Genomic DNA, 121,923 nt, shown 5'->3' on the forward strand with positions numbered 1-121,923 from the left:
TTAAAATAGATGGTCAGAAGTTCACCATGGTATGCCTATATACCCCAAGTGATTAAATCTTTTACCAGATCTAAATGTGTTATATTCTCTTACATTAATTCTCTTACATTAATTTCCACAAACTTCAAAGTGTTTCCTTTCAAATGGTATCAATAATATGCATATCCTTGCTTCAGGTCCTGAGTTACAGGCAGTTAGATTTGGGTCTGGCATTTTGAATGGCAAAAATTGAAAAAAGGGGGCAGATCCTTAAAAGGTTTAAGGTCACAAACATTTTAAAAGGAAAGACAAAACAGAATGCTCTCATCCTTACATCATGAAGAGAAACGTATTTCATATGGATATGGCCTCTATGGGAAAGATTCAAATATTAATATACTTTATTCCACAGTGATGGTTAGCCTACAGATAGGCCTAGTTGTTGAAGGCTATTACATTGGCAGCTAAACCAGGTGTATTGATGTCTGCCTCTAGGCCAGTCGTTAGGCATTTACTTTTTATAGAAATATTCATTTGGCTCTGAATTGTAATTAAACAGCCATCAACCTCTGTTTTTAAACTATTCAATTTATTGTTATCAACCATGAACATTTGCTGCTATAGGCGAAACAAAATGAGTGTTTGTGGAGAATGAATATTAGCAGCATTCAAATGCCTAACATGACCATTTCAGGAAATTCGGCGAAGGCACAGTTTTTTGTCTGTTTGTTTTTTTGGGGGGGTTGGAAACCCATAGAAAATGTGACTGTTGTCTATGGATAGTCTAGCTGGATAACCTCAATGAATCACCAGATTGACCCCAGATAATTATGCATACAGCCTTCTCTTCTGACCTGAGTTATTATCAAATAAATATTATAGCCTATTATACATTGGATAATGCAAAGATATTGCCATATTTCTAGACAAACTTAAAGCCAGTTAGTTGTAAGATTCAGGCAAGGTGGGATGCAGTGCAGTCTAAAATAAACATGTGGAAAGCAGAATGATGTTAAAGATTATTGGACATTATACCGACGTATGCAGGCTATTGCTACAGTAGCCCGATGGTCAAATAGCAGACGTGAGAATGGGAATTCCAAAGCTCATCAACCAATCATCTTGAAATGTTCCTTTGTTGTTATTTTAAATGAGCCTAATACATGAGGGTCTTTGCTGAAACTGTACGTAACACTGAGTTCATGTGTTCAATGGCATAGGCATAGGCCTACTCCAACCATGCTTTATCTCCTATCTACAATTTCAGTGGAGGTCTGAGTGAAATACCAATGCCAGATTTTTGTGTGTGGTTATGTTCTGAATAGTCATCCTTTATTCAATCCTTTGTCTCCAGCTCTGTGCAAGCGTTTAGTCAAAGTCATTTTCCCAACGATGGGAGCCAATAGGCTACTGTAATATTTAGGGATTTGGTTTCTCTATGGCAGTGATACCTGTCTCAGCTGCATGCCTTATGAACACCGTAGCCATTATTTTCTGACCCTTCAAGACACACACTGAGTGTACAAAACATTAGAAACACCTTCCTAATATTGAGCTGCACCCCCTTTTGCCCTCAGAACAGCCTCAATTCAGCGGGGCATGGATACAAGGTGTTGAAAGTGTTCCACAGGGATGTTGGCCCATGTTGACTCCAATGCTTTCCACAGTTGTGTCAAGTTGGCTGGATGTCCTTTGGGTGGTGGACCATTCTTAATACACACGGGAAACTGTTGAGCATGAAAACCCCAGCAGCCTGGGTGTTCTTGACACACTCAAACCGGTGCGCCTGGCACCTACAACCATACCATTCAAAGGCATTTACATGTTTTGTCTTGCCCATTCACCCTCTGAATGGCAATCACACAATCCATGTCTCAATTGTCTCAAGGCTTGAAAATCCTTCTTTAACCGGTCTCCTCCCCTTCATCTACACTGATTGAAGTGGATTTAACAAGTGACATCAGTAAGGGATCATGGATTTCATCTGGATTCACCTGGTCAGTCTGTCGTGGAAAGTGCAGGTGTTCCGAACTCAGTGTATAAGCCTCAGCTCTTGCTGCTGTTTCTAATATTAATAATCATAACAATAAATCATGAATGATAGGAAATGTCTTTTCTTAAGCTCAAGTAGGCTCTTCTTCTTCTTTGTATTCTTATTATTATTTGTATTCTTATTATGCAATCCATTACATTTTCATTATGATCATATTATACCCCCAAGCCATAGGACTGCTGAACAATTAATCAAATGGCCACCGGACTATTTACATTGACCCCCCCCCCCCATTTGTTTTTTACACTGCTGCTACTCACTGTTTTTTTAGCTATGCATAGTCACTTCACCCCTACCTACAAATTATCTCGACTAACCTGTACATTAACTCGGCACCGGTACCCCCAGTACATAGCCTCCTTATTGTTATTTTATTGTGTTACTTTATATTATGTTTCACTTTAGCTTATCTGGTAAATATTTTCTTAACTATTTCTTGAACTGCGCTGTTGGTTAAGGGCTTGTAAGTAAGCATTTCACGGTAAGGTCTACACATGTTGTATTCGGCACATTTGACAAATAAAGTTTGATTTGATTGTTCTATTTGGGGGCCAGATGTTTAACTTAGAGCCCGACCGATATAGGCTATTGTTTCATCAATACTTTCGGCTGATATTGGCCGATAATTTCACCGATAACCGATATTCAGTAAAGATTTATGAAAGAAAGAGAAACTCATGCTTGTCTCAACACTTTCTCATGATGTGTCATTATTGTCACAATTTAAGAAATCCATATTTGAAGCATATTTCTTGAACAAATCCTTTTTTGATGGCAATATATGAGAAATCTGTATGGAAAAATGTCACTTTTTCATTTCCCTGCTGTAACTATATTGGAAAGTTTTGTCCCCCCCCAAAAATGGAAATCAGTATCGGTCATGCTCTAGTTCAACCACAGTAAAAACATTGGCTGAAAACAATTATTATTTTAACATTTGAACTTTTTCACAGTTGATACTTGATCTTTACTTGTAAAGATTTCAGCAGTTACTAATATCCACTGTTGAGAGGAAATGTTAGATTTCCCTTGAATGCTGCTGAAACTAATAAGGGTTTAAAAGATTTCTCTCCACATTTCCATAGTTCAGGTTACAGTTTACAATGTAACTAGATATGTTTATAAACTCTCTTGTTACATTGTTTTTCTTTTCAATTCTACTACACGTTATATGACTGGAGAAATTAGCATAATATTTTTCTATATGACAAATTACAGGGTAGCCTAGGCCTACTCTGTTGACACTGACAAACAGATCAATTAAAATGATCTCATCTTGAATGCAACCTTCTAATAGGCCTCTAGCCTGGAGGAGAACATTATTGTCCAAATAAAACCTCTCCAGTGGCAATAACCCAATGACAATTTGTTGAGAACTTTATACATAAGAGGAGGGAAAATGTATGGACATTACAGCATAGGACAAAGGCCTCAATGGGATAGAACACCAGCAGTGTTGACTATTGGTTGTTCCAGCCCAACAATAGATGTAGTCTTTCTATGACACTAAAACACCGGAATGAATTAAACACAACCAAACAATCAAGAGCCCTGATGAAATAGGTGACCTGAAAAAGTGATATTCTAACATCAAGTGTGCTTTTAATTTGTTTATGGACAGTGGCTTGGGGGGGGGGGGGTTGTATCATTTGATTTACACAACATGCCTACCATTTTGAAGATGCTAAATATGTTTTATTGTAAAACAAACAAGAAATAAGACAACAAACTGCAAACTTGAGCGTGCATAACTATTCACCCCCTCCAAAGTCAATACTTTGTGGAGGCACCTTTTGCAGCAATTACAGCTGCAAGTTTTTTGGGATATGTCTCTATAAGCTTGGCACATCTAGCCACTAGGATTTTTGCCCATTCTTCAAGGCAAAACTGCTCCAGCTCCTTCAAGTTGGATGGGTTCCGCTGGTGTACAGCAATCTTTAATAAGTCATACCACAGATTCTCCATTGGGTCTGGGTTTTGACTAGGCCATTCCAAGACATTTAAATGTTTCCCCTTAAACCACTCGAGCACTGCTTTAGCAGTATACTTTGGGTCATTGTCCTGCTGGAAGGTGAACCTCCGTCCCAGTCTCAAATCTCTGGAAGACTGAAACAGGTTTCCCTCAAGAATCTCTCTGTATTTAGCGCCATCCATCATTCCTTCAATTCTGACCAGTTTCCCAGTCCCTACCGATGAAAAACATCCCCACAGCATGATGCTGCCACCACCATGCTTCACTGTGGGGATGTTGTTCTTGGGGTGATGAGAGGTGTTGGGTTTGTGCCAGAAAGTGTTTTCCTTGATGGCCAAAAAGCTCAATTTTAGTTGCATCTGACCAGAGTACCTTCTTCCATATGTTTGGGGAGTCTCTCACATGCCTTTTGGCGAACACCAAACGTGTTTGCTTATTTTTTTCTTTAAGCAATGGCTTTTTTCTGGCCACTCTTCTGTAAAGCCCAGCTCTGTGGAGCTGCCTAAATATGATCCACAATCAGAGACAACGATAGACAGCTGCCTCTGATTGGGAACCATACCAAGCCAACCTAGAAAAAAATTAACTAGAATGCCCACCCTAGTCACACCCCGACCTAACCAAAATAGAGAATAAAGGATCTCCGGCCGCAAAACCTGACTCTATAAGGGAGGTTCTGGGTGGGCATCTAGCCTCGATGGCGGTTCCGGTGCGGGACGTCGACCCCGCTCCGCTCGCGGATCCGCCCACTTCGGTGGCGACTCTGGTGCGGGGATCGTCGCCGGAAGCTCCAGCCCATGGATCGTCGCTGGAGGAACCGGACCATGGATCATCGCCGGGGACTCCGGACCATGGATCGTCGCCGGAAGCTCGGGACCGTGAACCCTCGCAGGAGGCTCGGGACCGTGAACCCTCGCAGGAGGCTCGGGACCGTGAACCCTCGCAGGAGGCTCGGGACCGTGAACCCTCGCAGGAGGCTCGGGACCGTGAACCCTCGCAGGAGGCCCCGGACCGGGAACCCTCGCAGGAGGCCCCGGACCGGGAACCCTCGCAGGAGGCCCCGGACCGGGAACCCTCGCAGGAGGCCCCGGACCGGGAACCCTCGCAGGAGGCCCCGGACCGGGAACCCTCGCAGGAGGCTCGGGACCGGGAACCCTCGCAGGAGGCTCGGGACCGGGAACCCTCGCAGGAGGCTCGGGACCGTGAACCCTCGCAGGAGGCTCGGGACCGTGAACCCTCGCAGGAGGCTCGGGACCGTGAACCCTCGCAGGAGGCTCGGGACCGTGAACCCTCGCAGGAGGCCCCGGACCGGGAACCCTCGCAGGAGGCCCCGGACCGGGAACCCTCGCAGGAGGCCCCGGACCAGGAACCCTCGCAGGAGGCCCCGGACCGGGAACCCTCGCAGGAGGCCCCGGACCGGGAACCCTCGCAGGAGGCTCGGGACCGGGAACCCTCGCAGGAGGCTCGGGACCGGGAACCCTCGCAGGAGGCTCGGGACCGGGAACCCTCGTAGGAGGCCCCGGACCGGGAACCCTCGCAGGAGGCTCGGGACCGGGAACCCTCGCAGGAGGCTCCGGACCGGGAACCCTCGCAGGAGGCTCCCGACCGGGAACCCTCGCAGGAGGCTCCCGACCATGGATCATCACCGGAGGCTCCGGGCCATGGATCATCAATGGAGTCTCTGGCCTGGGAACCATCACTGGAAGCTCTGGACTGCAGACCATTGCAGGAGGCCTGGTGAGTGGAGCTGGCACAGGGCGTACCAGGCTGGGGAGACGCACAGGAGGCCTGGAGCCGGCACATGATTTCCCGGGCTGGGAAGACGCACAGGAGGCCTGGAGTATGGAGCCAGCACAGGACTTACTGGGCAGTGGAGGCGCACTGGAGGTCTGGAGCGTAGTGCTAGCACAGCGTGTCCTGGACAGATGACAACCTTCGCACAGCAAGTGCGGGGAGCTGGCACAGGACGTACCGGGCTGTGGAGGCGTCCTGGAGACACGGTGCATAGAACCGGAACACATTGTACCGGAACACTGACACTTTCCGGCCCGGATTTCCTCCCACGTCCAGGATCCCTTCCCGTCCAATATATCCTCCCACGTCCAGGATGTCTGCTCCTCCTGGGCACGCTGCTTGGTCCGTGGGTGGTGGGATCTTCTGTCACAATCGTTGTTGTAAGAATCTGACCAAAATGCAACGTGGTTTGGGTTCATCATCTTTACTACGTGAACCGGCAAAAAACAATAAAGAAGAAAGAGACGAACGTGAAGCTATGCAGTGCTCAAGGCAACTATACACAAACAAGATCCCACAACAAACAGGTGGGAAAAAGCTGCCTAAATATGATCCCCAATCAGAGACAACAATAGACAGCTGCCTATGATTGGGAACCTAGAAAACCTAGAACCAACCTAGAAGTAAAGAAACTAGAATGCCCACCCTAGTCACACCACTACCTAACCAAAAGAGAGAATAAAGGATCTCTAAGGTCAGGGCGTGACATCATCTTGGATAATATTTTTTATAACAAAAATGTAAACAAGTTTAAACACTTCACTTCAAAGAATCAACACTTTATTTCATATAATTTCAAAGTGTACAAGTAGGCTAACTCATATGTAAAGGTTAGACATCTTAGTAACAAGTAGGCTATTATTACTAAAGCATAAATTCAGGTGAACAAAAAAAAGTCAATACCAGAGCTGGACAACCTCGCTCTACTGATCCCTGATCTACTTGTTTATCAGACTTCTATTCCATCCCAGCAATAGCACACTTGATTATCAACTAATTAGATGTGATCATTTGAATCAGGTGTTTTTTTATTATATGTTTATTATTTTACAATAAAAAATCTAATAAAAAAGACAGCAATACTAACAATGACATTCCTTGTACTGTTGAATGTGATGGCCAATTTAGAGGACAAAACAACTTAACTCACACATACACAAAATAAAACAAAATCCTATTAGGTGGTACATGTATAAGAAGACAGCATATAGTCATTACAAGTAGTGTAGTTAAGCCAAAAATAAATGTTGAGTGGAGTACAGCACAGAGTAGCAGCAGATCGTCAACCCAGTTATGAAGCGGGACTAGACCATTTATCCAGTATCGGCTGCCATATTTTGTAAAACATTGGACTTCTATTGGAGGTATTGTATCGAATCTTTTCCATATGTATTACATTCCCTAAATCCCGTAACCACATTTCAAAGGTAGGTACAGTCTCCAGTTTCCAAAATTGCAATATGAGCCTTTTGGCTAATAGAGTACAAAGAGAGACAGCTTTCCCTTCGTGGTTATTCCCATCAACTGTACCAAACAGAGCGGTCAATGGGTCTGGGGCTAGAACTCTATCAAAGGCTCTAGATAAATAATAAAAAACGAGAGCCCAGTAAACATGTAACTTGGGACATGTCCAGAATAAGTGGGTCAACATCCCCTCATCCTGCTTGCACCTCTCACACAGTGGTGAGGTGTCCGGGAATATTTTATGCAGTTTTACTTTTGAGTAATGTAACCTGTGTATCACCTTAAACTGTACAAGGTTGTGTCTGCCATTCACTGAACTGTGGTTTATATTCCTGAGAGCTTCTACCCAGTCCTCATCTGAGATTTCTGACCCAAGTTCTTGTTCCCAAGCCCTTTTAATGGTGTCTGTGGATACATCTATGTGGGCCTGTAGCACATCATACAGTCTAGAGACCGACCCTTTTGAATGGGGTTTGACAAGGATCAAGCTATCTAATGTAGGACTATTTGCCTTCATGCCATACTGTGGGATATGTGTCCTTACGAAATTCCTGATTTGGAGGTATCTGAAAAAATGTGTTGTTGGCATGTTGAACTTTCCCTGTAATTGTTGAAATGAAGCTAACTGACCATCTATGTATTTTTTATTTATTTATTTTATTTTACCTTTATTTAACCAGGTAGGCAAGTTGAGAACAAGTTCTCATTTACAATTGCGACCTGGCCAAGATAAAGCAAAGCAGTTCGACAGATAAAACGACACAGAGTTACACATGGAGTAAAAACAAACATACAGTCAATAATGCAGTATAAACAAGTCTATATACAATGTGAGGTGAGAAGGGAGGTAAAGGCAAAAAAGGCCATGATGGCAAAGTAAATACAATATAGCAAGTAAAGTATAGATTACCAATTGTTGTGAGCCCCTTCTCCCTCCACTGTGAAAACACCACATCATCCAATGCGGGGTGGAAAGCATGATTCAGGCAAATCGGGCTGTCAATGTATATAGTGGGTATGTTAAGAAAATACCTAATCTGCTTCCAGATCCTAAGCGTATGACAAATGACTGGGTTAGAGTCATTAGTGGATTTTTTCACATATGATGGACTATTAACAAGTGCAGGGAGTGAGGAACGTTGACAGGAGGCCTGCTCAATCAAAAGCCATGCAGGCATATCCTTCTGTCTCATCGCAGGTAAGCTTTCCCTCCAGAAAGACACAATGTTCAGATTAGCAGCCCAATAATACAGTTTAAAGTGAGGAAGGTCAAAGCGCCCCTCTATTTTGTACTTGCATAAATGCTTCTTTGAAATTCTGGCTGCCTTGTTATCCCATAAAAATGGAGTTACTATTGAATCCAGTTTCTTAAAATAGCTTTGTGGTATGAAATTGGGTAGACATTGGAAGAGGTAAAGAAATCTGGGTAGGACAACCATTTTAATAGCATTTATACGACCAACCAAGGAGAGAGGCAGAGTTTTCCAAAAATCTATATTTAGTTTAAGCTGATATATTTTCATGTCCCAATTCGCTTTCAATAGCTGATCAAGGTCTCTTGTCACTACAATGCCAAGGCTTGTGAACTTGCCCATCACTGTTCTAAACGGGGTAGATTGCAGAAATTGCATATCCACAGGCCGTGATATTGGCATCAACTCACTTTTTTGCCAGTTTATCTTGTAGCCAGAGAAGGAGCCAAATGTGTTTATCAAGTTAAGTAAGGGTGGAATAGAAGTTTCAGGCTTGGACAAAAACAAAAGAACATCGTCTGCATATAGGGACATTTTTTGCCGTGTGTCCTTTATTTTAACAGAAGCTATATCGGCACATGCCCGTATGCGAGTAGCAAGGGCTATAGCGAAGAGAGCAGGCGAAATAGGGCACCCCTGTCGGCACCCCTTGAACAAGCGGAATGACTGCGACATTTCTTGATTGGTTACCACGGACGCCATTGGGTGTGCATAAATAATTCTTATCCAATTAATAAATTCCTTTCCGAACCCGAAGTGCTCCAGAACCGACATCATATATTTCCACTCAATCCGGTCAAACGCCTTCTCTGCATCAAGCGCTATTACCACTGCCTCAACCTTCTCTGCATCAAGAGCCACTGCCTCAACCTTATGATCGTGATACATTACGTTGAAAAGGCGTCTCAAATTGTAGTGTATATGTCGGCCCGGGATAAAACCTGTCTGGTCAGGGTGTATGATGTCAGAAATATATGATTTCAATCGGTTTGCCAATATCTTTGTCAACACCTTGTTTTCTATGGGGAGTAACGACACGGGCGATAAGACGACATCTCTATCTTTTTTCAAGATCAGTGCTATTGTAGCCTCATATAGTGTTTGCGGGAGTTTGGCATTTTCTTTGGATTGTTTAAACATTCGCAACATAAGTGGAGCTAGACTGGCGCAGTACTTCTTATAGAATTCTATTACATATCCATCGGGCCCAGGGGCCTTGCTGTTTGGAAATTGTGCTATCGCTGTGTTAATTTCCTCCAAAGTTATCCCTGCATCGAGTGCAGAAGCTGCCCCCCTGTCTAGTTTAGGAAGTTCACATTCAGCGAGAAAGCGTTAAACTGAGCAAAGCATTTATTAATATCCTGCGGATCTGTTACTATTTTACCCTTCTTGTCTTTTATTTTGTGAATAGCTCTAGATGCCTGTACATGCCTTAGCTGTCTTGCTAATAATTTATGTGGTTTGTCACCCAGTTCAAAATAACTTTGTTGCGTTCTAGAAAGTAAAGAGCCCACCCGTTTCGAAAGGATGGTATTGTATTCATAATTTTAACTTTGTGATCTTCTCAAGGACTGTATACGAGGAATTCGTCCTAAAAACGTTCTCCTGTTCCCCTAACTCTCTTTCAATTTCTCTTAGCCTAGTATTGGCGCGTTTCTTCCTCTCTGATGTATAAGAAATAATGTAACCTCTAATCACAGCCTTTAGAGATTCCCAAAGGGTGGAGTCGTCAACATCCCCCGTGTCGTTAGTTCCGAGAAAGGCAATCTGCTCCTTCAAATACTGACAAAAAGCCTAATCTTTCAGCAGGTATGCGTCTAAGCGCCACGGTCGCCGACCTGTCGACATATTGTCGAGTTTCAGCACCATGGACACAGGAGAGTGGTCCGTAATTAGAATATGGTGATAGGTAACCGACTCAGCTGCTGAAATTAGTTTGGAGTCCAACAAAAAATAGTCAATTCTGGAATATGATTTATGAACTGATGAAAAGAAAGAGTAATCTCTGTCTGTTGGGTGCGTCAGTCTCCAAATATCGACAATGTTAAGGTTTGTCATCAATGTATTTAGACAAACACTGGCGTTTGATTGTTGAAGTGACCTTGATAGCTGTTTATCTAAAAGAGGATCTAACGTACAGTTAAAGTCCCCTCGAACAATAACACTTGTATCCAAGATATTTGGTATGTCCTTAAATACCCTAAAAATAATGGATCATCGAAGTTGGGTCCATATAAATTGACCAAGGTTACTGGTTTCGAATTCAGTGTACCAGCCACAATAATATACCGACCATTAGGATCTGAAATCGAGGATGAGTAAACAAACGGAATGTTTTTCCTTATCAGGATTGCTACCCCTCTCGCTTAGACTGGTATATCTGACCGATCCAGCCGACTCGTAGCTTGGCCTGAGCAGAGCGTTTAATATGAGTTTCTTGAAGAAACACTATGTGGTTTAAGATGAGAAAAAACCTTAGCTCGTTTCACCACATGCCCTAAGCCATTACAGTTCCAGCTGACTATCTTTATTCCACCTGGTCTACTCGGTGCTCTGTCACTATGTGGCATTTCTTATTTTAGAGCAAATTGTTGCTGTCATACAAAACTCAGAAGAAAAACGTCCTGCCGTGCAGGAGCTTGTCATGCCACCTGTACTAATAATAAACGTGAACATAAAACACATACCCCGTCCCCCCTCCCGTCCCTTTACTGAGTGACTTCCCCAAACGAAGCACTCCTTGGCTAACACATAAACCTTAGGGTGTCTAGACATACAGCTTGAACTAACTCGTCGTCTATAGATGCTCCGCATATACGCTAATATTAAATAACACTTAACACTTAACTCTCACGTTAGGGGGTGAGTGGCGCTAAAACATGATATGCTATACAATGCTATAATAGCCACAACATCTCACCAATCATAAATCCCACATTTTTATCTTCTAATCTGAAAGCCATAGTCCGGAAATTCAAACACATTCCTGGCCTGTATTTAGTCATTTAGCCGGCTGACACAGCCGTTCTGTATCCTCAGCCAGGGAGCTTGCTTGTCAAGAACAGATCGGCCTCTTTTGGGTTGTCAAACGTACGTGTTGATCCTTCGACTGTCACCTTAAACCGGGCTGGGAAGAGGAATCCATATCGGATGTTGGCCACCCTGCATTTGTTGCGTACCTCATCATACTCTTTCCGTTGGTTCCTCACCTCCAAGGTCAAATCTGGGTAGAAAGACACCCTGGCTCCGTTGGGGGAACTTTTGACTAGCCAGCTTGAGGATGAGATCCCTGGTCTGGGGATAGTGCAGCCGTACAATGAATGGCCTTGGTGGCCCGCCCTTGGCCGGCTTCGTTGCCTGAGATCTGTGTGCGCGGTCGATCAGGATGGCCGTTTTGAAGTGTTCACTCCCCAGCAGGGCCGGTATCAGCTCCGAGACAAATTCAGTGGGTTTCCCTTTCTCAGCGTCCTCCTGGATGCCACATATTCGGATGTTCTGGCGTCTTGAATGCGACTCGAGCATTTCCAGTCGGGCTTTCAGGGTTTTGTTGTCATTTTTGAACGTTGCGCACTGTTTCTCTATGTCCTGTAGCCTGGCCTCGTGATCGACTCTCGTCTGCTCAACCTCATGCACCCTTCTCTGAGTTGCCTTCACAGTTTCGGCCAAAGTCCCAATACTCTTTGAGATATCAGCCAATCTTGTGTCCACCTTCTTGCTTAGTGAGTTTATGGCAGCCAGTATGTCACTTTGCGTAGGCTCTGTGGGGGACTCTTGGAAGCTAGCCTCTTCAGCTAACTCCTCGTGGGTTGTCGACGTTGAAATTGGTTCGCTGTCTATCTCATTCAAGTTATCTTGTTTAGCGCTCCCTTTTCTGGTGGCTTTTCCCTTTGTCATATTTGTTTGAAGATATAGGTCGTGAGAGGTTAAGATAAATACTAATTTGTTTCAAAATGGAGCGGAGCTCTAGCGAAGCACGTCTACTCCAAGATTGGCCTGCTCCAGTTGTAAAACGTTTACACTAAAGGATGCAAATTTCGACTAACCGACCCTCTAACTGGTCAACAAACTGCTACATTTTTCCTAAACAGTAAAATTACGTGACCAACAGAAAATACTGTAGGGATCTCCACTATATAAGACACCTTATAATTTTGCCAATTTATTAATTTATACATTTAGCTAACATTAGATACTTAATCCAGAGATTCTTACCTTTGCCTTGATTCAGCAGTCTCGTCCAGATCATCATGGTATTTGTGGTTCTTTATGATAGCCACATTAGCAGCTAATTAGCATTTAATTTTTAGGGGGTAAATACAGGCGAATATATTTATAAAAGTCGGCTTGCCCTGGAGAGATTTACATGATTATCAAAACATCATGTCAGGGTAGGCCTACATGAAACCCTTAAAGCCCCTACTTTAAGGGTTTCTAAAATCCCCTATGAGAAAAATGAATGGTAGAAAAATGATTGAAACCATTTCCCTGTTTAACCACTAGGTTTTATGGGTTTTATGACTCATACTGTGGTACCCTATAACGGCACGTTTCACCTCAGTACCAGCTTTTTGAGGAACTGCTCTCGAGCTGTCTGACAGGTGATAGGTCATTATGCTCCTCAAATTATGCTCTGTAAACTGTGCCCATGTGATAAATAAGATGCAGTGCCTTCAGAAAGTATTCACACCCTTGACTTTAAAATGGAATTCAAATAGTTTGTTTAATTTCAGTTTATGTGACAAATCAAGCAAGTATAGTGTAGAGAATCATCGTACCATCTTAACCGCTGTGAAATATATTTTCCATAACCAAAAATACTGTATTTTCATCTGTTTGAAGCCGGTGTACAAAGCCCGAAAGTAAAAGACGCAAAAATGAAATTTAACAATGGGAAGCATAGAAATAGCGCACATAGAACAGATCTACCGCTTCTTTGAAATGCTTTCAATGAGAATGACATATCTATAACACACATTTATATGTGAATTTGGTCGGATCGGCCAAAAAGTAAAATAATGCAGCTTTAATTGTAATTTTTTTGTCAACCGTCCACACAAAATACTCTGTAATGTCAAAGTAGAATAAATTATCATTTTTATTTATGAAAAATATACCTTGATTAGATAAGTATTCAACCTCCTGAGTCAATACCAGCGATTACAGATGTGAGTCTTTATTTTCTTTGCACACCTGAATTATACAATATTTGGCCATTATTCTTTTTTTAATTCTTCAAGCTCTGAAAAGTTGGTTGTTGACCATTGCTAGACATCTATTTTCAAGTCTTGCCATAGATTTTCAAGACGATTTAAGTGAAAACTGTAACTAGGCTACTCAGGAATATTTAATGTCGTCTTAATAAGCAACTCCAGTGTACATTTGGCCTTGTGCTTTAGGTTATTGTCCTGCTGAAAGGGGAATTTGTCTCCCAGTGTCTTTTGGAGAGCAGACTGGACCCAGGTTTTCCTCCGATCTGTTTTGCCTGTGCTTAGCTCTATTCCGTTCTTTTTATCCTAAAAAAATCCAAAAAATGTCCTAGTCTTTGCCGATGACAAGCATACCCATATCTTGATGCAGTCACCACCATGCTTAAAAATATGAAGAGTGGTACTCAGTGATGTGTGATATTGGATTTGCCCCAAACATAATGCTTTGTATTCAGGACAAAAAGTACATTTCTTTACCACATTTTTTGCAGCACTTCTTTAGTACCTTATTGCAAACAGGATGCATGTTTTGGATTATTTGTATTCTGTACAGGCGTCCTTCTTTTCACCCTGCTAGTATTGTGGAGTAACTACAATGTTGTTGATCCATCCTCCTGTATTTTAATATTTAAGGACTCTTGGAAGACTAGTCCAAATGAGTACTAAGAGATCCTAATAAAATCAAATAAAATCAATCACAGCCATTAAACTCTGTAACTGTTTTAAAATCCCCTTTGGCCTCATGGTGAAATCCCTCAGTGGTTTCCTTCCTCTCCGGCAACTGAGTTAGGAAGGGCACCTGTATCTTTGTAGTGACTGGGTGTAATTGATACACCATCAAAAGTGTAATTAATAACTGCACCATACTCAAAGGGGTATTCAGTGTCTGCTTTTTATTTTTAAGCCCATCTACCAATAGGTGCCCTTCTTTGCGAGGCATTGGAAAACCTCCCTGGTCTTTGTGGTTGAATCTGTGTTTGAAATTCAGTCCTCGACTGAGGGACCTTACAGATATATGTTTGGGGTACAGAGATGGGGCAGTCATTTAAAACCATGTTAAACACTATTATTTTACACAGAGTAAGTGAGTCCATGCAACCTATTATGTGACTTGTTAAGCTAAGATACATTTTTACTCCTGAACTTATTTAGGCTTGCCATAACAAAAGGCTTGAATAATTATTGACTCAAGACATTTCAGCTTTTCATTTTTTATTAATTTGTAAACATTTCTAAAAACATAATTCGACTTTGACATTATGATGTATTGTGTTTAGATCAGTGACACAATCGACATTTTATCAATTTTAAATTCAGGCTGTAACACAACAAATGTGGAAAAAGTCAAGGGGTGTGAATACTTTCTGAAGGCAAGTGTACATGATGACTAATGATAATATACACGCGCCAATTTAATTACATAAATTATGCAAGTTAACCTATAGACCGATAAGAATGACCGGTCAAATGGATTTAACCGTTAATATCCCTATTTTATACATTGGTGTGACTTTTACACTTCTCTTGGGACATTCATTGGGACTCTTCATCTGCAGATACATTTTTTTCTGTTTTGTCCTCTGTTATGTGAGTGAAGTTATTTAGCTGGTGATATTTAATTCACTTAGCTAGCTAGCTATACAGTACGTAAAGTCAGCTAGCTAACATTACGTTAGCAGCTCTTTTGTGTTACTGTAGCTAGCAAGCTAATAATACATACAGTACCAGTCAAAAGTTTAGATACACCTACTCATTCCAGGGTTTTTCTTTATTTTTACTATTTTCTACATTGTAAAATAATAGTGAAGACATTAGAACTATGAAATAACACATATGGAATCATGTAGTAACCAAAAAAGTGTTAAACAAATCAAAATAGATTTTAGATTCTTCAAAGTAGACACCCTTTGCCTTAATGACAGCTTTGCACATTCTCTCTACCAGCTTCATGAAGTAGTCACCTGAAATGCATTTCAATTAACCTGTGCGCCTTGTTAAAAGTTCATTTGTGGAGTTTCTTTCCTTCTTAAGGCTTTTGAGCCAATCAGTTGTGTTGTGACAAGGTAGGGGTATACAGAAGATAGCCCTATTTGGTAAAAGACCAAGACCATATTATGGCATGAACAGCTCAAATAAGGAAAGAGAAACGACAGTCCATCATTACTTTAAGGAACTCAGTCAAGCTTTAAACATACTCTTGGGCCTCCCGAGTGGAGCAGTGGTCTAAGGCAATGCATCGCAGTGCTAGCTGTGCCACGAGAGATTCTGGGTTCGAGGCCAGGCTCTGTCGCAGCCGGCCGTGTCCGGGAGACCCATATGGTGGCGCACAATTGGCCCACCGTCATCCGGGTTAGGGGAGGGTTTGGCCGGCAGGGATGTCCTTGTCCCATCGTGCACTAGTGACTCCTGTGGCAGCCCGGGCGCAGTGCACGCTGACACGGTTGCCAGGTGTATGGTGTTTCCTCCGAGACATTGGTGTGGCTGGCTTCTGGGTTAAATGGGCATTGTGTCAAGAAGCAGTGCGGCATGGTTGGGTTGTTTTTCGGGGGATGCACGGCTCTTTATTTTCTTCTCTCCTGAGTCCGTACAGGAGTTGCAGCGATGAGACAAGACTGTAACTACCAATTGAATACCACAAAATTGGGGAGAAAAAGGGGTAACATTTTTTGTTACAAAAACAAAAGCTTGTAGTAGTAGAAAGCACAAGGTACAATTTAGAAATTGGGTAGTGCATCATCAGTTCCTCTTGTCATGCCCTAAAAATAAATGCATAATCTGATGACCAAATCATGCCCTTGATTAGGCCTAGTTGAATCAGTAATCCTGTGCTGGGGAAGGGTTTATAAACACTTGCTATTGTGAATTCTGTTGTCTCAAAAAGTTGTTTCTCTACTAACAGTATTTCCTCTTATTTAAATACAGGCCTATTCAGTATTCCACTGGTTTTTTTTATTTTTTATTGTGGGAAATAAAGGCCTACTATGTACTGTAAAGTGTGGCTGGTTGTTTCTTTCCACTGTGCTAATTTCTATTTTTATTTCATTTTGTAAGCAAATTACTTCTCAAAATTCTCAATACCACCTGTGATAAGCAGACTATTGGGGAAAGAAATGAATGAAGGAAAGGGTCAACTATTCCTCCAGGTAGAGGTCCTCTGCATCATAAAAATAAAAAGGTAAGTTCATGCACAAGCTAGCTAGCGAGTTCCTTTTTCCTTGTCTCCTTGTCGGAAATCGAAGTAGCCTACTCACCTCCCAAATGTTCAGTACAGATACATTTGTGTAGAGGATGGAGTAGATTTGTAATATAACCTAATTTCAAGCACAATTCCAGGGAAAAGTTTGTTCATCTGTCAATTTATGGATATTCAATTAAATGTATTTGTTGCTATAAAGTTGGGGCATTGTTGACAAAAACGTCTGATTAGGTTTTCAAGACATAACAGTATGGCAATGTTTGACATGACATTATAGGGGCTCTTCAGCCATACAGAGAGCTCTAAGAGGCAGCTGGGGAAACAAGCAGGCTAGGAGGGTAGTGATCAGAGGAAAGCCACTGACCCCTGCCCCTTGCCATTTCAGTTGTTCAGTATTTTAGGCTGGGGAAATTAGATGTGACACCATGACTTGAGGGCAGAGGGGCTACCAAAGAAACATAATCATCAACTCTCAGTTTTTTACTAAACAGTCGCCTCTACAACACCCGGGCATTCATTTACATCAACTCAGCATGTGTAACAGACTGTGCTGATGCCAGCAGTTTTAGATCTGACACAGCAGTCCCTCTCTCACAGTCGGCGTAAGGGACAGCGCACTGGCTTTATCAGCCTTTAGTAGAGTGATGCTCAACGATTATTACCATGCCCATTTGGCAGATACAGTGAGATTGCTGATGGTAATCAGCCATGACAGGGAACAGCGAGGCTAGTGGTTGAACCTAAAGGGAGAGAGAGAGGAAAGTGGATATTAACTCAGATACTCCACCTCCTAACAATGCTGCTGGCTTCAGGTCAGTGAGAGATGGCTGAGTCAGCGATGCCTGCCTCAGTGCTCATCACAGTTTGGGCCTTCTCTAAGATGGCAGAGGGAAGAGCAAATCCAAACAAACCTTTATCTCACTGTCCCGCCTCAGTGCAATAATGTGATTGTTTCACACATTGGGCCATTAGCTCAGTGCAGAGTGCAATGCTTTTGACGTCTGCTGTTTTGTTTGCCTTATTACACTGTAACACCCTGGTTACATTTCTCATTCTTCCCCCCCTGTACCAAAACAATCTCTATTGTTTATTGACCATGTGAATAGACATATGGTAAGCATTTCTTGGTAACAGTGGAGTCTGCTGAGGGAGGACGATACATAATAATGGCTGGAATGGAGTATTTTATACCATTCCACTTATTCTGCTCCAGCCATTACAATGAGCCCGTCCTCCCAAATTAACGTGCCACCAACCTCCTGTGGTTTGTAATGGAGGAGGGACCATAGATTTATTTTAGACCACAGTGATGTCTTCAAAGACAATTTCCAGAATACAAGTGGTGTGACCATTATCAACAATGATAAGAGGAGAGAGTCTGTGATGGCCGATTTCCACTTGGTCCATGAATCCCTGAGTACAATCCTAAAGGGCTCTGATCCTTGTGACCAGAGAGGAATGGACAAAATACTTAGGTACGCATCCTCTCTATAGTCCTGTGGATAGAAATGTTCGCAAAACAAGTAATTCCAAAACTGAAAGTCAAGATATTGGTGATTAATGACTATCAGATAGTACAAGTGAAATTCTAAATTTTTTGCAGACTGCAGAAATCATTACTTTTTAAAGGTAAAAATTAAAGGTATTGTTGGATATGTAACTACTAACTATAAAAGGAAGCATGCCCGAAGACTCCCAGATCAATTAAATTAAAGCCAAGGTCAGTGATGGATGAATCACAGCAATCATCAAAACAGAATTATACTATAACTAAGGAAATGCACTGATTCAGTGGAGCCTGTGGGTGACCACAAAGTATCTAATGTAAAAATGTAATTAGACAGTTTATCAGGGCTGCAAATATTTAAGAGTATCTGGTTAATTAACTATAGTATTATCTAGTTATTTTATAAAATGCCCCAAAAGACAAAAACAAAATCACTAACAATCCACATGAAGTAGGGAAACAGGTCTGTTGTTTTGATCTACTGTAAATGAAACAGGTTTGTTGTTTTGATGTAGATGAAACAGGTTTGTGGTTTTAATCTAGTGGCAGGGACTGCAGATAAAAAGTAGCTTGCTCTAAAACCTAGTGCAATATCAATGCCTGATAAATGTTCCCTGAAAATGTTATAACTTGAAACTCCAGCCAGCAAATCTTTATTTGAAATTCCAGTCGTCATAGAGGGATATTTTTCAGGTTTGTCTCCCCAAGTTTGTTAACTGTCAGATGGCATAGTGCAAAGTGCCAAGACTTGTATAAATCGGTGTCCCTTCCACAGGACGGCTGAGCTAACATAGGCTAATCGCATTAGCCTGAGGTTGTAAGTAACAAGAACATTTCCCAGGACATAGACATATCTGGTATTGGCAGAAAGCTTAAATTCTTGGTAATCTAACTGCACTGTCCAATTTACAGTAGGTATTACAGTGAAATAGGGGCGGCAGGGTAGCCTAGTGGTTAGAGTGTTGGACTAGTAACTGGAAGGTTGCAAGTTCAAACCCCCGAGCTGACAAGGTACAAATCTGTCGTTCTGCCCCTGAACAGGCAGTTAACCCACTGTTCCTAGGCCGTCATTGAAAATAAGAATTTGTTCTAAACTGACTTGCCTGATAAAATAAAAAATACCATGCTATTGTGTGAGGAGAGTGCACAATTTTGAACATGAAAAGTTATTAATAAACAAATTAGGCACATTTGGGCAGTCTTGATACAGCATTTTGAACAGAAATGCAGTGGTTCATTAGATCAGTATAAAACTTTGCACATATGCTACTGCTATCTAGTGGCCAAAATCTAAATTGCACCTAGGCTGGAATAATACATTATGGCCTTTTTCTTGCATTTCAAAATGATGGTACAAAAAAATACAAAATAACTTGTTTTTTCTTTGGATTATCTTTTACCAGTTATATTATGTTATATTCTCCTACATTCCTTATATATTTCCACAAACTTCAAAGTCTTGCCTTTCAAATGGTACCAACCATATGCATATCCTTGCTTCAGGGCCTGAGCTACAGGCAGTTAGATTTGGGTATGTTATTTTAGGTGAAAATGTAAAAAAAGGGGCGTATCCTTTATAACAGAGCACACCCATTAGATTATTTGAATGTTCTGGCGCTTCTCCAAGTGGCAGCATTAGCTGTGATGGTCCCATTATATGATCTCACAGAGTTAAGCGGCGGTGTTGGCATCCCTCTGGAGTCACAAGGGCACTGGGTTAGAGGGAGGTGGGGGGCACTGCTTAGTTTTACCCCTGCCCCCAGTGCAGACTGTGCCAGGATGCCAAAGCCAAGCGTGGTATTGCCCTCTGCTGAACTGCCGTCATCCTCTCATCTAGGCAGATCTGCAATATCTGATGAGATACCCTTGCCTAGACGGGATTGCGTTAGTGACACGAACATGAAAGTCATCAAACTTTCATCTTGGTTGTTTCTGAAGCAGTCTTGATTTGGTCTATATACAGTATATTAATAATGTGCAGTTCAGCCAAAGTCCAAGTAACAGTTGAATGTGTCTAGCCTTTTTATTTCTCTCATTAGTGTATCACCATGCGGTAAAATGATTCAGCTAGATGGTTAGATGTCACTACATAGACCTACGGTATTTGCCAAAAATTCAGATGTGGTCAAATTAGGTGGGTGGACTTTGGGCCTCCCGAGTGGCACAGTGTGCCACTAGAGATTCAGGGTTCAAGTCCAGGCTCTGTCGCAGCCGGCCACGACCGGAAGACCCATGGGGCAGCGCACAATTGGCCCAGTATTGTTAGGGGAGGATTTGGCTGGCAGGGATGTACTTTACCCATTGCTCACTAGAGCCTTCTGTGGTGGGCCGGGTGCAGTGCATGCTGACACGGTCGCCAGGTGTACGGTGTTTGCCCCAATACATTTGTGCGGCTGGCTTCCGGGTTAAGTGGGCATTGTGTCAAGAAGCAGTGTGTCTTGGTTGGTTTGTGTTTCGGAGGATGCACGGCTCTCGACCTTCGCCTCTCCAGAGTCCAACAATGAAACAAGACTGTAACTACCAATTGGATACCACGAAAAAGGGGTAAAACATTATTTATTTTTCACGAACAAAAATTTAGCTCACTGCTCACAGAATGAGGTCATGCACGCAGGGAAGAAAAACTCTGTGCTTGTCAGAGCCAATTATATGATTACAGTGCACTGGGTATTTTTATTGGTCCCTTTGTACCATCCTTACATGAACCAAAAGAGATGGTCTATGAGTGTCCTATTGGTATTGTTCAGAGTGGAAATGTCATCCAACCTAGTCTATTTCATTGAAGTAACAGCAGGGTTGACTTTGCATATAATTTTGGATGGACTGAGGCCTCCTGCCTCCTGTTTGTTAAAATCATAAAGACAGTGGATTAGTGGTTCAACATATCGACTGAAAAGAAAACCCAGTGATTTGTATTTAAATACCTAGTCAAGTTATTTTATCAAGCAAGTTTTGTTTACTCTGTACCTCCATCTCTATTCTTACTAAGCAACCCATAAATCTAATAGATATAGACAGAAAGCATTAGAAATCCTGCTTGTATGACATTGTATGATTTTTCAGGCCTACTCTGTCATGTCGTCAGCAAACTTAATGATGGTGTTGGAGTCGTTCGCGGCCACGCAGTCGTGGGTGGACATGGAGTACAGGAAGGGACTTTGCATGCATCCCTGATGGGCCCAAGTGTTGAGGGTCAGCGTGGCGGATGTGTTGTTGCCTACTCTCACCACCTAGGTGTGGCCCGTCAGGAAGTCCAGGATCCAGTTGCAGAGGGACTTGTTCAGTCCCAGGGTCTTGAGCTTAGTAATGAGCTTGGAAGGCACTATAGTGTTGAACGTTGAGCTGTAGTCAATGAACAGCATTCTCACATAGGTGTTCCTCTTGTCCAGGTGGGAGAGGGTATTGTGGAGTGCAATGGAGATTGCATCATCTGTGGATCTGTTGGGGCGGTATGCAAATTAGAGTGGGTAAAGGGTGTCTGGGATGATGGTGTTGATGTGATCCATGACCAGCCTTTCAAAGCATTTCAAAGCTACAGATGTGAGTGCTTCTCCATCAGTACCTCTTTGGTCGATATCTGACATTTCAATGTCCAAGTTCTCCTATTATACAATGCTCATCCAAGGGTAGAAGAAACCATTGTCCTTATCAACCCCATAGTGTCATTCATGCATGCTGACAAGAAGGGTGAAGACAAAGGTAACAACCTCTCCCCTGGGCCAGCCTGACAGATTTCTGACATCACATCACATTACCACTGGATGCTTTCCTTTCAAAACATTAGCTTGTTCTCAATAAAATACCTCAGAGGGACCATGTGTTTTTAGTATGCGTAAAGAGGTCATGTTAAGTGTGCATCTGAAGTTTACACCTGGGAGACACATTGAGAGGTGTTATTTTAGGTCTTATTTGAAGAGCTAGCTCTGCAAGTATTAGGTCCCAGCTCCACAGAGAATCTCGGTTGAAGCCTCTGGTTGAATGCACTCATGTCTCTGGCTTATTTCCCTAGTGGTCCCCTGAGGTAAACCATATCCTCCTCTTCCCCTCTCTCTAGTGACAGATAAAGCCTTGTTGTTACGCCCTGTCCTTAGAGATCCCTTTAATTCTCTATTTGGTTAGGTCCGGGTGTGACTAGGTTGGGCAATCTATGTTTTCTATTTCTTTGTTGGCCTGGTATGGTTCCCAATCAGAGGCAGCTGTTTATTGTTGTCTCTGATTGGGGATCATATTTAGGCAGCCTTTTCCCACCTGTTGTTTGTGGGATCTTGTTTTTGTGTAGCTGCCTGTGAGCAGCCCAGAATGTCACGGTTCGTTTTTGTCTGTATTGTTTTTGGTGAGTTTCATATTTATTAAACATGTGGAACTCTAAGTACGTTGCGCCTTGGTCCATTCGTTCAAAGAGCGTGACACTTGTCTGGTAAGAGTACCTGTGGGCAGGCACTTTGGGAAATTGTTCTTCCTCAAGTTGTAACAACATTGAGGCAGATTTAAGTTTGTTTCTGGTATTCCAGGCAAAAGAAGCAGGACAGAAGCCCATCCCGCCTCCAGAGCCATGGCCATTGGTTCAGTGTCCATGGCTGTGGCCAAGATTGGGGCTCTACTGCAAGTACATCACAGTTCTGAGGAACAAACAGGTCAGTGAGCTCTCCTTTGAGCGAGCACACACACACCATGCAGTGTTATGTGATGTAGGTCATTGATCAGGAATGATAGGCTTGAAGGCAATGCCAGATACAGTGGGGCAAAAAAGTATTTAGTCAGCCACCAATTGTACAAGTTCTCCTATTTAAAAAGATCAGAGAGGCCTGTAATTTTCATCATAGGTACACTTCAACTATGACAGACAAAATTAGAAAAAAATCCAGAAAATCACATTGTAGGATTTTTAATGAATTTATTTGCAAATTATGGTGGAAAATAAGTATTTGGTCAATAAAAAGTTTGTCAATACTTTTATATACCCTTTGTTGGCAATGACAGAGGTCAAACGTTTTCTATAAGTCTTCACAAGGTTTTCACAAACTGTTGTTGGTATTTTGGCCCATTCCTCCATGCAGATCTCCTCTAGAGCAGTGATGTTTTGGGGCTGTTGCTGGGCAACACGGACTTTCAACTCCCTCCAAAGATTTTCTATGGGGTTGAGATCTGGAGACTGGCTAGGCCACTCCAGGACCTTGAAATGCTTCTTACGAAGCCACTCCTTCGTTGCCCGGGCAGTGTGTTTGAGATCATTGTCATGCCGAAAGACCCAGCCACGTTTCATCTTCAATGCCCTTGCTGATGGAAGGAGGTTTTCACTCAAAATCTCACGATACATGGCCCCTTTGCAGAAAAACAGCCTCAAAGCATGATGTTTCCACCCCAATGCTTCACAGTAGGTATGGTGTTCTTTGGATGCAACTCAGCATTCTTTGTCCTCCAAACACGACGAGTTTAAGTTCTATTTTGGTTTCATCTGACCATATGACATTCTCCCAATCTTCTTCTGGATCATCCAAATGCTCTCTAGCAAACTTCAGACGGGCCTGGACATGTGTCCCCCTGCTTAAGCCAGTACGTCTGGCACTGCAGGATTTTGAGTCCCTGGCGGCATAGTGTTACTGATGGTAGGCTTTGTTACTTTGGTCCCAGTTCTCTGCAGGTCATTCACTAGGTCCCCCCCGTGTGGTTCTGGGATTTTTGCTTGTGATCATTTTGACCCCACGGGGTGAGATCTTGCGTTGGAGCCCCAGATCGAGGAAGATTATCAGTGGTCTTGTATGTCTTCCATTTCCTAATAATTGCTCCCACAGTTGATTTCTTCAAACCAAGCTGCTTACCTACTGTAGATTCAGTCTTCCCAGCCTGGTGCAGGTCTACAATTTTGTTTATGGTGTCCTTTGACAGCTCTTTGGTCTTGGCCATAGTGGAGTTTGGAGTGTGACTGTTTGAGGTTGTGGACAGATGTCTTTTATACTGATAACAAGGTCAAACAGGTGCCATTAATACAGGTAACGAGTGGAGGACAGAGGAGCCTCGTAAAGAAGAAGTTACAGGTCTGTGAGAGCCAGAAATCTTGCTTGTTTGTAGGTGACGAAATACTTATTTTCCACCATAATTTGCAAATAAATTCATTAAAAAATCCTACAATGTGATTTTCTGGATTTTCTTTTCATTTTGTCTGTCATAGTTGAAGTGTACCTATGATGAAGACTACAGGCCTCTCTCATCTTTTTAAGTGGGAGAACTTGTACAATTGGTGGCTGACTAAATACTTTTTTTGCCCCACTGTATATGTGTGGGTGTTAAGGGAGGCTATTTCATCTAGTTGTCATATTAAACAGTGTGTAGTAAAACTAGTGTTTAATAATATTGCCGATCTTCAATCAATACTCCACATACAACACCCCTTCCCAATCACATTCTGTTAAAAGTCCCCAAAGCACACATCCCTGGGTCACTCATCTTTTCATTTCGCTCTAGCTAAAGACTGGAACGAGCTCCAACAAACACTCAAACTGGACAGTTTTATCTCAATCTCTTCTTTGAAAGACTCACTCATGGACACTCTTACTGACCGTTGTGGCTGCCTTGCGTGATGTATTGTTCTCTACCTTCTTGCCCTTTGCTGTTGTCTGTGCCCAATGTTTTTACACTGTTTGTGCTGCTACCATGTTGTATTGCTACCCTGCTGTTGTCACATGTTGCTGCCATGCTATGTTGTCTTAGGTCTTTCATCGATGTGGTTTGTCCTATATTTTTATTTAATTTATTTTTAATCCCAGCCCCCGTCCCCACAGGAGGCCTTTTGGTAGGCAGTCATTGTAAATAAGAATTTGTTTATAATTGACTTGCTTAGTTAAATAAAGGATACATTTTTGTTATAAATAAACAGAAACCCAGCCTAAAACCCCAGAGTAAGCAATGTGATGTAGACGCATCTACACTGCATTCAGAAACGATTCAGACCCCTTCACTTTCCCACATTGTTACGTTACAGCCTTATTATAAAATGTATTAAATATTTTTTTTCCCTCATGACAAAGAACTGGTTTAGAAATTTCAGCAAATGTATAAAACAAATATATTTCAAAAATACCTTATTTACATAAGTATTCAGACCCTTTGCTATGAGACTCGAAATAGAGCTCAGGTGCATCCTGTTTCCATTCATCATCCTTGATGTTTTTACAACTTGACTGGAGTCCACCTGTGGTAAATTCAATTGACAGGATTTGGAAAGGCACACACCTTTGACAACGCATGTCAGAGCAAAAACCAAGCCATGAGGTCGAAGGAACTGTCCGTAGAGCTCCGAGACAGGATTGTGTCGAGGCACAGATCTGCGGAAGGGTACCAAAAAATGTCTGCAGCATTGAAGGTCCCCATGAACACAGTGGCCATCATTCTTAAATGGAAGAAGTTTGGAACCACCAAGACTTTTCCTAGAGCTGACCACCTGGCCAAACTGAGCAATCAGGGGAGAAGAGCCTTGAACAGTTTGGGGATACCCATATCACCTCCCTATCACACTACCACTACCATGCTTGACCGTTGGTGTAAGGTTCTTACTGTGGAATGCAGTGTTTGGTTTTCACCAGGCAAAATGGGACGCATGTCGTCCAAAACGTTCTACTTCTGACTCATCTGTCCATAGAAAATTCTTCAAGGAGTCTTGACGACCATCCAGGTGCTTCCAAGTCCTTTTTTGGCAAACTTGAGTGAACTTTTAGGATGAGATGGGTCCCATTATGTCTGGCGAAAACCCAAACACTGCATTCCACAGTAAGAACCTCATACCAACGGTCAAGCATGGTGGTAGTGGGATGGTTTGGGGGATGCTTTGCTGCCTCAAGACCTGGGCAACTTGCCATTCTAGAAGGAACCATGAATTCTGCTCTGTATCATAATTATACAAGAGAATGTCAGGCCATCTGTCTGTGAGTTGAAGCGCAGCTGGGTCATCCAGCAAGACAATGATCCAAAACACACAATCAAATCTACATGAAAATGGTTAAAAAGCAACCAAACTGAAGTTTTGTAATGGCCTAGTCAAAGTCCACATCTGAAACGAGCAGTTCATGCTTTAAAACCCACAAATGTTTCTGAGTTAAAGCAGTTCTGCATGCAGGAGTGGGTCAAAATTCCTCCACAACGATGTGAGAGACAGATCAACAACTACAGGAAGTATTTGGTTACAGCCAGCCAAAGGTGGCAAAACCAGTTGAGTGTAAGAGGGCAATTACTTTTTCACACAGGGGAATTGGGTGTTGCATAACTGTTCATTCAATTAAATAAGCATCAATTTGTTTTATTTGTAAACTCAGGTTCCCTTTATCTAATAATAGGTTTTGGTTGAAGATCTGATAACATTCAGTATCAAATATGCACAAGAAAACAGAGAATCAGAAAGAGGGCAAATGCTCGGCACTGTACATAGTATAAAGAAACATTTACCTAAAAAGATCTGAAATCCTCCAACAGATCATCACAATGGTCCTCGAGCTTCAAAAGGAGATGATTCAAATAATGAACATTGCTTCAAAAACAGGGGTAAGGAACATTGCGGCAGAGCCTGGTATAGTGGATCTACTGTACAGTATAGGGAGCTTGTGATTTATTTTTAAGACTGAACATATACTCAGAGTTGTCATGTAATGTATATCACAATTTCAACGTTGTAGTTACGTTCTTCAAAGTTAGAATCAATTCAATGCCGTCTGTCTATGGTTTAGCAGTGCCACAGGAGGTTGGTGGCACCTTAACTGGGGAGGATGGCTGATAGTAATGAATGGAATTATTAGAATGACATCAGACTCCTCAAACAAATGGTTTCCATGGGATTGATACCATTCCATTAACTCCATTCCAGACATTATTATGAGCCGTCCTCCCCTCAGCAACGTCCTGTGTTTAGCACTAGAAGCACTATCTAACTGCGAATAGATTAAAGGTTGTCGATAGGAAATCGCTTTCCCTATTTTATTATGTGATGGACATCACAAGATGAGACGATAACAGCTCGCGGCCTGGCCTACATTTGATAGGATTAACAATATTATTGATGGTGGGTTAAATATATCCTATGTAATACCTTCAAAAGCTTTGGAAACAGGAACGTCTAAATCCTATTCATACCCGCTAACCTAATTAAAGTACATGCATTTTAAATATCATTAACGTTCATTAGAGGTGTCAACCCCTCCTCCTGGAGAATTACTGGGTGAGCTGAATCTGGTGTGTTAGAGCAGGGCTGGAGCAAAAGCCTGCATACCCAGTAGCTTTGCAGGAGGAAATGTAGAATCTCTGACATACAGTATGATCCAGCACTACTTTCCACAGATATGCATATTATAAACGATGACACTGTGTACATTTATGCTGACTAGACATTCCTTCTCTTTCCAGCCTGTACTGCCAACAGTGTCTGACTCTGGAGCCTTAGTTGTTGAGTCCTAAGCAGCCTCTAGATCTAATTACGGAAGCATCTAACAATCTTGGATTGGCACTTGGAAAGGAGGTCCATTTGGCAGAAAACTGTGCTGCTCACGACATAATGGACTATGTGTGTAAACAGAACGTTAAAACACGCACAGTGTGTCCTTGCGTACAATTCTATATGCGGGTACAGCAAGCGGTACCGATACACCAAGTCTGGAATCAACAGGACCCTGAACAGCATCTACCCCCAAGCCATAAGACTGCTAATTAGTTAGTCCGGGTTTCTATTTGGTTAACAATTGAACTATTTGCAATGGCGCATTTTGCACTAACTTTTTTGACTCACCACATACGCTGCTGCTACTGTTTATTATCTATCCTGTTGCCTAAGCACTTTATTCTTGGCACTTTATTCTTAGCTACATATTCTCTCTCTTACCTCGTACCCCTGCACATCGACTCAGTACTGGTACCCCTTGTATATAGCCAAGTTATCATTATTTATTTATTTCTCTCTGCATTGTTGGGAAGGGCCCTTGAGTAAGCATTTGACAAATAACATTTGATTTCCCATTGAAACCAATGTTTAACCTTCAATAATTTTGTTAGTTAAAATTAGAATTTTATGTTGACATACTATAGTTATTCAAAACGAAATATAAGCTGGAAAAAGATCTACTTTAAAGTTAGATTTTATTTTCTCTCTCTGCTCCAAAAGGAAAGTATGAAGTTATTACAGGAACCCCCAAGTCTCCAGATAAACTAGTGGATGAGGCTTTGATTAGTAAATACCCAGCAGTCGTAGCCCTGCTTGATCCTCTGTGAAAAGAGGTAAGATGTGAACACCCCTCCGAACACACGTCCACAGTAAATGAAAGACATGCGTTGGTGTGCTTATACACACCATGAGTTTCTGTGTGTGTGTGTGACCCGATGTGTAAGGAGCAGTAGGAGAGACTAAGCAGTGTGGCTGGAGCCTCCTGCAACCTGCTCTCTGACATCTCCTCTAAGCCCCAGTGTCACAGGAAGATGCCCCATCTCTTCCAGGGGTACATCCTGAATCGGACCAATAAAGTCACCGACCTGACCTACATCCCAACAGAGCACAAAGGGAATCCACTGATGGAGTTTTACATAGAGCTGTTTACTAATACATGACTCATTGTCCTAATGTAGGTCAAATGTACAGTGTGCAACATTTTGATGGAATGTCAAGAAAAATTGGAGGTCAAATCGATGCTAGGGGAATAAGCCGTCATATTGGCCAGGTTGACCTATAATAATTGCCATCACAACATCAATACTGTGAATAGAAACAGTAGTATGAACACGACAGTATAAATATTTTGGAATAAATAGGTGACGTGTGAGACACGCCGACTTACATGGTTCCTCTGATGGTTTCAGTTGGATGAATTCCAAATGAAGATTTTTCCCATTTGATTGCAGCCGACTCAAACTTTTATCACAGGGAGCCAAATGAATGTCTGCGTGGGCCATGTATCGATCGAATGATGTGACCCGACGATACTTCTACTGTTAAAGGTCATGGGACCCAAAATTATGTTCAGTCGGTTTACCTTTGTTCTAATCTCTCATGGACAGATGCATGTAGCATAAATGGAAGTATTATCTGTCTACAGACTGTGGGATGCGACAACTAACGAGGAACTTTGTTTCCGGTATGCAGATTTTTCGCCACTGATCATTTGGGCAAATGATTCCGCAGGTGCTCGCATCTATTTAATTTCTGAATGGGAGGGGACATTTGGCCCAAAGACTTGCTTGAACTGTCAGAGTTTACGATTAGAGGGGTGGAGACTTCACTAGTTTCGTTAGTATATTTTCTAACCCGTCTCCCCCTGAATTCAACTGAGCATCTGACGCAATTTACACAAGATTTTAGTTCTGGGTGTCCGAGATTACCTTTGTTCTTAAGATCTCACTCAAATTAATGTTCTTCTATATGAAACTATGGTTTGTTAGTTCATGCTTATTTTGGGGAATTCACTGTTTTTCAGAGGAACCCCTTTAATGACAGATGGTGTAAAGCAGGGATGGGCAACTTTGATAGGGTGGGGGTCACTCTTCTTAAAAAAAAAAATTCTAAATCATTGCGAGCCCCCATCTTGACAGCAGAGCTAAAAGAAAATACAAAATAAACGCTTTAGAGTTAATTTTGTGCAATTCTAGACTTTCCCATGGGCTGTAGAGAAAATGTTGCAGTTTTGAAGCACGTTTGCTGCAATTCTACTCATTTTGCCAAAGGGTGGGGGAAATGTTTGCAGTTTTCAATATGATATCTGAGTGAAACTGACTAATAAAATCAATGGGGGGCCCCCCGGCCAGTAATTCGACAAGTTTAGATAGCTGGCTGCAAAACTAACTTCACAATCGAAAAAATGTTAGCTGACATGGGCTAATTGACTGACTATCAGTGACTGACATAAAGCGATAAGAGGGGGAGGGTTGATCCGAGACCCTTCAAAAGTTGCCCATCCCTGGTGTAAAGAGTTGATTCATTGACCTGGTAATACATTACTTTTGTGTGTGTCTTTTTGTATGTCAGGTGAGGTAATAATTGGAACGACGTGTGGTGAGCCCTGCAGTGACAACTCGCTCTCAGATGTGGTGAGGCTTAGTCATTCTCTTTAGATCTATATGTTTACATGTCTATCTCTGTCTGTCTTTATATAGTAATGTGTTGGACTGAATCTGCACATTTCAGTCTGACAATCCATTGCATCACTTATGTATGTATTCTGCTCTGTACAAGTTTTATAATACAAATGTCTGTATTTACAAGGCCCAAGAACCTCTTGAAGTGATATAATAAACAGTTTGCCTGTCATTGTGTACTCACACCAAAACAAAGCCAAGTGAAGGCGTCTTCTCCGTGCCTTGGCGATGAGCAGTCATCGCACGTTGGCACTCGCCGCCCGTAAACTCTTGTCATTGTGTGTGCGTTTCTCTCTCTCCCTCAGGTCGTAGGCCTGGGAGTTGTGTATGTCAAACTGGGAGGTCTGAGTCGTGGAGAGCGGCTGACTAAATACAACCGTCTGATTTCTATAGAGGAAGAATTGGCCCAGCAGGGAATACTGGGTATGGCTTTTTCCTCTCGCCTTTTCAGCCAGTAGAAAGAGGTGGCTAGACAAAGCTATGGGTAGGAGAGGCAGTAATGGCTGGGATGGTGAGAATACATTTCTCCCTGGACGTGAAAGGAAACTGTGTGTCAGGAATCATGAAGAGGGGGAAAAGGAGCTGGCGAAAACCCTACCTTGGTTCTGTTAATTGGCCACCTAATTACGCCTCCCAAAAAAGGGACAGGGATATTGGGCAATTACTGAAAAGCGAGTTCATCTTTGTATAAAATAAAGAATTAACTTCTGCACCAATTGCATATACAGGACTCTTGTATATCGTTTGGCTCTGGCTATGTGGAATATATATATTTTTAGTGCTGTCACAGCAGTAGAAATCATCGGACCTAGAATAGAGGGGCCTGGAGCGAGGAGGGACATGTTCAATGTGCATAGACCTCTACAGAACATGTTCAATAGACTGTCATGCAGGGGCTAGTTTCGCTTTGGCCTTTTTAAAGCCTTTGTTGTCCATTCAACTTATTTCACTTGTTTTCTGTCTGCAGATTTAAGAAAAGACACATCCTCGCTCTTTGTTGGAGAAACGGAGGAGCAGTCATTTACATAATATAATTAATATAAGGATTAAATAATTAATATAAGGATTAAATGAATACCATAGTGTTTTTATTCCAAAATGACATTTTCTATTTATGTTTACGTCAATCTAATGTAATTACTAGTCTTAAAATGAATAGCTCATACAATCTATTTAAATGATACACCATTACATTTCTTCCCATATTAAAATGAATTAATTTTCAGTCGTCACTTAGTGCAAAAAGGTTTCCCGCTAACTAAATGCAGCGTTGATCTGTATTTTTCCTTGGAAACAAAACTGAATTGATCAAAATGACCACATAAAGGAATCACAATTTGGTATCACATACTCTGGAATAAACAAATTATATTTACACATATATTTGCAAATTCCAAAGAATAAAAAAATACACACACATACAAAAAGATTATGTAAGACACATATTGACAGTGGTCAATATTATTTTGAATAAACCTGTCCATTATTTTTATGTGGTTTATGACATTTCCATTTTTGGTATAATGCCAGTGTTGGGGTAGCTACTCTGAAAAGATAGTTTGCCAATTACTTCACACTGAAAGAATTTAAGCTAAACTAAAGCTAGCCTTAAGAAAAATATAGTTTAATTAACTGAAGTTACTTTGAAAAAGTAGTTCACTACATCCAAACTACTTTGTGAAAAATTATCATATGTATCTGGATGTGTAATTTAGCCTATTAAACACAACTGTTTCAAGTGAGAATTAAGCAGGTCTGATGCCGAAAAAAACTTCACCCATATTATATTTTCATTTTGGAAAAAAAAGTAGTGTGTAGTTCCAGGAGTTAGCTACATGGCAAAAAAAATATTAACTACTGAAAACCCTACTTAGATTTGAATTTAGTTCAACTACCACCAACCTACTGCAAAATGTAATTCAATTACTAGTTGGACCAAATGTTGTTCATTACTCCCCAACCCTGTGTAGTGCAGTGGGGACACCAGACATGCTTTGTACTCTGAGGTCTTCTTTCCTTCACCAGAGAGCTGACTGCAGCATTGACAGGTGCAGGTCTCTTGTCTAAAGAGAAATAGATGAAAAGGAACACAGATGAGAAACACTGGGCAAGACCAACGATTTATACACTCATCCATCTTAACAAGCGTTTCAGTGTAAAGCAATTTTAAAATCGACCTTGATTAGAAATCCACCGACGTACTGGAATAGTTTGATACTGACAGAAAAATATTTGATATTAGTAGCACTCACTATTACTCAATTAGTGGAACTCACTAATCAATATCTTTGTGTAACATGTTACTGCTGATACAAGTTATTGTTTAGGAAACATCCTATTTTTTAAGCAATGTTGACAGGATGACAGATGGATCTGAAAGAGCCGACACAAAAGAAGGCTAAAGCATACAGCAACTCAATGCTGACCACCAAGTAAAGCCAACACACTGAGAAAGGGCCCCTTCATAATTTGTCATATCCTCATCCGACTCCAACCGAGTTCCTAGAGGAAATGATTATGTAGTCTAAACAGTTGCGGCATGCCCTGCGTCAGTGTAACAGAGGGGGCAGTTATTCCAGTGGGAAGTAGACGGTTCAGAGGTGCTTTGTGCACCAACAGACAGGGAGAGCCACCACACAGCTGTGTTGGAGCACTTACGGCCTGCCTCAATGGCCCTGTCAAAGGAGTTCTTCATTCGTGCTCTTTTCAACTGAAAATGCAACATTGATTTATCCATTAATTACTGTATTTAACCTATCAATTTACTTGATTTATGATTTAAGGATAGTTTTTCCATACTTATTTAACTTGGCTTATCTTTATCATAACTTACGTAGGCATATCATTCTGAGTAAAAGCTGAACATGGCACAAAGCACAATTACTCCTGTTATCAAGAATGCCTGCATAGTTACAACATTTTAGGATGAGTAAACTTGCATTTTAATTGGAATATCAACTTACTAAAGATTGTGAGCATCATAATAGACTGGATTTCACTTGGTGTTAAAGTGCTTAGCTCGGCATTGCCTCAACTACTATGGTATATAATACAAAATTGTTGATAAAGATGAGAGAATATTCTGTGTTCATATAGCCATCTACTTAACATCTAAACAAGCCAAGGACGAAGAGAAAGAGAGAGCTAGGGAGTTCACTGGATCTACAGACATCCTCTAATCAATGAGTGTGGATAGCCAGACGTAGCGGGCAGAGAGAAAGCAGCCCTATGAATTGGCCCTGAGCAGCCATGGTTCCCCACCAGGCAATTACTCTGTTTGGAAAATAAACGGAATGACTAACAAAATAGGCTAAATTAAGTGTTTCCTAGACACACTAAAAAGAGGCTTCCTAATTGCCAATCCCTCTGGGGGGAAAAAAAACAACAAAACGTTGCATTGTATTGGCTGATGGCGACAGAAATAGAGAGCGGTAAAGATGGCTCTCACCAAAATAAAAAGGGACACAGCATGCCTCCGGGTAATTACATTGTCGCCCTGATCGACAGAATCTTTACTGCTTGTCAATCAATGTCAGATGGCAGATCGCTAAAGAGGAAGCAGGGAAAGGCCAGGTCATGGACTCTGTTTTCGATGTTGAGCTGTCCATGGACTGAAAACAACAGCTCCAAGGAGAGCAAGCATCAGCTGGCCGTAGTCGGTGATACTGTTTGTGACTTCTAGAATCAGATTCCGTATGAAATACTGAAGACCTACAATGACATACTTTTTTTAAGTGCAATCATTTCAAAGAGGTTGGGGAGAGACTGAGGCCAGGATTCAAAGAAACGCAGATTACTGACATCGCACTGCACTTGGTGGAACCGCAGTAACTGCCATCAAATCAATGATTCCCTTGAAGCATGCTTAATTTTCTGTTTGAATTAAATGATGTACCCATTCTATTTGGCATTTTGACAGTTAACACAGTTGGAATCAAGGCAATATTTTACATTTATGATTCAGGCTCGCAGAGCGAAGGTTGTTTATCTGTGTTTGAATCCCAGCCTGTGGGACCATTTTCTGCTATAACATCCATTATTACTATGGTATTCTCCCTCTCTTTGTCTCGCTTTCTGTCTGTCCATCACATAGAGTGGGTTACTCAAGCAATGTCTGATGCTCAATGTCACTCTCATCTCATTGGACGTTATCTAAGTTTAGTCTTAGTTAACCTCCTCTTCCTTCAACATGAGAAAATGGAGGGCCATAAGAAAAACATGTCAGTCTGCACAATTAGTCATTTCCGAGTCCTTGGTGCAAGCAACGTCCCCTTGTCCACTGATCCCTCTGTCTGCAAGGCCATTGTCGAGGGGAATTCTGCTGTTAAATAAAATGACAAAGTGACTTCCTCTTCCAACAATGTTGTAGCCCTGTCTGTATTTTTGCAGCAGTCCACTGATGAATGAATGTGCAGAGCCAATAGGTCTTAGGATGAAGTCTGAGCCCCTTGAGGCGCCTGGAAGATAAATCTAACACAAGACACTTGATCCTCAAACAGGCTTTTGGGGGTAAGTAGTATACATGTAAACAACATGGCAGAAAGAAAAGTCACTCAAATTGAATTTCCTCCACAATCTTGGGGGATTTGACTCTTTCTTTCAACTGTGCTCCATGTGGAAATTGTGCCTTAGTGACAAATGAGACCCAAATCCTCAATTAGTGTCCCACACAATGGTTACGGGACGTCACACTCCTGTTTCTGGCTCTCACATTTCCCCCTCACTTCAGAAATAGTCCAACGAATTTGTGCAGGTGAGTGAAAAAAGCCCATCCTCATGGTCAACTAAGCGTGATGGTCATTGTGGCGTTCTGAGAGCAAGTTGATCCCAATCCAATTGTTCCATAACAAACACCTAGCAGAACAGCTTAACCTGTAGTTGCCAAGCATTTGACTAAAATCTAAAGCTCCAGTACCACCAGTTACGATGCTATATGTGCATTTACATGCTTGAAATTCTTTAGTTTTGAAATAGATTCTGCTATAAATCTTTACAATAATGCCTTCAAATAACACCTGCACAAAAATATAATCTTGGTCCATGAAAGACTGGGGGAGTATCGAGCGAGGGGAGTAGTGGAAACAAAATCTGCCACAGTGCCCTGTAATTGCTCACTGGGAGGCTACAAGGTTAATACTGGTCTAGACAGACCAATTTAAAGACATACTTGCTTTGGCAAATGTTCAAGGCTACAAAAGCCGGCTGACGGATCCTCTCAGTGCAAACAAAGACTGTGTCAAAAATGTGGGCTTCACCTTCACCATTAAAGAAATTTTAACAAAGCCTCCGGTTGTGGGAACAAAGTATTTCATTTCACCTAAATCAATCGCCCCATGGTAATCCCTCATACAGTAGTGCACTCCCTCCCCAAAACAAGCAGCAGTGTGAAAACATCACAGCTTAATACAACATGAAGCCACGGTGCACTGGATCTCAAGAGCGGCACTAATTATTCCTGTAATCATCAGAAACAACTAGGGACAGACTGGTTCTTACTCTAAAGGAGATTTATCTTACTGAAAGAAGTAGGTTTCTCATTTTCAATCAGTTGGGTCTTGGGACTTAAACTCCATTGTAAATAATGCAGTGATTCCAAGTGTTGAGACATCCTGTGAGGCGTACTTACCCAGGGCCTTGGGGTGCTAGTGGCCAGGACTCAGGTCAGCTGAGTGGGCCTAGAGCGGAACAGAGTCCTGGGAGGTCTGCTTGGTCTGGGGCTGGTCCCCTCTCACTCTGGTGACATCCAGAACACTGCTGGGGAAGGGACGAGATGAGGACGGCGAACCTTCACAGAGACAGACATAAACACAATCACATATAGATCCACAGTATTTCTACATTCAACAGTTGGAAATTGCTACCTTAGGCCTACAGTATGTTTATCGATTTGTCTGATGGTAGGATCTGCAGTGACAGAGAACTGATATTATTCTGTAGGTGTGTTAGCAACACGGCACAACTTCTTATATGTTTAAATCATTGCAAAGGAGTGTAAAATAATTTAACATTTAACTAAATCAACTACCAGGACCATACTACAAAACATGGGTGGGCTGTGTGGAAGAAGAGATGTCATATTTTGAGATTTGCAATATGTTGTTTCACTAAATAATTATTAAATAATTAGAACATGTATGCAAATGATTGATATTTATATAACATTTACAACAGGTGAAGGGAGAAAGGCAATAACCTTATTCTTGCATTAATTACTGGAAATTCATTTGAACATGCCTCATATATAGTCTCCTAAATGTAATATCACTTGTTTAATTTAATAATAACAATAAAGCAAAACAAATAGAGAAACGTTACGTTATGATACTCTCCTACGGATGTCATCTTACCTATTTCACAAGACTCTCTCCATGATCCCATCCTTTAGCTATTCGTACTGAAACTATTAGCAGGACATAAGACTGCCTTTGTCTAAATAGACAAAAATTGATACAATATTGTTCGTCATCTTTACGGCCACTGAAACCCCCTCCAGAGTAAGTACGGGCTTGTCATTCTTCAGTTGTATATATTTTAAAAAGGAGACAAAACTCACAACTTTCCTGTGAGGTCTTGAATGCGCCCCGTCGTCTCTGTAGAACTCTCTCCAGCTCAGACTCAGTGTTTGTTGATGGAGATCCAACTTTAAGGTGGGGGGAGGGCCTTTTGAAAGTATCCTGTACAGTTGGAACAAAAAGGGATACAGATTCTGGTATGGTTTTGAGAATAACCTCTAACAACTTAAAGTAGCTATATATTATAAAATATTGTTTGTTCTGGTAGCTTGTATACTATAGCGTCTAACAAATCATGGTTTTATCACCAACAACAAATAACAACATTTTGGAAAAGAAAAGTAAATCAAAAAGGACTACTGCTATTATTAAAAGGTTCCATTACCAGAATTCCTTTAAGTTCCTGAATGGCAGAATTAGAGGGTACCCTTTCTCGCTGGTAAGAGGATGAGGACAGATGGAAAGATGGGTTTGGTAAATAAGCAGCACATATTTGACACATTTATCCCAATCACTGTTTCAGCCTACAGAACCTGTTAGCATTGTAGTGTATTTCTAGACCACTCTTCGTACCACAGAGACCAGAATACAGGTTAAAACAGGGTCAAAAAATAAAAAGATGTCCACATAGTGTATAATTATTTAATTTTGCACGCAAACAGACAATTTACGCATTATAAAATAATTTGGGTAAAGTATAGGTCCTAATGGTCTCCAATTTTGAAAGAACTGTGGGCAGAGTGCTAAGTGCTACATGTTGACATGTCTTAGAGATCTCATAAGAACTTACAAAAACAAGCTCATGCGGTAATCACATACAGCACACTGTCATCCCTGTTGGAATGTGACAATGTGTTCAAAATAGCTTCTGAAGTTTACATAGTCGTATGGACCTTATTTGTAAAATAGAGCAGTTTTTCAATTTCCTGAAGTTTCAATTGTGGAGATACAAGGTTTTCTTCCGTCAGCGACGCTATGCTATTTAGAAACATACAGGCCCGTGAACATGATTTTGACAGGTCATTAAGCCTTTCACTGTGTTCCCGTTGAAACACAGCTTTTCTCTAAGGTAAACATAATGTACAGAGCTCCATGTCGACATGGCTTAGAAGTCTTACAACGTACAAAAACAAGCTCACTTCAGTACCACATACACTATTCTTAGGACACAGGTCCATGGACATGATTGTACAGGTCATATAGCCATTTCACCTGTAACAAGGAAAAAGAGTGCATTTATGTAGAAACTCAGCTTTTCTCTGAGCTGAAGTGGTACAATGTTGGTTACCCTTTGTGAGGTATATCCTGCATGTACCTGGACGAGCTTGGTTTTGTTGGGGGCCTGGCCCACGGGTCGGAGGTGAACCCCCCTTTTGATTCTCTGCATCATCTCATCCACAGCTTGTTGCCTGATGTCCATCTCTAGGAGTCAACACAAAAAGAGCACATAGGCTATTTATTGGATTTTGATCCATACTAAGAATAGAGTACAACTTTACTTGGAGATTTAATAAAAAACATTACCTCCATCTATTGCTGTCTATACGTTCCATTAAAGGCGAGTATTGCGGGCAAACATTACGGACAACAGTTCATACAGTGGTCTTTACAAATGGCTTCGGTACTCCAACAACCATTATGTTTTTATTCAGTTCAAAAAGAAAAGTTTAGCAAATTCTGCAAGAAAATACAAGTTATATGCTGCTGACAAAAGTTGGGAGATGTTTCATTTTACAGCTTGTAGAAAGAAATGTAAGAACATTGCACACTCTATGCTCCCAACAATTCAATGGGTAAACCTAATCACCTTGTAACCTTCAATTAAGATTATACAATGAAGCTATTGTTAGCTGGCACATAACTCACATTGTTATGAAAATGTTGACCTCCAAAGTATTCCAATAAATATTCAAAGTATTAAAGATTTTTTTTATTTTATTCAAACATTGTAATTAAAATGAAAAATATCATTGATGACGGTATTCAAGCCATTCTCTTCTACCTCTAGGGGCAACCAGGTACAGTAGTGAGTGCCCAATAACAGAAAATCACCGAAAATGAAGGACTGATAACAAAACAAGGATATTTTTATGTTCAGAAAATACATACAAATGTATCACCCACTCTAACTATTCAAGGTTTGTTTTTTGTCCATGCAAACGGATGAACGCAACTTTATTAAAGGTCCAATGCAGCCATTTTTATCTCAATATCAAATCATTTCTGGGTAACAATTAAGTACTTTACCGTGACTGTTTTCAATTAAAATGGTCAAAAAGAAACAAAAATTGCTTCTTTCAAAGAGCAATTTCTCAAGCAAGAATTTTGCTAGGACTGTCTGGGAGCGGTCTGAGTAAGGGGCCTAATTGGACGAGCCTAATGGGAGGGATATGTAACCTGAAAACTAGCTGTTATCGGCAGAGAGGTTTAAAACTGTCTTTGTTATTGGTCTATTAACTTATACTGCCTGGTAATGTCGCCAGGCAGGCACAAAAACTCCATCCCATTAAAACAGGCTGAAATTTCAGGCGGTCTTTTCAAACAGTTTTTACACTAAAAGGACATCATCATAATTTCTACAAATTCACAATATTATTCCAACCTCATAGTGTGGAAATATATATAATACACATGAAAATCTACTTTTTGACTGTACTGGGCCTTTAACTAACATGGCCCGTCAATGCCCAATGCATCCCCAATAAATGCTCATAAAGCACAGACTGGTGTCCTTCGACTACTCAATTATTAATGTCTACATTCCGCATACAAAAGTGACCCAACTGACCCATAGTGATTCTGGAAAATAGAAATTACTTTGAGAGCAACCTTAATTTTGGGTTAAATAATGGCCCACAATTAAGTCGAGCTGCCATTGAATTCCACTGAGGAATTTCTACACATTGCATCGAGGAGGGGAACATTTGTGAAAGAAAAATGTCTTGTATGCAGTTTTAAATGAGAAAACAATAAAACATTTTAATTTCAATTATGGATACTGCAAGAAAACCAAGGTCAGAGCACATGGTAGTCAACAGAATTCAAGATTAGACTGCGACAAGGTGATTCTACCGGAGTGAATCCTGAAATAAGAGAGAGTGGAAACTATAAACAGTCAAACTATGTGGATGGACTGAGAAACAGATGAGATTGTGGATGGGATGGGACAGGTTGTACAAAGTCTGAATGTGGATGTCTAGGTACTGTATCAATAAGAGCCATGTTAGTTTAAAACATAATAGGCACTATCCAAATAAAGTGCAACCCAAAGATCAGAGCTTCTGCTATAGTGATAGGCTCTGAAGCAATTGGGTCACAGATTCAAGTCTTCCAGACGGTATATCTTAGCTACATATAGTGCATTCGGAAAATATTCAGACCCCTTCCCCTTTTCCACATTTTGTTATGTTACAGCCCTCTTAAAAATTCATTAAATAATTTTTCCCCCTCATCAATCTCCACACAATACCCCATGATGACAAAGCAAAAACATGTTTTTAGATTTTTTTGAAAAAAAGAAAGAAAAAACAGCAATTCCTTATTTACATAAGCATTAAGACCCTTTGCTATGAGACTCAAAATTGAGCTCAGGTGCATCCTGTTTCCATTGATCATCCTTGAGATGTTTCTACAACTTGATTGGAGTCCACCTGTGGTAAATTCAATTGATTGGACATGATTTGGAAAGGCACAACGTTGACAGTGCATGTCAGAGTAAAAACAAAGTCATGAGGTCGAAGGAATTGTCCATAGAACTCCGAGACAGGATTGTGTCGAGGCACAGATCTGGAGAAGGGTATCAAAAAATGTCTGCAGCATTGACCCAGTATCCAAGAACACAGTGGCTTCCATCATTCTTAAATGGAAGAAGTTTGGAACCATCAAGACTCTTCCTAGAGCTGGCTGCCTGGCCAAACTGAGCAATCGGGGGAGAAGGGAGGTGACCAAGAACCCGATGGTCACTCTGACAGAGCTCCAGAGTTCCTCTGTGGACATGGGAGAACCTTCCAGAAGGGCAATCATCTCTGCAGCACTCCACCAATCAGTACTTTATGGTAGAGGGGGCAGACGGAAGACACTCTTCAATAAAAGGCACATGACAGCCCGCGTGGAGCTTGCCAAAAGGCACCTAAAGGACTCTCAGACCATGAGAAACAAGATTCTCTGGTCTGATTAAACAAATATTGAACTCTTTGGCCCGAATGCCAAGCATCACGCCGGGAGGAAACCTGGCACCATCCCTACGGTGAAGCATGTTGGTGGCAGCATCATGCTGTGGGGATGTTTTTCAGTGGCAGGGACTGGGAGACTAGTCAGGATCGGGGAAAGATGAACGGTGAGATCCTTGATGAAAAAAAAAAGCTTGAGAGGATCTGCAGAGAAGAATGGGAGAAACTCCCCAAATAAGGTGTGCCAAGCTTGTAGCGTCATACCTAAGAAGACTTGGGCTGTAATCGCTGCCAAAGGTGCTTCAACAAAGTACTAAGTAAAGGGTCTGAATACTTATGCAAATGTAATAGTTCAGTTGTTTTTTCCCCCTCCAAATTTGCTAAATAAAAAATTACAAATAACTGTTTATGCATTGTCATTATGGGTTATAGTGTGTAAATTGATGAGGGGAAAAAACGATTTAATCCATTTTAGAATAAGTCTGTAACGTAACAAAATGTTGAATAAATCAAGGGGTCTGAATACTTTCCGAATGCACTGTAGTTTACATGAAAGGGGGGAGCTGTACAACGACACCCTTGAACTACTGTCCAAATGTTCAGTGTCAGCACAATAAAATAAATAGTATAAGATCATACAGTGCTTGCAGTTAAACGCTACAACCGGCTACATACCAAAGAGAGGTTATAAGAACATTTTGTTAAAGCTCTTAAAATATAGATTTTAGGAATGTTTCTGTTTACTGTACCTGGCTCCTTTGCTGAGTCTTGAACCACTAATGGAATATCCCTACTGATATTTTTCTTTTTGCGAATCATCAATAGCAGTGAACTGTAAAGAAACAGAAAAGAGTGAGTTGACCTTGGACCATATATAGGGCCCTATAGGGAGTTTTTCCTAACCATGTGTCCTGACCAGGAAGTAAGCCTGGTCCCCAGTATGACTACTTCAAGCAGATGTAGTTCATGTAAAATGTACATTGTAAATGATTCCCATTTGTTCATATCTCACCCGAGAGGGTTGGTGAGTGGGGCTGGTGGTGGAGGAGGGGGTGGCGGGGGCGGAGGTGGAGGGGCTTGAGCAGGCGGAGGGTTAGAAAGGGCCTGGAGCTTCTTCTGCAGCTCCTCTACTGCTCATTAGGACAAATGGACAAGTAGCATCAGCATCCATTCATTAAGGGAGGTGTTAAATATATTATATTACGAACTGAATTGGAATGGAGGATATTAACCCAAAAATGTATTCTGAACTGCTCCATGAAACACTGTTTTTAGTCCATTGCTTTTGTTAACAACTGAAGAATGTTCTGATGTACATCATCATCCATTTAGGAAAGGCTCAACATTACAAACACTTGAAATGAATGGAAATGGCTCAGAAAATGGTTAGAGAACTGCAGGTTGAGATGATTAACCTACAAATGCATTATAAAGTGCTCTAAATGAAAATGTTTCTTTGCAGTCCATTGCTTTTGCTAACAAATGAAGGGGGTTCTGTGCATTTCTCTACAGTTAAAACCCAAGGTTGGCTTCAGTTGAATACATGTAGAAATCCCATTGTCAAACCATGAGAATAACATTAACCTTTTGACAAAGCCCACTCATTCCCTGCTGGGATCATGTACAGCTACTGTGTGCAGTCCTCCAATTCTGCTGTGCCACTCACCAGTAAACTTGAGATCCTTGGCCTCCACCTTAGCCGTGGAACATCTCTCTTCGTGCTCCCTCTTCTCCTCTGCCAGGAGCTCTAGCTTACGTTGTAACGCCAGCACCTCCTTATGTAGCTCTGAACCCCTGAGCTGCTCCTCAATCCCCTTCATCTGTTACCGCCAAACATGACCCATTCACTCACAATCCTACAAGATATGCTCTGTACCGGGGACATTCTTACTAAATTTGAAGTGAACGTTAGGAAATAAAGAGTATGATTTTACAAGACAAACAATGGTTCTTCACTACAGACAGAAAAATGTTGAGGCAAAAAAAGTGATGTGGTGCTGCTTTAAAACACACACACGCACACTGACACAAAACAACGGAACAAATTGTAAGCTGCTCAGAGCCTGCACCACAAAAAGCTCCTGTGGTGATAATTGCTGATAAGTAGCTTTGGATAGGTGCCAGTCCCCCCCAAAATTCTCTGCTCCTCAAATAATGTGTTAATTGTTCTTTAAATGGAGGGTATGGCTCACCTCCGCCCTAGACCAGGAGAGATCAGTGATCCCACTCTTTCCTAATTGTTTTCACCCATCCAAATCCTGCTGAGAGTGAATGGTGTCTCTGATACTCCTTATCAGTATGGACACAGAAAGTCACTGCCCAAAGTGCTCCATGTGACCATTGTCATTCAAAAGGACATCTCACAGTTGAATTGATGAGCTAATTGACTTTGTCTTTTTCAGATACACATTCATATTTTTTCCACATTGCAAAACTGGAGTAGATTTTTTTCAGATGAGGTCATATTTTGTAATGAAAACAAATGCAATATTTGACTATGAGGGAAAAAACATCTTGACTGACATTAGATTCTAGACACAATTTTCATCACACTGTGTTGTGTTGTGACGCATTGTGTTGTTGGTGATGTGGTGTTAATGTTGATGTGTGACCTGTTGTTGGTGCACCAGCCTCTGGCTCTCCAGGGCCTGGGTGAGCCTGGTGACATCAGTGAGGGCTGCCTGCAGGGCCTCACTGGGTGATGAGCTCTTTAGGAGAATCTGACTCTGTCTGTTCAGCTTCTTCTGCTCAACCAGCATCTGCATGGGAGGAGGATTTACACAAGGGACAGAAGCTGTCATTAAGTGTTAACAGTGTTGATACATTACAGCATGTGAAATTTGTAACACCTCAAGGGAAAATAAGTATAATCTAGCCTGTTTTAGCAGTAAATTAACCATACCTGTAGTTTTAGAGTAATAAACAAATATTTGAGTATACCGATAAAAGCACCTAAGCATGTATAGAAACCAGTGAGGCTATTCAAAACGTGTGTTTGCAGAGAGGGGGTATATTGAGGTCTCATTATGCAGCATGCATAGGGTGGCCATTCATTTAGTTACATGTGTTCTCAAAAATGATCTCTGGTGATAACACATAATGAATAGAGTGTTCCTGAATACTGATTAGATTGCAAGGGGGAAGAGTACTAATCTGGACACCATATAGAACATACATGTCATACAATCATGTGGCACTTCTAAGATATCCATGCCACTTCTTAAACACAGCGCCATCACATATTCTAAAAACAGTATACCATTGGATACTGGTGTCCAATGTTACAGCTCAAATTCATAATTCATATGGGGAACGATTCTGACCCGAGTTAAGCGTGCGTAAATGGAACGTAATTCCCTTTTTATGCACTTTTCTCTCTATGCGTATTCTGACCTTGAATTTAAGCATGAGAATAGCGTGCTATTCATCCGCTATTAGTTTGGGGTGGAGATGGAATAAATGAAGGTGAGGCTGAGGTGTGTCTACAGATGCGTCTTATTCTGAGTTTGGCTGAATTACATCATAATTCCATCAACTTTACGTGCGAGGAAACCATGAATAAGGTCTCGATAAACCTCTACTTTCTTTTCATGATGGAAATAATAGCATTCTCCATGCACTGTAATTTATAAATTGATAAGCTATTAATAAGAGCTAGGCAAATTAGTAATCTGTTTGGAGAAGGGATTGTAAATACACACAGCAATTGTTTTAGATGACCTTTCTTTATAATCCCTGGAGATGATCTGAAACCAGTCATATGGAAGCAAACTGAAAATCATATCACATGACATGCATCGCACCCCATTTTCCACAGTGAAGTAGGCTATTCAGAATTGTAATTGTGTGCCCTCCTAATTTGCTGAAATAATTGTGTGCACCCATAATTTGTGGGTAAACTTTTGAGGCTACTATAGGGCTATACCTGCGGAGTTGATGTACTGTACAGTGGGGCAAAAAAGTATTTAGTCAGCCACCAATTGTGCAAGTTGGGGCCAAGACAGTTAAAATGAGAAAATAAAATCCAGAAAATCACATTGTAGGATTTTTAATGAATTTATTTGCAAATTATGGTGGAAAATAAGTATTTGGTCAATAAGAAAAGTTTATCTCAAAACGTTGTTATATACCCTTTGTTGGCAATGACAGAGGTCAAACGTTTTCTGTAAGTCTTCACAAGGTTTTCACAAACTGTTGCTGGTATTTTGGCCCATTCCTCCATGCAGATCTCCTCTAGAGCAGTGATGTTTTGGGGATGTTGCTGGGCAACACAGACTTTCAACTCCCTCCAAAGATTTTCTATGGGGTTGAGATCTGGAGACTGGCTAGGCCACTCCAGGACCTTGAAATGCTTCTTACGAAGCCACTCCTTCGTTGCCCGGGCGGTGTGTTTGGGATCATTGTCATGCTGAAAGACCCAGCCAGGTTTCACTCAAAATCTCACGATACATGGCCCCATTCATTCTGTCCTTTACACGGATCAGTCGTCCTGGTCCCTTTGCAGAAAAACAGCCTCAAAGCATGATGTTTACACCCCCATGCTTCACAGTAGGTATGGTGTTCTTTGGATGCAACTCAGCATTCTTTGTCCTCCAAACACGACGAGTTGAGTTTTTACCAAAAAGTTATATTTTGATTTCATCTGACCATATGACATTCTCCCAATCTTCTTATGGATCATCCAAATGCTTTCTAGCAAACTTCAGACGGGCCTGGACATGTACTGGCTTAAGCAGGGGAACACGTCTGGCACTGCAGGATTTGAGTCCCTGGCGGCATAGTGTGTTACTGATGGTAGGCTTTGTTACTTTGGTCCCAGCTCTCTGCAGGTCATTCACTAGGTCCCCCCGTGTGGTTCTGGGATTTTTGCTCACCGTTCTTGTGATCATTTTGACCCCACGGGATGAGATCTTGCGTGGAGCCCCAGTTCGAGGGAGATTATCAGTGGTCTTGTATGTCTTCCATATCCTAATAATTGCTCCCACAGTTGATTTCTTCAAACCAAGCTGCTTACCTACTGTAGATTCAGTCTTCCCAGCCTGGTGCAGGTCTACAATTTTGTTTCTGGTGACAGCACTTTGGTCTTGGCCATAGTGGAGTTTGGAGTGTGACTGTTTGAGGTTGTGGACAGGTGTCTTTTATACTGATAACAAGTTCAAACAGGTGCCATTAATACAGGTAACGAGTGGAGGACAGAGGAGCCTCTTAAAGAAGAAGTTACAGGTCTGTGAGAGCCAGAAATCTTGCTGGTTTGTAGGTGACCAAATACTTATTTTCCACCATAATTTGCAAATAAATAAATTAAAAACCCTACAATTTGATTTTCTGGATTTTTCCCCAAAATTTTGTCTGTCATAGTTGAAGTGTACCTATGATGAAAATTACAGGCCTCTCTCATCTTTTTAAGTGTGGGAACTTGCACAATTGGTGGCTGACTAAATACTTTTTTGCCCCACTGTATGTGCTTTAGAATGTTTTAATTATATGCCCGGCCCTTTCTCAGTTATATTTTACAATTTGTATCATATTAAATATTAGCCACTATCGGGAGCCACCGTAAGTTATACCCACATAAGTATAACTGTCACTTCAGTGTTAATGTTCTTCAATTTGTAGCTTACATTTTGCATCATTCCATTCCATTTCGTAAACCTTTCTTTCCTCCATCACGTCTGTGTAGTTGTCCCTGCTTTCCTCTGTCACGTCTGTATAGTTGTCCCTGCTTTCCTCTGCACGTCTGTATAGTTGTCCCTGCTTTCCTCTGTCACGTCTGTGTAGTTGTCCTCCCTTTCCTCTGTCACGTCTGTGTAGTTGTCCCTGCTTTCCTCTGTCACGTCTGTGTAGTTGTCCCTGCTTTCCTCTGTCACGTCTGTGTAGTTGTCCCTGCTTTCCTCTGTCACATCTGTGTAGTTGTCCCTGCTTTCCCCTGTCACGTCTGTGTAGTTGTCCCTGCTTTCCTCTGTCACGTCTGTGTAGTTGTCCCTGCTTTCCTCTGTCACGTCTGTGTAGTTGTCCCTGCTTTCCTCTGTCACGTCTGTGTAGTTGTCCCTGCTTTCCTCTGTCACGTCTGTGTAGTTGTCCCTGCTTTCTTCTGTCACGTCTGTGTAGTTGTCCCTGCTTTCCTCTGTCACGTCTGTATAGTTGTCCCTGAGGGTCGCTAGCATTAGTGGATCATATTAGGGTAATGTTGTGCAATCATTTGGGACATGTAGCCTATTTGAATCATTATGGGACTCAGACCATACGTAGCAGTTTAAACCTGGAGCACGGTTCACAACGACTGGACCGTTGTCATCACTGTTCCATGATTAGTGAGGATTAGGGGTGATTTATAGGACTATTGTTCAACCTTGTACTGAACTCTAATATGACAACTTTCTGGATGAATCAAACCACTGTATTTTTAAATCATCAATGTATTCTGTGCATAAAGGCTCTCCAAACTTTAAAAAAAAGAATGATTCATACATACTTTCCTAACCCCCAAATTTGCCTAAATAATGAAAAAATCTACCAGTTGGTACTGAATTGGAGATGAATAAGCATATATTTACATGGCTTTCTTTCATTGATCCCTATATTCTGAACCCGTTCTCTCTATGTATTCTGTCTACAAAATTCGAATTAAAGATACACCGTATTTAAATGGATGTCTTAAGATAAATGTACAGAAAATCCTATTGAATGTAAACTCCACAAGAAAATCTGTTGGGCAGCAACTGGAAGAGTTTTCAGCGGTTTAATTAAATGTATTCAGCGCACGCAAGGGAACCATGCCTGCAAAGCCCATTATGCACCTGTGTAAGGTAAGTCTAAATACCAACAACAGAGAAGTGAATAGGAAAGGTGTACATTTCCTAAGTCGGAAACAACCCCTTAGCAGATTAACACAGCCACCTTGTCTGATATTAAGACAATGGCCTGATTCCATTGTTTACTTGTTGGGAAACAGCCATGATGCATCATATTAGTGTCTAAGTGATGAGTCAGTAGAAAAACAAGTTAATGATCAGGTGCCTGCAAAATGGGATTGGGAACAAGCATATTAATCACTGTTAACCCACTGGGACCACACTGGTTGAATCAACATTGTTTCCACATAATTTCAATTAAACTACACGTGGAATAGAAGTTGAATTGACATCTGTGCCCAGTGGGAATGAGACATGTCGAGCTGACAGAAATACCCATCCAAAGCTGCTAAGCCTATTATGGGTGCCTCGAGAGAGCTCACCTCTCGTGCAAATATCTCTGCCTCTGCTCTCAGCTCCTTCTCCAGATCCAGGTTTTCTTGCAGGGCCTCATACTCCTCCACGGCAAACAGCCGTAAAACCTGCATATTTCATGTGTAGTTCAAGCTTTCTTGCATATTTCCATATATCCCTTTTATCTGGTCAGTTGGCCCTAATCTTAACACTGACCTTAACCTTACTCCCAACCCTAACTTTAGTCTTAATCCCTAACCTTAATCTGCAAACTGGTAACCTAAAATATAAATTAAAACTCTTACATTCTGTAATTAGCAGGCAGTAAAAAGCGTTATGGAAAACCTTGAAACTCAAGGGGGAGGGGGAATTCACTTTCACAACCAACATGCTCCCTGAAAAGCAAGCCAGCAAACCAGGACGAAATGAATAGTGATTTTGCTTTTTGATCATTTTCTGTAAGAAATATGCCTCCAGTCACTAAGGATCACCCAGCATTCACGGCATAGTGAGGGGCTACAGGCTTCACTTGACTCTTCTTTCTGTCAAATGTAACCCCACTCAAGGTTACGCTGCACAAAAAGCCACAGAGAGTAGGACACCTTAATTTCCTTGCAGAAAGGTGGACACGGATGTTACACTCGTCAAAATATTGCAGTGGAGAAGACTCTCTGACCTCTGTTATATTTCGCCAAGAGCTTCTTTTGTCGGACTGTCTCAGCAATCAAAACCATATTATCATGTTTTTCCTTCAGCAACTACAGTGAAGAGAGGAAGAGAACAAGACAGAAGAGAGTTGATTTGATTGTGCTGTTAATTTATTTCTCAAATAACTGAATTGCGACACTACTGTTAGAATACTGTAGATGGAAATCATTCTAGGTTTCAATGTATTCTTTGTCCTAATTGTATGAATGTGCATAGGCCTACACTATGATAACATAATAAGGACATTAAACATGATTCATCTGTTTCACTAAGAGGATCAACACAGATTTTCGGATTTTGAAAAAAGCTCTGACAAAGGCCAAGAGGCTGACACGTAAGCTTAAATAAAATAAGTGATACAAGCAAGAGTAGTGTGCAGCTTTTCTTTGAAACTAATAGCAATTTTTAAACAACTCCCAAATCTATATTCAGACTTACTTCTTCTCTGATGTCACTTAGCTCCTCTCTTGTAGCCTCATGATCAATGGTGGCTTGCTTTTTCTCCTCCAGTGTCAACTCCAATTTTTTCTTCAGTTCTGGCCCATGAAAATTTTAAATAAGTACACTCAATCTTGCAATCAATGATCAATCATGTTGTATGTACTAGAGCGTAAATTATTCCAATAGGGCCAGGTCTATCGGTCAAATAAGTAACAACAAAAGAGATCTCTTCCATTTATCAGGAATGCCATCTAAGACAACCTGTGATAAATCTGAAATCTGTGTGTAATATCAGTGTATCAGTGTATGAGCCAAAGCAGTATGGACACTAATTGTAACAGCTGCTGTGGATATGTGGGAAAGGGGACAGCAGGGTGACATTCAGTACCTGTGATGGTGCTCCGGCAGTGGGCTGAGAAGCACTCTTTTTCTACCTGGGTGTCCACGCTCTCCTCCTCCTCTTCTTCATCCTCCAGGCCGATCTCAGCAATGGTCTCCGGCCCCAGGTGGGCCAGGTACAACATACTCTTCCTCTTCAAGGAGCAGTTCTGCCGGTTCAACTGGAGAAAGAAAGAGAGAGAGGGAGAGAAACGGATCACCTTATGACCTTGTGAAAAACAGATGCAGAAGAGGCTCTTTCAGAGCTTTCACATAGAGAGAACCTGGTGCATTGGATTTACTATAATTGGCCTTTTTCCTCTTTTGTCATCAGCATGCAATTATGCAGGTTAGCGCTTTCATCATGAATCTTGTTCTGGAGACAGATCTGCAGAGTGGTTACTAGCTGGTGCAACCGCAAAGTCATGACATCTGATTTTAAACCTAACCTTAACCTTAACCCTAACCTCAACCCTAACCTCAACCACACTGCTAACCCTAATACCTAACCCTAACCTTAAATTAAATGGGCAATCTGCAGTTCCTTCTTCCAATTTTAGTATTTTAAATGATATATATATATACACACACACACATACAGTTGAAGTCGGAAGTTTACATACACCTTAGCCAAATACATTTAAACTCAGTTGTTCACAATTCCTGACACTTAATCCTAGTAGAAATTCCACAAGCTTCCCACAATAATTTGGGTGAATATTGGCCCATTCCTCCTGACAGAGCTGGTGTAACGGATTCTGGTTTCTAGGCCTCCTTGCTCGCACATGCTTTTTCAGTTCTGTCCACAAATTTTCTATAGGATGAGGTCAGGGCTTTGTGATGGCCACTCCAATACCTTGACTTTGTTGTCCTAAGCCATTTTGCCACAACTTTGGAAGTATGCTTGGGGTCATTGTCCATTTGGAAGACCAATTTGCGACCAAGCTATAACTTCCTGACTGATGTCTTGAGATGTTGCTTCAATATATCCACATAATTTTCCATCCTCATGAAGCCATCTATTTTGTAAAGTGCACAAGTCCCTCCTGCAGCAAAGCACCCCCACAACATGATGCTGCCACCCCCAAGCTTCACGGTTGGGATGGTGTTCTTCGGCTTGCAAGCCTCCCCATTTTTTCTCCAAACATAACAATGGTCATTATGGCCAAACAATTCTATATATATATATACACACACACACACATTGAGCTTAGATGTACCCCATTAGAAACCCAAATATAAGCTAATTTTACTCATTTGTTGGTAAACAATGTAAATGTTAAAAAAACTATGTACAGCCTCAAAACATGGTTCAAACTATAATTTTGATACCATGGATGGTCAATCCCTGTATCCATAGCTCTGTCCATGAGTTTAGTTACATTTCTCCAGCCACATCCCTCATCTGTTTACCAAATTACTGGTAGAGTTCGTTATTGTTCAAGCTGCAGATAACCCCTTTAAGAACAAAAAAGCCATTTGTTTCCATTCATTTCTACAATATAGCTTCTGCCTCCAGGACAAGACTTATCCCAATAAACATCAACCTGCTGCAATTACAGTCAAACTATTATAGTTGTATTATAGTAAAGTGTCATGCACAGATAATAGGAAATGTGGCGCAAGATATGTCAGATAAAATGTTGGTCCGAATTCCTTATTCCCCGTCAATCACACTGTGCCTGTAAGTGGCATCGGGGAAGGATGCACAAGCAATAATCAGCCATCTCAATACAAAGAGCCAGGGGAAAGGCCTGATGACAATGTATGTCTGCTTTTAGACACAATCACAGTATTTTATGAAACACATCTATTTACAGTACATCCCTCATTCCTATGGCATGCTGGACTTTGTATCCCTTTTCTTTACAAACTCCAAATTTGATCAGTTCAGCCTAAGCCATCCATATTGAACTGGCAGTATGAAACGTTCACATTTTTTGGTTCTATCATCAACACGTCCCTTGTGCCAATTTAGGCATACTACACTAAGTAAAGAATAATGAAGCCTAAGGCAAGACGATGGATGAAAATGACGCACATTTGTTGATGTGATTTCGGACGGAAAGTGTGAGGAGAAAAAGGAAGCAGAGCTATAAAAGAGGCATGCATTAATGACATCCTAGTCAATGCAGCAATTCCATCTTCTGATGATGCCCTTTAAAGTGCATATTTTAAAAATGCAATCAACAATACATAACACAGAATCATAGTCTTTGATAATAATCTACTATTGATGAGAACGAATGTATGAAATTACATACTCAGGCAGGCTCGCAGGAAGGCTATCAGCGGCGCTTCAGAGGTCACGATTACAAAGTCACAGCCCCCTCATCTTCCTTGAGAAAACATCAACACAAAACATCTGATTTGACTGGCGACAAATAGCAGGCTCACGCTATTATTGCTTTTTAATTCAAAATGTTGGAGCGCTTACGATTTTTCTTGAACTTTTTTCTCTCTCTGGCTTTCCTTGTGTGCTGTTGGCAAGCAAATTAAGCAGCATTGGGCTCAAGAAAATTAAACAAATTTTCACGAGGGTCAATAAAGCTGTCTTTTTACTTGAAACCTACCAAAATACACTACCGGCCAAAATGTTTAGAACACCTACTCATTCAATGTTTTTTCTTTATTTTTAAAACCTATTTTCTACATTGTAGAATAATAGTGAAGAGAAAATAATGAAGACATCAAAACTATGAAATAACACATATGGAATCTTGTAGTAGCAAAAATGTGTTTGAAGTTACCTTTCTAGTTAATATGATTAAGTTAGAGTGTACACTTCCTCTTCCAATGACACAGCCACCTTGACTGATATTAAGGCAATGGCCTGATTCCATTGTTTACGTATTGGGAAACACCTGTGATGCACCATATTAGTGTCTAAGTGATGAGTCAGTAGGAAAACAAGTTCATGATCAGGTGCCTGCAAAATGGGATTGGGATTTTTATTTTATTTATTTTTATATCACCTTTATTTAACCAGGTAGGCAAGTTGAGAACAAGTTCTCATTTACAATTGCGACCTGGCCAAGATCAAGCAAAGCAGTTCGACACAAGGATCAAGCATATTAATCACAGTTAACCCACTGGGAACACACTGGTTGAATCAATGTTGTTTCCACGTCATGTTGGGAGGTCAAAATAATGAAAAACAATCAACCAAATCTATTCATTTATAAATGTTGATTATTTCTTAATTCACCTGATGATAAGACAAGACGTGAAAATACATATTTTTCGCAAACATATGATGGGGGTCCCTGGGTCACAGGTTTTCCTGGGAAGGGGTCCCTGGGCACATTTTTTTAAAGGCCCCTGGTCTAAGTCAAGTCTACAACTTCATTCTGATCTGGTCATTAGACTAAAGTGGTGTACACACATCACAAAACCATAGAAGGTAGGAGGTGCCTTAGGAGATCTATTCCAGAGCTACCACACCTGATTTAGTCATCAGGCCCTTGATTAGTGAATCAGGTGAGCTAGTTCAGGGCTACAACAACATTGTGAAACATCTGGGGGTCCCTGAGGAGAGGTTTGAGAAGCACTGGACTGTAAGACTTTTCTGTAAACCGTAAAATACTGTAGAATGAACAGTAAAATACCTTCAATGTCTTTCACATAATAAATTCTGTAGATGGCACTGCATTATGGGCAAAATGCTGAAAAATACTGTTCTAAACTCTAGTTGGAAGCCTCCTGTAAAAATTACTCTAACATACTGTATTTCTTTACAATAATAACTTATGCTTACTGTAGATTAAAATGTTCCGTTTTCATCATGCTGTTGGGTGAGACGCATGAAGCTCAGACTACTTTAGTAAATATCTTCTTGAAGCGGCAGTGAAGTGGAATATTTTTAGCAGCTAATAGGTACACTGTAAAAAATATCTTGTTGTTTTTGCAGAATTATACAATAAAACAGCAATGTACCATATTAATTATTTACAGTAAATAGCCGTAAATTGCAATGTATTCTTGGTGATTTTAGGTATAACTGGTAAATGATCCATTAAACTTTGGTTTAAAAATACATTACTCTAAAGAAGTACTGTATTTAAAATGGTACTGTAATTCCACCCCACAGAATACTGTACCTACTGTATTTGTGGAGTGCCCAAAAACATTTTAGCACTAGTGGGTGAATGGTATTGTTGTTTCTGGTTCATTAGCATATTTTGTGGAGTGCCTTGTAAAAGGCTACATTTGTTGCACCCGTGAGTGACAATGCTGTACCAATTGAACTGATATGTGGTAATAGTGCCACGACAATTAAATGTGTATAGGGGACATATTGGAGTTGCAGCAAGCCTCAAACCTTTAATGGTTTGCTATATCCTTAGTCTGTTTTTCACTGAAGCCACTACATGTTTGGAAGCCTTTGAGAAGTGCAACTGATATAAAAGTCCAAATATTTATACACTACCGGTCAAAACTTTTAAAAATTGTTAAACAAATCAAAATAGATTTTATATTTGAGATTCTTCAAATAGCCACCCTTTGCCTTGATGACATCTTTGCACACTCTTGGCATTCCCACATATGCTGAGCACTTGTTGGCTGCTTTTCCTTCACTCTGCTGTACGATTCATCCCAAACATCTCAATTTGGTTCAGTTCAGGGAATTGTGGAGGCCAGGTCATCTGGTGTGGCACTCCATCACTCTCATTCTAGTCCTTACACAGCTAGGTGGTGTGTTGGGTCATTATCCTGATGAAAAACTAAATGATAGTCACACTAAGCCAAAACCAGATGGGATGGCGTATCGCTGCAGAATGCTGTGGTAGCCATGCTTATTAAGTGTGCCTTGAATTCTAAAGAAATCAAAGACAGTGTCACCAGCAAAGAACCCCCACACCATAACACCTCCTCCTCCATGCCTTACGGTGGGAAATACACATGAGGAGATCATCCATTCACCCACACCGCATCTCACAAAGACACAGCGGTTGGAACCAAAAATCTCAGATTTGGACTCCAGAACAAAGGACAAATTTCCACCCGTCTAATGTCCATTGCTCGTGTTTCTTGGCCCAAGCAAGTCTCTTCTTCTTATTGGTGTCCTTTATTAGTGGTTTCTTTGCAGAAATTCCTCTCCTCTGAACAGTTGATGTTGAGATGTGTCTGTAACTTGAACTCTGTGAAGCATTTATTTGGTCTGCAATTTCTGAGGCTGGTAACTCTAATGAATGTATCCTCTGCAGCAGAGGTAACTCTGGGTCTTCCATTCCTGTGGTGGTCCTCATGAGAGACAGTTTCATCATAGCGTTGATGGTTTTTGCGAATGCACTTGAAGAAACTTTCAAAGTTCCTGAAATGTTACGTATTGACTGACCTTCACGTCTTAAAGTAATGATGAACTGTCATTTCTCTTTGTTTAGCCCTATTTTTTTTACAAAATAGGGATATCTTCTGTATACCGCCCCTACCTTTTCACAACACAATTGATTGGCTCATGGGGCGGCAGAGATAGCCTGGACTGCCATTTCTCTTAGCTTATTTGAGCTGTTCTTGCCATAATATGGACTCTGTATTTTACAAAATAGGGCTATCTTCTGAATACCACCCCTACATTGTCACAACACAACTGATTGGCTCAAATGCATTAAGGAAAGAAATTCCACAAATTAACTTTTAAGAAGGCACACCTGTTAATTGAAATGCATTCCGGGTGACTAACTCTTGAAGCTGGTTGCGAGAATGCCAAGAGTATGCAAAGCTGTCATCAAGGCAAAGTGTGGCTATTTGAATAATCTCAAATACAAAATATATTTTGATTTGTTTAACAATTTTTTGGTTACTACATGATTTCATATGTGTTACAGTGGCTTGCGAAAGTATTCACCCCCCTTGGCATTTTTCCAATTTTTTTGCCTTACAACCTGGAATTCAAATGGATTTTTGGGGGGTTTGTATCATTTGATTTACACAACATGCCTACCATTTTGAAGATGCAAAATATTTTTTATTGTGAAACAAAGAAGAAATAAGACAAAAAAACTGAAAACTTGAGCGTGCATAACCATTCACCCCTGCAAACTCAAGACTTTGTAGAGCCACCTTTTGCAGCAATTACAGCTGCAAGTCTCTTGGGGTATAAGCTTGGCACATCTAGCCACTGGGATTTTGCCCATTCTTCAAGGCAAAACTGCTCCAGCTCCTTCATGTTGGATGTGTTCCGCGGGTGTAGAGCAATCTTTAAGTCATACCACAGATTCTCAATTGGATTGAGGTCTGGGCTTTGACTAGGCCATTCCAAGACATTTAAATGTTTCCCCTTAAACCAATTGAGTGTTGCTTTAGCAGTATGCTTAGGGTTTTTGCCCTGCTGGAAGGTGAACCCCCATCCCAGTTTCAAATCTCTGGAAGAATGAAACAGGTTTCCCTCAAGAATTTCTCTGTATTTTGCGCCATCCATCATTCCTTCAAACATCCCCACAGCATGATGCTGCCACCACCATGCTTCACTGTGGGGATGGTGTTCTCGGAGTGATGAGAGATGTTGGGTTTGTGCCAGACATAGCTTTTCCTTGATGGTAAAAAAGCTCAATTTGAGTCACATCTGACCAGAATACCTTCTTCCATATGTTTGGGAAGTCTCCTACATGCCTTTTCGAGAACACCAAACGTGTTTGCTTCTTTTTTTCTTTAAGCATGTATTTTTCTGGCCACACTTCCGTAAAGCCCAGCTCTGTGGAGTGTACAGCTTAATGTGTTCCAATGGACCGATACTCCAATCTCCGCTGTGAAGCTTTGCAGCTCCTTCAGGGTTATCTTTGGTCTTTGGTCTTTGGTTATCTTTGGTCAGGGTTATCTTTGTTGCCTCTCTGATTAATGCCCTCCTTGCCTGGTCCGTGAGTTTTGGTGGGCGGCCGTCTCTTGGTAGGTTCGTTGTGGTGCTATATTCTTTCTATTTTTTAATAATGGATTTAATGGTGCTTTGTGGGATGTTCAAAGTTTTTGTAACCCAACCCTGATTTGTACTTCTCCATCACTTTGTCCCTGACCTGTTTGGAGAGCACCGTGGTCTTCATTGTGCCACTTGCTTAGTGGTGTTGCAGACTCTGAGGCCTTTCAGAACATGTGTATATATATTAAGATCATGTGACAGATCATGTGACACTTAAATAAAGACCACCTGTGTGCAATCTGAAGGTAATTGGTTGCACCAGATCTTATTTAGGGGCTTCAAAGTAAAGGGGGTGAATACATATGCATGCATCACTTTTCCGTAAATATATATTTTTTAATTTTTTGAAAGAAGTTATTGTTTTTCATTTCACTTCACCAATTTCGACTATTTTGTGTATGTCCATTATATGAAATCCAAATAAAAATCCATTTAAATTACAGGTTGAAATGCAACAAAATAGGAAAAACATCAAAGGGGATGAATACTTTTGCAAGGCACTGTATTTCATAGTTTTGATGTCTTCACTACTATTTCACAATGTAAAAAATAGTAAAAATAAAGAAAAATCCTTGAATGAGTAGGTGTTCTAAAACTTTTGACCAGTAGTGTATATATTTGATATGCTGTAATATGCTTGCACCAATCCCATTCAATTACAGTACAAAACCTATTCAATTAATTTGATTAATTTATTCATTAATCCATTGTTTACAATTACTGAAAAAATATTACATTAAGAGTATTAGTACCGTAAAACGGATTACGGTAACATGCTGTACTGTAAATGTACTGCATTATACTGGCAGAGGAGTTGCCAGCAAATTACTGTAATTATATAATACAGCTGTGTTGGTGTAATGATTACAGTAGGCTCATTAATTTACAGTATAATGCTCTATTGTATAATACAGCACTGTGTTTCTTACTGTAAAACATGTCACAGCATCCCTGTGTGAAGCAAAATTACAGTATTTAGCTGGCAACTATACTATCAGTATAATGCTGTACATTTAGAGGGAAAAGTTTTACAATGTGCTCTAGTTACTTCACAAAAGTAATGTGCAAATACAAGAAAAAGGGAAGCCCCATCATTTGACATTTACACCTTTTTCCCTGGACAACAGTAGAATATTTCCAAGTGGTTGTTGTCAACAACAATTCATTTGTACCATGTGTTCTACATTCTTTACTATTTTCACACATATGTGGTGAATTTTCAAAACTTTTAGTACAAAACTCCAAATTGGTAACACTTGCAATGCACCAAGTCTTAAATTGTAATCTTTCATTGTGAATTCATTTTGTTTGTAGACATCTTTCACTACACAATCATTGATCCAAAATATAAGTTTTATCACCAAAACACAACATATTGATATCTTCTCAACTTAGATATTTTAACAACCAGAAAAAAACAATAGCAAAAAAATTTAAGATACATTTTTCAAAATTGCCCTTTGAATGTAAATTATGAGTACTGTAAATTACAGTATACTACACTTTTTTCACATTAGGCAATACATTTGCACTACCTATTAAAATTGACTGAAAATCAAGTTACCATAATTTCCATCCCATGTGTGATCAAAGGTGTGATCATGTTTAACAATGTTTAGCAGGCACTAGTTTGCATCAAGCATGCCTTGAGCATTTGGCCATAGGTTTTAATTGAAATCCTCATAAATATCCTCATTGTTCATGCACCTGGGGAAAAACCTTCTGCCATTGCGAATCCAAGCCTGACATAGGTCTGGATTGAAATAATTGCACTGCTAAATGATTAAAATGTCAATTTAGTACCCCTCTCCATATTTTCAAGCATAGTTATGAATGTATCATGTTATGGGTATGCTTGTAATCATTAAGGACTGGGCAGATTTTCAGGATAAAAATAAATACATAGAATGGAGCTAAGCACAGGCAAAATCCTAGAGGAAAACCTGGTTCATTCTGCTTTCTATCAGACACTGAGAGATGTCCTTTCAGCAGGACAATAACCTAAAACACAAGGCCAAATCTACACTGGAGTTGCTTACCAAGAGGACAGTGAATGTTCCTGAGTAGCCGAGTTACAGTTTTGACACAAATCAGATTGAAAATCTATGACAAGCCTTGAAAACGGTTGTCTAGCAATGAGCAACAACCAATTTGACTGAGCCTGAAGAATTTTGAAAAGAATAATGGGAAAATATTGTACAATCCAGGTGTACAAGCCTCTTAAGAGAATTACCCAGAAAGACTCACAGCTGTAATCACTGCCGAAGGTGATTCTAACCTGTATTGTGTGAATATTTACAGTACTAGTCAAAAGTTTGGACACACCTACTCATTCAAAGGTTTTTCTTTATTTTTACTATTTCCTACATCAAAACTTTGAAATAACACGTATGGAATCATATAGTAACCAAAAAAGTGTTTTATATTTTATATTTGAGATTCCACCCTTTGCCTTGATGAGAGCTTTGCACACTCTTTGCAATCTCTCTACCAAGCTTCATGAGGTACTCACCTGGAATGCACTTCCATTAACTGGTGTGGAATTATTTTCCTTCTTAATGCGTTTGAGAAAATCAGTTGTGTTGTGACAAGGTAGGGGTGGTATACAGAAGATAGCCCTATTTGGTAAAAAAAACAAGTCCATATTATGGCAAGAACAGCTCAAATAAGAAAAGAGAAATGACAGTACATCATTATTTTAAGACATGAATGTCAGTCAATCTGGAAAATGTCAAGAACTTTGAAAGTTTCTTCAAGTGCAGTGGGATATGCTTAACACCCCGGCAGTTCTACAATCTAAGCTAGATGCCCTCAATCTCACACAAATTATCAAGGAACCCACCAGGTACATCCCAAAATCTGTAAACATGGGCACCCTCATAGATATTATCCTGACCAACTTGCCCTCCAAATACACCTCTGCTGTTTTCAATCAGGATCTCAGCGATGACTACCTCATTGCCTGCATCCGCTATGGGTCCACGGTCAAATGAACACCCCTCATCACTGTCAAACGCTCCCTAAAACACTTCTGCGAGCAGGACTTTCTAATTGACCTGGCATGGGTATCCTGGAAGGATATTGACCTCATCCCATCAGTCGAGGATGCCTGCCTGGTTGTTGTTTAAAATTAATTTCCTCATCATCTTACATAAGCATGCCCCTTTCAAAAAATGTAGAACTAAGAACAGATATAGCCCTTGGTTCCCTCCAGACTGGACTACCCTCGACCAGCGCAAAAACATCCTGTGGCGGACTGCAATAGCATCGAATAGTCCCCGCGATATGCAACTGTTCAGGGAAGTCAGGAACCAATGCACGCGGTCAGTCAGGAAAGCAAAGGTACGCTTTTTCAAACAGAAATTTGCATCCTGTAGCTCTAACTCCATAAAGTTTTGGGACACTGTAAAGTCCATGGATAACAAGAGCACCTCCTCCTAGCTGCCCACTGCACTGAGGCTAGGTAACACTGTTACCACCGATAAATCCACGATAATCAAGCATTTCAATAAGCATTTCTCTACGGCTGGCCATGCTTTCCTCCTGGCTACCCCGGCCAACAGCGCCGCACCCCCGCAGCTACTTGCCCAAGGATCCAGATAGCAGATGTTCTGAAAGAGCTGCAAAACATGGACCAGTACAAATCAGCTGGGCTAGACAATCTGGACCCTCGCTTTCTAAAATTACCCCTCTGTTCAACCCTCTTTCCTATCCTCCGAGATCTCTAAAGATTGGTAAGCTGCCGCGGTCATCCCCCTCTTCAAAGGGGGTGACACTCTGTTATAGACCTATATTCATCCTGCCCTGCCCTTCTGAAGTCTTCGAAACCCAAGTTAATAAACAGATCACTGACTATTTGGAATTTCCACCGTACTGTCTCCGCTGTGCAATCTGGTCACCATGCTGGTCAAGGTACTAAACGATATCATAACCGCCATCGATAAAAGATTGTACTGTGCAGCCAAGGTTTTCGACTCTGTCAATCACCGTATTCTTATCGGCAGACTCAACAGCCTTGGTTTCTCAAATGACTGTCTCGCCTGGCTCACCAACTACTTCTCAGACAGAGTTCAGTGTGTCAAATCAGAGGGGCTGTTGTCCGGACCTCTGGCAATCACTACGGGGGTACCACAGGGTTCAAATCTCGGGTTGACTATTTTCTCTGTATATATCAACGATGTTGCTCTTGCTGCGGGTGATTCCCTGATCCACCTCTATGCAGACGACACCATTCTGAATACATCTGGCCCTTCTTTGGACACTGTGTTAACAAACCTCCAAACGAGTTTCAATGCCATACAACACTCCTTCCGTGGCCTCCAACTGCTCTTAAGCGCTAGTATAACTAAATGCATGCTTTTCAACCGTTCCCTGCCCGCACCCACCCGCCCGACTAGCATCCCTACTCTGGACGGTTCTGACTTAGTATATGTGGACAACTACAAATACCTAGGAGTCTGGCTAGACTGTAAACTCTCCTTCCAGACTCAGATTAAACATCTCCAATCCAAAATTAAATCTAGAATCGGCTTTCTATTCCGCAACAAAGCCTCCTTCACTCACGCCGCCAAACATACCCTCGTAAAACTGACTATTCTACTGATCCTCGACTTTGGCGATGTCATTTACAAAATAGCCTCCAACACTCTACTCAGCAAACTGGATGCAATCTATCACAGTGCCATCCGTTTTGTCACCAAAGCCCCATATACCACCCACCACTGCAACCTGTATGCTCTAATTGGCTGGCCCTTGCTACATATTCGTCGCCAGACCCACTGGCTCCAGGTCATCTATAAGTCTTTGCTAGGTAAAGCTCTGCCTTATCTCAGCTCACTGGTCACGATAACGACACCCACCCGTAGCACGCGCTCCAGCAGGTATATCTCACTGGTCATTCCCATCCTCCTTTGGCCGCCTTTCCTACCCGTTCTCTGCTGCCAATGACTGGAATTGCAAAAATCGCTGAAGCTGGAGACTTATATTTCCCTCACTAACTTTAAACATCAGCTATCTGAGCAGCTAACCGATCGCTGCAGCTGTACATAGCCCATCTGTAAATAGCCCATCCAATCTACCTACCTCCTCCCCACATTGTTTTTATTTACTCTTCTGCTCTTTTGCACACCAGTACTCTACTTGCACATCATTATTGTAAAATTGTAATTACTTGCTACTATGGCCTATTTATTGCCTTACCTCCTCACGCCATTTGCACATACTGTATATAGACTTAATTTTTTTTCTATTGTGTTATTGACTGTACGGTTGGTTATTCCATGTGTAACTCTGTGTTGTTGTTTGTGTCGCACTGCTTTGCTTTATCTTGGCCAGGTCGCAGTTGCAAATGAGAACTTGTTCTCAACTAGTCTACCTAGTTAAATAGTTAAATAAAGGTGAAATAAAACATTTAAAAAATTTATTTTTGTTGCTAACAGGTGTATAAATTGAGCACACAGCCATGTAATCTCCATAGACACAAATTGGCAGTAGAATGACCTTACTGAAGAGCTCAGGGACTATTTTTGTATTTATTTTTTTATTTGTTTTTGTGTAACTTTACCCCCTTTTTCTCCCCAATTTCATGATATTACAACACTACCCGCTGAAGTTGACCTCTTCAATGACCATGTGGGACACTATAGGAGAGTGACAGAAGCAGGTGTCCACATACTTTTGGTAATGTAGTGTATCATACTTTTTATGTTTCTAATTTATAGAAATACATTTTTATTATGTAGTTCTCAAAATCTGTAGTAGACAAACCAGTTTACATGGCAAATCTACAGGTTTACCAAACGTTTAAGTGATGATCCATTAAGAGCATTCAGATTCAGATTAAGTAATAGTAAAATGTATTTTAACAAAAGACAAGATCATAATATCAAAAGTAATGTGGGCATAGAAAGGCAATTACTTTATATGAACATGCAAACACTGATTAAGTTTGGTGAAAAAGTGACTGTATGAGTTTGTGTGTTGTACTTAGTCAATTGAAAATGTGCGTAGAGTTTGTAGTAAGAGTTGTGAAAATGTACCACATACTGTACTTGTGAAAATTGCACCAAAGCAATAAAATAAAACTGTAATCGAATAGCATTTCAAACATGACAAAATATGCAAATACATAGATGGCCATATAGATGCCCAATAGCAACTGTAATAACATCAAATAATCCTTATTGAAAGAGCACCATCAGAGTTCTCCCCAGCACATCATTTTTTTTAAAGAAGAGATAAACGTTATAGCAAAAACATCCATATGTGTAGCACAGCTGCATGTGGCCAACCATGACTGGCTGGGACTGGATTGATGGGAGGAGGAGGTATTGTACAGAAGCTCTCCCCCACCCCTGGCAGAACTGCCAGGTGGAAGCAGAGGGCTTCTGTCCAAAGAATTGTGTGGGTAATGATTAGAGTGATGAGTCCAGCTTCAGCGGGCTGAGAAATCACTCTGCCCACTCTGAATCAGACCTAGACATTTGGCAAGCATTTCACAAAATAACTGTACACTGGATTACAGGACCAATTTTTGTACAGAAAATTTTACTAAAGTTTTTTGCACCTAGAATGATGGTGTCTACAGAGAAAGTAGGTGCAATATTTGTTTCAAGAGAAGAATTGGGAGCATACAATGGGCAAAGTCCTTCATTGCTCGTTAGGCTGACCCACCTTGGAGGCCAGGGCTTCCACACTCTGTCTGCATGTCCTCTCTATGTCCAGGTTATCCTGAATGCTGTTGACCTCTTCAATGACCATGTGGGACACTATAGGAGAGTGACAGAAACAACACTGTTGAACACCTCCAATCCAGCGTAAACATTGTGCAGTACTTTTTTTTCTTTATCTGCGATTGATTGAATTGGGGTCTAAGTCATTTATCTATTTTTATCAATAGCAGAGTTAATTTTTGTATTTTATTGAATCTTTATTTAACTAGGCAAGTCAGTTAAGAACAATTCTTATTTACAATGACGGCCTACCCCGACCACACCCGGGCTAATTGTGCACCACCCTATGGGACTCTATGGGATTGTGATATAGCCTGGATTCAAACCAGGGTCTGTAGTGACGCCTCTAGCACTGTGATGCAGTGCCTTAGACAGCTGTGCCACTCGGGAGCCCAAAACTTCAAGCCTACACTAGATTTCTTGTGGGCAATTTTTTATTTATTTTACTAGGCAAGTCAGTTAAGAACAAATTCTTATTTTCAATGACGGCCTAGGAACAGTGGGTTAACTGTCTGTTCAGGGGCAGAACGACAGATTTGTACCTTGTCAGCTGGGGGATTTGAACTTGCAACTTTTTGGTTACTAGTCCAATGCTCTAACCACTAGGGCTACCCTGCCGCCCCAACATGTTTGCCATGTGGTCTGATTCTAAGGTTCACCTTATAGAACCTCACTGTGGAGGTGTCATAATACCCATAAAACCTAGCGGTCAAACAGGGAAATGGTTCCAATCCTTTTTCCCATAGGGGATTTTAAAAACACTTCAAATAAGTTCTGTATTTCGTGCAAGCTTACACTGGCATGACATTTTGATAACCGTGTAAATCTCTCTCGGACAAGATGACCAATATATTTGGTTCTATTTACACCCAGATTCGAAAAAGCAAATTAGCATTAAAGTAGATATCATGCAAAGCTAAAAATCCCTGCAAGCTCCTGCATGTCATCTCTTGCTGACACCTTTGTTAGCAGGTATTGTGTCAATTTAAAACTTACACATGACAGTTTACAGAATTGTCCATTTAAATAAATGTTTCCAATTTATTCATTTCTACATTTAGCTAACATTAGAATTCAGAGATTCTTACCTTTGCCTCGATTCGGCAGTCTCGTCCAGATCATCATGGTATTTGTAGTTCTTTATGATAGCCACATTAGCAGCTAATTCACATTTCAGTTTTGGGAGGTAAATACAGGTGAATATATTTATGAAAGTCAGCTTCTCCTAGAGAAATTTACACGGTTATCAAAACGTCACACCAGGGTAAGGGCACACAAAACACAGCCCTTATTTTAAGTGTTTGAAAACCCCCTATGGGAAAAATGAATGGTGGAAAAAAGATTGGAACCAAGATTGACCTCTAGGTTTTATGGGTATTATGACTCATACTGTGGAACTCTATTGGAGCTCATGTCTTTGTTGTTTTATGTTTCAGTCTTGAATATCATAAAGATTTTTTTTACATATCTTTGGTTGGAAATATTTAGTTGCTTTTACATACCAAGGTTAGAGGTAAGGTTACACCTCAAGGATGAGACGACTAGGGGATTGTGCACTTCTTATACGCTTTTTACAAAACAAGCTAAGCAAGATAAAAATGAGCATTTCTGTTGACACACTTACTGTGGAATCTGATACTTTTTCTACATTTACTAAGAAATATACTCATGTCAACACAAGGTCACAACACTTGAAAATATACACTACTGTTCAAAAGTTTGGGTTCACTTAGAAATGTCCTTGTTTTTGAAAGAAAAGCGCATTTTTTGTCCATTAAAATAACATCAAATGGATCAGAAACACAGTGTAGACATTGTTAACATGTTGTAACTGTTGTACATTACTATTGTTGCTGGAAACGGCTGATAGTACCCGCAAAACACCAGTCTCAACATCAACAGTGAAGAGGCGACTCCGGGATACTGGCCTTTTAGACAGAAGTTGCAAAGAAAAATACATATCTCAGACTGGTCAATTAAAAGAAAAGATTAAGATGGGCAAAAGAACACAGACACTGGACAGAGGAACTCTGCCTAGAAGTCCAGCATCCCGGAGTCGCCTCTTCACTGTTGACGTTGAGACTAGTGCTTTGTGGGTACTATTTAATGAAGCTGCCATTTGAGGACTTGCGAGGTGTCTGTTTCTCAAACTAGACACTCTAATGTACTTGTCCTCTTGCTCAGTTGTGCACCAGGCCTTCACACTCCTCTTTCTATTCTGGTTAGACAGTTTGCACTGTTCTGTGAAGGGAGCACTACACAGCGGTGTACGAGATCTGCAGTTTCTTGGCAATTTCTCGCATGGAATAGCCTTCATGTCTCAGATCAAGAATAGACTGACGAGTTTCAGAAGAAAGTTATTTGTTTCGGGACATTTTGAGCCTGTAATAGAACCCACAAATGCTGATGCTCCAGATACTCAACTAGTCTAAAGAATACCCATTTTATTGCTTCTTTAATCAGAACAACAGTTTTCAGCTGTGCTAACATAATTGCAAAAGGGTTTTCTAATGATCAATTACAAAACCCTTTTGGATTAGCTAACACAACGTGCCATTGGAACACAGGAGTGATGGTTGCTGATAATGGGCCTCGGTACACCTATGTAGATATTCCATAACAAATCTGCCGTTTCCAGCTACAATAGTCATTTACAACATGTCTACACTGTCTACACTGTATTTCTGATCAATTTGATATTATTTTAATGGGCAAAAAAAATTGCTTTTCTTTCAAAAACAAGGACATTTCTAAGTGACCCCAAACTTTTGAATGGTAGTGTAAGTATGTATGTTTGTGGTTTCTTTTGTGTCAGACATTTGCCATAAACCACATATATTCTCTTTTCAATTTAAAAAGAAGTTAACTAATATTACTAATGCCACTGATTCTGCTTTCCGGAAAAATCACAACATCAGTGGAACTATGAAAACATATTTGAGACTATGTAAAACCACTATAGGAAGGTCAAAGAAAACAACCTCCCTGCAACAATGGGTGCATTTTATTACAATTTAATTAATGTCATTGTGTGTTCATGGTCAGACATGGCAAATGATTATAGAACCATAATGGATCATTTCACCAGAGTGATTAGTTAGTGTTTATTGATGGAAATTGCTGATGGAAACTCAAAAGGGCATGAGATTGACTGTAGGATAAAATATAAAAATGTTGCGACCATTTTCTAGCCCTTGATGTAACTTTTTAAACTGTGAAGTATAAAAGCTCCCTTTAGCCAAAAAAAAAACTTTCAGAGACACACTTAATGCTCTAAACGTTGACTTCATTTGCAGGCGTAATCACAAACCCCAATAAAAGAGAACAGGCTTACTGCCACTTAACTAATTAAACATTGTGGTCGAAGGGGAAAAATAGGAATTAATGCCGTTAACACAGGCCTATCCCTTCCCAATGACACCTAATTGAAACTTGATGAACGTCTGTGCCTGCGATATCAAAGTTCCTCCTGCACCCTCTCCACAGAAGTCATTCAATAGCACTTAGCTGACAGTTTCATCCCAGCATCTCTGTGGCTCCGCTCTTTCACAGACTCCATAATGCCCAACACACTCAACACCAGCAAAGGACGCCTTGAAATAAATTACACGTTAATTGTAATTACTGGTAGGCATGGTAAATAAACAGGCCTGGAAGTGGAAAGTGTACAAGTGCGGGGCAACTGGGGTTCTGACACGTCAGAATTGGCAGTCTTAATTGTACGTTTCGGCCTCACCATCATCGTTCCATCTTTTTCTCTCCTCTTTTTCCCTCCTGTCGGGGAAGACAGTGATTACCCCTGTGCTGACGTGCGGTATAATGGTATCAGCGAGCAGACAGAGCAGTGAATTAAATTGTATCTGCAGCCGTACTGAAGCCTTGATGAGGGGGCAGATGCCTTTGTGGTCTTATCATTATAACACAATGGTCATGTTGTCATCAACCTTGCCATCGTCAATTGAAAAGACGTGATTGTGTGTTGGGGGCTTTTTTTCTCTCCCTCTTCGTCCCGTCGTTTCTTTGTGAATAGGAGCAATTTTCTCAGAGCTATGAAATCACGTAATAGGTCCTAATATGCAGCTGCTTGGCATAGCAAGGCAGCCTCTATTAAATTGGAAGTCAAACAAAATATGTGTTTTTGGCTGGAGAAATACTAGATGTATGAGCAGAAGCCACATTTATTCAGATGAAAATCCCTCGACTGACGTGATTACAAAGAACAACTATTTCAACCATCCCTGACATATTTATACCTTCAAAAATTCCAGAGATCAAATTACTGGCTTGAGTGGTTTGTGTGAAGCATTTTGGTTTTAAGAAAAAAATTCCCTGTGAATATACACACAAATGTGCTTGAAATACAATGCCTTTCTATGTGTGGAAGGAAACAGTAATAGTGGAGAAGAAGCAGAGAAGACGCTTTAAGTGTCATTTTGCATACTGAATTTACAAAAGAAAATCATGTACGTTTCTCTGATATAACTAAAGGTTAATCAATTTGTATTGACAGAAGTGGCAAGCAAAAGAGTAAACAAAGCCGTGTTACCGCCTAAAGGGTGTGTTTTTTACCCAAGGTAAATGACAAACACACATTGTTCATAGTGAGTCCAGGGTTCAAAGGGTTCAAAACAATCGCAACCTTATATGTAAGAATATCAGATCAATATTAGATCAATCATCTTTGACGAAAGATGGATTTGACTAAAACATTTGTTTTTGAATGTTCTCACCTTTTTGAAACTCTTCAAGCCTTTTGATTGCCTCGTCTCTCTCTGCCTCCATCCGTTGACACTGATATGACCAAAGCACAAAAGAGATCAATTTTATTTATTTACATTGGTGTCCTACCTTCATTGAGCCAGTCTTTGCAAGATCATACTCCACTTGAACTCAATCTGAGAACGACATTTCTGTGGGAGAACAGTTGAGGTCATGAAGATGATGGACTCTGTAAAAAGGCTTCCCAATATGAACCTTAACAAGTGCTATATAAACCACCACCACATAGCTGAAAGTGAAATGATGAAAGCAAAATCTTCCAAAATTCAGACTATATTGATATCTCCGAGGCACAATGCATACAATACATATGATATGAGATTGAACGTTTATCACAACAGCATGTAAATCTGATATAATACAATTAATGAGCTCTTTTCTCTCTTGAAAGCATTGCACTGAAAGTACTGGCTAGTTTAAAGAGTCCTGAGTATTATAATATGTACAGGGCAGTTAATGTTCATTTGTTTTGTCTGTCATGCTAAAATAACCACTATCTGGAGAATTGTAGGGAAATGGCACTGATTGAATTTGCCTCCAGGTTTTCCAGCGCCATATCTGCCATGATTCTAAGCCCTGCTATAGCACCACAATAAAGCATCTCTCTCTCGCTCTCTCTCTCTCTCTCTCTCTCTCTCTCTCTCACACACACACACACACAGTCTCTCTTTCACACGTACAATCATTTAATAAGCAAACCTTTATTTTCTTTCATCATTAATCACTATCAATCATTAAGTGCAAACACAGTTGAAATTACGCACACCTCCCCAAGACCTGTTGCATGGATACCTATACACATTAACTGAACAGTTATAACAAGCCTTATACAACACTGACCTCCATGGTGGCTCTCTCATGCTCCCTCTGAAGACCCTCATACTCATGGACAGCTGTAGGGATCAAAGGATTCCAGTCAGTCATCTTCAACTGTTCATCATCCCATAAGAGGAAACATACTTGAACTCTTATTGGGTTTCTTAAAACAGAACAACCATGTGGAAACATATCTATTAATTCCAACCCAATGACTGCCTCACATGCTAAGTGAAACATGACTATTACTCACACAAACCTTAACAATTATCTCAATGCTCTGCTACATATACTTGAGTTAGTTTAGATTAAAACCATACAAAATAATGTTTATCAATATAGAAAGACATGGAATAAAGGTTGTTCCACACCCAGCTGTTTGCCAAGATCATCAGTGCCTCATGAGCGAGCTTTTTTACAAGGTCTGGGCAGGCTTATGTATAGTTCGCTCCATAAAGCTGCATCTATGAATGCCTGGATCTTTACAAAGAACTGGATGTTGGAATGTATAGCCACTGTGAAAGGAGATCGAAAACATCAACAAAACACGCATTATTTTAATCATCATTTAATGTTGAAGCTCTCCCTTGGTCCATTATGTTTCATTCTGAGGAGGCATAACAATAATAGATTACTACACAGTGGTATGATAAAAGTCTACTACTGTACATTAACTACTACAGTTGAGGATAACTGACTTACACTGAACAAAAATATAAATGCAACATGCAACAATTTCTAAGATTTTCCTGAGTTACAGTTCACATGAGAAAATCAGTCAATTCAAATAAACGAGGCCCTAATATATGGATATCACATGACTGGGAATACAGATATGCATCTGTTGGTCACAGATATCTTTAAATAAGGGACGTGGATCAGAAAACCAGTCAGTATCTGGTGTGACCACTATTTGCCTTATGCAGCAAGGCACATCTCCTTCGTATAGAGATGATCAGGCTGTTGATTGTGGCCTGTGGAATGATGCCCCACTTCTCTTTAATGGATGTGCGAAGTTACTGGATATTGGCAGGAATTGGAACACAATGTCGTACACGTTGATCCATAGCATCCCAAACATGCTCAATGGGTGACATGTCTGGTGAGTATGCAGGCCACGGAAGAACTGGGACATTTTCAGCTTCCAGTGTACAGATCCTTGTGACATGTGGCTATGCATTATCATAATGAAACATGAGGTGATGGCAGCGATTGAATGGCATGACAATGGGCCTCAGGATCTCGTCACGGTATCTCTGTGCATTCAAATTGCCATCGATAAAATGCAATTGTGTTTGTTGTCCGTAGCTTACGCCTACCCATACCATAACCCCACCATCACGAGCCACCTCACAAGGCACGTTGACATCAGCAAACTGCTCACCCACATAACGCCATATTGCCATCTGCCCGGTACAGTTGAAACTGTGATTCATCCGTGAAGAGCACACTTCTCCAGCATGCCAGTGGCCATCGAAGGTGAGCATTTTCCCACTGAAGTCGGTTACGACCCCGAACTGCAGTCAGGTCAAGACCTCGGTTGAGGACAACGAGCACGCAGATGAGCTTCCCTGAGACGGTTTCTGACAGTCTGTGCAGAAATCTTTCGGTTGTGCAAACCCAAAGTTTCATAAGCTATCCGGGTGGCTGATCTCACACAATCCTGCAGGTGAAGAAGCCAGATGTGGAGGTCCTGGGCTGGCATGATTACATGTGGTCTGTGGTTGTGAGGCTGATTGGTCGTACTGCCAAATTCTCTAAAACGACGTTGGAGGCGGTTTATGGTTGATAAATTCACACTCAATTCCCTGGCAACAGCTCTGGTGAACATTCAGTCAGCATGCCAATTGCACGCTCCCTTAAAACTTGAGACATCTGTGGCATTGTGTGATAAAACTGCACATTTTAGATTGGCCTTTTATAACTAAAAACATTTCTCATAAGAAACTAGCTCCCTGGTATACAGAAAATACCCGAGCTCTGAAGCAAGCTTCCAGAAAATTGGAACGGAAACACCAAACTGGAAGTCTTCCGACTAGCTTGGAAAGACAGTACCGTGCTGTATCGAAGAGCCCGTACTGCTGCTCAATCATCCTATTTTTCCAACTTAATTGAGGAAAATAAGAACAAGCCAAAATTTATTTTTGATACTGTCGCAAAGCTAACTAAAAAGCAGCATTCCCCAAGTGAGAATGGCTTTCACTTCAGCAGTAATAAATTCATGAACTTCTTTGAGGAAAAGATCATGATTGTTAGAAAGCAAATTATGGACTCCTCTTTAAATCTGCGTATTCCTTCAAAGCTCAGACTCTATTACAACTAAACTACTGAAAGAGCTGCATCCTGTGCTTGGCCCTCCTATGTTGAACATAATAAACGGCTCTCTATCCACCGGATGTGTACCAAACTCACTAAAAGTGGCAGTAATAAAGCCTCTCTTGAAAAAGCCAAACCTTGACCCAGAAAATATGAAAAACTAATCGGCCTATATCGAATCTTCCATTCCTCTCAAAATTGTTGTTACGCAGCAACTCACTGCCTTCCTGAAGACAAACAATGTATACGAAATGCTTCAGTCCGGTTTTAGACCCCATCATAGCACTGAGACTGCACTTGTGAAGGTGGTAAATGACCTTTTAATGGCATCAGACCGAGGCTCTGCATCTGTCCTCGTGTTCCTAGACCATAGTGCTGCTTTTGATACCATCGATCACCACATTCTTTTAGAGAGTTTGGAAACCCAAATTGGTCTACACGGACAAGTTCTGGCCTGGTTTAGATCTCATCTGTTGGAAAGATATTAGTTTGTCTCTGTGAATGGTGTGTCCTCTGACAAATCAACTGTAAATTTCGGTGTTCCTCAAGATTCCGTGTTAGGATCACTATTGTTTTCACTATATATTTTACCTCTTGGGGATGTCATTCGAAAACATAATGTTAACTTTCACTGCTATGCGGATGACACACAGCTGTACATTTCAATGAAACATGGTGAAGCCCCAAAATTGCCCTGGCTAGAAGACTGTGTTTCAGACATAAGGAAGTGGATGGCTGCAAACGTTCTACTTTTAAACTCGGACAAAACAGAGATTTCAAGGACAGCTTTTTTCCATCATCCATTGCAAAAATCAGAAACTTTCTGTCCAAAAATGATGCAGAAAAATTCATCCATGCTTTTGTTACTTCTAGGTTAGACTACTGCAATGCTCTACTTTCCGGCTACCCAGATAAAGCACTAAATAAACTTCAGTTGGTGTTAAATACGGCTGCTAGAATCCTGACTAGAACCAAAAGATTTGATCATATTACTCCAGTGCTAGCCTCCCTACACTGGCTTCCTGTCAAGGCAAGGGCTGATTTCAAGGTTTTACTGCTAACCTACAAAGCATTACATGGGCTTGCACCTACCTACAGTATCTCTCTGATTTGGTCCTGCCGTACATATCTACACGTATGCTACGGTCACAAGACGCAGGCCTCCTAATTGTCCCTAGAATTTCTAAGCAAACAGCTGGAGGCAGGGCTTTCTCCTATAGAGCTCCATTTTTATGGAATGGTCTGCCTACCCATGTGAGAGACGCAAACTAGGTCTCAACCTTTAAGTCTTTACTGAAGACTCATCTCTTCAGTGGGTCATATGATTGAGTGTAGTCTGGCCCAGGAGTGTGAAGGTAAACGGAAAGGCTCTGGAGCAAAGAAAAGCCCTTGCCGTCTTTGCCTGGCCGGTTCCCCTCTTTCCACTGGGATTCTCTGCCTCTAACCCTATTACAGGGGCTGAGTCACTGGCTTACTGGTGCTCTTTCATGCCGTCCCTAGGAGGGGTGGAGTGGGTTGAGTCATTGATGTGATCTTCCTGTCTGGGTTGGCGCCCCCCTTGGGTTGTGCCGTGGTGGAAATCTTTGTGGGCTATACTCGGCCTTGTCTCAGGATGGTAAGTTGGTGGTTGAAGATATCACTCTAGTGGTGTGGGGGCTGTGCTTTAGCAAAGTGGGTGGGGTTATATCCTGCCTGTTTGGCCTTGTCCGGGGGTATCATCGGATGGGGCCACAGTGTCTCCTGACCCCTCCTGTCTCAGTCTCCAGTATTTATGCTGCAGTAGTTTGTGTCGGGGGGCTAGGGTCAGTTTGTTATATCTGGAGTACTTCTCCTGTCTTATCCGGTGTCCTGTGTGAATTTAAGTATGCTCTCTCTAATTCTCTCTTTCTTTCGCTCTCTCGGAGGACCTGAGCCCTAGGAGCATGCCTCAGGACTACCTGGCATGATGACTCCTTGCTGTCCCCAGTCCACCTGGCAGTGCTGCTGCTCCAGTTAACTGTTCTGCCTGCGGCTATGGAATCCTGACCTGTTCCCCGGACGTGCTACCTGTCCCAGACCTATTATTTGACCATGCTGGTCATTTATGAACATTTGACAATCTTGGCCATGTCCTGTTCTGTTATAATCTCCACCTGGCACAGCCAGAAGAGGACTGGCCACCCCTCATAGCCTGGTTCCTCTCTAGATTTCTTCCTAGGTTTTGGCCTTTCTAGGGAGTTTTTCCTAGCCAACGTGCTTCAACACCTGCATTGCTTGCTGTTTGGGGTTTTAGGCTGGGTTTCTGTACAGCACTTTGAGATATCAGCTGATGTACGAAGGGCTATATAAATACATTTGATTTGATTTTGTCCCCAGCATAAGGTGCACCAGTTTAATGATCATGCTGTTTAATCAGCTTCTTGATATGCCACACCTGTCAGGTGGATGGAATATAATGGCAAAGGAGAAATGCTCACTAACATGGATGTGAGAGACAATTTCTGGAATCTTTTTTTCAGCTCATGAAACACTTTACATGTTGCGTTTTCTATTTCTGTTCAGTGTTTATGTAACATAATCAGCATTGGTTTCTTAGTAGATACTGAAAAACCTGGTCAAGTACTATTTCCTTTAGGGTACAACATTCAAGGTCACGTGAATACTCAACACTGCTGCTCTAACACCACATCATGCTGGCTTACCGCACCCTACCCCCAACGCCTCCTCTCTCTGAATGTGGTGATTCATTTTTGCTGCAGTTGCACACTCAATGTGTATTCAGACCACACTGACCTCGTATGCACCTTTTGTTATTCCCCCTTGTGATGTGTCTGGAAACATTTATTGAATAAAGAAATATGAGGAACAGAAAGACAGTTTAAATCAAGTGGGATGACCATCCGTTGTTAATTCATGTCTGTTTTGTGGTGAGAGAAATAAGCCTAGAACTTCTGAGGAAGCGCTCTCTCTCTCATATATATATATATATATATATATATATATGGCTAAAGAAAGACCCAGAATTACGCCTGAGAACTTCCTCAGAAGTCTACTATTGTTATTCAATAGATATGGCAAGGTCTTTCTTCAGCAAGGGCAAATTAAAAATGTGTGCAAAATAAACAAAATAAACATTGAAAACATAGATAAGACCCCTCAGATAAGGCTAGGCTACATTATTCCTTACACAATTTCCCCTTGCCCTGAACGCAACAACAGCGCTCTAACTAATGAGTACTAAACTGTACAGACACAAATGAAGACAGAAAAAGTCATACGTTTAATTCAAGTTAGGTTACATTCGAGTTGAAGACGTGTTATTTACATGCCTCGAACCACACCGAAAAGAATTGGCTACGTATCCATGTTTAATGTCAACGGTTAAGGCTATGAAAGAGCTGGAGTCATCGAACTGCAAATACATAATGAATATTTCGAACAGAAAGCTACAGCCTTCACTCTAACCTAGCCATGCGACTAAGAATAACTCTTACCTTGATTGGACAGCTCTGTAATGATTTTCATTTGAAATAGTTCCTCTTGTGCCGCCATTGTGAGAAAGTACATTTACAGTACACATCGAGGTGGTTACACATTACGTGCAACAGGAAATACCTTGATACCGCGACACACCTGTGCACAAATCTCACCTTGGCCATCGTTAAATTTGAACTAGGCTTCGAATGCTTGTTTTTTCCCTTGATCAAGGGTTTGTGTTGACTTGGAACTACAGTGCATTGGGGAAGTATTCAGACCCCTTGGCTTTTTCCACATTTTGTTATGCTACAGCCTTGTTCTAAAATGCATGAAATAGTATTTTCCCCTCATCAATCTACACACAATACCCATAATGACAAAGCAAAAACTAGTTTTTAGAAATGTGTACAAATTGGAGTCTTCTTGGGTATGATGCTACAAGCTTGGCACACCTGTATTAAGGGAGTTTCTCCCAATCTTCTGTGGAGATCCTCTCAAACTCTTGGGTTGGTTGGGGAGCGTCGCTGCACAGCTATTTTCAGGTCTCTCTCTCTCTCCTTGAGTGGCCCAGCCAAAGCCCGGACCCGATTGATCTCTCTCTTGCTCAGAGAGCGAGAGAGAGTCCAGTATCTTGCAGGGCCACAGAGAGAGATATGTTCAAGTCCGGGCTCTGGCTGGGCTACTCAAGGACATTGAGGCTGGTCCCGAAGCCACTCCTGCTTTGTCCTGTTGGAAGGTGAACTTTCACCCCAGTCTGAGGTCCTGGGCGCTCCGGTGCAGTTTTTTTTTATCAAGGATCTCTTTGTACTTTGCTCCGTTCAGCTTTCCCTCGATCCTGACTAGTCTCCCAGTCCCTGCCGCTTAAAAACATCCCAACAGCATGACGCTGCCACCATCATGCTTCACCTTAGGGATGTTGCCAGATTTCCTCCAGACGTGACGCTTGGCATTTATGCCAAAGACTTCAATCTTGGTTTCATCAGACCAGAGAATCTTGTTAATCATGGTCTGGGAGTCCTTTAGGTGCTTTTTGGCAAACTCCAAGCAGGCTGTCATGTTCCTTTTACTGATGAGTGGCTTCCATCTGGCCACAGCCATAAAGGCCTGATTAGTGGAGTGCTGCAGAGATGGTTGTCCTTCTGGAAGATTCTCCCATCTCCACAGAGGAACTCCAGAGCTCTGCCAGTGAGCATTGGGTTCTTGGTCACCTCCCTGACCAAGGCCCTTCTCCCCCGATGAATGTTTGGCCGGGCAGCCAGCTCTAGGAAGAGTTTTGGTGGTCCCAAATTTCATCCATTTAAGAATGATGAGGCCACTGTATTCTTGGGGACCTTCAATGCTGCAGAAATGTTTTGGTATCCTTCCCAAAGTCGGTGCCTCGACTCAATCTTGTCTCTGAGCTCTACGGACAATTCCTTCGACCTCATAGCTTGGTTTTTGCTATGATATACACTGTCAGCTGTGGGACATTATATAGACAGGTGTGTGCCTTTCTAAATAATGTCCAATCAATTGAATGGACCAGTCTCCATTGATTATCCTAGAAACATCAAGGATGATCAATGGAAACAGGATACACATTACCTCAATTTCAAGTCTCATAGCAAAGGGTCTGAATACTATTTACATTTTTATATAAACACACATTCGCAACAATTTCTAAAGTTTTCGCTTTGTCATTATGGGGTAGTGTGTGTAGATTGAGGGGAATTAAAAAAAAATACATTTTAGAATAAGGCTGTAACGTAACAAAATGTGGAAAAAGTCAAGGGGTCTGGATACTTTCCGAATGCACTGTATATATGGTCTGTCTTGGGCAATTAATATTACAAATGATGTAGGCTGTGTGTGAGAAACTACCAACCTCAATATTAGGTGTGTGCATTGTCTGGTGAGATTAAACATGTCACCCTTCATAATTCTAAAATACATTTATTTATGGACAGGAAAACACAGGAATCAATAAACACACAGATCCGATTTCTGCAAACAAAGAATTAACAATGCAACAGGGGAATGTTTAGTATTATTTTTCTTTTAACAGCACATACATACAGCAAACAATGTAAACATCATTTTCTTTCGATAGGAATTACACCAAGCAGAGGCCAAAAAGAAATAAGCAATCACAGTTCACACAAAGGTCTATATCTACAATAGACAATTTCAAGTGGCCCAAAAGTTTGTCAAATATCGAAACCCTTACCTCATGCCTATAAAAGTAAATATTTAAGTAACAATGATGTTCGGTCTAATACATTAAAGTACGTCATGACACTTTGACCTCCTAGGTATTTGGTGAAGTCCTACAATTTCAGATATGGTTAAGAAGTAATTTCCCCCCATCTGAAATAAGTGAATGAAGTGCCATTGAAATGTAAAAGAGAACATAACAATTCCTGTCAAGCTCGAATGTATAGGATGTTTTTATATTTTTGGAAGGTTGAATTTAGTTTAGGTGGGGACAACATTCAATAAACAAAACCTAGCAGTAAAATACCCCAATAAATAAACAGGATCATTCTTTGATTTAAGGGCAAGTTCACATCTCTGAACAAAATGAACAGTTACAATCACAGACACTATCCATACGAGTTTCTGGACACAGATACAGTAGAATACATCTAGAGGGAGCTGAGATCATTGCTCTGTTCTCTGAGTGGTCGGGGGGGGGGGGGGGGGGGGGGGGGGGGGGTCAACACTAGTCTAAGGGGGTCGGAGCAGCTGAAGGCGCTCAGTGACGAGCGGCAGACTCCCTTGGGTAGAACTCGGCCAGGGTGCTCTGGGGAATCCTCTTCAGCATCTCTTTGGGGAAGATTCGGAGCAGCTGCCAGCCAATGTCCAGGGTCTCATAGACGGTCCTGTTGTCATAGGGGCCTGAGGGATGAGGTGACAGCATTTTAGGTCTTGAATGCTAAGACATTTGACAATATTCCTTATGACGACTAGTTGACAATTGACTCATTGTGGTATAAATAGGAGCATAAATACAACAATATTCCCCAGTGATTGAGATCTTTTTCATAACACTTGTTGTAGTCGACTCAAGTCAACGTCAGGTCATGGTGCTAACATGTCTGAAATGCACCCCACCCTACCTCACAGCTTACTCTGTCGGGAAAGGTATTATTGATAGAATAGATATTAAGTCAATCATATGGTGTCACAACAGGTTTACATGCAGTATATCCCTGTGATGCATAGCCTACAATAGTGCAATCCCTACTTTTCAATCTTATCCAATCACATTTTATTGGTCGCATACACATATTTAGCAGATGTTATTGCGGGTGTAGCGAAATGCTTGTAAATCATCTGAAGGACAAGACGACCGAACTCTTGTTCTTTGCCGAAAAGATGGCTCCATTTGTCTCGGTTTCAACAGAGACAAGATATGCAAAAGTCTGACATGACACTTGCATTTCACAGTATTTTAATTTAATTCAGTAGACTCATCAATTCTAATGAGATTCTAATTTTAATGGATCGCATTAGGCTTTGACTCAAGGATATTCAGGCTCACTATACACTAGGCTGGATGGAAAAGCTCACAAATCCTTGCTTTAGCAATCTCATCACTCCAAGGACAAGTGTGAGAATAAGTACGGCATAATGCTTTGATGACACACGTCGCTGAATGACTTGTTGCATCTGACACCAAGGTGTTGAAAAAGACTGACAGTATGTATCTGACATGAAGTTTGCCATTGGTTTTGCTGATGAAAAATAATCATGCCTGAAGGCATTGAAAATAACTTTTACTAGATTTTTACTCAATGTACTTCAGGAAGTAGCAATAACAGCATGCAATGCCAAATAGGACATATCATAGCTAAGATCTGTCAAAACGCAGTAAAATACATTTCAAAATCAAGCTATGCAACATTTTATAATATTCAATAAGATTGTTAATCCAATAATTTAAAAAAATGTATTTTATTGGGCAAAATCAATCTCCATTTTAATATCACACTTGAATGACAGCACTATGCAGGGTGGATTTCTGGTAATAAGGTATAATAAGGTCAGAGAACTAGGGCAACACAAAATGGGTCACGATTTCAAGGAATGAGTGGAATGAAGGTAGCATAAACATAAGATACAGGAGAAGCCAAGGTGGCAAAGGTATAATATCTCATTTAACGTAACAGTATTTAGACAAGTAAATAAAATCACCAGACAAGATCTCAGAGCATGCGAGTGTCAATGACCTGGCCGAGTGCAGCCTAATGCCTCCCACTTAACGGTGTGAAAAGACTGCCAACACTCCCATTTATTCTGTTACCAAATACCTGACCCCAGGGGAATGTCACATACAGTGCGGTTGCCGTGCTCCTGTTTTCACCACATTTCATACAACCATAATTTCAGGTTGTTATTGGAAAAGAGAAGTGTATTTTCAATGACTTACCTGGTTCAATAAAGGTTCAGATTTTAAAATAGTTTCAATAGCCATGCGCTCTGCATGTGGTGCTACTATAGGTCGAGTCTCATCCGTTTTTTCAGTGTCTTACCTTGAGCGATGAAGTTCTTCTCAAACTTCTGCAGGAACTCCAGGTAGAGCAGATCATCGGAGGTGAGGGCCTCCTCTCCGACCACGGCCTTCATGGCCTGCACGTCCTTACCAATGGCATAGCAGGCATACTGAGAGGGACAGAGGAATGGGGATGGAAAGAGAGAGAGAGAGAAGAGTGGGGGAGGTCAGAAAGTTGAAGCCGTTCTATGCAACAAACAATTCATGTGTATTGTGGTTCAATAGAATTTAGGCTTGGTTATAGAGGATATTTTGGCACTGTGCAGAGTGACAATAACTACCAGCTGGTTGGAGACATCAGCATGGTCTTTACGGGTCATTCCTTCACCGATGGCGGACTTCATCAATCGAGATAGAGAGGGCAGCACATTGATGGGTGGGTAGATCTGAAGGGAAAGCATGAAATAAGAGAAGTCAATATTCAACAAAGAAATAGTAAACAAATTATGATTGGACAATGTCAGGAGAGAGAATGATGGTACTCAATAGCTAGAGACACTACTTAATAGCGAGGTCACAAGGGGTTGTTCGGAGACGTATAAGTGAGAATGGGAATACCTGTCTGTTGTGCAGCTGTCGGTCCACATAGACCTGTCCCTCAGTGATGTACCCAGTGAGATCAGGAATGGGATGGGTGATATCTGGAAAACACAGTTTACATGGAAGTCAAGAGATTATATCCAGGGTTCAAGTCACGCTAAATCAAGTCGCCTTTATCAAACCGATACACGCCCACATTCAAACACATGCACAGTCCTAGATCACTTTGCCCAAAAGAAATGTCAAGAACCAGGCATGCATTTTAAATGACTACAACTTACAGTTTAAGGACATTAAAATAAGTGTTTTGATCTACATCCCCCAAATTTAGTGCTCTAAAATATGCTGGCACAAATGTTCTGTTAAAAAGGGGGGACTCCCATTCGAAAACAGACTGGAGGCCCATCACAGAAGTTGCTATAGTAACAGCAAGCATTAAAAAATATCACTTTTTTGTGCTCGTCAAACCCAGACGAAAACAGGAGATTCAATGGAATTGCTCATGTAAAAAGTTAATAAAAATGTATATTTAAATAAATATATTTTTTAAATTATCTAGGTTGTTTTTCCCCGGAAATAAGCCGGCATATGTCTTACCATCGTTGGGCATGGTGAGGATGGGTATCTGAGTGATGGAGCCGTTCCTGCCCTCCACTCTGCCGGCACGCTCGTAGATAGTAGCCAGATCCGTGTACATGTAACCGGGAAAACCACGACGGCCAGGGACTTCCTCTCTGGCAGCTGACACCTGGGGAGACATGGCACATACAAGTGAGCCATAAGTGGAACCAGGGTATAAGAGAGGGGACCCAGAACACAAACTACTCCACTTCTGAACATTTCATTCTAACAGTTTAACATTGATTGAATCAATGAGCATGAACTCATTCATTCATTTATAGTAAGGCTTCCCTAACTCAGTCCTCGGAACCCCAAGGGGTGCACGTTCTGGTTTTTGCCCTAGCACTACAGAGCTGATTCAAAAACAGTCAACTAATCATCAAGCTTTGATCATTTGAATCAGCTGTGTAGTGTTAAGGCAAAAACCAAAACATGCACCCCGGGGAGAGAGACACATACAGTACCAGTCAAAAGTTTGGACACACCTACTACTCATTCAAGGGTTTCAGATTTGTTAGATTTTTTACATTATACAATAATAGCGAAGACATCAAAACGATGAAATAACATAGGGAATCACATAGTATGCAAAAAGGTGTTGTAAAAATCTAATTATATTTTACATTTGAGATTCTTCACAGTAGCCACCCTTTGCCTTAATGATAGCTTTGCAGACTCTTGGCATTCTAAACTCAGCAAAAAAAGAAATCCCTTTTTGAGGACCCTGTCTTTCAAATATAATTAATAAAAATCCAAATAAATTCACAGATCTTCATTGTAAAGCTGTGTGATCCAAGTGTCAGTATAGAGACAAAGTAGAGTCGCAATTCAACGGCTCAGACACGAGAGGTATGTGGCAGGGTCTACAGTCAATCACGGACGACAAAAGAAAAACCAGCCTTGTCGCAGACCACGATGTCTTGCTTCCAGAGAAACTAAACTTCTTTGCTCGCCCGAGGACAATACAGTGCCACTGACATGGCCCGCTACCAAAACCTGCGGGCTCTCCTTCACTGCAGCCAACATGAGTAAACCATTTAAACGTGTTAACCCTCGCAAGGCTGCAGGCCCAGACGGCATCCACAGCTGCGTCCTCAGAGCATGCGCAGACCAGCTGGCTGGTGTGTTTACGGACATATTAAATCAATCCTTATCCCAGTCTGTTCCCACATGCTTCAAGAGGGTCACCATTGTTCCTGTTCCCAAGAAAGCTAAGGTAACTGAGCTAAATGACTACCACCCCGTAGCACTCACTTCTGTCATCATGAAGTGCTTTGAGAGACTAGTCAAGGACCATACCACCTCCACCCTACCTGACACCCTAGACCCACTCCAATTTGCTTACCGCCCCAATAGGTCCACAGACGACACAATCGCAATCACACTGCCCTAACCCATCTGGACAAGAGGAATACCTATGTGAGAATGCTGTTCATCGACTACAGCTCAGCATTTAACACCATAGTACCATCCAAACTCGTCATTAAGATTGAGATTCTGGGTCTCGACCCCGCCCTGTGCAACTGGGTCCTGGACTTCCTGATGGGTCGCCCCCAGGTGGTGAGGGTAGGTAACGACATCTCCACCCCGCTGATCCTCAACACTGGGGCCCACAAGGGTGCATTCTCAGACCTCTCCTGTAGTCCCTGTTCACCCATGACTGTGTGGCCATGCACGCCTCCAACTCAATTATCAAGTTCGCAGACAACACTACAGTGGTAGGCTTGATTACAAACAACGAGACGGCCTACAGGGAGGAGGTGAGGGCCCTCGGAGCGTGGTGTCAGGAGAATAACCTCACACTCAATGTCAACAAAACAAAGGAGATGATTGTGGACTTCAGGAAACAGCAAAGGGAGCACACACCCTATCCACATCGACGGGACAGTAGTGGAGAGGGTGGAAAGTTAAGTTCCTTGGCATACACATCATGGACAAACTGAAATGGTCCACCCACACAGACAGCGTAGTGAAGAAGGCGCAGCAGCGCCTCTTCAACCTCAGGAGGCTGAAGAAATTCAGGTCGTCACCAAAAACACGCAAACTTTTACAGATGCACAATCAAGAGCATCCTGTCGGGCTGTATCACCGCCTGGTACGACAACTGCTCCGCCCACAACCGTAAGGCTCTCCAGAGCCTATTAGAGGGTAGTGAGGTCTGCACAACGCATCACCGGGGACACTGCCTGTTCACCCTGCTATCAACCAGAAGGCGAGATCAGTACAGGTGCATCAAAGCGGGGACCGAGACTGAAAAACAGCTTCTAATCTCAAGGCCATCAAAATGTTAAACAGCCATCACTAAGATTGAGTGGCTGCTACCAACAAACTGACTCAACTCTAGCCACTTTAATAATGGAAAAATGTATGTAATAAATGTATCACTAGCCACTTTAAACAATGCCACATTATATAATGTTTACATACGCTACATTACTCATCTCATATGTATATACTGTATACCATCTACTGCATCTTGCCTATGCCGTTCGGCCATCACTCATTCATATTTTTATGTACATATATTGTTATTAATTCCTTTACACTTGTGTGTATAAGGTAGTTGTGCAATTGTTAGGTTAGATTACTTGTTAGATATTACTGCATGGTCGGAACTAGAAGCACAAGCATTTTGCTACATTAACATCTGCTAACCATGTGTATATGTGACAAATCAAATTGGATTTGATTTCATTTAAAGGGTTTAAACACTGTTTCCCATTCTTGTTCAATGAACCTTAAACAATATGCACCTGTGGAACAGTCGTTAAGATACTAACAGCTTACAGACGGTAGGCAATTAAGGTCACAGTTAAGAAAACTTAGGACACTAAAGAGGCCGTTTTACTGACTCTGAAAAACACCAAAAGAAAGATGCCCAGGGTCACTGCTCATGTACGTGAATGTGCCTTAGGCATGCTGCAAGGAGGCATGAGGACTGCAGATGTGACCAGGGCAATAAATGGCAGTATCCGTACTGTGAAACGCCTATGACAGCGCTACAGGGAGACAGGACGGACAGCTGATAGTCCTCGCAGTGGCAGACCACGTGTAACACCAGCACAGGATTGGTACATCACACCTGCAGGATGGCAATAACTGCCCGAGTTACACCAGGAACACACAATCCCTCCATCAGTGCTCAGACTGTCTGCAATAGGCTGAGAGAAACTGGACTGAGGGATAGTCGGCCTGTTGTAAGACAGGTCCTCACTAGCCATCACCGGCAACAACGTCGCCGATGGGCGCAAACCCACCGTCGCTAGACCAGACAGGACTGGCAAAAAGTGCTCTGCACTGACGAGTCGCGGTTTTGTCTCACCAGGGGTGACACCATTCTGTATACTTCTGGCCTTTCTTTGGACACTGTTAACAAACCTCTAAAACAAGCTTCAATGCCATATAACACTACTTCCATGGCCTCCAACTGCTCTTAAAAAACGCTAGTAAAACTAAATGCATGCTCTTCAACCGATTGCTGCCCGCACCCGCCTGCCCGTCTAGCATCACTACTCTGGACGGTTCCGACTTAGAATATGTGGACAACTACAAATACCTAGGTGTCTGGCTAGACTGTAAACTCTCCAAACTCATTAAGCATCTCCAATCCAAAATTAAATCTAAAATCGGCTTTCTATTTCGCAACAAAGCCTCCTTCACTGAATCACTGAAGTTGGAGACATATCTCCCTCAAACTTCAAGCATCTGCTGTCAGAGCAGCTTACCGATCGCTGTAGCTGTATACAGCCCATCTGTAAATAGCCCATCCAACCACCTACCTTATCCACATGTTTTTCCCCGCTCTTTTGCACACCAGTATTTCTACTTGCACATCATCTGTACATCGATCACTCCAGCGTTAATTGCTAAATTGTAATTATGTCGCCACTATGGCCTATTTATTGCGTTACCTCTTTACTTCATTTACACACAATACATACAGATATTCTATTGTGTTATTGACTGTACATTTGTTTATCCCATGTGTAACTCCATGTTGTTTTGTCGCACTGCTTTGCTTTATCTTGGTCAGGTCGCAGTTGTCAATGAGAACTTGTTCTCAACTGGCCTACCTGGTTAAATAAAGGTTAAATAAAATAAATAAATGGTCAGATTCACGTTTATCATCGAAGGAATGAGCGCTACACCGAGCGGGATCGATTTGGAGGTGGAGGGGCCGTCATGGTCTGGGGCGGTGTGTCACAGCATCATCGGACTGAGCTTGTTGTCATTGCAGGCAATCTAAATGCTGTTTGTTACAGGGAACACATCCTCCTCCCTCATGTCGTACCCTTCCTGCAGGCTCATCCTGACATTTACCCTCCAGCATGACAATGCCACCAGCCATACTGCTCGTTCTGTGCATGATTTCCTGCAAGACAGGAATGTCAGTGTTCTGCTATGGCCAGCGAAGAGCCCGGATCTCAATCACATTGAGCACGTCTGGGAAATGTTGGATCGGAGGGTGAGGGCTACGGCCACTCCCCCCAGAAATGTCCGGGAACTTGCAGGTGCCTTGGTGGAAGAGTAGGGTAACATCTCACAGCAAGATCTGGAAAATCTGGTGCAGTCCATGAGGAGAAGTTGCACTGCAGTACTTAATGCAGCTGGTGGCCACACCAGATACCGACTTACTTTTGATTTTGACCCCTCCTTTATTCAGGGACACATTATTCAATTTCTGTTAGTCACATGTCTGTGGAACTTGTTCAGTTTATGTCGCAGTTGTTGAATCGTGTTATGTTCATACAAATATTTACACATAATAGGTTAACTGAAAATAAAAAAAGCTGAGGTTTCTTTTTTTGCTGAATTTACACACACACACACACACACACACACACACACACACACCCTCTAAAGGAGGACAAAATAATAGGAATTGGATTTGACTAGTAACACTGTACTATATTCTCATTTAAATCACCTGTTGTGAAGTGTTATTCAAATCATCAAAAGGAGGTCAAGCACTGACATTTTCTCAGCAGACATAGTATAAAATAAATGACTCGGAACCCAGGCCAAAGCACTGTTCAAATTGTTCAGTTAGTTGAATTCAGAGCAGACAGGCACTTGCATTCAGAGGATGGAGATAGCCAACACTTGTGAACTGTGGATTAAATTCAAAACTCGACCTTCGAGCGGGTGAATGGGAAAATAAGTTAAATGTTAATGCCCCTTGTCAGTCTTTGTAAGTGGTTAAATACCCTACAAGCCAGAGTCTTAGCTGAGGCTTTACTGAAACAGGACGTGTGCCCAAGGTTACAGGCAGACAACAAGGGAGCTATGTTTTCAGATGAACATAAAACATTTCAAACTCTTGTGAGGCTGGAATATTGAAACATCAAAATATGTTCTGCTACATAAGGAATATTACAGGCATAAAAGAGATGAGAAGGTCTGTCTCACCACAGAAAGCTTCATACTAAGCTTTTAAGAATTAAGTTGAGGCATTTCCAGAAGGCCACATTATCCTGCCTTTCACAGAGAACACAAGGCGACATTAGAGAGATCATCAATTGGCCAACACCTCCTGAGATGTTTAGGAGCCAAGGTTTGGTAGTCCAAAATACTTCCTCTTGAAATAGTGTTACTATTGCTGGGGGATTCTGTGCTAGTTATCAACATATCTGCAGGGGTTAAAGCAACAACAAAAAATCCCATGACTGAAACTTAAGTCTCTCAGATCGATTGTCTGCGGCCAAGTTAACTTTCTTACATGAAAGGGGAGGTTATGATCATCACTATTTTACAGATCGAGGATAATTTTGTACATGTATTAAACAGAGTTTGACCAATTCCAGTCCCCTTGCTTAGGGGGTCCTAAACCATGCTTCAAACTCGTAAAACTGCATTTGTAAAACGATGTCACGTGCAATTTTTTTTTTAAAAGAGTAGAGAAATAAACAAGGCAGCAATGTAAAACTGGTATCCAAAACTGCTTTCAAAAGTGTTTTCCCACAAATGCATTAAGAATTGTTGTGCATTGACTGCTTGTTAAAATGCGTTTCCTTCAGGTAGCCTAGTGGTTAGTGTTGGGCCAATAACCGAAAGGTTGCTAAATCCCCGAGCTGACAAGGTAAAAATCTGTCGTTCTGCCCCTGCTGAACAAGGCAGTTAACCCACTGTACCTAGGCCAACATTGTAAATAAGAATTTGTTCTTATTAACTGACTTGCCTAGTTAAATAAAGGTTCAAAAATATATAAATATTTAAAAAGAATAAATGCCATGTAATTTAAAACAAATTTAAATTGCATGGCATTTATTTGGTAATATATTCGTAGAACAGACATGCTTCGGTCTGTATTCGGCTATGTCATCTCCATAGCCTAATAAATGATCTTTTGGGGTTTGACTGGTCTGGGGGTTGATCACTTACAAATCTCATGGTCTTGACTCGGAGTTGCAAAATTGGGAATTATATATATATATATATTTTTTTTTTGTAATATTTTTTTTAACTTATAGCTAGCTAGCTGGGCTGTCTGTTCATATTCAAATAATGCAGCCCAGACTTTATGGTTTTATCTGTTGGGAAGAATTACAACAAGTACTGCATGCTGTGTCCAGAAATAGCAGAGGCTCAGGGACTGTTATTAACCACTGCCAAAATTGTGGCTTTTCAGCAGCCTTGGCATCACCAAGGTGGGCGCCTTATGTTCGGCAATGGAGGACCAGTACCTATGGAGGAGCGGGTCCTATGGAGGAACTAGCCGTCGGAGAAGCAGATGTGGTGCACTAATCAAGCATTCCGGGCCTGTTAGACAGACCGTCTTTGTTTCTCTCTGACTGTACCATCGACGCACCCTCCGCTAAAGCTTCGCTGCCTTTCCAATCCAAACTGCCTCGACTCATCCAAAGCCAAATTGAATGTCTCGATCTCCATCTCTACCATCTCAATTTAAAATAGTTAGTTTTTTTTTTAAATGTCTTTTCAGATTACAAGTTAAATCAATAATTATTAGGAATTATTATATTTAAGATGTCCTTGACTGACATACCAAGAAGTGATGCATTTTATTAGAAAAATTCCACACGCATGAAGGCACAAATCAGGAATTGGGGTGTGTGGTTCAATGGAACACATTCTATCAAAATAGTTCTATGAAGAATACTCTAGTTGACTGTAAGAATTATAATAGGAGTTATTGCTTAAGGAAGGTTATTCTTCCACTATTGAGGACCAATATAATAGAAGGCAGCACTGAAGATTTGGAAGGTGGTAGTGTGGACACTATATGGAGGACCATAATCTTTACAGAATATACCCACCTGTTAACCTGCATAGGACTATTAACAATACTGTTTGGTCATACAAATGAGGCCATTAACATCTTTCAGGTTGAAAACCGTGATGCAGATACCTAGGTGTCATTTCCACCCCCCATGTATTTCCTTGGTGTGGAAAGCACATGTCCCACCTCTGAGATTATTCCCCACCTCATTTACTGTGTCAAGGTCAGCTTTTGTGGGATGTGGAGGTGTTCAATACCACATCTATGTATGCCGTACTGACTACACTAACTGGCACATTGAATTTACGACACCCATAATCAAAAGAAAAGTTATGGCTCTCAAGTGTATACAGAATTAAGGTGCAAGTCTGACACTAAAAAGTAATTCGTTTTTTTTTTTCAAGAGTAAACAGCAGACTTCCTTGAGTTAGTTTGGTTGCCCACCTCTCTCAGAGCTTCGGCATAGGAGCTCATGTCAGTCAGGATGACCAGGACATGCTTCTCACACTGGTAGGCCAGGTACTCAGCTGAGGTCAGAGCCAGGCGAGGGGTGATGATGCGCTCAATACTGAGAAAGGAAAGACAAAAGGAAGGAATTAAAAGGTTTCCACTATTAACATAAAAAAGGTAGGGAAAGACAAAAGACTAATAATACTCTGTTGAAAAGGTGAAAATGACATTAGATGTAGATGTACCATGAAAGCATTACTTATAGGAGGGAGCTAGTGCACAGAGCTTATGCACAAACTCACGTGGGGTCGTTGGCTAGGTTCAAGAACAGGCAAACATTGTCCATGGATCCATTCTCCTCAAAGTCCGACTTGAAGAAGCGAGCAGTTTCCATGTTCACCTGAAAAGATAGGTTAGGGGAAAAAAGTTAGGTTACATACCAAGTGATTACATACCAAGTTGATAGTAGAAGGCCTTGAACATTCTTCAACAAAGCAGGAATATACTGTATAAGAGTCGCCCACGGACAATATCAGAAAAATGAGTGTCAGTCTGCAATTATCACAAGAAATGAAGGCAAATTCTTCCTAAACAGTATACAAAGAGCAATGTACTGCAAATAATGTTGCAGCTTACTGGATCAGTTGCTTTCTACTCAGGGTAATTTTACATGTTCTGATCGTATGTGAAAACATGGTTAAGTGTTAAGGCATTTTCTCACAAAGTCTGATTTTTCCCCCTTCCCGAATAAAAATAGATATGGGATTCATGAAAGATGGGATAAAAAAAAATCTAAATAATAACATTGAGGATATATTTTTTTATAGACCAAAGTATGAGCTATGTAAATGTAAAGGAACACCCGCCTAATTAAAACCTTATTTCATAAAATGCACCTAACTGGATTTCTGGCAACTCCATCAGACACCACTTGAGTAAATCTGATTAAAAAGATGTCAGGCTATTCCATTAAAACAACTAGAGCCTACTCGCACTTTGTAACCAAAATAAATAAAAATAATTTGGCTTCAGAGTAGATGACATCACCCCAGTATTCCTAATTGGCCAATGCATCCCGTGTTGTGCTTAGCCATTCCACTGCCAAAGAATAGCAGAGCACCCTTTAATGGTTCAAACAGCCGACCGCTCAGTCTTACCAGTGCTTAGCAAACTTTAAGGGAAAAAAATGATGTTTGACCAAATACAATGTTATTTTACAGAAAACAAAATTGGCAATGGACTTTCAGCATGCTTACAGGGTAGGGCACTCAACATGCTCGGCACCGACACAAATGACCGATGATTGGCTGAAAGAAATTGATAATACGATTGTGGGAGCTGTTTTGTTGGACTTCAGTGCAGCTTTTGACATCATTGATGAAAAAAATGTAGGTGTTATGGATTTACATCCTCTGCCTTATGGATTGAGTGCAACTTAACAGAACACAGAGGGTTTTCTATAATGGAAGTCTCCAATGCCAATTCGGTTGAGTGTGGTGTACCGGAGTTCTTGAGCTAATTACCGTTTTCTGTTTTTACTAATGACCTTCAATAAAAGCCTGTGTGGATGTAAGCTGACGACTCAAATGTATACATGTCGGCTTCGACAGTAAAATAACTTTCACCTTTAACTTAGCGCTCCAGTCAGTTTTAGAATGGGTGACTAGCAATAGGCTGGTGCTAAATATATTTATTTAACTGGGCAAGTCAGTTAAGAACAAATTCTTATTTTCAATGACGGCCTAGGAACAGTGGGTTAACTGCCTGTTCAGGGGCAGAACGACAGATTCGTACCTTGTCAGCTCGGGGGTTTGAACTTGCAACCTTCCGGTTACTAGTCCAATGCTCTAACCACTAAGCTACCCTGCCGCCCATATCAAATCATTTTGGGACAAATCACTTGCTCAACGCTAAACCTCATCTTGATCTATTATTGAATAATGTGGCGATTGAGCAAGTTCAGACAACTAAGCTGCTGGGTGTAATCCTAGATAGTACGCTGTCATTGTCAAAACATATAGACTCAATGGTTGCTAAAAAGGGAAGAGGTCTGTCCGTGATAAGGCGTTGCTCTGCTTTCTTGACATCTCATTCAACCAGGCAAGTCCTACAGGCCCTACCTGGACCAGGTGGGTGATCAAAAAAATTGGAGTTGGTCCAGAACAGAGCAGCACATACTGCACAAGGAGGGAGAATGTCAATTTCTTCGGGCTCAAAGTTGAGGAGAGGCTGACTACATCACTATTGGCCTTTGTGCGAGGTGTTGAAGGTACTGAACTGTCTGTTCAAGTTCGGACACTCATCGGTATCACACAAAACATGCAACCAGAGGTCTCTCACAGTCCCCAGGTACAGAACAGAGGCTGGGAAATGCACAGTATTAAAATAGAGCCATGACTACATGGTACTCTGCCCCCCCAGGTAACTCAAGTGAGCAAAAATAAATAAATAATAATAATAATAATAATAATAATAATTAAGCAAAAACGTACAGCACAACGGGGACTGTGATGAGACATTTTTATATACATATATATATATATACATATATATACATACATACATACATACATACACACATACATACACATACATATACATACATACATATATATACACATACATATATACACATATATATACGTACACATATATACACATATATATACGTACACATATATACACATATATATACGTACACATATATACACATATATATACGTACACATATATACACATATATATACGTACACATATATACATACACATATATATACATACACATATATATACATACACATATATACATACATGCATACATACATATGGGGGTCAGGGACTCCAATTTGGGAATCAGTGGCTTGTACAATGTCTGAGCCATGTTTACATATTGATTTGACACATATTTCACTTTATTTTAGTGTTGTTGATGAGTAATTGTGTAATTTAAGAATTCATTGTGTTATTCCTGATTGTGCTGTCCAACATGATATGACTCAGGAATAAACACTTGTCTTCTTTATTCAAGTGCTACAGTATACTACGTAGCAATTTTGGTTTTCCTCAGTTGCTTTGACTAAATCGTAATTAAAATGAACATATTTTAACCAAAATTAACACTCAATTTTTTTTCTATATGGGAGATAGCGTTGACAGGTTTTGGTTGTGACCATGGTGATATCACAATGTTTGTTTTTTAAAGTATAAAAAGTAGAGAACTATTCAGACCATAAGTGGTCTTGTTGCGCTCCACGTGTTCCCATAGTATAGCTGACCCTGCTCATTTTTTACTCATAGAGGATTTGACAAAACTGACAGAGTTGACCGTAACTCCAGAGATAAATATTCCTTAAAGTCATGGGATCCTTTGTCAGTTAATGCAGAATTTTTCTAACTTTTGGTGAGTTTGAAATGGTGATCCTTTGTTCCGGACAAGACAATTCCTGGCACAGAGCCGACATTGAACTGAATAATACAAACTAATATTTAGTAAACAAAAACCTATTTCCCCTTATAAAGTTCCCCTAAAAGTAATTTTAAGATCAAATTATTAAACAAAATACATTTAAAAAATGTTTTAAAAAAGTTGTTTCCCTGTCAGACAAGGGTTGTCCCAACCTTCAAGAATCCCGAAATATGAGCACATCTTGTTTGATGCCTTTCACACGAAATATCGTCCTGCTGCAATCCGTCAATTATTTAGTCGGAACTAGGGTTGACCGATATTTGGGGAGACCTCTTCTACCAGCTCCTACTCCAAATATTGCAAAATTTTGCGTTTTGCGGCATTAATTACTGAATAATTCCAGGCTGTGCCATTTATGTGCTATTTATGCTATTAGTCTCATTCTCATTAATGGCAAAATAATAAGGCTTCGTAAATTCATTTAGACTTTATTTTCAACATATTGATACAGCCTTAACTGAAAACTGCATAGTTTAGATTTGAAGTTCAAATAGCGTAAAGTCTTGCATATCACGATATATCATAAATGCCAAATATTCAAGTGAATCATATCGGCCCAACCCTACTCGGAACAGGTTTGATTGCGGAGTTCTCACAAATGCGAAAATAGACTGTTGGCCAAAAGAAAGTGTTCTCTGGGAGACGCGTTCTGCCACTGACAGGCTGTGCACGGCCACTGACAGGTTTGGTTGTGTAAATTCATAATTTAATACATTTCTCTTTCTTTGTACGTTTGCAATGCATCAGCGCAACAATTCCATCAATCTAGCACCACCAGCCAATGCGATCACACCAGAGTCATATACTCTCGCCATTCAAACTTTGCTGCCAGCTCATTGCCAACTACTGCTGCGGTCATTCTCAGTGGCAATATGTTGTTCAAAGTGGCTAGAGAGGACGCTGTAATGAGAGAGCAATAATATTGTAGCACTACAGTATACTGGCTAAGCTACTGAAAATATTATAACATGATTAAATCATGAAAGGAGGTTGGCTACGTTTGCTTCAGTTCCATCACATTGAAATAGAGAGGAATCGCAAAAATGTCACCGGCAGTTACTACTCGCACAGGTTGATCCTCATGACACTTGACTACATTTTTGTTATGCTCATTTCAGTAATAGATTTGTTGCCTTTTGAGAAATGTAACTTGTTAATTTGATTTAATTTCACAAAAATGTTACCTTCATTCACAAAGAGCATGTTTTACATCAAACACATTTTCACATCTCAAAAGGTTAAATAAATAAAACGACTAGAGTAGGTGCCTATTAAAAAGTGTTGGGTGCAGGGAGCGACAGTTGTTAAAACATTTTTAGCCTCTCCATTTCAGCGTGACGCATTATGCTCAACCTAGTTTCACTACAAAACAGCAAAAAAATTGCCAAAAATAATAGAATCGGCTCACCTGCTTTTACACCATCTAATGTACTGTATGCGAACAATTTCTACTTCCATTGTAAAAAAAGGGATGCAAGACGCACTTTGTGGAGCGACCATATAGTTGTTCCTTCTCTGATTAAAGAGATGAGTCCAGATAAACTAGGCCTTTAGGAAATTTTAACTAGTGTTATTTGACACGTAAAATAACGGAGACGACAACAACCTGAACGGCCTTCCATACAAACGCTTTTGCTGCGGTCATTCTCAGCGGCAATGTTGCTTCAAAGAGGGGAAACGCAAAACTATCGAAGGCTAAAACACTTGGACAAAAATATGGAAGGCTATCCAGGTCATAGACTTCTCATTATTTCTCAAAATTTGAAAATAATGAGAAGTCTATAACCTGGATAGCCTTCCATACTTTTGTCCAGGTGTTTTAGCCTTCGATAGTTTTACTGAACTATCTAACTATATGAAATGCAACAATTTAAGATTTTACTGAGTTACAGTTCATATAAGGAAATCAGTCATTTCAAATAAATTCGGCCCTAATATATGGATTTCACTTGACTGGGAATACAGAGACGCATCAGTTTATCAGAAATACCTTTAAAAAAAAAAAAATTTAAAGTAGGGGCGTGCATCAGAAAACCAGTCAGTATCTGGTGACCACCATTTGCCTCATGCAGTACGACATCTCCTTCACATAGCATTGATCAGGTTGCTGATTGTGGCCTGTGGAATGTTGTCCCACTCCTCTTCAATGGCTGTGCGAAGTTACTGGATATTGGCGGGAACTGGAACACACTGTCGATCCAAAGAATCCCAAACATACAGATCCTTGCAACATGGGACTGTGCATTATCAGGCTGAAACGTGATGGCGACGGATAAATAGCACGACAATGGGCCTCAGGATCTCGTTACGGTATACGTGCATTCGAATTACCATCGATAAAATGCAGTTGTGTTCATTTTCCATAGCTTATGTCTGCCCATACCATAACCCCACCGCCACCATAGGGCACTCCGTTCAATGTTGAAATCAGGAAACAGCTCACCGAGCCATACACATGGTCTGCGGTTGTGAGGCAGTTTGTAGGTACTGACAAATTCTCTAAATCGGCGGCAGTTTATGGTAGAGAAATGAACGTTCAATTCTCTGGCAACAGCTCTGGTGGACATTCCTGCAGTCAGCATGCCAATTGCATGCTCCCTCAAAACTTGAGACATTGTGGCATTGTGTTGTGTCACAAAACTGCACATTTTAGTGGCCTTTTATTGTCCCCAGCACAAGGTGCACCAGTGTAATGATCATGCTGTTTAATCAGCTTCTTGATAATCCATCCACCTAACAGCTGTGACATATCTTGGCAAAGTAGAAATGCTCCCTAACAGGAACGTAAACTTATTTGTGCACAAAATCTGAGAGAAATAAGATTTTACTGCACATGGATCTTATAGTCTTATCTTTTATTTCAGCTCATGAAACCAACACTTTACATGTTGCATTTTTGTTCAGTGTATATTACGAGTTTCCAAACTGTCATCGATGTTGACCTATGTGACGTTGTGCGAATATTTCAAAAAAGTGTGGGGGAAAACGCATCGGACTTGGTGTGAATGGTTTTGTGCATCAAAATTGAAAATCCAGTTTTTCTGGAATTCGTATGGGGGGGGGGGAAATGCAATAGTTTGAGAGACAGGGACTTTAATATTTAAAGGGCAGCGGGTAGCCTAGTGGTTAGAGAATTGGACCTGTAACTGAAAGGTTGCTGGATCAAAACCCCGAGCTGACAAAGTAAAAATCTGTCATTCTGCCCCTAAACAAGGCAGTTAACCCACTGTTGCCCGGTAGGCCATCATTGTAAATAAGAATTTGTTTTTAACTGACTTGTCTATTTAAATAAAGGTTAAATGAATAAATCTGTTGTTAGAGGCTTAATACACTGTTCTTTACACTGTGTCCTTTTCCTAAATTGGAATCTTCTTCTCAAAGAGTACACACGATTTAGAATGTCTTAATCCCTTTTCATACCCATCTGCCAGTACGCATTGCATTTCCACTACCCTTTCAGAGAGTTAGTGCTTATGTTACAAAGCCCTCAGTGTGTGAATTAGCCATCAGCAGGGAGAGGATAAGGGGGGCCAGAGGAGCAGAGGTGGGGGTCACTAACATCTCTGCCACAGGTCACAGAAGACTCCCCACACAGTGTTAAATAGTCAAGCGCAGAGCAGCTGAACTGGAGAGAATTTGATACTGGCTAGCTAAATGTGTTCAAGACTGCTTAATAATAACAACCGGCATGGCCAGAATCTGCTCAGAGGAGCAGAAGTAACAGGGGACTCAAACGCTAAGTCACCTGGTGAATGAGAGCGAGAAGAGGAGAGGGGGATTGTCACGGTGGGGTTAAGAGGAGGGATTAGCCTAACACTAGAGGAAAAAACAGATCAGATAAAGAGAGAAATATTTTGTCCATCTAGTGCCGCTCAACTCACCCCCATGGCAGCAAAGACAATGGCAAAGTTATCATCGCTGTAGTCCATCACATCCTTGGATTTCTTCACCAGGCCAGCCTGACGACAAATCTGGGCAGCAATCTGAGAATCAAAAAATACACAGGATTAAAAATGACGACGTCTTGAAACATTCACATTGATAAAACAGCCAGTCTATTAAAAATGACTGGACATCAGCGAGCGCCCCGTCCAGCTTGCTACAGGAGCGGTGTTTGTGTGTGTGCACATGAGTATGCATGTTTGTGGGGTGTTTGGGTATGCATAGTTGAAGAACAACTCTGTGATTAGGAATCGAGAGGGGAGGAATTTCACGCTTAATGTAATGGTTGCCACCTGTTGATCCGGGCTGACCTCTCATTGCACCCTGAGCTGAGACACCTGGCCCAGAGAACCATGGCAAAAATGACCCCATGACATCTGTTTAATGAAACGAGAAGCGCTTTATAACATTCCAGTGACGCGAGAAGTCGACCAGCATCATTAGTCAGACAAGGCGTACCCTGTTCACTGTTTTTAGTACAGTGGGACACTACAGTGGGCTCTCTATCCAACTGCCCTCTTTTGATCATGCACTTCCCGATTGGAGGATCATTATTTTATTCCCATTCAAAAAATTTGCTAATCAAAAATAATCACACAAAAAATGTTTTAAATGTACACACACCACCCAAAATCAGTGTCATCCTGTTGCTTCAGTGGGATTCTATGCATTTGACTGAGGCTCCCCCTCCGCCAGAATCTGATCGCGCATATTTCAGTTTGGCAGTCCGCCCTGACCAACAACACAGCTTTCTGTGAACACAGAAAAAAAACTCAAGTGTTGGGCCTCCATTGTCTGGCCTGAAGGTCATAATGAGGCTGTTTGCAGACTGTGATGGCTGGTGAGAGGACAGCCACCTCAAGCGTTAAGGGCCTCATGGCTGGGCTACCGATCCTATATTAATCAGTGCCCTTCACACGATCGCCTAATCCCCTCTCGCCATCATTGTCTTATTGGTTTAATTCGTTTCCCAGTTCAACCAGGGGGCATCAGCTCTCTCTCGAAGGCCTTAGAAAATAGCCTCCCTTCATCCATGGAAAACCATGGCCACTGTCTGATATGACAATATGAACTATCGAAACTATTAATCTCATTTCCAAATCAAAATGTGCAATAGTCCTTTAACACTGATATTTCTCATCTTGTCCCTGAGATTTAGTAGAGAATGATCAAACTAACACCAAACGAGGCTTGTAATAAGAACATGTTGGAATGGAGAAAGATTTTGACTTCCTTGACACTACCCAGCACCTTGCCCCTATGTCATGCCATAAGTCACAAGATTGAGTTAGATGAAGAAAAAAAAGTCAAGCTGGCAATGAGCAACAGATCTTTTTCATTCCTCTCTTTTCAGGTTCAGTCAAAGGTAAAACCCTGATGAAGGCTAAAATACATTAGTTTTAACAATAAATAAGCATTTATCAACTTCCACTGTCCTCTATGAGTTGTTAAATGTCCTATTAATTTGAATTCACTCAAAGTAGGCTGTCACTTTATCACAATAAGATAACTATTCCAATAAATCAGATAAGCAAATCGGGGGGGGGGTATTTTTAGACAGATTAGGAAGTCCAGATGGCTGCCATGTGCCGATAACTAACACACTGACACAGAGGCATGGCTCTGAGTCACGCTTTCATGACACGATAACATCAACTTAAAACTAAATCTGACATATTCAAAAGATTTTTAAGTAGTGCCTTAGAATATGGTATTATGCCAACTTCAGGTTTCTCTTTAGTAGGTTTAATGTGTTCATACCATTGCCTAAATAAGCTGTTAATAACATAAGCCTAAAATTAAATGGAGAACAAGCATCTAGTTAACAGTGTGCCTGACACACAGACTATCAATTGTGACAGGCACATGATTGTGAGAAAACGACATGTATGCCATTAAGCAGTGCATACATTTTTATGTATGAGTGGCCTCAGCAGGAATCAAACCTACACCTCTTGGCACTGCAAGCACCATGCTCTACCAGCTGAACCACACAGGACACAAGACCTATGCTCTCAATTGACTCCAAGTAGTCCAATATGTAGGCAGTAAAATTATTAAATGTGTTTGGCATTCTGAAGTCCTGTGTGTGGAGATGGAGACAGGGTGAGGCAAGGCTCTGTGTGAAATAAGAAAACGCCCTCCACAGGCAGTAAAATGTCAAAGTGGATTTTTGAGATGTCCCCCTGACCCACTTCCCCGTTTCTGCCAGTTCCTGCACCACAGGGCCAAAACAATAAAATATTCTCAGCCCATTAGCACTAATAATTTAAACACACATACATGCATGCATTCACTTGCACACTTAAGTGCGGGCACACTCCACACGGGGTGTTTGACAGAAAAAATAAAGCACAGAAGAATAGATTACTACAAACCAAAACAGATGACACTAAATTAGAATCCCCTGGCTGCGATAATGCAAATTGCTGAGGTGTCCAACAGAATAAACTGCCTCATGTTACAGATCACATTGTTCAGTTAGTGTTTGAAAGTCCTCTCCCATGCTATTGAATGAGGTTAAAAAATGGCAAGCTTAAGGCACATATAGCCTATTTGTTTGTGTGGCCTAGCCTTGTCAGAGCTAGCGTCTCCATCGTACCTCGTTGTGGGGGAGGCCAGCGGCAGAAAAGATGGGGATCTTCTGACCTCGAGCAATGCTGTTCATCCCATCGATGGCAGAAATACCAGTCTGGATCATCTCCTCAGGGTAGATACGGCACTGAGGGTTGATGGGTTGGCCTGGGACAGGTCACAAGCAGAGGTTCAGAAACACAAACCAGAGGGTAAGCCACTTCCATCCCAGGTATTGGCCAGGTAGAAGTAATATACAGTGCCCTCCATTAATATTGGCACCCTTGATAATTATGAGCAAAACGGGCTGTGAAAAATGCCTTTGCTCTTTATCTTCCTGGTCTTTCACTCAAAATATTCACAAAAATCAAACATTTAATTGAAGTAAAATGATTGAAATAAATACATGTAAAAAATATTTTTCTCTAAAAATGTGACACAACTATTGGCACACCCCAAGAAATTCTTATGAGTAAAATCTAACTGCAGTATATTCCCATTCCCATTTTACATTTAAGTTCACCTGAGTTATTAGGAACACTTAAGTGGTAAGCCATGACTTCCTGTTTCACTGGGGTATAAATATGAGATGACACACAGGCCAAGTTCCCATAGTCATCCATCACTATCGGAAAGACCCAAGAATATGTGCTCTCCTCTTCAACTCATCCCAGGTTTTCTATGGGGTTTAGGTCAAAGGACTGGGATGGCCATGGTAAAACCTTGATTCTGTGTTCAGTGAACCATTTTTGTGTTGATTTTGAGGTTTGCTTTGGCTCATTGTCCTGCTGGAAGATCCAACCACGGGTGCCAATACTAGTGGAGGGCACTGTAATATATATAAAATGGTAGAGTTGGCCTCATAATAGTTTCAATTCAGCTATTTAAACTATGTGTAGTTGCACACAAGTAAACTAGGGTTTAGAAAATAAAATTAAAGAAGTACACGTGTGGGAGATGTAGGAAATCCCCAAAAGGTTTCACATCAATACATGGTCGGAAGATGGAACAAAAGGTCAAAACGGAAGTCAGGGTCAAACACATTGTTGCCTTTAAGATGGCAGACTCATGACCCTCTTCAGGTCATCTATTCATTGGGATGCCATGCCTACACGATGGCACCCTACACGTGAAAAGGGACTCGGGATGGGATCAACAGTCAATATAAGAGACAGAGTTTGGCCTTGTGGCAGTGCGATACAACTAAAGACTGAAATCACACTATACAAGCTCAAATATAGCTTCATCTAGGTCCACTAGCAGAGTAGAGATGGAAGCTTATCCGTTGTGAGCTCAGTATATTATGATTATCGTCAAGGTACCATGGTTCTATTTTTTTTTTATCATGTCAGGGTCAATTTCATTTCACCACAGACAATGTTATCAAGGAATATTTTTCACTTGGTGAATGAAGTGAACTATAGCTCCATTCTACCCATGATATCCAGGTAGTCTTCAGCCAGCACAGTGGGGCCACGGTCAATGGGCTTGCCTGAGCCATTGAAAACACGTCCTGAAATGAAAAAGCATAAGACATTCTCTATTGGTTTCATTTCATAGTACATGGACTGCCATCAACATAATTCACTCTGCCTCTAATTCCTTAATAAATATGAGTAGTTATTTCAGGTGCCAGCCAATAGTGGAGATACTGTATCTAATATTTTCATTCATTTTAGGCCCATTACTCAGAATACTCTAGCAACAAATGGTTCGCTCTACTATTCAAATACACCCGACCTTGAGTCCCAATGATGTGGTTTGATATTTACAAAAGGTCATACAAGCCTTAGATTTCCTTCAATGTTTTTGTTCCCCTAAGTCACGTGTGGGGAAGACTCAATGCAGGACTCAAATTGAGGAATTAACAGAGGGGAGGTAAAAATGGAGCAGAACAATTGTATTAAGCACACTAAGAGAGTAAAGCTTACAGGGTATGTTCTTCTTTGTGTGAGAAAGGGGGAGGAGGAAACAGTTATACAGATTGATGAAAACACATGTAGAGCAGCCTAATTAAGTCTTAATCAGTAGTGGATTTCATGCTTTCTCCTGCCTAGCACCCACGGGATGCCACTCAGCTTGTTGGAGGGCTCATCTTACCCAGCATGTCCTCAGACACAGGTGTGCGCAGGATGTCACCGGTGAACTCACAGGCCGTCTTCTTGGCATCAATACCAGATGTCCCCTCAAACACCTGAAAATGACATTAAAACAGGAACTTTCAATTGTTTGTGGTGGGTACGCGCGTTTGTGTGTGTGCGGGGTGGGGCTCACCTGTACGACAGCCTTGGTGCCAATCACCTCCAGCACCTGGCCACTCCTCCTGGTGCCATCAGGTAAAGTCAGATGTACAATCTCAGCATACCTGGGAAACTGCCACATAAGATGGAAAAACATCATTTAACAAACATGTTTCTTACGGTCTTTCAAAACAGGAAACATACACAGCCATCAAAGGCTATCCCTGCAGAGAATAAGAATATCAATACACAAGCCAGAACACAAATTACTATAGAGCAGTAATCTCGGAAACCCACCCCAAAAATCTGGCATAATTGCATCAGATGCTCGATTAAATTCTGGGGGGGGTGGCGACGTTAAAGGGAAGATAAAACGCAATTTGCGAAGTCCCCCACCCCCCTTTAACGGAAACTCTCTGCAAGTTTCCGGCAAGTCTATGGGCCAAATGTCCCCTCCCCTTCCGAAATTCAAATGATGCGAGCATTGAGATATCGTGATTAGTCCAAATGATCAGTGACGAACAATCTGCATACCGGAACACAGTTCCTCATTATCAGTCACATGCCACAGCCTGTTGACAGACGTTACCAGGTATGTTACGTGCGTCTGTCCACGAGAGATTAATAGAGAAGTAATGTTACTTCCTCAGTCACCTTCACATTATCCAGAATCACCAGGGGTCCATTTACTCCAGACACAGTAGAATAAGCTGAAATAGAGAAGAACAGTCCATTTGTTTTGCATCGCGAACCACGTTTTAATCCAAAGTTTTTATGCTAGTCAAGTCGTACCGTATGGAGATATAAAAAAAAAATCACGACAGCTGCGAAGGAAACAGGAAGTTTCGGTACAACTTTATATGCAGACAGATAATTTGTTTGTTTGACATGGTGGGATCTTTCTGTGTCTAAAATTTGATTATGCGAGAAATGTCAGTTGAATCTCCTTTATGCGCAAATATTGATATAATAACCATCACAACGAAGTAAACTTGAAGTCACGATGATATGGTGTGTGGTCCACCCACTGGGGAAATCATGCAGTTTATTAGGCTACAGATTAAATAAATTATAATGAACTTCACAGCGTGAAAGTGGACAGTGATGAGCTTGATGCACCAATCAAATAAATGTCAAGGTCTTATTCTGGCGACAAGGTCGATGCTTGACTGTCGTTTGACAAATATTCTTGCTCTTATGCATAATAATCTCATGTAGACTAGCCTTCCAGCACAGCATCTGCAAGCTGATGGCCAGAGCACATGCCAGAGTAGGTACATTTGCTATTTAACGCAACAGTTTGTGACAAAACTAAATCAGGTAGAGTTGAAAATGCAGTGGAAACGCATTGAACTTTGATTGGGTACAAGAAAACTTCAGCGAAAAAGTACATTGTGTGTGCGCTGTTATCACGCACTGTTTTTTAACCGCATCAAATCAGTTCGGTGGAAACACACCACTGGTGGGAAAATGTTATATTTTCTTTATTCAGATTTCAAATATTCACATGAAAATATGTCTCTAATTTGATGGAAAACTAGCTATATAGGCAAAATTGTTTTGCTTGCAAGTAGATCAAAACCATGACCTTCAGTATAGGGGGGGGGGAACATGAAAAACATGTCCACCAGACCCAAGAGTGGGCTTAATGTTAGACAAGAGATGCGACACCTTTGAACTAAAAATGTTAAAAGCAATAGTGACGGAGGTTAAGAAAGGGGCATGGCTTTTTTTGCATGAAAGCCAACAATCATATGGTAATAAGTAGGCTAGTGTTTTTTAAGGATACCTATGTTAGTAATTACAAAGTGACCTTTCGTAAAGGGGTTTAAATGGCTTTCATGCATTTCATGGCCAAATGTCAAGGCCAGGCAAATGTAAAGGAAAATACATGAAATATAGGCACTTTGAACACAAGGGTAAAATTGTATTTACCTAGACCAAAGTCTACAATTTCTTAAACAATAGGACAGACATGCAAAGGTGATTGTTATGGGAATTAGTGAATTTCGTTGAATTACAAGGTAGCACAATCCATTCATTAATTCATTCCCTGTACTCACATTCACTCCACTTTTGCAAACTTGTTAGGATTTTTGGCTCCAACAATCTTTTGTCTGTGCAATTAGCCTAATTATTAATTCCTTAAAATTACTTTCACCCATCTCCAAAAAAATAAAAAAAAATCAGCTTTAGGCAGATCAAGGATTCAGCACTCTTTTGTGATTCAGCACCCTAAACCCCAATAAATACACATATTAGAACACTAACCGCCTCAGGGAGGGATGTGGCCCCTAAGGGCCAGGAGCTCTACACAACCACAGTGCTCAAAGCCCTCCCAAACCGACTTCCTACTACAGCATGGGTGCATGGGCCCATTTCCTGCTTCCAAAATACCAAAACGCACACCATCAAAATTATCACAAAACAAGGCAAACTAGGCGATCAAGCATGTTTTAGCCTTTTGTGACTAGGGGGCAGTATTTTCATTTTTGGAAAAATAACGTTCCCGTAGTAAACAGGATATTTTTTCAGGACAATTGACAGCTTAGGACAGAAAACACTTAAGTTTCCAAAACTGTAAAAATATTGTCTGTGAGTATAACAGAACTGATAAAATCCAATCCGGAAGTGACTCATATTTTGAAAGCTCTGCGTTCCAATGCGTCCCTATTGAGCTGTGAATGGGCTATCAACCAGAACTTTTTCTCCGTATTCCCCAAGGTGTCTACAGCATTGTGACGTAGTTTTACGCATTTATGTTGAAGAATACCAGTAAGCAGCTACATTGCGCAACTGGTCACCTGATTGCTCCCAGAGTGATTCTTGCGTAAAATACAGAGGTAGCCATTATTCCACTCGGTCCTACTGAAAAACCAATTGTCCCGGTGGATATATTATCGAATAGATATTTGAAAAACACCTTGAGGATTGATTATAAACCACGTTTGCCATGCTTCTGTCGATATTATGGAGCTAATTTGGAATATTTTTCAGCGTTTTTGTGACTGCAATTTCCGGGCGATTTCTCAGCCAAACGTGAAGAACAAACAGAGCTATTTCGCCTACAAAAATAATATTTTGGGAAAAAAGGAACATTGGCTATCTAACTGGGAGTCTCGTGGGTGAAAACATCCGAAGCTCAAAGGTAAACGATTTAATTTGATTGCTTTTCTGATTTCCGTGACCAAGTTACCAAGTTCTTTCGATAAACTTACACAAATGCTTGTCTAGCTTTAGCTGTAAAGCATATCTTGAACATCTGAGATGACAGGGTGATTAACAAAAGGCTAAGCTGCATCTCAATATATTTCACTTGTGATTTTCATGAATAGGAATATTTTCTAGGAATATTTATGTTCGTTGCGTTATGCTAATTAGTGTCAGTCGATGATTACGCTCCCGCACCTGGGATGAGGAGTTACTAGAGGTTCAAAAACTCAAGAAAACCCCCCCAAAAATGTTTTGGTGGATCTTTAAATCTGAACTAGGAATTTTAACCCAATGAGTCTCACCGTAATGCCTGTGCGTTTTGGACTTCTAACCACTTTTAAACATTGCGTGTTCATCTGCATCCGTAGATACCAACCATTAGTCAACGTGATTAACGGGGGCTGAGCTAGAGTGATGTTTATGAGACAAGGGTGGATCCCGGCCTTTTTACTAAAATGTCTGTTGAGTCCGAATGGTTTGAGCTACAAACTATTAAAAAGTTGACACCCTCTCGAACACGCACATATATGACAGTTACAAGCATGGTTAGAAGGTAAGCGGTTCTTCTACTTAGAAGACAATAGGAAATTCTAGGGCATTGTGTCTGTATTACTGTAATAAACTAACAGTTGTGGTCAAACTCCAAACAGTTGTCACTGACTAGTTGGTTATCCCACTGAGCAAAGACTTTCGGTACCTACAGCATTCATATACATTTAATTAAGGCTTTCGCTTTAGCTGACATTATTATTATTGACAGTTGTCAATTAAACTCATGAATGCACCTATTTATGTCAAATTGGTTTGTGTTCTACTTGTAGCCCTGGTTGTCCTGAAAATAAAATGGTAAAACACTTCATTGTGAGGCTCAATATAAGGGCTGGACATGCAGATAAATTAAAGTCAGATAAATGAAAAGCAGATTTTTGCTGGGGTCTCGGGACTGATAGGGTTAACTAACCAAACTAACCACATTTTCTATTGAGGAGCCCAAGCTGTCAGTGTCATGGGAAATATAAAGGTGGATGAATAGGTGGAGGCGGGCCTGGAGGCTGTCATTAAAAGGCCCAAGTAGAGACAAACAGAAGAGCATGAATGTGGTCCAAACTTTGTCCTCTTACTTTCTTTGGGAAAACATTAGCTCTGCTGACATTGGATCCAATTTGTCAGTGTATGTAAAAACGTTTGCCTCCGCCTGCTTCTCCTCGCACATCTGTAGCATGTGAAGGCGAGGAGAAGGCCATATGGGAGGGGGGGTGGGCATTGTTTCCACCAGGTCTTCCATCATGCCCTCGTTTCTTTTTTTGTGTGGACCGTCAATCTCTTGGCCAATATCAAAGCTACAAGGAAATTAGAGCAGACTGGTTCTAACACTGAGCACTAAAGCCTGGCGGGGTGCATCCACTATGCCACTAATTAGGCAGCGGCCAACAAATAACCTGTCAATGCGCTATAGCCATTTCTCTCTCACACACACCTGCATTTCAACCCCTATTACCGAGCGTAAGAGAGAGGGGGGCGAGAAAGAGTGTGAGACAGATGGCGCGCTCAAGTGTGATAAAAAGAACCACCACAACAGAGGGGTGTTAGTTGCCCTTCATTCTCCAAATAAACTGCCTCTGCTCTGACTATAAACCCCCTGCACAGGAATAAAGACATTTGTAGAGTCGAAAATAGACTATTTAAGATTCTAAAATCCACGACGCAATTCTGCATCACCTCATCTGAACCAGATCGCTAGAGACAGAGCCTACCCATAAAAAGGCAACTACAAAGTCACTGATTGATTCCCTGTTTTGCCTCCCTCTACCCTATGGCACCGGCCTTGGATGTAGGCTAATGAGTCATCTAGCATTAATTAACACAGTGCTAAGCCTCAGTGCTAGCCCACGATTGCCTCAACACTTAATGAAATGATCCCCTAATTAGCTATGAATCCTGGTTCCCTCTATTTCATAACGCGTCACTGCTAAATCTGCAAGTAGGCCTATATGAATTAAATATAAGCATGCGGTGGCAATAATCATGATTTAGGCATATCCTCAAATGAAAAACCTTATACTTAAACCTTTTGACCTCGCATCTAAAATCTGGCAAAATTCAACTTCTTCTCTGAGGACTCTTTTTCATAGCCTAAAGCCCTCTAGTTTCCCCTCAAAATGGTTCCCAAAACTAAAAATACAATAATATGAATGCAGAAATATGCAGAAGCACTGCAAATATCCCAACAATGTGTGTAGTGCAGGCCAGCAAAAATATGTCACTTCTATTGGCCCACAAGCTCAGTCTTTGCAATCATGGCTGCACTAAATAAAAGATTAACCTCATGACTGACAGGATTATGCTTTCGCCTCAAACAAATCTTGGATATCCCCTTCAGTAAAAAAAAAAAAATGTCACCCCTTTTTCCCCCCTCAGACAAATTGCAGAATGTACATTGGCTGGTCGTGTTTAGACCCATTATGGAGTTAATAGCTACACTTACCCTACAAATTGTCCATATGTCTAAAAAGGAGATTCATATGGCTATTTACTGAAGGGTTATAATTATGATGCAAGAAAATTGCAGCTGTATAATTGTACATGAACCTCTTCAAATCTTTTCACAAGTCCACAAAGCTCTAATGGAAAATATATGAAAACAAATGGGAACGTAAGGGCAATTTCAAGATGGGCCTATTTGCAGAGACTTCATCTACACATTTATTGTGAGAAAGAAAATTATTCTTGCAGCATCTGGTGGCTGGTGCCCTCCTAAAATACCCCCCAAAAAGTCCTTCCAACAAAACAAATAAAACGCAATGTTGCAATTATGGTTTAGACCAGGCCCACCAGAACTTATAATAATGAAAAACAATTCAAAGGCATCCTCTGGGACAGTTGCACACTACAAAAAAAATATATAGTAGGCCACTTATTACACAAGATAACGATTAATCAATGGGCTATACATTCATATGGTGTGAAGTAGCAACATTTCCCATTAGGTTTGAAAAACTTTCTCCACCTCTCTTTTGCTACTTGAGCTCAAGTGCAGCGGTCCCCTGGCTTGGCATGCAACGGCAGTGTGGGTCACCCTCCGGCCTGTTCAGCTGCCAGAGCCCTTTGTGTACAAAGATGTTAATTGGTCCTAATCCGCCACTAGAAGCTGTTTTGGTAGCCTGACCTCGCACCCTGAAGAACACCTTGGTGTGAAATACTAAAGGGCCCATTCAAGTACCAGAGAAAAGAGGCACAGAGCATTCCAACACAATTCAATTTCCCTGCTGAAAGAGGGGGATCTGGGGGGTGCATCATCATTTGAATGCTGAATAAATGGTACAAAGCAGTGGTAACAGTGATGTGCGGCTCACAATCACACATTCTACCCGACCACAAGCATGGACAGGGGGCTTCTCACAGGCTGCCAGGAGATGGGAATGCTAATTGGCCCAAGCCTGAAACCAGGGAACCTCCACATACTAAAACATCCAACTAGCCAACAAACCCACTCCACCCAAAAAAATTAAGTCTAAACTGGTTCCATGGGATGTCCCAACTCTGACGTCACCCCATTGAAGTTGAAATTTAAAACGATTAGTGTTAGGGCTGAGTAAGAGTTAGGTAATGGTAGGTAAGGCAAGGGTTGCATTACAGTTCAGAAATCTGCATTTTAAACCCTTTCACCTGAATGTATATTGAAAGTCAGTCTTGTTTTTTGCTTCAATAGAGTGATCATGGGCGTGTATCTATAGTTCCCCTTAAATAATTATATACATACACACACACACACACACACACACACACACACACACACACACACACACATTAGTGCTTACAATTAAAAAGCAAGGTCTTATTTACAAAAACTATGGCGATCATATTTGTAATGCTTTTCATAGAATGTAGCCAGCTACATTTCCTAATGTTTTGCATGAAGTTAATCATGCATATAACCAGAGAAAAGTAGCTACACATCAGTCAGAGCGCTGTCTGCTGATAGAAAGACCCTTTGTGAATTCTGATCCGAGTGGAGGAGAAGTGCAACTCAAGCACAAACTTAGTCTGAGGCTAGCAGAAATTACAATAAGAAGCATTTTTTTTGCATATCCAGGGCTTGCATTAACGCAAGCCCTGGGTAAAGGTTTAGGGTAGGGATGTTCCTTTTTGTGTATCCAGGATCATTATAATGGATAGAATTGGTAATAGAAACAAAGGTAAAACACACTAAAAAGCACAGTTTGCTGTTTTTTCAGCTGCTTGATGTGAGTGTGTTAGGTTTAGTTGGCTGACAAAGGTGAAGTAATGTTAGCCTAGCTATCCTCCAGAACTATATTATTTAGTCGACAATCAGCTCACTGTTGACCATTTAGACATAATTTATAAAATAATGATTTATTGAAGTTGTCTCTAGTCATCATTGAACCTCTGCTAGCTAGTTACATGCCAATGATTTGTTTAGCATAGCAACGTGGAATGAATAGAATGAACGGCTGAGTCAAAACTTGAAAATAGAATTAAAGACCAGCCTGTTTGGTTTGCAACTTCAGAACTAATTGGCTTTTGCCAATCTGGTGGAATGAAATTATTATAATTTTTTTGAAATGGTATTTTTTTTTCTTTTTTTTTTTTTAAATACACGTTGGCAACCATTTTATAAAAGCCATAAAGGCCCTCGACCCCGGGATTATCGTGTGATAACTCCTACCTTGGCCCTAAGAACAGCCCAGAGTTATCCACCGATAGTCCGAGTTCTCATGCCTTATTGCTTAAGTAACTGTCCAGTGGAAATCTCACTTTTAAAAGCTCATAATCTGCTAACTCATATCCAAATAATGTTATTGACTCGTTCTATACTTGCATGTGGCCAAAGCATTTTTTTTTAAACATACAAAAAAAAAAAAAACTTAAAAACCCCATCTCAAACAGACCCTTTCAATAATCCTTGCCATTTCATCAGAGGATGACGTTATGTTTTGGACAGGCTGTTTCATTGGCTGAGCTAGCAAACCAGCTATTTAGTGGTCATTAATATTTTTTGACAGCTATGCCCAAACCATTTTGTTGTTGGGTACGCCCACACCATTCAAAAAATACAGAATATCTGATTTTTAACACAGTTGAAGAAGTCGGAAGTTAAGTACATACACTTAGGTTGGCGTCACTAAAACACTCCACAAATTTCTTGTTAACAAACTATAGTTTTGGCAAGTCGGTTAGGACATCTACTTTGTGCATGACACAAGTCATTTTTCCAACAATTGTTTACAGACAGATTATTTCACTGCATCACAATTCCAGTGGGTCAGAAGTTTACATGCACTAAGTTGACTGTGCCTTTAAACAGCTGGGAAAATTCCAGAAAATGATGTCATTGCTTTAGAAGCTTCTGATAGGCTAATTGACATCATTTGGGTCAATTGGAGGTGTACCTTTGGATGTATTTCAAGGCCTACCTTCAAACTCAGTGTATCATTGCATAACATTATAGGAAAATCAAAAGAAATCAGCAAAAGACCTCAGAAAACAATTGTAGAACTCCACAAGTCTGGTTCATCCTTGGGAGCAGTTTCAAAACGCCTGAAGGTACCACATTCATCTGTACAAACAATAGTACGCAAGTATAAACACCATGGGACTACGCAGCCGTCATACCGCTCAGGAAGGAGACACTGTCTGTCTCCTAGAGAGGAACATACTTTCGTGTGAAACGTGCAAATCAATCCCAGAACAACAGCAAAGGACCTTGTGACGATGCTGGAGGAAACAGGTACAAAAGTATCTATATCCACAGTAAAACTAGTCCTATAGACATAACCTGAAAGGCTGCTCAGCAAGGAAGAAGCCACTGCTTCAAAACCGCCATAAAAAGGCCAGACTACGGTTTACAACTGCACATGGGGACAAAGATCGTACTTTTTGGAGAAATGTCCTCTGGTCTGATGAAACAAAAATAGAACTGTTTGGCCATAATGACCATCGTTATGTTTGGAGGAAAAAGGGGAAGGCTTGCAAGCCGAAGAACATCATCCCAACTGTGAAGCACAGGGGTGGCAGCATCATGTTGTGGGGGTGCTTTGCTGCAGGAGGGAGTGGTGCACTTCACAAAATAGATGGCATCATGAGGGTGGAAAATGTGGATATATTGAAGCAACATCAAGACATCAGTCAGGAAGTTAAAGCTTGGTCACAAATGGGTCTTCCAAATGGACAATGACCCCAAATATACTTCCAAAAGTTGTGGCAAAATGGCTTAAGGAAAACAAAGTCAAGGTATTGGAGTGGCCATCACAAAGCCCTGACCTCAATCCCATAGAAAATGTGTGGTCAGAACTGAAAAAGTGTGTGCGAACAAGGAGGTCTACAAACCTGACTCTGTCAGAAGGAATGAGCCAAAATTCACCCAACTTACTGTGGGAAGCTTGTGGAAGTTTACTCGAAACATTTGACCCAAGTTAAACAATTTATAGGCAATGCTACCAAATACTAATTGAGTGTATGTAAACTTCTGACCCACTGGGAATGTGATGAAAGAAATAAAAGCTTAAATAAAATCACTACTATTATTCTGACATTTCACATTCTTAAAATAAAGTGGTGATCCTAACTGACCTAAAACAGGGAATTTTTACTAGGATTAAATGTCAGGAATTGTGAAAACCTGAGTATAACTGTGTTTGGCTAAGGTATATGTACACTTATCACTTCAACTGTACTTGATAAAAATACATTCAGAAGGAAAACGATAGTAATTCATTATAGATCATATTTCATAGAAAACTGGAAACAGCTACTTTAAACCTGGGGCAACAGGTGGATACAATTACTTATCAGGTAGAACAGAATACTGCTGGTTCTCTGGATAGTAGGGGTGAATAAGTCATACAAGGATCATGATGGCGGTGTTCAAATATGACAGTTCCAAAGATTAGTAGACGGGCATTAACATACCGATGTCAAAATACCTTAACTATCCTCATTAGGCTAACTGTTTTTAATGGTGCCATTTTGACAAGATGTTGGCCTAATTGTTTAACAATTCAAACCTTCAGGCTGGTGGTAGAAAATAAGCCTATTTCTACCACAGCGCAAAAAAAATAAGACTGGCAATGCCAAACTGAATTAAAGCAACCTTCAGAAAATCTCAATTGCTTCTAAAAACCAGTGTAAGAGAAATCACAAATGGAAACAAATTTATAAAAAAACACTACCGTTCCAAAGTTGGGTCTCTTAGAAATGTCCTTGTTGAAAGAAAAGCTCATTTTTTGTTGATTAAAATAACATCAAATTGATCAGAAATACAGTGTAGACATTGTTAACATGTTGTAAATGACTATTGTAGCTGGAAACGGCTGATTTAATGGAATACCTACATAAGCATACAGAGGCCCATTATCAGCAACCATCACTCCAGTGCTCCAATGGCACGTTGTGTTATCTAATCCAAAAGGGGTTTCTAATTGATCATTAGAAAACCCTTTTGCAATTATGTTAGCACAGCTGAAAACTGCAGTCCTGATTAAAGAAGCAATAAAACGGTCCTTCTATAGACTAGTTGAGTATCTGGATCACCAGCATTTGGCTCAAAATGGCCATAAACATAACCTTCTTCTGAAACTCGTCTGTCTATTCTTGTTCTGAGAAATGAAGGATATTCCATATTCCTGCCTTCTAGGCAGAGTCGCAAAGAAAAATCCATCTCAGACTGGCCAATAAAAAGAAAAGATTAAGATGGGCAAAAGAACACAGACACTGGACAGAGGAACTCTGCCTAGAAGACCAGCATCCCGGAGTCGCCTCTCACTGTTGACGTTGAGACTAGTGCTTTGTGGGTACTATTTAATGAAGCTGCCATTTGAGGACTTGTGAGGTGTCGGTTTCTGAAACTAGACACTAATGTACTTGTCCTCTTGCTCACTTGTGCACCAGGGCCTCCCACTCCTCTTTCTATTCTGGTTAGAGACAGTTTGCACTGTTCTGTGAAGGGAGTACTACACAGAATTGTACAAGATCTGCAGTTTCTTGGCAATTTCTCGCATGGAACAGCCTTCATGTCTCAGAACAAGAATAGACTGACGAGTTTCAGAAGAAAGTTATTTGTTTCTGGACATTGAGCCTGTAATCGAACCCACAAATACTGATACTCCAGATACTCGTCTAAAGAATAGCCGTTTTATTGCTTCTTTAAATCAAAACTGTTTTCAGCTATGCTAACATAATTGCAAACAGGTTTTCTAATGATCAATTAGAAATCCAAAAGTGTTTAGCTAACACAATGCGCCATTGGAACACTGGAGTGATGGTTGCTGATAATGGGCCTCTGTAGGCCTATGTAGATATTCCATTAAAAATCTGCCGTTTCCAGCTACAATAGTCATTTAGAACTTTAACAATGTCTACACTGTATTTCTAATCAATTTGATGACATTTTAAATGGACAATTTTCTTTGCTTTTCTTTCAAAAACAAGGACCTTTCTAAGTGACCACAAACTTCTGAACGATAGAATATACACTATGGCACAAGGACAGCTGAATTATTTTTGATGAATATGGAATTGAATAGCGTAATCAGCCTGCTTCCTGAAAACACTGTTAAGGCTATAAAAGCCTGCGTACAGGCATTGGTATGTTACAGACTTTGTAAATAATTTGTTGAAATGGCAGAAACTCATATATATATATAAAATAATAATAATATTTTTTTTTTTTTTAAAGTGTCAAATTTCTGAGAAGCCAAATTTAAAACCAAATAGAATGTCACGTGTATAGAGGGGGGGAAGAAATGCATGTCTGTTGAAATATTACAACAGTGATCATAAAGGTAAGCATACACATGATTAAAAGACAGGTATCAATTAGTATGAATAGGTTACATTGATAAGTTATTTACAGGGGTATTGACAAAAAAAAATGGGGATGCTGTCCAATTTGCCAGTGCCTCCTACTCACCACTGTTTCTAACATACAGCTCTTCTAACAATGCTCCTCGTAGTGATGACAACCCCATCAAATGTGCATGCTTTTAACCTTGCAGGTAGATGGCCCCAATATGGAAAAAGGACTCCCCACCTGACTGCATTGATTGGGAAGCATGTAATCAGACTCGGACCAGGGGAGAATTGGCTAGCAGGGTGGGAACACTAATCTGTGGGGTAGTTTTGCTGGTGGGGAGCATACTGACGGGGGACACCTATACAGAGAGGCAGCTGGTTAACCCCAGAGCCCATCTGCAAAGGTGGTGCAGTTATAACAGATTGAAACAAGAAGGATGCCACAGCAACAGTTTAGAGCCATTTGCAGGGGCGAGAAGCATTTTGCCATTCTCTTGGTAGCCTAACCTGTCTAGAGATGGCTCAGTTTGGGTCCCTCATTGTCAGCAGGAGCAAAGGAAGGTTGAATTCAATTCAATTTCAGTCATGAAATGCACTGAATATTTGCTAAGTAGATTATAGTACTTTCAATTCTAACAAATTCTCTGGGTAATTTAAAAGGGTAGCCACTTACAACATACAGTATCTGAAAAGGGGAAAATCACTATTCTGATCATGGAGGAAGTGATCAAATGGAGCAACAGAGGAGATTTCTTGACATGGAAAATAAACTGGCCTCTCACTTCTCCATAAGGCTCACTACAGTCTAAGGAAGGCATGTAAAGAAATGTGAAAAACACCAAGCTGAGGAAATGTCTCAACTCGGATTGCTTTCTCCTCATACAAATGCAAAAAATAAATATGGCATCTTCATTTTCTTTCATGTCAAGACAAACATCCACAGAAAGTATTTATTTCTCTGACAAGCTAGTTGCTTAAATAATTGCAGAGACAAATAATGAACACTATAGAATTGTTCAAAGAAATAAGTTTAGGACGGGTTTTGTACATTGAAAATGATTTTATCATTAGCCTACTACATCATTACAAAGAAATAGTCTGCCTTGTGCAATGTCTTTATAACACTGACTGTGTCCAACTAAAACAATGGGAAGCCATCCACTGGGTTAATTATCTTTGTCTCAAGTAAATTTCGAACAAAGGACCTTTATACAATTAAAGTCAAAGACTTGCCGTACTCCTCTGTTTATTTCTCCTGCATTTCATAGAATATTTTCATTGCCTCGCTCAGACGCCTGTTGATTCACTGACGTAACGCAAAGCATTGGTACATTGTGATCCTATAGCCTAGGTTGCATTCATATAGCTACCCCAGGGAAAGGGTTTCTTTGAACCAAGTCTCTGAAAGTACAGGTTATAGGCTACCCACCAACCTCTCCCAATAAAGTTGGATCTATGGCACACATGATACTGCAAGGATGCCAACTCATTACTATGATAGTAGGCATTGAACATATTGCATTCCATCTTAAATTATTCATGAAAATGGTATCACTATTTTCATACCAGTTTTTTTTTTTATTAAAAAGAAAAACAGGATGCCTTCTTATGAAAAACATGTGCCAGCTCATGCACCACTAAAATAACAGAGAGAAGGCTAAACTGCTTTCTAAAATATTATTTGTTCAAATTGCTGCCCGGACTATAAGCCTGCATTGAATGGCAGCTGTTCAGTATGATGTTTGATGAGAATGAAAAAATGGTTCAATGCCTACATTAGAGGGGACATTTGAAAAGTAGGATGGGAGGGAAATAGGGTTATAACGCAAAGCAGAATCTTCGCCTTAGCTTTCAGATGGCCTCCGCTCCATTAAGTAATTTCCTTCCAGTTTGCTAAGAGGCTTTTAGTCCATGCTTTCCTCTGATACTCAAGGAAAAATACCACCTGGCTAGCTCTATGATAGGACATGTTTGAGGTGTAAATATATGAGGGACAGTGAAGAACATCAGTGAGATATAGACAAAGAGGCAATGAGAGGTACCATCTACAGGTAACTGCCAAAATAAAGGAAACACTTCAGTAAATCAGGGACAAAGTATATTGAAAGCAGGTTCTTCCACACAGGTGTGGTTCCTGAGTTAATTAAGCAATTTAACACCCCATCATTCTTTAAAAAGGTGATGTATCAAAATGCCCAGTTGCCCATTATTTGGCTACCATGGCAGGAAGAAGAGATCTCTGTGACATTGAAAGAGGGGTCTCAAAGGAGCATAGGGGGTTTAAAAGGTGTCAGTCACCAGATCCCAACCCGGTTGAACACTTACGGGCGATTCTGGACTGGCGCCTGCGAGAGCATTTTCTACCACCAACAAAACACCAAATTATGGAATTTCTCATGGAAGAATGGTGTCACATCCCTCCAATAGAGTTCCACCCACTTGTAAAATCTATGCCAAGGCACATTGAAGCTGTTCTGGCAATTAAGACAAGCATGTTGGTGTTTCCTTTATTTTGTGAGTTAGCTGTATTTCCTATGCTAAGGTAAATATCAATCAATCAGAGTTTATTATTGTAACCTAAATATAGTGTCGGACCAGCACATGGAATCTTTTTAGTCTTTAGGCTGAAGACGTTTAGTCAAAATCTCATATTGAAAATGTATTTCCAGCTATTTTCTATAGCAGGAATATTGTGTACGTTGTAAGACCTTAAAATATGTCCTGAAAACCTGTCGGTACAAGAAACATACATATTTAAATACATCTTCAAGAAAGGTTCTTCATTGATTTAGATCAGAAATATCAATTAAGGCCTAGTTCGTTGTCGTGATCATAGTCCTCTCCTCAAGTAAGACTCCCTCCCTGCCTACTTTCTTTTGTGGTCTTAAATACATTGAAGAGGTGTATTTCAGTTAATCAAGGCTAGGGGAAGCGAGACCAAATTTTCCAAGAAACAAGTTTAGGATGAACAAAGGGTGAGGCAGGCTTCAGGTAGTGGAAAACAGATGAAAAATGGTAGTAAGAAATGGTAAGTAATTTCCCAACAGCCAATGAGGGCAAGATTCCAATGAGGAAATGTATAAACCATCAAAGGCTAAAACTTTGTGATAATCATAAAATGCCCAGGGTGGGACATTAACTTTAGTCCACCAGCCACTGTTTTTAGATGGGAAAAAAATCTAAATCGGAGTGGCTGGTAGATTTGACGAGCCCAAATATTTTTGCCATAATTACACCAAAAATCACAAGTACCAGACGAGCATGCTTGTTTCTAAGATTAAAAAATATATTACTAGTAAGAAGTAAATGTTGTATATTGCTCAATTTAATTTTTGTGACCCAAATCTTTTAACCAATATGCTAAAAGATATCATTTAGACAATAGCAAAAACAGATAAACAACTGAACATCAAGAATCAAGTGCCTGCCCTGCAACAAAATGCTGTGATACAGCTTATTTAGTATTATTAGTTCACAGCTCTAATGCTGACATTTTTTACAAGGATTACATAAGTTGATATTTAGGAGCACACAAATACCTTAAAATTAAACTCTGAATTTCAAATAGCTGCCTTTCCATTTTAATAGCAAGGCAATGGCACATTTCAGCAAATAAACGGCAGTTTTCATTAAATTAACATTGGGTCTAAATGAATTGCTTACGAGGTTACCATGAATGTTTACATGGTTTATATTAAATAATTCAGTAATGACTGGTAAAAAAAAAAAATTGGCCACTGAGAACTTCTGGCAAAAAGCTTTATTTTTAATAGAGGCATACTAAGACAAAATAAATATGACAGTGTGTAAATGATCACACGGTGCAGGAAATAAAGACATTCAAATGCTGGTAGTGAATGCAGGAATTAAACAATTAACTATAAAAATTAGCAAAATGTGTGTGCATTAAGGAAATAGACACCTGGCTCAAATGGAAGCCTGTCTTCTAAGCACCTTTTGTTCAATGATTAAAGGAAATAAATGCCTGGGCTATTACTTGAAGCTTATAGGTACATTTATGAGCATAATTAAATTATTTCTGTGCTTTAATGTTAAGAAATGACTAAAAGTTCATGAATAAAAAGGTTTTTGGAGTGTTCCATGGTCAATCAAGCACAATGTACTCACAAAAATATGAGTCAGTCAGGTGAGACATGTTCAGCTGCCCCTTTAAGGGGAGGGCCTTTTCCGTGGCACTTCAGTGTCATTCAGAGATTGGAATCTCTGTTGTAGAAAACTCTAACTAATATTAAAAAACAACCTAGCATGTGAACAAAACGATGCAACTAGCCAAGAAGCACAAGGACAGTTAGTAGGTCTTTCAGGTCACCGAACATTTGGGCTTTGGATTTTTTTTAAAGGTTTTAACTGTTCCCGAATTTTGTTTGACCACCTGCTAATGTGACTGGTGAAAAGGACATTCTTACCTGCCAATGCCAAAATCTACCTGCATTTGGTGGGTGTTTCCCTTCCCTTAAAAAGAAAAGGAGCCACACGCAATAATTGAATAACCTAAAGACCAACGTTTTGGCAGACAAGCGGTCTTCATCAGGGTATAACAAACACTGCGGGTCACTAGTTTATACAGTGTCAAAGGACACACAGGTGTCTGTAATCATGGCCGGGTGTGGCTTGATAACATTGGTTAATTTACAGATAAATAGAACATATAAAATACAAGTGGATAGCATACGATCATAGATACAATTTGGCTACATAGGCCTACAAACATTTACAATGAATAGCAACATCACAAGAATGGCACAAGGTGTTCATTTCCCACCCTGAAAGTGCCACTTAAAATGGATCATGAACAATTGCCGCTTTCCATCATAAACTAACCTACATGTACACTCATTAGCCAGTTTATTAGGTACATCCATCTAGTACCGGGTCAGACCACCCTTTGCCTTCAGAACAGCCTTAATTCTTTGTGACATTCTACAAAGTGTCAGAAAGTTTCACAGGGATGTAGGTCTATGCTGACACGATGGCATCACGCAGTTGCTGCAGATTGGACGCCGGTACATTCATGCTGCTAACAGCCCGTTCCATCTCATCCCAAAGATGCTCTATAGAATTGAGATCTGGGAACTGCTCATGCCACTCAAGTAAACTGAACTCGCTGTCATGTTCCAGGCAATGTTTTTGCACTCCTCAATTATCCAGTGTTGCTGATCGCGTGCCCACTGGAGCCGCATCTTCTTGTTTTCAGCTGATGGAACCCGGTGTGGTCATCTGCTGCAATAGCCCTCCGTGACAAGGATTGATGAGTTGTGCGTTCCGAGATGTCGTTCTGCGACATTATTTGTCTGTTTTTGGACCTCCTGTTAGCCGGCGAAATTCTTGCCATTCTCCTTCAACCTCTTATCAACGAGCTGTTTTCACTCGCAGGACTGCCGCTGAATGGATGTTTTTTGTTCCTCGCACCATTCTCGTAAATTCTAGACACTGCGTGTGAAAAGCCCAGGAGGGTGGCCGTTTCTAAGATACTGGATCCAGCGCGCCGGGCACCGACAATCATACAACACTCAGTCACTTAGGTCACTCGTTTTGCTCATTATGCTGCGTCTTGTCCTTTACAGAGATGTACATAGATGTATACTCCTTTGTTATGTTGACAGGCAGGCCCATGGGCTACCATTTTATGTTCAAACTCAAAACATACAATATAAGCCCATATGCCTACATCTAATTTATTTTACCTTTATTTAACCAGGCAAGTCAGTTAATAACAAATTCTTATTTTCAATGATGGCCTAGGAACAGTGGGTTAACTGCCTGTACAGGGGCAGAACGACAGATTTGTACCTTGTCAGCTCGGGGGTTTGAACTTGCAACCTTCCGGTTACTAGTCCAACACTAACCACTAGGCTACCCTCCTGCCTAATGTTCTTCCACACGTCACCAAGAGCAGATAGAGGCTGAATTCAGAGTACAATATGGTTCTAAAGTCCTGTCTTTAGCCGGAATCAGAGAAAGACGATTCCACACCACAGCTGGATGTTGGCCATGCCTATTTTCACACCCTGGTGAAGAAAAGATGGCTGAAAGGCACCCTCTTCCCAATACACCACTGTTAAAAGGCCTCTGAGATGGTGGCATATCACAGATGGATGGTGACTCTATTAACTGTTCCTTGAAATAATAACATGGGGATATGATTTCTCTACATGTTCTCTTTCATATAAACCTGTATTCATTATTTTGGCCGCTGCTGAAGAATACATCAAAGGCCCATTTCATCAGTGTTTAAATATATTGTTTTTAATTTAAATTTATGAATCTGAGCTGGAAAAAGAGACTATTAGCTAAGGACGCTAGTTAGAAATTTAGCAACACTAAATTCTATGCAGACAGGTATTTTGTACTGACAAGCAAAAGTCATTACAAGCTCCAGTTTAATTGGTAAAACTGGTCATAATTTGTTATTATTAATCTGAGTACGTTGATAATGCTAACATTAGTCAAATTTTCCAAATTGCTGATGGCTAGGCTACATATTGGGAGCCAATTTCATTCCTATAATCCAGTGCCTTTTGGACCTCAACTTCTGGGAGGGAAAAATTATATATTTTTCTTTTTGGTATTCTATCCGAAAAAGGGCCATGTTTGACTTTCAGAAAAACATATTGGCTCACTCAGGCAGTTAAATCCCTGTTAGGTGCATAATCGCATACAGTCACTGCATAATCCTAACATGGTGGAACCTAACAAGGTGGAAATGTGGAGCCTAAATTATCCATAGCTCTGTGGGTGATTGAGATAAAGATGGCATAATGAATTTGATTAGTTTTCTCTATAATTTAGCCTAAGAGGGTGGAAATGTATGAGTGAGACAGACTAGCATCATGAAACATAAAACAAACAGCATCAGTTTCGCAACAAACAATGACACTTCCTGAATGTGATGTCATTGTGGAAAGGGGCTGTTTTCTTAAAAGGAGAATTAATACAAACTAAAAGGGTGGAAAGTGATATCAGGGACTCAGAACATGTTAAATACAATATTCATGAAAAAATGTTTTGATGAGAGATTTTAAATGTATTATTTGATGGCTTTTATTTCATGTAGAAGTTGATGAATAACATCCTTGGACATGGATAGAAAACACTTACAGCCAATGAAAACAAATAAAAGTTCATAAAATTCATATTCCATATTTTTGTGTTAAGGTAAAGGACACCTGAAATTGTATTTGAATATTTTTAGAATCCACATTTTACACGAAATAAGGGGGACATGAAAGGCACTGCACACTAGGAAAAAACCTTAAATGTATATTTTAGAATGGGGGCATCGACTGGCTATTAGTTTTACTCTTTGCAATGGCAGTCAAACATGTTTAAAATATGTATGCAAATTATGGCAAGGCTAGGGGAATTAATCGATGAAAAATTTATGTATGAGACATCCTCTCCTGCAGCCTCTCACGTGATTTCGTCACATGAGTGGGATAATCAACCCATCTGTTACTATTCATGTCCTCCTATAAATAATTTCCACACCACAAGTCCACACCCCAATACAATTAGCTAGCTACAATTTCCAAGAAATGCAGAAAAATCGAAGGCTGCAGTGTATTAAAAAAAAGTAGCTAAAGCCGTTGAATGCGTGACACGATTATTCAGTCAGCTGACTGTAGTTGAACTTGCTTAAACTAGCTAGCTAATGTTCACAACGCTATATTTAGTCCAACAGAGTACGTAGCTCTAAACATATGCATGTAACTGTTATTAAAAACTCTGATTACAGAATTGAATATAACATACAAGCAAAGATGATTTAGACTTTTGCAAAACAGCTCCGCGTACTGTACAGGTTTGCTAACGAGCTAATGCTAACAATTGGGCCCATAAGCTAAAGTTAGCTTGCGAGCTAGTCATTTCACTCCTTTTCGCATTTTACTTATGTCGCCTACAGTGATAGTCAAGTTTTATATTGGATATTTCACAGACACTACGTTTTTTCTCTAGCTAACGTTACCAAGCTATGGAAAAATCAACATTTGTTCTGGCTAGGTACGTACTCAGCCTTGGTTGTGAGATGTAGTTTCTGGTCACAGCCTGTGTGTGCGTCCTTGCCGCAGCAGGTCCGTTGATGTCCATTGTCCTGTTTCCCACCAATGTTGCCATGGTTAAATTAACGAAACTCACCGGTTACCTGCTACGTTACAGTGTGCTGCTAGCTGCGAGGCTATTAAATGACAGTGCGCTGGCGGCTAGTCATATGACTTTGGAATCCGGATGTTTGGGTTTCCACTAGTTACTACAAACACAAAGTCAAAATTGTCTATAGCAAAAATGTATGAAATAAATGGTCTTATTGGTCTTAATTTAAGGTTAGGATTATGCATAAGGCTTATTATTTTCGTTAGGTTTAAAATCCAGATGTTATGAAGATAAATTGTATAAATAGACGGGGTTTAAGACTTTGTGGCTGTGGTAATTAGTGACGACAGGATGTTTGAGTGTACAAGAAGACAAGGTCTTCAGTTGGATGCGCACGCCGCTGTTAATCAATTAGATGCGCACGCCTCAGCACAATCATCTTTCTGAGTGGACAGTGAATATGGGATAGCCTACAAGACCGATCCTATGCGATGTAATCATATTAACACGACTCTCAACCGATTAATTGGAGGAAATAGGTGAACATTTTCACACACGCACTTAAGAGATTTCATAATGCCAAATGAAAATGTGATTATCTAGGTTGTCTTTCACAGCACATGTGGGGATTGCATTTCAGGTAGCCTATCTAGAGATAGACATTCTCCCAGCATGTCTGCCTTTTGGTTATAGTGGTACTTGTATATTGAGGGCCTACAGTTTTAAAGGTCCTTGAAAGTTGGCTACTTCAGTTAGAATACCTGAACAGGGCTACAAAAGGCCCAAATTGGATGACTTCTCACTGCCAGTGGTCCGGTAAAACCTATTTCAGTGTCTATTATTGCAGAAAATGTTTTTTATTTGAACTTATTAAGTTGTGTGGTTTCAGGTACGCTATTAGCAAATTATGAGAGTACAGCAGTATGCAATTCCCACTGGAATCATAACTGAAAATCATGACTTCTCACTTTATAATTTAGTTTAATGGAATTTCAGGCAAAAGAGAGGTGCTTTGTCTGAAATCTTACATTGTATTCCACATAGCGTATTGCTACCCTACAGCACATTGGTATACTGTACGAGATAGTAATCTGTCACAATCGGTGATCTGCTTGTGCATCATGACCTTCATTTGAGCTACAGTAGTAGCCTACTGGCTCCAGATTGCTGAAATCACATGTGCCTCACACTCACACAATGTCCTGGTGAGTGCATTATCACTTATTTTGAGTGAC

At 40.8% G+C, this 121,923-nt stretch overlaps 2 protein-coding genes across 3 annotated transcripts; both read right to left on the minus strand.

Annotated features, from left to right (window-relative positions):
- Window positions 1–31,590: 31,590 nt before the first annotated feature.
- On the minus strand, window positions 31,591–75,106 carry shtn1 (shootin 1). The gene is made up of 17 exons (XM_020481685.2): window positions 74,966–75,106; window positions 69,201–69,253; window positions 68,312–68,372; window positions 63,523–63,617; window positions 49,948–50,119; window positions 49,557–49,654; window positions 49,079–49,168; window positions 48,440–48,538; window positions 43,818–43,964; window positions 42,872–43,025; window positions 42,218–42,335; window positions 41,955–42,037; window positions 38,352–38,458; window positions 37,422–37,472; window positions 37,078–37,198; window positions 36,151–36,309; window positions 31,591–32,587 (listed from the first exon to the last, which is right to left on the minus strand). Exons 1-16 carry the CDS (start codon window positions 75,036–75,038, stop codon window positions 36,200–36,202), a joined length of 1,632 nt encoding a protein of 543 aa, XP_020337274.1. The 5' UTR covers window positions 75,039–75,106; the 3' UTR covers window positions 31,591–32,587; window positions 36,151–36,199.
- A 1,758-nt stretch (window positions 75,107–76,864) lies between these two features.
- atp6v1ba (ATPase, H+ transporting, lysosomal, V1 subunit B, member a) lies at window positions 76,865–121,085 on the minus strand. Of its 2 annotated transcripts, XM_031823456.1 has the most exons (14): window positions 120,607–121,085; window positions 101,207–101,262; window positions 100,587–100,685; window positions 100,413–100,506; window positions 99,748–99,825; window positions 98,341–98,480; window positions 95,678–95,779; window positions 88,633–88,730; window positions 88,325–88,448; window positions 80,620–80,770; window positions 80,041–80,123; window positions 79,764–79,868; window positions 79,463–79,592; window positions 76,865–77,825 (listed from the first exon to the last, which is right to left on the minus strand). In XM_031823456.1, the coding sequence occupies exons 1-14, from the start codon at window positions 120,710–120,712 to the stop codon at window positions 77,683–77,685; spliced, it is 1,509 nt and encodes a 502-aa protein (XP_031679316.1). In that variant the 5' UTR covers window positions 120,713–121,085; the 3' UTR covers window positions 76,865–77,682. The 2 variants fall into 2 exon arrangements, with proteins under 2 accessions (XP_031679316.1, XP_031679317.1); XM_031823457.1 differs by lacking the exon at window positions 99,748–99,825 and having other exon boundaries at window positions 120,607–120,834.
- Between the last annotated feature and the right edge of the window lie 838 nt (window positions 121,086–121,923).

The sequence above is a fragment of the Oncorhynchus kisutch genome, linkage group LG4 (genome assembly GCF_002021735.2).
Source record: "Oncorhynchus kisutch isolate 150728-3 linkage group LG4, Okis_V2, whole genome shotgun sequence".
In the NCBI taxonomy this organism is placed as follows: Eukaryota; Metazoa; Chordata; class Actinopteri; order Salmoniformes; family Salmonidae; genus Oncorhynchus; species Oncorhynchus kisutch.

What these genes read in the sequence shown, in the direction of transcription:
- shtn1 (XM_020481685.2), bottom strand. Translation starts at nt 75,038, where the DNA reads ATGTACTTTCTCACAATGGCGGCACAAGAGGAACTATTTCAAATGAAA. An exon ending in GGCTGGTGCACCAACAACAG is followed by an intron (nt 43,026 to 43,817) that starts GTCACACATCAA and finishes TGGCGGTAACAG; the next exon opens with ATGAAGGGGATTGAGGAGCA. An exon ending in CAAGACCTCACAGGAAAGTT is followed by an intron (nt 36,310 to 37,077) that starts GTGAGTTTTGTC and finishes GTCTCTGTGAAG; the next exon opens with GTTCGCCGTCCTCATCTCGT.
- atp6v1ba (XM_031823456.1), bottom strand. Translation starts at nt 120,712, where the DNA reads ATGGCAACATTGGTGGGAAACAGGACAATGGACATCAACGGACCTGCT. An exon ending in ATGCCGAAGCTCTGAGAGAG is followed by an intron (nt 80,771 to 88,324) that starts GTGGGCAACCAA and finishes ATGTCTCCCCAG; the next exon opens with GTGTCAGCTGCCAGAGAGGA. An exon ending in GAAGAACTTCATCGCTCAAG is followed by an intron (nt 77,826 to 79,462) that starts GTAAGACACTGA and finishes CTCATCCCTCAG; the next exon opens with GCCCCTATGACAACAGGACC.